Consider the following 104,936-nt stretch of genomic DNA (forward strand, 5'->3'; position numbering starts at 1 on the left):
ACACTGAACTTTTGATTTAAGAACTGGTTCGTGCCTCTATACTGCGCCCGCTTATCCTGTCTATCAGAGCGAATCCCCACGGTCTGGACGTGTGAAATAACTAGCACAGAGCTAGCTCGCTGCCGGCCAGTAATAAATCACTGCATTATATAAACCGATCTGAATATCATCTCACTGAGACATTCGGTGACAGTTAATTTTAAGAACCAAGAACTTTAAAGAAAAAAAAATGAAAACTCCAGAAACTTCTCATTACTTCTTCTTTATCTTTGTAAAATAGGATTATGAGCCGAGTCATTTAACATTTCTACTAGACCTGCAGGTGCCTCAAGTGAGAGCGGAATAATTGAATCCAGCCATTAAACGTCTTGTAAGAAGCGGAGGAATCACGGTATGATAATCACTCTGCTTTATTAGACAAGTAAACTATCCGGATATGGAGAGCAGTTACTGGACTGTACGACGTGAGAACCATTGTAATTCTCTATTAACCGCAGCAATGAAGCATTAAAGGAATGGGAAAAGTTACCAGCGGAGAAGAGTTTGATCTCTGCTGAATTGCTGCCATTGCCGCACAAGAGCGGACGTGGAGAAATTCAGCACCGGACTGCTATGCAGATTTAAAGGAGATTTCCAGGACTTCGATACTGATGTCCTATCATCAGGATAGGTCATTGATATCAGATCGGTAGAGGTCCCACACCCGAAGCCCCCAATGATCAGCTCCGTACACCGTGTAGTGGCCAACGTACTGCAGCTCAGCTGCCACCGAAGTGAATGGGAACTGAGCAGCAGTATGGCAGATTTACACAGTGCACTGAGGCTTCTTCTCCTGCTCTGTACAGCTGGGGTGCCTGAGCGTCACTGATCCAATATTGAGGGTAGGTCAGAAAATATCTGTAGCCCAGACAACCCTAATAAAGGGGTTATCCGGGAATTTGATACTGATGACCTACCCTCAGGATAAGGTCAACAATATCAGATTGCTGGGGGTCCGACTACAGAAGCCCATCGCCAATCAGCTGTTCAAAGAGGCCACAGCGCTCTTCCTAGGCCAGTGACGTCACCGTGCATCGTTCACATGACCTAGGATCAGCCTAGTCTCATTCAAGTGAGCCTAAAGTCCTAAGTCCTCAATATCAATTCTGGATAAGCCCATTAGGTATGCCATATGCTTTTAACGAGCGCACGGTGGGTGATATGTATGGCAGTTGCATAAAGGACAGTTCTCTAATATACGTCCATTACCACAATTGCTCCATTAATAAGCAGGTATCTTCCAATAAAATAAATATTTGATTCCTTGGAAGATCGATGATTGAGAAGAAATTTATGGGCCAGTGAAGATTTTCCCAGATACTAAAGTGGTACCTTATGTGCCCCCAGTACTACACACTGCTCCCACTGATCGGGTCAACGTCCGACCCAAGTAAAAGTGTAAAATAAAAGTAAGCCCTCATGCACATGACTGTATTTTGGGTCTGCGTCCAATTTGTATTTGTATGGGTCATCCATGTGCTTTTCTTCTTCGTTTTGCAGATATTAGGAAAAAACGGTATGCACATGGACGGTATCTGTATTTCATGGACCGCACAATGCATATGGTTGTGTGCATGAGGCCCAAATGGGATTAAGCAAGGGCGTACCAAATCCTCTGTTTGCTGGGACTTCTATTTTTTTTTTTTTTACTAGCAACCCATGCAAGCGTTCTAACATGAGACCCTGTATGAGGCTTGAATGCTTTATTAAATACAGATATTCTAGATCCATTTTCAGGCATTTTTCCCCAGAGCCCTGCTGTGCCGTTCTTCTGTTATTCCTCCTGGAAATTTAAGAATAAATACTTACAAGTGGCTGCTATTATCTTTGTCCGTAGGGTGTGTACTGGTCAGCACTGACTGGACCATTTAAGATGAGGGAATGGTAATAATAGCTACTGTTAATTTATTCATCAATTTCCACAAGGAACAATGATGTTCAGTAATTAATAAGAAAACTGGGAATATGGAACTAACAGAGATAGCTGGGCACAGTGCTCGATGTCTCCAACAGTCCCTCAGATATTGAATGGAGCGTCAGTCAGGGTTCATGCTAGACCACCCCTCATGTAAACTCCTCCAGAACAGGGGATCCAGCAGTCATACATTTATACTCATCCTGTGAACAAAGTGTGTATGTGTGTATATAAAACATCTTTTCCGTGTGCGGTTTCTTCCTACAATGAATGCCAACTAAAACCAAAAAACTCCAAGAACCTCAAAAAGTTAAAAGATCTTCAGGAGTTTACTGGTTGTCAAAGAGAAGTATGTACAGAACATTACAGACAAAGATCAGAGGGTTATTTAATCTTGGCCAAAGCCGCTGCCCTCCTCTCCGTGTTCTGAAACAAAGCTCGGATCAAACTCTTCACTTCGTTGGTGGAGAACTCTGTAGCCAGGGGTCCTTTACCATCTGCCCACCTGCAGAGCAAAACAGGACACAAAGTGAGCCAGAGAAACCCTGCAAAGAATCAGCATACCGTATTTTTCTCCCCATACAACACACTCACACCCCCGTGGGGAAATTTTGGGGTGAATACTAATGAGCGCTTCCATTATGGAATCGCTCATTAATACCGGAGGCCCGGGAAGTGGTGAAGGCTCTGTACTCACCGCTTCTTGGTCCTCAGCTGTCGGCTGTGCAGTGGCAGCGCACAGTGTGAGGGTGCTCTGTGACCTCACCCTGTGAGCGCCGGTTCACAGCACAGCCGAAAGCAAGAGGAAAAAGAGCGCGGGCGGTGAGGAGCGGCAGCGTCCAGGAGCAGGAGAGGTAAGTGGTTTATTTTTTATTTTGTGATCTGAGGCTGGGGGCTGCTGACATGTGACTGGAGGCTGCTGACATATGGCTGGGGGCTGATATGAGGCATGGGGGTCTCATCTGAGGTCTGATTGAAGGTCTTCTTTATATTGGGCTCTGATATGAGCTTTTATTAACATTGGGGATCTGATTGCTGATCTGATCTCTAATGAAAACATATTTTTTTCTTATTGTCCTCCTCTAAAACCTAGGTGCGTCTTATGTGCCAGTGCGTCTTATAGGGCGAAAAATATGGTATATCATCACAAAATGGGGGTTCGACTCCGGGTCCCCATCTAGAAGCCAGAGAGGAGAGTCTCTGCTGGTGACAATGCAATTTCCTAATACAATATCATCTCAACACCAGCGGATTCAGCTGCCTATGACTAAAGCTGGCCATACACTTCACATACCCGAATGTTCCTCACTACCTCCCCGCTTCCCCCTTACGCAAGAATACTCATCCTGGCAGAACGCACATGTGCCCTGTGTGTGAAGAGGGACATAGGCAGCTCTCGGACAGCCCTGTAGTGGCTTATCTCCCGGGAGAACAAAGGACTGGGTACTTTGAAACCCATGAGCCTGCTCCTTCTTTTCTCCAGCATCTCCAGTCAGGGGAGAGTTAGGAGATCCCCATATATTGGATCATCACTCTGGTCCCACTGAAACTGGCAGGTTTTGACTGGGTTCACATCACCATTTTGTCTTACGTTTAAGATATATAAAAAAGTTTAAACAGACACAATATGGTGGCATCTGTCACCATAGAGTTCCTTTGCAAAAAATTGATACGTTATCGTGTACTTTTTTTTACCGCACTCAGGATGGAAAAGTCTAGTGCAAGGCGTTTTTGTATGCTTTTTTTTTTTTTTATCCCAAACCAATAAGTTAAATGTAGGGCAAAAGCCTTAGTGAACATTTATATAATGTGCATGGCCAGGTTAAGTTTATCCAGATGGGGCCCTCTTTAAAGGCATTTTTACAAAAAAAATAAAGACATTTGTTATGTGCTTAGGATATGCCATAAATGTCTGGTAGGTGGGAGGTCCTACTTCTCCCACAGCTATTTGGAGGACCACTAAATGAAGACAAGTCTATATAATAGAAAAATGGCTGCACATGTCTGGTTCTCTTTAGCTTGGTCAACATGAGTTACCGAAACAGCTGGACCTCAAATAGATTGGGGTTGACAGATCCCTGTTCTCCCAACAGATGGGGATCCTCACCTATCAGGCATTTAAAGCATATCGCATAGCTACAGAACGTTATAAATGTCTTTTGCAGGATAAACACCTATAAAAGGTTATGTCCACACACCGCGGTCGCACCACAGTGGTCGTTAATTATAATAATTAGGACCGCACTGTCTGTTAATGGCTGTGTGGCACCTGCAATACTACACAGCCATTAGCAATACAGACCAACTAAACAGTGCCTTAATTAGTAAAATTAGAGCCCACTGCAGCTCACAGGGCCACGCGGTACTCGCAGCTCAACCGCACTGTGTCAGTGCACCCATAAAAGTTGTCTGTGAGGTGTATCAAACTAAAAGGGCCTGCTTTCTTCCAGAAACCGCGCCACCTCTGTCCACGGGTTGTACAAATTATTTCAGTTCAGCTCCATAGAGTTAAGCGGCACTAACACACAACCTGTGAACCGTTGTGGCTCTGTTTCTGGAAGAAAGAAGCCCTCTTTCTACTCCAGGACTACCTCTTCAAACTGGACAGAGCAAAGGTGCCAGAAACCCACCGGTCTACTATCTCCTGTAGGTTTGCTTGCAGAATGATCATGAGCTCTTTGAATTTCATCCACTTCTGCACATAGATGGGCACCTCCTCCTGAAACCTCTTGTTTTTGCCTTCTTCAGGAAGAGGAGTGAAGACCAGGGGTCCTTCTTCTATCATTGTCCTGCACAGTGTATACAGTCGTTCTCCATCTTCGGTGGAAATGTCCTATCATAAATAAAGCGTAGTCAATAGACATCATTAGCTCTCGGCCATACGCATTAGATAGCTTCCCCCTATAAACATGAAAGCCTGGATCAGCTGAGCATGCGTGAGAGAGCGGGATAAGTGGTATCCGGTAATGCTGTTCTTCCAGGAGCAGAGGATCAGAGGGGTGTCCAAATCCACTGGAAGCTGGAGATAATTAAGCAGGAGGATTGGGAGAGGTTTTAGTTCACGGTTTATATACAAGTGTGACCTTCCATAAAAAAACAGCTCTGGGGCTCTGCACCCTGCAATATAGCAATGTAACTGTGTATAGCAATAACCCGTCTAAATGTATGTGACTAACCAGAGTGTAATGAAAAGTTATAGGCCTTGATTACGGAGGCCAGGATTTTGTACCCCAATCTTAGAAATCAGGCTCACTTGTTCGGATTGGAATGTGCCAATTTTAGAGGCGCTCACCTCTTAACAAAATAGCCAATCTTAACTTGGAGCTGGCACAGATTTTAGCTAGAATTGATGCCAGTTTTATGGTGTATATTCAGCCCTGCTGTGGCCTGGACGCCCCCCTAATGCGCCCCCCCCCCCACACACACACACACACACACACAACTGGTGTGTGAGTAGCCTAAAAAAAAGTGTTACCTTTTTGCGCCTTTTTGCTTCCCAAAGTCACAACAACTTGACATGTGCCATTTTAGACAAAAATGGGAGAACAGCGTATGATACATCGGGCCCCTAATACATCATATTTTGTCCTGTAACATCTCAGCATTTTTAAAAGGGGTTTTCCAGATTATAGATATTAATGACCTATCCTTAGGATGGGTAATCAATACCCAATCGGTGCGGGTCAGACTCCCGAGATAGAGAGAGCGGAGTCAGAAGTACAGCCAGCTGCAGTACCCTGGAATGGCTGGTACACAACCTAGTCTGTGTCCGGCTCCATTCTCTGCGTTAGTACCGATACCTGCTGTGAACAGCTGATCTGTGGGGGTACCAGGAGTCAGACCCCTACAGATCTGACCTATATCTACAACCTGGAAAAAACTTTAAAGATCTTTGCTTGCTGTTTTTGAATGAAAAAAAATGTTTTGCTTACAGCAGGAGACTTACACCAGTCCATAGATTATTAAAGGGGTTGTGAAGGATTAGACGTGACCGACCGTCTTCTCCCAGAAACAGCGCCACAACTCTTCATGGGTGAATAAAGCCAAGCTGTAATACTTTAGGATATGCCACATTTGTAACTCTTACAACGCCACTTGCGTGCGCCTGCGCAGCGTGTCCGTTCAGTTTTTTATTTATTTTTTGAGGCCCATATGCGGAGCCATAAAAAAAATAATAACAACAGAAATTACCCCATGTGCATTCCGTATCCGTATGGCCGTTCCACAAAAACATTAGAACATGTCCTATTCTTGTTGTGTGTGGACCCTTTATTTAGTAGGACCCCCCTTCTATGACTTCCATAAGCCCTAACAGGGGGCATGGATATGAGTTATCTTCGCGAGACACCTATTTTAAGCTCTCTTTCATAAGTTACAAAGGCATAATCGGCACACGCTAAAAATAGTGGTGAATAGAAATACGTTTCATAAGCAATTCTATGTCACTCAAGGTTGCAGGTACAGCAGAGACAGAAGGCTGCAGTATCTGGATGTTTAGCATACAGTACCTCCAGCGCAGCGATTTTATTAACCATTTCCGTAATGGCGGTGTTCAGTAACGTCCCCACGGCTTTGCAGTAAATTTCTACGGGAAGCACGTCCTGCCACACTTTACCCAAGCGGCTTAGTTGGTGAATAACCTTAAAAAGAGGAAAAAAAAACTTCTCAGAAACTGCACCGGTCTTACATATTAACGTACTAGACGACAGCACAATGATCGCTACATGTGTGAATCATGAAATGTCTGAAGGTGGAAACTGCAGTAGAGACAATGTTATCAGGAGCTGAGACTAGAATTACACTAAAGAGGCCCTCTAACCTTGCCTCATGTCCGTTTTAGTTTCTACTATAGCAATACTGGAGCATCTATTCATGTCACCATTCCTTTATCATTCCTGCTAGAATATATGAATGGATTGCTAGCAACTTGCAATGGCGGCCCAGATGGGTGTTACCAGTTGGGAGGGGAGGGTTACCTGCATAGTCTGACACTGGCAGCACTGATTGTATAGTGTTGGACTGTGCAAGGACACCTCCAACTGGTAACACAAATCTGGACCTTCATTGCCAACTACTAGCAATTCATTCAAAACTTCTAGCAGGAATAATAAAAGAATGGAACATCATAGGGTCCTACCAATAGATGCTCCACGATTGTTATTAGATGGGGGGGTGCAAGTCGTTACTAAAACAGACATGTCTGGAGAGGCGACAGGTCCTCTTTAAAGGGTGTTCTGAAAATAAGCTGATCATGGGGGTTCAGCTGCTGGGATCCCCAGCAATCACAGGTAATCCACTGGTGAACATAACCGCAAGGACCGGGAAAGGAAGCGTTAAATGGGTTTTCCAGGACTTAGATACCTATGACCTCTCCTTAAGGTAGGTCATCAGTATCAGAATGGTGGGGACAGACACCCCACACCCAGCCGCTGGCACCGGAACATATACGGAAGGCTTCATCTACTGTGTAGTTTCCTGCTCTGTTCTGCATGGGCGATTCATGCACCGCTTAGTGGATGGTCACTCAATGCACTGCCTCTTCCCTGCTTTACAGGTTTCACTCAAATTTCCATTGACCCGTAACTTCTTGTCTAGATATGTGACCACTGCTTTAACACTGAGGTGGACATGTCACCACTGTGGTCACAGGTAAAGATGACACGTCACAGGGTAAACAGAGACTGGTGAGGGACCAGTGAAGAATGGGAGCAGCGGGGCACAGCGTACATCTTCCACTGTCAGACGATTTGAAAAATATTCACTAGGGGAGAAATACTCTGAATTAATATTAGTGATGAGCGATGCTACATCTGAAGTCACTTCGCCGAAATATTTGGATTAATGCTGTACCGAGATCCATCTCTTTACAGCATTAAAATGTACGGCCTCCAATGAGGCGGAGTCAGTTATTCGCAAAGTTGCGTGAGACTTCGTTGAATAACTTTGGTAGTTGATTTTTAAAGTGGAAAACTTTAAAACTTGGAACCAAACTCAGTTTCGGTTCCAACTGGTATATTAATTTATTATAAATATTTTCTTATGGTGCAAGTAAAAAAGAAAAAAAAGTGCAGCTTCTGTACCTGCCGTATCGCTTTGTGCGCAGCTGTGTAGTTGTCTTCATCCTCCATGTTAATGAAGGAGCGCGCATTTGATAACCTGTCAAGAAGCTCTCCTTTCTGCAGCCGCATTTGTGCCAGAAAAGTCTCTGTGCCTTGTGAAACAATGGACACAATAGAAGGAAACATCAGCACCACAGGTTGTGTATGTAGCCCCTTATAGGGTGACTTACATGTGTGGACCGTCATACCCTAAATACCACTTTTGTAAATTTACATGCAACTTTCGTGAAAGAATTTCTGGAGTTGTCTGTAATCGGTGAGAAAATCCTAGCTCACGTATTAGTGAATGGTACTTGCAATAAACGGAATATGAACTGATGGACAATGTGCTAAACACACACCACAGATCCCACAAAACGTCCTACCTAAACGTCTAAATCCAGGTACCATGTCCACAAATGTGGCAGCTCCGTCACTGAGTGGAACAGGAAGGTGATACCGAAACTGGTGTCCGAGAGTTAGCAGGTGGTGCGCGATGTACATGCAGTTGTTATGGTGGATGGCCGAGAGCTGTGGAAGTTTCTGTAGGTTCTCTCTGAAAAGGAAGAACATCACCGTTCTCACCACTGGTATATATAGACAGGGTCACCAAATACGTGCCAACTAGAGATGAGTGAATTTCCGGTTATGAAATTTGTTTGCGATTTGTTGACTGGTAAAAGGTGAATTGCGTTATGGATTCTGTTACCACGGACAATAACGCAATTCTATGACGGAATGCCCTTAGAGGCAGGAGAGGACTCCCCAGCATAACGGAAATGGAACCGATTCGTTTTGCAGCCCATAGACTTCTATTATGACGGAATGAAGACCGAAATGCCTCTAAAGGCATTCCGTCAAAGAATTGCGCTATGGTCCATGGTAACGGAATCCATAACGCCCTTTTAACAGTAAACGAAGCGTGAACGAATTTCAAAATATGAAATTGGCTTGTCTCTAGTGCCAACACTCGGAGAGGGAGAGCGAGAGGCCGAGAGCGGGCAAGTGAGAGTCAAAGTCCCTTGTCACATGTGCCATCAAAGCTTCAGGTCTCCCAGACTGGTAAACATAAAGCCAAGTAGATTTACATGCACTCCACATTCTTCTATCCTATCTATAGAATTCAATAAAAATGAGAAGCCAATAAAAAGTTCTTCACTTGAAATATCAGTCATTTGTTCCCCTGAACATCTTCTGACAAGGTGACACAAAGCCTACAGTCCCGTTACGCTTTCAGGTAGGGCTCATGCACACAAACATGTGCCAGCCATGCCGGTATTGCGGCCCTCAAAAAGCAGGTCCGCAATATACGGGCACCGGCCTTGTGCGCACCATATTATGTATTAGAACTAAGTTTTATGCAAATCGACTTTGGATGTTTCATCTGAAGTCTATTCGCTCATTTCTAATTACAGTATACCACAAACCCAACTGATCTAAGGAGATCTACAGTCTTCCAAAGGCAGAAGAATGAGCAAATAGTGGAACGTCAGCAAAAGCGACAAAGGGCTTAGAGGAGGAGCTGATGCTGATCCTATGAGGGGCACTGCAGCCTAAAGCACAAAGCTGGTGGCATCATCATACACAGTGCTGTGTTCTGCTCAATCGGGGATCCGTGTTTATGATAATATTCTGCAGCGCTATTCTTGCTATCAAAAACTCTAGCACCTCTCCTAATATAATGTAATTGCGCTGTGTCTTTTTCTGGGTCACCATTGTATAATCATACTGGGACAGATTTACTAAGGCTACATGCACACGACCGTAAAAAAAAAAAAAAATGTCCGCTAAAAATAGATAAACTGTCAATTTTTAACAGACTTTTTTCACTGATGCCTTTTTGAGAAATGGACGTTAAAAATGCACCCATTTAGTTGTATGGGGGCAGTTGGTCAGTGAAAAACTGACAAGTTAGAACCATTTCTCACAGACCTTACAAAAAAAAAACTGCTGTGTGAATAACCCCATAAACGGACGTGTTCATTTTTCAGCGTGGGGTGCATGTACCCCAAGGCTTATATTAAACGTGCAGCTCTTCAAGGTGATCGTTGGGAAGGAAGTGTTCCTTCCTGGCAATCGCCTGCTCGCTAGTGGAGGAGGCCGCTGCTATTACATGCAGCAAGCTCCTCATCAGTATGGGAAGGAGTGATCGTTAGTGCCATTGCTTGCGCCCATACGGAATTACTGTTTGCCGGCAGCAGACCGCGATCACACAGCATGATCTGGTGCTGACAAACAACGATTTTTAAACCTGCTGAAAGATTCCAATTGCCCATTGAATAAGAGTTTTCTGGTCCATAGGGTAATCAGCGGGAGCATTACACTGCCAGATCGCTAACGAGCGCTCATACGAATGCTTGCTAGCGATCATCTGAACAATTATCTAACCGTGTAATAATGCAGTCTAATAATGCACTAAATCTATCACAGTGGCTGATGCCGGATGACAGACCTGGTGCATCTTATACCACCTATTAGTTGGCTTACTTGGCAGCAACATTTGCTGCAATTTTAGGACAAATTGTCAATTTTAATGCTCGGCCCCTTTCTCTCCAAACCGCGTGCCCCCTTGTCCGACAACTCCAAAAAGTTTCTAAAGCATTTGATAAATGCGGTGCACAGCATGTAAGTCTTTTTCCAGTATTCAGGCGCATTTTGATCAGTAAATCTCCCCCGCTATCTGCAGACAGCCACATAAGCACCTTCATACAGGTGGTACACACAGACTTGAGATGCTGAGGACACTCACTTGTGATACGTTGGGACAACATCATAGAACAGATGAAAAATGTTTCTGACAGTGTAGAAGAGCTGGATGGCACTGAAAAGAAGGGGAAGCAGTGGTCAACAGCATAATACGACATACAAAAGAATAAAGCACAAAGAAATGGAGTAATTCAAAAACTATACCTACTCTACAAAGCTGAAGAAGTGTGAAGGACCATATCAAGTGGAAGTACAATGTGACTTTGTATAAAGGAGAATATCAGATCCGTGAGGGTCTGACTCCTGGCACCCAGCTGTGGGAAGGGGCGGCCGCACTCAAGCACCCTGTGACTTCACATCAATCGGTGACATGGCCTTTCTGCAGCCAGTTCCCAATCAAGTGAATGGGACAGAGCTGCAATACCCGTGCACAGCCGCTCTACACCACACGGCACAGTGCTTGGTATACAATGAAGAGGCCGCATGCTCGCCTGGGCACTGTGACCCCTTCAGACTGCAGATAAACAGCGGTGCGGGGAGTCCTAATGATGACCCATCTGTAAAGCTGGCCACACACTTCAGCCGTTTCTCCTGTACGACTATAGAACAGTAGCTTTGTACTGTACTTCTATCTTAAAAGGTTTGTCCCAAGATTAAAACTTAGCAACTAGCCAGAGGACCCCTTGTTCTCATGATCGGTGGAGGTCCCAGCACTTGGTCCCCCACGGTCAGACACTTTGCACCCTTTATAAAATCTATAGGCAACCCTTTTAAATGATTTCCTTTGTCTTTAGGGCCATAGCCCCGACTTACCAGGGCTTATTACTCGTTGTAGCTTCTGAGAGAGTCTGGTAGGCAAGTTCCATCAGCTTCTCCACAGACTCGCTGATCCGGCAGGTGGGCAGAGAGAACGTGTGCTGGCTCAACTTGGCTTCATTCTCCAAAGCTGGGGCTTCATGTGATGGACTCTTTGTCTGTTTTACCTTCTCTCCCCCAGGGCTCTGGAGTTTTGGCACCGTCACTTTAGAGTCTGGTGTGATCTATGAGCAAAGCAAAAAGCATGTGGTCCAACAATTAGAAGGCTGGATTTCCAGGAGGACATCCCTACTCCACCAATAAGATGGATGTTGATCTGATGTCTGTATTCACATTGTGCAGGCCACATATTTACAGAGACTGCCGTTACCTGGTTACTCGCCACTATGTTAGGGATCAAACCATTTTTTTTTCGTGGCATTTTCCAAATCTGTTCTTTAAATGCTGCCGCAGGATACATCAGAGTCGGTAAAGCCGGGTTCACATCATTAGTTTCATTTTCTGTTCTTCTGATCCATCAGAAGAATAGAAGAAGAAAAAAAAACACACAGGATCCTGTACCACAGCTATGCACATTTGGCATCCATTTGAGCAATTTCCATCAGAGATCCGTTATTTCAGGTGGACGCATTCAGTACTTTTCTCGGTCTAAAAATAACAGATCACAGACGGAAATGGCTCAAAAGGATGCCAAATGGGCATAACTAAAGCACAGGATCCGTTTTTCTTTTTACAGGATCCGGTTTTACGGTTCTTCGGGTAGATGTGAACTCTCCGTAACCTGAGGCCCCTTCGCACAGCTAACAGGTGGTGGTGTTGCAACGTACCAGTCCCGTGTGGACACATCTTTAACCCTTTGGCCCTGAAGCAATTTTCTTTTTCTTACTTTTGCTTCTCCCTATGAGTCTTCCATGACCCAGCAGAACATTTTTCCATTTCCATTCACAAAGCTGTATGAGGGCTTGTTTTTTGCGAGACACCATTTTGCACTATTTAATTTAATTCACTGTGCAAGGACGTTACCGTCATTCCAATGATACTAAAAAAAAGTAAAGGTTTTCTTACGCTTTATATTATTTAAAAATATATATTTCGATCTATGGAGCTTTTGTGAGCGAGCTTTTTTATAAAAAATTTTATTCTTATTTTCCCGAACGGCATTCACTGGACTGGAGTTATATCCGATCCCAGTCACTGCTGACGGGTGTCAGCTGTATAACCGTGTATGGAGCAGAACTACTGAAGAAAATTAGTCCTAACCTTACTGCTGCTACATTCCTGGATCTAACTCAAAATCAAAACCCTTGATCTGACCCCCAGAGAAACATTCCGCCATGTATGTCTATGTATGTCGAGCCTATGCCTATAAATCTTTTCTGAAATGGTTATCTATGTGTCCATGAGAGAGTTCCCCACTGATCTCTACAATGAAGTGGGCCACGTGGGTATACTATGAGGAGCCCATACACTTTCAAAACCTGTCTGCCAACAGTTATTCTTCCCGACTCTGCCGTGTACATACACTCTCACCTAAGTGTGTGTGTTCTCAGTGGGGAGATAGAAGTGAGCTGCTGCCAGATCATCTCCCATGAAATCCATCAAGTCTGACTCTTCTTTCCTCCGACATCTGCAGCTAGGACATCACCACACACATTACATGGTTGGCCAGCCCCATCGAAATCTGCCAATTTGGCCAAACAATCGTCTAATATGTATGGGCAGCCTACACTCTCAGATTATTGCATTAGGAGACCGAAATGCATTCCAGAGAAAGAGGTCTTGGCTCAGGAATCTATGAGGACATCTCATATAGTGAACCTGGCCAGAGAACACGGTGAACATTGACAAAGTGTTCCAGTACAATTACCAATGAAAATCTATTAATATTGATAAGCGTGAGCTTACTATCCTTAAAGGGAGTCTTTCACCTAATCTGAGCGTTTTAGACCGCTCAGATCAGGTTATAGACTCTTCAACCCTCATTACGATCATACCTGTCTCTTATCTGTCCCTCGCCCAGATAATGAAAATAACACTTTTTAAACGTATGCAAATTACCTTCTGAAGGTGCCCAGGGGCGGCGTTACTGGGCGATGTGCCCAGAAAAACACACCTCCAGCCGGCGGACGTCACGAGCGGCACCAGAGGACGGCGGGCTGGGAACTGGCCCGCACCTGCGCACTGCTCTGCCCATTATGGGCAGATGAACAGCTTTTCATATTGCGCATGCGCCGGCCGGCTGTCTTTAGTTGGCCGGCGCATGCGCAATATGAAAAGCTGTTCATCTGCCCATAATGGGCAGAGCAGTGCGCAGGTGCGGGCCAGTTCCCAGCCCGCTGTCCTCTGGTGCCGCTGGTGACGTCCGCCGGCTGGAGGTGTGTTTTTCTGGGCACATCGCCCAGTAACGCCGCCCCTGGGCACCTTCAGAAGGTAATTTGCATACGTTTAAAAAAAGTGTTATTTTCATTATCTGGGCGAGGGACAGATAAGAGACAGGTATGATCGTAATGAGGGTTAACGAGTCTATAACCTGATCTGAGCGGTCTAAAACGCTCAGATTAGGTGAAAGACTCCCTTTAAAGAGAACCTGTCACTGCTCCTGACAGCCCTGTTTTAATCGCTTCATGCATTCCTCATGTAATAACAATCCTGGAACATCTATTCTTATGGCTCTATGTTGTGCCATTCCTTTATTATTTCTACTAGAAGTTATAGATTACTTGCTAGCAGTTTGTAGTAAGGGTACAGAGGGGAGGTAACCAGTTGGGGGTGTGTACCTGCACAGACTGACAATGGCAGCACTGATTGGATAAAGTAAGTCTGTGCAGGTACACGCCCCCAACTGGTTACCTCCCCTCTGTACCCTTACTGCAGACTGGTAGCAATTCATCCATAACTTCTAGTAGAAATAATAAAGTAATGGCAGAACATAGAGCCATAGGAATAGATGCTCCAGAATCGTTATTACATGGGGGAATGCATGAAGCTATTGAAAACAGGCCTGTCAGGAGCGGTGACAGGTCCTCTCTAAGGATAATTTCCCATGAGCGATATGGATTGTGTCAGTATCAGTTCAGGGAAAAATGTATGGGTTTGCACGCAAGTTCAATCAGTCTTTTCTGCGATTTCATTTAGTATGTGCATTTTTTCCATCCAGATTGCATGCGTTTTTCACGCACATGAAGAATAACAATCTATATCTCTTAGCTACCATCAGTGAAAAATGCATTAGACCCGGATGCCTTCAGTTTTAAAAAACGCACAATATAGAACATGCTGCAATTTTTACTGTACTTCGAGATGATGTGTGAAAAAACACACTCATGTGCATAGACCAACTGAAGTGAATGGGTCAGGATTCAGTCCGGATGCTATGCGTTTGCCACACGCATTGTATCCAGACGGAAAATTCAGTCATGTAAAAGACCCTAATGGGAATCTGTCCCCTACTTCTACTATAGATAAGCAACTCCAGTGCAATGTACATCCATCTAACATCATTTGTTAGTTTTATCAATCTCCAGAAAACATAAATTGCTTACCGGTAATAGTTTTTCTTGAAACCCATGACAGCACCCATGCATGATAGACCTCCCATTCAGGACAGGAAACCAGAGGATATAAAAAGTTCACACCCCCACCACCCTGATTTGCAAGGAAAAGACCCTCCGGAGGCATGAAAACACAACAAAAGAGAAAAAGAGATAGACCCCAGGCAGGGAACCAATACGGTACATTCTTTCCCTAACTAAACTGAGATATAATAGGGACATCCTAAAACATTGAATGTGAAAATGGCCTTATGTACCATAATGTGCCTAAACCTCAATCAATTGCCTTGAAACTTTGCACAACCTAAGATTTCAGCTTCCCAAACCTACAGTGTCCTTGAAGTTTCATGGATTTTGGCTACCCACAAGGCAAATGAGTGACATTAAGCTTGTTTTTTGGCGAGCTTAATGTGGCTCAACGTACAAAAAACAACTCAGATGTTAACCAATTTCCCCCAAACCTCCTATTCTACTAGACTCTCTCTATGCCAACATATTTTGAAGATTTGGGGTCATTTGATAAAACATACCAAAAGTTATTCACATTAAACTATTTTATTCCTTTTTGAAAACATTTAGCTTAATGTAAAAAGAGCTTAATGTACCATAATGTACCTAAACCTCAATCAAATGCCTTGAAACTTTGCACAACCTAAGTTCCCAGCTTCACAAACCTATCCTGTTAGTTTCATGGATTTTGGCTACCTACAAGGCAAATGAGTGACATTAAAGGGAACCTGTCATCAACTTTATGCTGATCTCACTGGGAGCAACATAAAGTAGTGACAGAAATGCAGAGGTCAGCGGTGTGTCACTCATGAGCTAAAAGTAAGTGGTTGGCGAGAACCAGCATCATAATCATTGCAGTCCAGACCTTGAAAAGAGTCAACTCTACCTACGAAGGCTCATGGTTATTCATAATCTCCTGCTCTCTCATCCATCTGCTGATGATTGGCAGTTCCCTCCTAGAGACAAAGGGAGAATACTAGGTAGAAGACTGTCAGTCATCAGCAGGTGGGCCGGGAGAGCAGGACTTTATGAATAACCATGACTCTGGTGACCATGACTCTTTTTTGCCCAGTCTGCAATGATTGTCATGTTGGTTCTCGGCAACCACTTACTTTTAACTTTTAAATGACAGACCGCTGAAATCAACTCACCTGTCTCTACTTTATGTTGCCCATACTAACGGCAGTATAAAGTTGATGACCGGTTCCCTTTAAAGAGGACCTTTCACTAGTATACAAACGAAAAACTAACTCTATCAGTGGGCAGAGCGGCGCCCAGGGGTCCCCCTGCACTTACTAGTATGCCTGGGCGCCGCTCCGTTCGCCCGGTATAGGCTCTGGTGTCTCAGCTCTGTCTGTTGTACTGGACTGATTTTTTTGTAGGAGGCGTGTCCCTTGCTGCAGCACTGGCCAATCGCAGCGCACAGCTCATTGTGGCTTAACGTACAAAAAACAACTCTGATGTATAGGAGCACAGGCTGATACTGGGTATTAGAGCAACAGCTGAATAGTGATAGGCATGAGATCTTCAGTAGGAGAAACACCAGACTTGCTCCTGAAGTCCATGTCAGTACCATGTACAATCGATAGACATCCAGGTTCTTTGGTCCTCCTCCTCAATCAGCATGTGAGGCCTCCTGTAGGCTTCAGTCCTAGTCAAACTTTTCCTACACGTGAGCATTCCCACCCTCAGCCCAAACCTGGAGAGAGACTGAACTAAGACCTGGAAAAAGATGGTAACCGCATAAATTTATAACCAGCCTTGGTAGCAGGGTGCACATTGGAAGGCTTACAACAATAGAAAACACAAAATATTAGGAGGGGGTAGAACCACAGCTTGCAGAACAAAGGGTCAGGAGACCTTCCCAAAAATTGAGAATGTATCTAAATCTTAACATACTTTTTAGCCGTGACCTCATTCCTACTGGCCAGTAAAGTGGAAACTACCTCATTCGACAAGCCCCTCCTGGCCCATATTATCCTTTCAATTTCAAAAGACCTGGTCCGGGTTGAAAAACTGGACCCTGATACAGAGATTGTCCCACACTGGAAGCATCCATGGGGGTTCCGTCGCTAGGTTTTGCAACATTGAGAACCAGGCCCTTTTGGGCCATTTTGGAGGTATTAAAATCAAAGAAGGCCTCTCCTGGATAACTTTCTTCAGGAGTTTTGGAATGAGTAAATACGGAGGGAAGGAATATCCGAACTCCTGATCCCATGGCTGGGTTAAGGCGTCTATCCCTGTCAGGAAGTCCATTCTGTTGAGTGAAAAAACAAATCTGTCTACCTTTTGGTTTTTCCTTGTCGCAAAAAGATCTATATAGTTGGTAGACCCCACTTCTGTACTATGAGCTGGAAAATTGAATTGTGAAGGCACCATTCTCCCTGCTTTAACGCTTTCCTGCTCAAAAAAAAAAAGAAAAAGAAAAAGGGCATTGTCCCAGTTCTTTAGAATGTCCTCCTGCAATTGTCTTGAATGAAACTGAGCATAGGTTACCGCCGGGATGGTGAATGTCATTAAACCTAGTACTGACATAGCCTGTCTGAGGGAACAGCCATAACTGAGAAAAAGATCCTGTATTTTGTCTACCAATAACATCACCTTCTGTTCTGGCAGGAAACATCTCTGATTCTGCGAATCTAGTAGTATCCCCAAAAACACGCATCTCTGAGAAAGAAGTAACTTGGATTTTTTCCAATTTATTTTCCATCCTAAAGATTCCAGAATAATACACAATTGAGCTGTCTCCTGCTTCAAAGACAATTCTGTCTGGGAAATTATAAAAAAAAGTAGTCTAAATAAGGGACTAGAGTGATTCTTGTTAACCCCATGTTGCCCAGCGCTGTAATAGCACGGCGCAGCGGGACATGACTTGCCGCCCAGCACCGTACTATTACGGCGGGCTGATCAGGCGGGTGCAGGAGCTGCGCCCGCCCGATCAGCTGCAGGGGTCCGGCAGTCACTGATAGCCGCACCCCTGCTGTATGGGAAAACACAGATGCCAGTGCATTAACCCTTGATGAGCCGCGTCAGCTCTGACCAGGGCACGTGCGACGTGTGGAGGGAGGAAGAGAGCTTCCATCGGGTCCCTGCGCTGCTGTGACGGGGACCCGATGGCAGCCCGATGCCTTACTTAGGCATCGTGGCTGCCTTCCTGTAAGCCCGCTGGATCTCACAGGCATGCAGGCTGTAAGTGTAATACAGTGTGTGATACACTTAAAGCTAATGCATCACAATACAGAAGTATTGTGATGCATTGTAAAGGGGATCAGACCCCCAAAAGTTGAAGTCCCAGAGTGGGAAAAAAAATAATAATAAAAAGTGTCCAAAAAAATGATAATAAAATGAAAGTAAAAAAAAAAAAAAAAGTGTCCTTTACGCAAAATAAAGTAAATATATATTTTTTTTAAACTAAGGAAAAAAAAAAAAAAAGGAAAGTAGACATATTAGGTATCGTCATGTCCGCATCGACTGCCTCTATAAAAATATCACATGACCTAACCTCTTAGGTGAACACCATAAAAAAATAAAAATAAACAGTGCTAAAAAAATTTTGGGGGTCACCTACAATCACTAAAAGTGCAACACCAAGCGATCAAAAAGGCGTATGCCCCCAAAATAGTACCAATCTAACCGTCGCCTAGTCCCGCAAAAAATGAGCCCCTACCTAAGACAATTGCTCAAAAAATAAATAAAAAATAAGGATCTCAGACGAGGGAGACACTAAAACATGATTATTATTTTTTTGTTTGTTTCAAAACTAGACATATTGGGTATCGCCACGTCCGTAACGATCTGCTCTATAAAAATATTACATGACTTAACACCTCAGGTGAACACAGTAATTTAAAAAAAATAAAAAAAAAACGGTGTCAAAAAGCCATTTTTTTTGTCATCTTACATCACAAAAAGTGTAATAGCAAGCGATCAGTCATCTCATCCCGCAAAAAATGAGACTCTACCAAAGACAATCGCAAAAAAAAAAAAAAAAAAAAAACTATGGTTCTCAGACTATGGAGACACTAAAACATGATTTCTTTTGTTTAAAAAAAGTTATTGCTGTTATTGTGTAAAACTTAAATAAATAATAAAGTATACATATTAGGCCTCGCCGTGTCTGTAAGAACCTGCTGTATAAAAATAATAACATGACCTAACCCTCAGGTGAACACCGTAAAAAATAAATAAGGATGTCAAAAAAGCTATTTTTTGTCACCTTACATCACAAAAAGTGCAATACCAAGCAATCAAAAAGTCATATGCACCCTAAAATAGTACTAATCAAGCAGTCATCTCATACCGAAAAAAATGAGCCCCTACCTAAGACAGTCGTCCAAAATTTAATTATTTTTTTTTACACAAATGCTTTATTATGTAAAACTGAAACAACCAGCCATAAAAAGTTGTCATATTTGCCATTGTCTCGCCTGTAACAACCTGCTCTATAAATACCACATGATCTAACCTGTCAGATGAACACTGTAAAATAACAAAAAATAAAAACTAGCTATTTCTTGTTACCTTGCCTCACAAAAAGTGTAATATAGAGAAACAAAAATTCATATGCACCCTAAAATAGTACCAACAAAACTGCCACCTTATCCCATAGATTTCAAAAGAGGATCATCTTTTTTGGAGTTTCTACTCTAGGGATGCATCAGGGGGTCTTCAAATTTGACATGGCAGCTTAAAATTAGCCCAGTGAAACATGCCTTCCAAACACCATATGGTGTTCTTTTCCTTCTGCGCCCTGCTGTGTGCCCGTGCAGCAGTTTACGACCACATATGGGGTGTTTCTGTAAACTACAGAATCAGGGTAATAAATATTGTGTTTTGTTTGGCTGTTAACACTTGCTTTGTTAGCAGAAAAAAAAAATGGATTAAAAATGTAAAATCTGCCAAAAAAGTGAAATTCTGAAATTTCATCTACATTTTCCTTTAATTCTTGTGGAACACATAAAGGGTTAACAAAGTTTGTAAAATCAGTTTTGAATACTCTGAGGGGTGTAGTTTCTAAAATGGGGTGATTTTGGGTGGTTTCTATTATGTAAGCCTCACAAACTGACTTCAGACCTGAACGGGTCCTTAAAAAGTGGGTTTTGGAAAATTTCTGAAACAGTTCGAGATTTGCTTCTAAACTTCTAAGCCTTACAACGTCCCCAAAAAATAAAATGGCATTCACAAATTGATCCAAACATGAAGTAGACATATGGGGAATGTAAAGTTATAACTATTTTTGGAGTAATTACTATTATAAAAAGTAGAGAAATTCAAATTTGCTAATTTTTTTATAAATAAAAATGTTAGCACTGTCGAAAAGTACAATATGTGATGAAAAAACAAAATCTCAGAATGGCCTGTATAAGTAAAAGTGTTTTAAAAAGTTATTACCACATAAAGTGACATGTCAGATTTGCAAAAAATGGCCTTGTTAGGAAGGTGAAAACTGGCCCGGGGTTGAAAGGGTTAATCTTACATAGGCTGCTACTTTCCCTATAATCCTGGTAAACACCAGAGGAGCCTGTGATATTGCAAAGGAGAGGGCTTTGTATTGCAGATGAACAGAGCCTTGAACCCAAACTGCCGTTCTCAAAAAGATTTGGAGCTGACACTGATCGGGATATGATAGTATGCCTCCTCTAGATCTATACTTGCTATCAGGGTGGATAAAAATCAATGATTTTTTTTTTTTTTTAGGGTACTTTCACACTTGCGTTTTTCTTTTCCGGCATAGAGGTCCGTCACAGGGGCTATATACCGGAAAAGAACTGATCAGGCATATCCCCATGCATTCTGAATGGAGAGTAATCCGTTCAGGATGCATCAGGATGTCTTCAGTTCAGTCGTTTTGACTGATCAGGCAAAAGAGAAAACCGCAGCATGCTACGGTTTTATCTCCGGCGAAAAAAACTGAAGACTTGCCTGAATGCCGGATCCGGCATTTTTTTCCATAGGAATGTATTAGTGCCGGATCCGGCATTCAAAATACCGGAATGCCGGATCCGTCCTTCCGGTCTGCGCATGCGCCGACCTTTAAAAATGATTTAAAAAAAAAAAAACGGATCCGTTTTGCCTGATGACACCGGAAAAACGGATCCGGTATTGCAATGCATTGCAATGCATGTTTCTGACTGATCAGGCATTTTTCAGACTGATCAGGATCCTGATCAGTCTGAAAAATGCCTGATCAGTCAGAAAAAATGACATCCGTTTGCATACAGTTTGCCTGATCAGGCAGTCAGTTCAGGCAACGGAACTGCCTGCCGGAATCAAGCAACGCAAGTGTGAAAGTACCCTTAATCGGATTTTTTTAATTTAAATCAGATTTTTTTTATATAAAATACTTTTTGAGGAAAATATATTACCATCCAAAGGTTATTACATCATGAAATGTAATTATGTAGATAGAATAAGGCTGTATATGTTTAATTTTTTTGGTAAATAAATTCCATAAATCCATTCACAATGGGAGGAAAGAAATGCAAATGAGCTCTTAACAAGCTCTGCCTCTAATGCCACCAGATGTAAGGCAGCTATCCTATAAGTCAGTATTCAGCTCTTAAAATAAGCCTTGAGACATGACGGATATTAAATAAGCCAGCACCTCATCTGCAGACAGGGGTGATTGCCCCTCATCAGTGCAGAGCAGAGAGTACTGGCTTACTGGGTAGGAGGCCTGTGTCCGAAACAGCTGTCTGCAGATGAGGTGCTGGCTTATTTAATATCCAAGTCATGTCTTAAGGCTTAGTTAAAGAGCTGAACATTGACTTATAGGATAGCTGCCTTACATCTGGTGGCATTAGAGGCAGAGCTTGTTTAGAGCTCATTTGCATTTCTTCCCTCCCAGAATTCCAGAGGAGCATGTATGGCCTATAAGTCTCCTCACACTGATTAAGGTGCTTTCTCCCTAAGGAGAGTTAGTTTAGAAAAAGACCTTAATCCTAACTACAAACCTATTAATGCAGAATCAACCTAATCAAACTAATATGAAAAGTTATTCTAAAAATCGTCATCTACTTGTATATTATAAGTTATACCAGCAAGAATTAGTCTTTATGTAGAAAACTATGATTTAAATCAAGCCTTACTGACTAGTGATTTAAATCAAATCCACCCTGCTTGCTATCCAACAGTTCTGGGAGAGGATATTTATGGAAGATGATGATAAAGTCTCCATACGAAATTTTTTGTATCTCAGATTCTTGTTTAAAGGGAACCTGTCATCTGGATTTTGTGTATAGAGCTGAAGACATGGGCTGCTAGATGGCCACTAGCACATCCGCAATACCCAGTCCCCATAGCTCGGTGTGCTTTTATTGTGTAAAAAAACTGATTTGATACATATGCAAATTAACCTGAGATGAGTCCTGTCCCTGACTCATCTCACATACAGGACTCATCTCAGGTTAATTTGCATATGTATCAAATCAGTTTTTTGACACAATAAAAGCACACAGAGCTATGGGGACTGGGTATTGCGGATGTGCTAGCGGCCATCTAGCAACCCATGTCCTCAGCTCTATACCCCAAATCCTGGTGACAGGTTCCCTTTAACCTCTTCAGTACCGAGCCACTTTTCACCTTAAATCCCAGGCCGATTTTTGCAAATCTGACGTGTCACTTTATGTGGTAATAACTTTAGAACGCTTATACTTATCCAAGCCATTCTGAGATTGTTTTCTCTTGACACCTTGTACTTCGTGATAGTGATAAATTTCGGTCAATATTTTTCATTTTTATTTAAAAAAAAGTAATACCAAATAAAAAATAAAAAAAATTGGAAAGATTTGCAACTTTCCAAATTTCTATTTCTCTGCTTTTAAAACAGATAGTGATACCGCATATAAAATAGTTATTACTTTACATTCCCCATATGTCAACTTTATGTTTGGATCATTTTGTAAATGCCATTAAATTTTTGGGGGATGTTAGAAGGCTTAGAAGTTTAGAAGCAAATCTTGAAATTTTTCAGAAATATTTCCAAAACCCACTTTTTAAGGACCAGTTCAGGTCTGAAGTCACTATGTGAGGCTTACTTAATAATTTTTTTCCAGCAAGGGTTAACAGCCAAACAAAACTCAATATTTATTGCCCCGATTCTGTAGTTTACAGAAACACTCCAATATGTGGTCGTAAACTGCTGTATGGCCACACGGCAGAGCGCAGAACAAAAGGAACGCCATATGGTTTTTGGAGGGCAGATTTCACTGGGATAATTTTTAGTTGCCATGTCACATTTGAAGACCCCCTGACGCACCCCTAGAGTAGAAACTCCAAAAAAAGACCCCATTTGGGAAACTACGGGATAAGGTGGCAGTTTTGTTGGTACTATTGTAGGGTACATATGACTTTTTGATTGCTTTTTTAGGCTACATGCACACAACCATTCCGTTTTTTTGCGGTACGCAAACCGCAATGTGCGGAATGGAAGGCCCATTGTAGAAATGCCTATTTTTGTCCACAAAACGGACAAGAATAGGACATGTTATATATATTTTTTTTGCGGGGCTGTGGCCCCATTGAAGTGAATGGTTTCGCATCCGAGCCACAAAAACTGCGGCTCGGATGCGGACCAAAACAACGGTCGTGTGCATGAGGCCTTACGGTGTTCACTTGAGGGGTTAGTTCATGTGATATTTTTATACAGCAGGTTCTTATGGACGTGGCGATATGTCTACTTTTTTATATTTATTTTTTACATTTAACACAATAAAAGCATTTTTGAAACAAAAATAATCAGGTTTTAGTGTCTCCATAGTCTGAGAGCTATATATTTTTTTAAAGGCGATTGTCTTAGGTAGGAGCTTGTTTTTTGCAGGATGAAGTGACGGTTAGATTGGTAACATTTTGGGGAGGGGTTTTACGCCTTGTTGATCGCTCGGTGTTGCACTTTTTTTTAGCGGAGTGTTTTTTTTTTCCACGGTGTTCATCTGAGGGGTTAGGTCATGTGATATTTTTATAGAGCCGGTCGATGCAGATGCGGCGATACATAATATGTCTACTTTTCTTTTTTTCCCCTATATTTTACTATTTTTTCACTTTATTTTGGTAAAATTACTCTTTATTTTTTACTTGAAACTAAAAAAAATTCGTTAAACTTTATTTTAGTAACTTTTTTTTCGCTTTAGTTTTTGTCCCACTTTGGGAGTTCAACCTTTGGGGGTCTGATACACTTCCAGCCAATGCATTGTAAAGGGTATTACCACTGTAATACACTTACAGCCTGCTTCTTGTGAGATCCAGGGTGCTAGATCTCACAGGCTGTCATGGAAGGCAGCCACAATGCCTATGGAAGGCATTAGGCTGCCTTCCCTGCCATCAGGTCCCCGTCACAGCAGCGCAGGGACCCGATGGCCACACCCCAGGATTCCGTACGTGACCACGGCAGTGCGAGATTTAATGCACCAGCATCTGTGTTTTTACAGATGTCGGCGCATACAGCAGGAGTCCCGCTATCAGTGACTGCCGTACCCCTGCCTGCCCGATCAGCGAGCCATACACATACAGCACTGGGATTTCGGACCTACTTTCCAGCACCATACATGTACGGCGCTGGTATCCTACGGGTTAATCTCTTTAGTTTCAAGATTAGTCTGAAGAAACCGACTGTTTTTATACTAAAAAAAAAAGCAGAGAATAGAACCCCTTTCTAAAGTAAAGAAAAAAACTCCCTTTACAAAATTTAAATTTTTCTGCTTGTTTTGGATTCTTGGTTATTATTAAAAAAAATCTCCCTGTGGTGCAAGGAATTCTATTTGAAACCCTCTTAAAATGATGTCTAAGCACTGTGATCCAACTGGGGGAGACTTGGAGGAACAGCAGGCTCGACGAGCGGCTCCCCAAAGAGTCTTAAGCTGCCATAGGAAAGGTCACCCACAGACTAAAAACCAGGACCCTGTACAGCCATCTTGGTGTGAACTTCTTCAGAGTTAGGTTCCCCAGGACCTTCTATCCGGAGGAAAGGTATCCTGAACTGAGGTGTGGTGGGGGTGTGAACTTTTTATATCCTCAGTTTTCCTGTCCTGGATGGTAGGTCCATCACGCATGGGTGCTGTCATGGGTGAGGGGAAAATGCACTTTATTCAGTATGAAAATGAGGTCCAAAGTGCCAAGCAGGGCACTTTGGCTTCAAGAGCCTTGGACTGCCTCCTCCAAGTGCCCAAGTACACCTCTGGCAGGAGCCCAACAACGCCTCTTCATCTCTAGCATTACCACTTTCCACTCAGGGCCTCTTCTTAGACGTCACTATTTGCAGTCAACTCCGCCTGTGTCGTCAGCCTGTGTCTGACTGAAAACTCGCGCAGGCGTAGACTGTGACTCTGCCGGAGCCTGTGCACTGCCTTCCCTGCAGTGGGCATCAGACTCACTGTAGGTATAGCGCATGTGCCGCTCCTCTGAAGCCGCTAGCGGAGCTGAAGGCAAATAGTGAAGTCTAAGAAGAGGGGCGCAGTGGAAAGCGAAAAGGGAGGTAACGCTAGAGATGAAGAGGTGTTCTCGGGCTCTTGAAACCGGTGGAGACACCCTGCTGGGCACTTTGGACCTCACATGCATACCAAATAAAATACATTTTCTTCAGTTTCAAAGTAGAGGGAGAGCTAACAAAGGTATGCCTGAATGATGTTCGATGGGTGTTCATGCAATGACGTTGCTTACATACAGTAGAGGAAGCTGATAGACTCCCTTTATTCTGTACAGATCGCTTTCATACATAGAAATCTTGCCATCTTTCTGAATATCTCGCCCGGCATTTTACCTCTGCCATATGGACAGTGCGCTCAGGCTCACTTACCTTCACAGTGTTATGTATCTCTGAGGTCATCAGGTTCCTAGCAGTAACAATTACCTCCTGGCATTTCTTACTGGCAAAGTGGGAGTTGACATTTCGGGCATATTTAAGAAGCTCGGTGGCATCACCCTTCAGGTATTTCATCCCTTTAAGGTCATTTTCAAACTGCTCCGTTGCTTTTATAACCTGAAAGTAAAAAGCACATAGCCTCCAACTATATAACATTACAATGCTATTGCTGCCAAATAATAACAGTTTTTAGTAGATTGCACCTCTGGGCAGATCAACCGGTTTCTAAAGAAGCAAAAAATAAAAATACATAAATAAAACTAAAGTAAGAAAATAAGAATAAAACATGATGAGATTAATATAAATAAATATATCTATCTATCTCGAGGTCCAGATGTATACCAGCCAAAGATACGCCAAAATGGCAACCTGCCGTCATAATTTTTTTTTTATAAAAAAAATAACGCTCCTATGTCTGACTATACAGTCTCACTATATCACTCTGTCTGACCGCTCGGATCCTCATATATACAGGCGGCAGAGTGATTGCTGTATTGCACAGGTCTAACAACAATCGTCGGAGATTTATCAAACTGGTGTAAAGTAGAACTGGCTCAGTTACCCATAGCAACCAATCAGATTCCACCTTTCATTTTTCACAGCTCCTTTAGAAAATGAAAGGTGGAAGCTGATTGATGGAGAAGTAATCCAGGTCTACTTTACACCAGTTTGATAAATCTTCCCCTAGGTGTCTAGGGAATCAAAAGAACACCAGGGGGCGCCAAGCATGTTGCAGCAATAAAGAACAGTCCCATAAGGATATCACAAGTAGCATTTGGTCACTGTCGGCCACATTGAGGTTTTGACCCTAGTGACATACTGTACCACCTTACAGCAGCGATTTCACCCCTCGGTCACCTTATAGAACATCATTATGGGTGACTTATCGTGTCCATAGAATAACACCAGCAGGGCGGGGGATTAACTGAAGCAGCTGGCAAATGAACAACAGGCAAGTTTATTACAAGGTCTATTTTCAGATTTTGAAGAGTTTTTGGGATTGTTGAAATGGTGGAAAGTTTTTTTACCAATTAACAGAAAATTACAGTCACGAGCTGAGCCTGGTATGTACGCCGGCTGTGTAATATATGTGGCTGCAATGACTGGGATCGAACATGACACAGACCCTTCAGATGCAGTGGTCAATAGCGCCTGCAGCAGGCCTTAGTGGGAAGCCAGTAATAATCCCATGGACTGCAGCAGCATTCTGCGCAGTCCTCCCCATTTACCCTCACACAGTAATTACCTCCTCGTATTGCTCAAGTTTGCTGCTGTTGGTGGGAATGGAGTAGACCAGACAGTCTTTAATGATGGATTCTGAAATCTCCTCCCAGATCAGATCACCCAGAACTTCTGCCAGAACCACCTTATTTTCTTCTTCTCCTCCTCTTTGGTTTTCTAAGGGGACATCTAGTAATAGGATACAAAAGTGGTTGTATGGGATTTTAATTAAACTGTCTACAGTTACCTGTTAAATCCCTGCCACTCCATAGATGCCGCTCCTGCAGCCATGACATCACATACATCATTGAAGTGACTGCTGCAGCCAATCATTGCATGTACGGCACATGACCTCCAAGACTAGCGGCCGATTGCTGCGGGCACAATGGGGTATGTGACGTCATCAATGCAAGATTGGCGGTGGACAACCAGAGCAGTGAAGGATTTACTATACCATTTATTTATACCATTCCTCTTTGGTAGGTACTTTTCTAAATATCCTGGACAACACCTTTAAAAAAAAAATTGCCGTTAAATTGGCTGAATAAACACACACAACCTTGTTTGCTGGTATGTTTGCAGTTACAGCACATTTTTGATATGTCACAGACATGTCAGAGGTTTTCAATGGTTAAACTAAGCACAGAGCAGCTTTGGGTCCTGCGTCTCCCAGTTGTACTTGGGACAGTTGAAGACGGCTCCTCAGAAGGAGCCCCAAAAACAAGTGTCACAGGAAACTCCAGGCTAAGAACCTGCGCCCGTATAAAACGTGCCACAGCTCACATTGAGAAAACAAAGAGTCCCCTTCTAATTACGGTGATCATACTGAAAGGGTCATACTTACCAGCTCCCGCATCTCCGTATTCTGGTCCGGGGTTTGTTTTATACCTCCCCAGCATGGGCATGGTCACCTGATCCTCTTCAGCCAACTGTTGGCATCAGAGGTGACGTGTCTCTTGTGGACACATCACCGCTAAAGCCATAAGATGACAAATTTGGTAGCTTAACAAAAAAAAATTAGGGTCATTAAAGTGGCTTGTCCACACGCCTGTAATCTTCGGCAACTTTCTTCCATATTCTTTCCCTGCTGCTGGTTTAGGGCCAGGTTGCTGCTCCTGTAAGCAGTGCCTGCCCTATGCCATGTTTTTGCAGCTCTGGCCGCTACACATGACATCACACAAAATGAATCCATCCTGTCGCACTGCACGCTCTACTGTGCAAGCGCTCGGTATCTGTGCTGTAGTAGCAATTCGATTCCTCCAATGTGCTATCCGATGTGCCCAGCTGGCAAGTAAAGCGAGTGGGGGCATTAACTATTTTTATATGTACCGTATATGTATTATTTGCTGTTATATTGACCGAAAGAACAGAGTAAGCAAACTGCGTTTATAACACTACAAAAGCTTTGTTAAAAAAAATAGCAATTTTTTACATTAAAAAAATATCTTTTTCCACACACACGGATTTACTAGTGTCTGCGCCTAAAATCGCTCTAAAAAGGAGTGCAAATTTGAGCAATTTTGGCAAAATTTGGCACATCTATGGTGTCTACACTTTTCTTCCAACTTGCTCGAAAAGAAGGAAGGGCTTAGCAGAAAGGGGTGGATCATCACAGGAAGGGGTGTGGCCGAATACACAACATTTTCTGTCTACATTGCGCCACAATTCTGGAGTAAAATTCTGTCTTAATGTAAGCCAACCAATAGTTGGTATAGAGCAGGACAGAAGTGTTCATAGCTGCATCACATTTCTCATCCAGGTCTGAGCCCCTGTGATACACCTTTTGTAGGTCTGGGCAGCCCGTCTTAGTTTACGATGTGGATACTTAACCTGCGGCCCTCCAGCTGTTGCAAAACTATAACTCCTGGTATTCCCTAATAGCTGTATTTTGGAACATCTGGAGGGACACAGGTTGGGCATCCCTAGTTTACGCCATCTACAGGTTTAGTAAATCTGGGCCACTATATGTACCCTAACTTTGAAAAAAAAAAAAAAAAGGTTTTGGCCCCAAAAAAAAATTGCTACGTCATAAAGGCCAAAACTGGGTAAAGGGATAAAGCCTATGAGCAACTGTATTATGAGATTAACAACATAGTTGTAATTGTTTTTGTATTAAAAATGTAGCTTCTGTTTTCTGCAGCCTGCAGGTAATCTCAAACTCTCTTACATTGCACGCTGCTCAGTTCTGTTCAGTCGGAAATCTGTCGGATTGGTCTGCAGCCCTTCTCTCTGCTCTCCTTTAGGGAGGCTTCTCACAGGGTGGAAAAATCTAGGTAGGTGCGGATTTATACAGTGGTACAGATTTCTTTCTGAATTCTGATGTGGATCATATCCTCCACTGAAATAAATGGGGACATTCTGCTTCAGAAAAGCCACAACGCACTCGCTATTGATGCTGCCGAATATTAATCCACAGCGGATTCTGGGGATTTTATGGCAGATTTTTCACCATGAGTGAAGTCATCCTTGCAAAGCTGACATTACCTCTGATTTAGGTTTTATTTGGTTGTAAAGATGTCAGTTTAGAAACTCAGGTGATGAGAGAGAGAGAGAGAGAGAGAGAGAGAGAGAAAGGAGACAGACTGAGCTATCAGAGAGCATGTCTGATGGATTTCACACTGATAGGGATTGAGCAGCCTACAATGTACAAGAACACATGCAGGCTGCAGAAGATACATAGAGTCATTATTTAGCCCATAATACAGCCAATGTGAGAACATAATTTCAGCCTAAAATGCATTCAAAGCTGTTAAGTGGGGAAGAAATCAATATTTCCTGTTCTCATCATTCTGATAAACAGAATCATTAAATACCTATTTTACCATACTCCTCGTTTCCAGGATTGCTGTAATGTGTTGTGCTTATAATGTAGAAAATAAACCTTCTCTTTGCACTTGTATCCTGCACTCATGATTTTCTATGATCATGATGATGCCTAAGAAACATAATACTATTAAATTGGTCATAAATGTGCTCTCCTATTCTGCTCACCCAGTAAATGCTTGTGCAGTAGTTCCAGAACCAGCTTCAGCTTCAAGAAAACCTCAGCAGGTGGCGGGTGCTCCAGGTCAGCCTTTGTGCTTTCAAACCGCAGTATGACTCCCTGAGGCTGGGTCTCCACAAGAACGTGAAGGGACGGATATGATACCAGAGGCTTAAGGATGTAATTCAGGAGTAACTGACCTAATATAGATATATAGATAAGAGATAGTGTGTGTGTATATAATATATATATATATACACATATACATATACATACACACACACTGACAATCCCAGACAGTAAGACTAGTTACAATGGTTGGCTGCAATATAATAAACTGGCTGCAATATAATAAACAATCTTACTGAAAAACTTAAACTTTGTGTTCAGCTCCCCCAGAATCGCCAAGGCCTGAAGGACAGATCCCAGTATTGGAGCAGAGCTGTTTTCATCGGTCGATGGCAGGGTGCATAGGTGCAATTCAGTTTTCAAGACCATTTCCAAACTTGAGTGATCTGCAACAATAGAAACAATGAATGGGACATTCTCAACTTACACAGCCCTTCACATCTGAGACCTGCACCTCTATCCAGAATGGAGGTCCTCCGGACCCCCCCCCCCCCCCCCTTCCCCCATCATCGTGGTGGAGAGGCCTCTTGCCTCTGGTGCATAGCTCTCTCCATTCACTTCTATAGTAATTATTAATAAAAGCTTAGCACCTACTAAAAATGAATAGAACGAGAGGCCATGACCCACCCTCACCAATACGGAAACAGATAGTATGCTTGTGGCCACTCCATACAACTCTATGGGAGACATGAAATTTAGTGTATCGTATGTTCCTCATCCATGGCCATGAATGCAACGTGTGACTAGTGATCGGGTAAAATACTAAGCAATGTACATCTTTCTGTGTATTCAGTGTCTGGTTCAGAGTTTCCATCATTTGCACAGCGGATGGCACCTTTGGTTGGGGGCAGCTTCCACACTGCCAGCTTCTGCCACTCCTCCCCGAGGTGGTACAACATGTTCTGCTTCTGCACGGTGAGCTCTATCCCCAGAGATTTCAGCACCTTCAGTTCAAAGCCCTTCCGTGACTTCAGGATTTTCAGACAGTTTTGTGCCTGAGATTCAAAAGAAAAAGACATTCCCAGCATTAGCACGGATCACTGATAGCAACTGCGGGGCATTCAGGACACAGAGGAGGGTGCAGCGGAGATTCTGCGGCAAGTGTGTCAGGCTCAGGGATTTACCGCCGAGGTCATATATATGTAAATCCGGTCTCTCGCCCCCTCGCCGTGTTGATTGAAAGGGCCAGCCGTGATCTCCTCCTCCGGCCGGCCCTGTCAGTATTTCAAAAATCGCGCGCCTCTGTTCATTCGGCGCAGGCGCTCTGAGATGAGGAGGCTCGTCTCCTCAGAACTCCCTCAGTGCGCCTGCGCCGATGACGTCTTCTCTTTCGGTGATGGGCCGGCCGGAGGAGGAGATCACGGCTGGCCCTGTCAATCAACACGGCGAGGGGGCGGTTTTTTGCGGCGGCTACCAGCAAGTAGACGCCCTACTTACTGGTAGAGACCTAATTTACATATTATAAAACTTCGTTTTCTAAAGAAACGGCCGCATGAAAGTAAGTGACAAGATTATATTCTCCTATATCGCGCTATAAGTAATGTAACTATCCAAAAAAATAAAAATGACTTTTGTCGGGTGACAGAAGCCCTTTAAACTCCTTCACTGTATTTGCAGCTACCACTTCTGCAGGAAGGCTATTCCATGCATCCACTACTCTCTCAGTAAAGTAATACTTCCTGATATTACTTTTAAACCTTTGCCCCTCTAATTTAAAACTATGTCCTCTTGTAGCAGTTTTTCTTCTTTTAAATATTCTCTCCTCTCTTACCTTGTTGATTCCCTTTATGTATTTAAAAGTTTCTATCATATCCCCTCTGTCTCGTCTTTCTTCCAAGCTATACATGTTAAGGTCCTTTAATCTTTCCTGGTAAGTTTTATCCTGCAATCCATGTGCCAGTTTAGTAGCTCTTCTCTGAACTCTCTCCAAAGTATCAATATCCTTCTGGAAATATGGTCTCCAGTACTGAGCACAATACTCCAAATGAGGTCTCACTAGTGCTCTGTAGAGCGGCATGAGCACCTTCCTCTTTCTACTGGTAATGCCTCTCCCTATACACCCAAGCATTCCGCTAGCATTTCCTGCTGCTCTGTGACATTGTCTGCCTACCTTTAAGTCTTCTGAAATAATGACCCCTAAATCCCTTTCCTCAGATACTGAGGTTAGGACTGTGTCACTGATTTTATATTCTGCTCTTGGGTTTTTACTTCCCAGGTGCATTATCTTGCACTTATCAACATTAAATTTTAGTTGCCAGATTTTTGACCATTCCTCTAGTTTTCCTAAATCCTTTTCCATTTGGTGTATCCCTCCAGGAACATCAACCCTGTTACAAATCTTTGTATCATCAGCAGAAAGACACACCTTACCATCGAGGCCTTCTGCAATTTCGCTGATAAAGATATTAAACAATATGGGTCCCAGAACAGATCCCTGAAGTACCCCACTGGTAACAAGACCATGGTCTGAATATACTCCATTGACTACAACCCTCTGTTGCCTGTCCCTCAGCCACTGCCTAATCCATTCAACAATACGGGAGTCCAAGCCCAATGACTGCCCTTTATTGATAAGCCTTCTATGTGGGACAGTATCAAAAGCCTTACTAAAGTCTAGATAAGCAATGTCTACTGCACCTCCGCCATCTATTATTTTAGTCACCCAATCAAAAAAATCAATAAGATTAGTTTGACATGATCTCCCTAAAGTAAACCCATGCTGTTTTTCATCTTTCAATCCATGGGATTTTAGATGGTCCACAATCCTCTCCTTAAGTATGGTTTCCTTAACTGCTGTGGATGGCATGGTTTCCTTAACTGCTGTGGATGGCATCAGTCATCGATAGCCTTTCCTGTATAAGCATGTAGTAGTAGACCACCCCCGGACCCCTAAGCTTAGAGAGTAGACAGTCATACTGAATATTTTACCAGAAAACTGCATATCTGCTCGGATGCTACTGCTCTACCACCTGTAGGTTGGGCTGTTTGTACAACCCGTCAGAGGTAATTCTGTTGGATCATAACTATAGAGGGAAGATGTCTATACGATACATCAAGAATTTCACGTCAAAGGAGAACATACAATGTCTGAAACATGTCCACACTTGTCGTATATAGAAACACTACACCAAATCAAAGTGCCCAGACCCAATACTCTATTATGTCTATATATCGGGTCCCAACCAGTGTACTTTGGAGCCGTGGCTATGTGTGGGGTAAAGGATAAAGGACGTGCAGGGAACAGAAAATGTGGGGAAGTTTTATAAAGCAAGTTAGCGGTCTATAAGCCCCATGTGACCAAGCGCGCCCAGTCTACGAGCAAGCTGCCAAGTAACAAGTATATTCTCATTCCCACCATGCTGACTCAGAGTTCTTCTCTGTGTGTTTCGCCACTACGTAGCATGGGCTTCACCAGGAGGCACAATGAGAATCAATGCCTATTTAAAAGGCAAGATACCGGAGCCAACCAGAGGCACCCACCAGTCACTGGAGACGGGGCGGGGAGCATGTTGTTGTAATAAACTCCTCAGAGAGAGTATGAAATTTAGGCAGGCTTCCTTTTAAATAGGCATTCTTCTGGCAGTAACACCGCAGCCACACTAGTCCCGGACCTGCCATAATCCAACATCAGTGGTGACCGGCCTCTGCCATAACAATCTATATACACTGATGCTCCTGATGGGGCACGAGTTACACAGTGCCAAAATGCGTGGAGATTGGCAAACAGTGATGGCGTTGCAGTGACATTGATGGGATGACATGGGAGGTCCCCTAGGCCTTTTTAACCACTTAAAGGGCTTCTGTCACCCCACTAAAGTGATTTTTTTTTTTGGGCTAGTGAAATTAGTTATATTGCGATATATGACAATATAATTGTGTTACTTACTTTGATCCAGCAGTTTCTGCAAAAAACGAAGTTTTTATATATGTAAATTGGGTCTCTACCAGCAAGTAGGGCGGCTACTTGCTGATAGCTGCTGCAGAAATCCGCCCCCTCGTCGTGTTGATTGACAGGGCCAGCCGGGATCTCCTCCTCCGGCCAGCCCTGTCGGCATTTCAAAAATCGCGCGCCTGTGTTGATTCGGCGCAGGCGCTCCGAGATGAGGAGGCTCATCTCCTCAGCACTCCCTCAGTGCGCCTGCGCCGATGACGTCTTCTATTTCGGAGATGTCATCGGCGCAGGCGCACTGAGGGAGTTCTGAGGAGACGAGCCTCCTCATCTCAGAGCGCCTGCGCCGAATCAACACGACGAGGGGGCGGATTTCTGCAGCAGCTACCAGCAAGTAGCCGCCCTACTTGCTGGTAGAGACCGAATTTACATATATTAAAACTTTGTTTTTTGCAGAAACTGCTGGATCAAAGTAAGTAACACAATTATATTGTCATATATCGCAATATAACTAATTTCACTAGCCCAAAAAAAAAAAAAAAAAAAAACACTTTAGTGGGGTGACAGAAGCCCTTTAAATGCTGAAGTTGGCTCGCTGGTCAATTAGGATTACCATTATTGTTATTTGAGAGAGAGAGAGAGAGAGAGAGAGAGAGAGAGAGAGAGAGAGAGAGAGAGAGAACTAGTGTTGGTCGAGCACCAAAGGGAAATCTGCTGAAAGTGAATATGTTTATTGTTAATGTGTAGTTTTGTTTTTTTGTAAAAGGTTTTTTTTTTTACTAACTTTTAGCCCCCTTAGGGACTAGAACCCTTGTCCTATTCACCCTGATAGAGATCTATCAGGGTGAATAGTAGCTCACACTGTCCCTGCTGCTCTGTGCTCTGTGCACACAGCAGCATGGAGCTTACCCTGGCAGCCAGGGATTCAGTAGCGTCCTGGCTGCCATGGTAACCGATCGGAGCCCCAGGCTTACACTGCTGGGGCTCCGATCAGAGGAGGAGGGGACCCTGTGGCCACTGCCACCAATGAGTAATACTGGAGGGGCTTGGGTGGGGGGGGGGCGCACTGCGCCACCAATGTTTTTAATACTGGGGTGGGGGGCGCACTGCGCCACCAATGTTTTTAATGTGGGGGGGGGGGGCGCACTGTGCCACCAATGAAGATAATTCTCTCATTAATTCATATACAGGAGCTGGCTGCAGAATCATATAGCCGCCTCCCGACCTCTATGACAAGTAGCTGCGATCCGCAGCACCTGACAGGTTAACTACAGCGGATCGCGGCTAACGCTCATAGAGGTCGGGAGCCGGCTATGTGATTCTGCAGCCAGCTCCCACCTCCTGTATATGAATGAGAGATTTATTTTCATTAGTGGTGCAGGGGCCATAGCCCCGCCCCTCCTCTTCCTATCTGTCTCTTCATTGGCGGCAGCGGCACAGGGGGGAGGGAGACACTGCTTCCTTCTCCCCTGTGCTGCTGAGGGAACACGGAGAGCGCTGTCAGCAGCGTGATCTGTGTTCCCCATACATTATCGGAATATCGGCAAAATAGATGCAGATACCGATAACTGTCAAAATCCTGAATATCGGCCGATAATATCGGTAAAACCGATAATCTGTCGATCCCTAGTTATAATGCCACCAGCAGCACTAAATACACGCTTTGACAAAACGCTGGTGGCAGGGCAGGCCAGCAACTCAGTTCGTGCCACGTGTACAGCTTGGACACCCAATAGTTGTAAGGCACACAGGGATCACTGAGGACGCTGACACGATCTGCTATGTACTCCTTCACCATCTTGTAAAAAAAAAAATTCCTCCTTGTGACACTAGGCCGCACATCAGGGTGAGGGTGCTGGAGGGGTGTCATAACACTGTCCCAGGCTTTGGAGAGTGTTGCCCTGCCTCTGTTGAAACTGCTGTGTGTTCCCCTCGTCTCCCCTCCTCGGTTGGCCAAGGAACTACGGACTCTGCCAACAGCGTTGTCAGCTGGAAATATTTGGAGCAATTTTTCCACAAGGACCTTCTGGTATTTTGCTCGTTCTCTCCACCACAGGAATGAGAGATGAGAAGTTCTCTTTGTAGCAGGGGTCGAGAAGGGTGAACCACCAGTAATCGGTGTTGGCCAAAATGCGTACAACGCGAGGGTCATGGGAAAGGCAGCCTAACATAAAGTCAGCCATTTGTGCCCGAGTCCCAACAGGCAAGACTTCGCTGTCCTCATCAGGAGGATGACTCTCAATCCCCTCATCCTCTTCTACCCATCCACGCTGAACAGATTGAATAAAACCTCCTCTGTAGCGGAGGCAATAGTCTCCTGCTTCTCCTCTTAATTATCAAATTTGCGCTGAGAAGACGAACTGAGGGAGCTCTGGCTATCACCCTGTGTACTGTCTTCCCCCATTTCCACATGCAAATTGTCCGCCTTCATTGTGAGCAGCGAGCGTTTGAGTAGACATAGAAGTGGGATGGTTACGCTGATAATAGCAGCATCGCCGCTCATCATCTGTGTTGATTCCTCAAAGTTGTGTAAAACCTCACAGGAGGTCAGACATCAATGCCACCAGTCTGCGGAAAGCCTCAGTGTCCACAATCCTAAATGGCAATGTTTCCAGGGCCAGCAATTTGGAAAGGTGCGCATTTAGCGCTATGGTCTGTGGGTGGGTATTTGCGCTTTCTTTCAAAGGCCTGGGGTATAGACATCTGTATGCCGAGCTGGGACACAGAAGTGGATGTGCTACCTGATGGTGCTTGCGAAGGTCCAGGTGCATGGCAGGAGGCATCTGGGTCTGCGTCTTGGACAGGGGATTGGCCAGCACGTAACACAGGGGAAAAGGAGGCAGTGGTGTGACCCACAGACACAGATTGTGGACCCAGGCGTTTGGCCCACCTATTAGGGTGCTTTGATGTCATGTGGCGGATCATGCTGGTGGTGTGGTTGCTAGTGTTTACACCCCTGCTCATTTTGGTACGGACAGGTTGCAAATGACAGTTCTTTTATCGTCCGCACTTTCCTCAAAAAAGCGCCAGACTGCGGAACACCTACCCCTTGGCAGTTGGGGGCCTTTTGGTGTGGCCCACCTTCTCCCTTTTGTCACCCCACTGCCTCTTCCAGCCTGTTGCGGTGCTGCGGATCCCTCCCCCTCTGTACTGCTGTCCTTGCTCGGCTTCCCACCTTCCCAGGTTGGGTCAGCGACTTCATCATCCAGCACCTCCTCTTCCACTTCCTCACTCTGGTCATCCTCCTTACTTGTTGACCTAACAACAACCTCAGTTATTGACAACTGTGTCTCATCCTCATCATGAACCTCTTGAGACACTTACTGCGGTAGACTTATTGGCAACTGTGTCTCATCATTATCAACCACCTCGTTTAACACTAATTGCCGTTCCCCAGTGTCATCTTCTTCTGAATGTGGATGCTCCAGAGTTTGGGAATCAGGGCACAAGATCTCCTCATGTCCCTCTTTAAGCGGGCTTGGCCAGAGGCCCAAATAAAGGAATGGCGATGAAAACAGCCTCTCAGAATATCCGAGTATGGTATCACTTGTTTGGCCAGACTCTCCATGGTGGGTGAAAGGAGTATCAGTGTGAGTATTCTGTTGACTAGACTTTTGGCTACTTAGACTGGACTTTGTGGAAGACAGGGTGATGCTTAAACGACTGGAAGCATTATCTGCTGCAATCCAACCGACCACCTGTTCGTATTGTTCTGACTTAGAGAGCGGTGTCCTGCGTCGCCCTGCAAACTGGGACATGAAGCTAGGTATCGTGGATGAGTGTGTGTCTTTCACCGCGCCCAGACCATCAGCACTACGGCCACTTCCCCGTCCCTTACTGCTCGCCTTGCGCATATTAAATGGTATATATGCTTGCAATCATGTCACACGTACAGTAGCGCAGGTTTTGTAAGTGTATGTGCAAATAAAGTACACAGAACGTCACAGATTTTTTTAGGATGCGCACACGTTAAACAGGAGATGTGGCACAGATAATGTCACTGTCCGCAGCATCTATGAAAAAAGTACACTCAATGTCACAGATATTTTTAGGATGCGCAAACGTTATACAGGAGGTATAGTGCAAGTAATGTCGCTGTCACCATCGGCTAATAAAAATTACACTGAATTAATGTCACTGATATTTCGGATGTGCTAACATTATACTGGAGATGAAGCGCAGGTAATGTAACTGTCCGCAGCGGACACAGTCTACAGAAAAAGCACACTGGATGTCACAGATATTTTAAGGATGCACCTGTGACCATGAACATGAATGTGCTAGTCTAAATTTTCTTTTAGTGGATATGAATTATACCATAACCGTACAGACACAGAAGTAACTGTACAGCAGTCTGCGTACAACCCTCCGCCAGTAGAGAGTACACGTTAGACAGGAGATGTAGCGCAGATAATGTCACTGTCTGCAGCGGCCAAACAATTAAAAGCTATTTAGTGCAGGTTGCGCTAAAAATATATATTGCTGCCACACACAATAGTCCTTAAAAGGACTTTTGGGTCTCCAACAAGTTTTTTCAATAAAAATATTAGTATTTCACTCCCTACACTATCTGTCCCTTCTGCTCTCTAGCTCTCCCTGACTAAGACTGAGCCAAACACATGTCATCGAGGCCTATATAGCACGCATTCCGGCCAGCCAATCACTGTAATGCCAGCAGCCAACATGGCTACAGCATTACAGTGAAAGGCAGTACTTACCTGCACGTTTATTGGCTGCGTAGCAGCCAACAAACGTGCCGGGAGGAGACTCGAGCATCGAGCTTGAGCACGCGCGGTGTTCGGCCGAACACTGCAGTGTGCCGAGCATCGCGATGCTCAAGTAAAATTAGTGTTCGGCCGAGCATGCATTTGGTACCATTGCCCTTAAACTGTATGACTTGGGTCAAAAGTTTTGGATATCCTTCCACAAGCTTCTCACAATAGTTGGTCGGAATTTGGGCCCATTCCTCCTGACAAAACTGGTGTAACTGAGCCATGTTTGTTGGTCAGTTTTGCCCATAAATTTTCAATAGGATTGAGATCAGGGCTTTGTGATGGCCACTCCAAAACATTGACTTTGTTATCCTTAAGCCACTTTGTAATCAGTTTGGCAGTATGCTTCCGGTCATTGTCCATTTGGAAGACCCATTTGCGCCCAACCTTTAACTTCCTGGCTGATGTCTTGAGATGTTGCTTCAGTATGTCCACATAATCTTCTTTCCTCATGATGCCATTTATTTTGTGACATTCACCAGTCCTTTCTGCAGCAAAACAACCTCACAACATGATGCTGCCACACCTGTGTTTCACAGTTGGGATGGTGTTCTTAGGCTTCCAAGTTTCTCCCTTTTTCCTCCAAACGTAACGATGGTCATTATGGTCAAAAAGTACAATTTTAGATCTTTGTTCCTGTATGCATTTGCAAACATTAATCTGGCTTCTTCCTGGCAGAGAGGCCTTTCAGCCCATGTTGATACAGTACTGGTTTCACTGTGGATATTGACACAATCTTACCAGCTTTTGCTATCATCTTCACAAGGTCTTTTGCTTTTGTTCTTGGGTTGATATGCACATGTTGGACCAAACCCTGTTCATCTCTGGGACACAGAACCAGTCTCCTTCCTGAGCGGTATGATTGTTTGTACAGATGAACGAGGCACCTACAGGTATCTTGAAATTGCACCCAAGGTTGAGCCAGACTTGTGCGAGTCCACAATTCTCTTCCTGATGTCTTGGCTGATTTCTTTAGACTTTCCCATGATGCTACACAAAGAAGCAGTGTGTTTCAGGTGTGCATTTAAATACATCCAAAGGTGTGTCTCTAATTACCTCAGATGTTGCCAACAAACCTAACGGGAGCTTCCAAACACATGACAACATCATATGGGCAGTCCAGAATTATTTAAAGGCATAGTTATCTTAGTGTATGCAAACTTTTGACATTGCAGAAAGTAATAAAAATGCCTTAAAACATTCTCTCTCTCTCATTATTCTGGCATTTGGCAAAAAATAATAATGATGATAATCCTAATTGACCAAAAACAGGAAAGGTTTATTCTGATTTCATGTCAGATATTGAGAAAAACATGCCTGTGTGTCTTTTTATATAGTGTATGTAAACTATCTACCGCTCCGCTGAAACAGGGAATGTAGGGGGTCTTAAGCGTTGAGCCCCGCTGATCAGATATTTATCCCTTATCCTATGGGTAGAAGATAAGCTATGGGGACAACCCTTTTATTATGGCATAATTATACATCATCCAGGTGGGAAGAAGTTAACTTACTCTTCTCATACCTGCATGCCTGAGTCTCTTTAGTTTCATCATTGAACTCAATTATAAAGACTAACTCTATCAAAAGGATCAAAAACAGCAGTAATTTACTAACGTTACCTTTCCAAGTTGTTCGGCCGCGCTGGTGTAGTTCCTTTCAGACAACGCAGTGTTATATTTCTCTATCGCACTATTAAACTGAGACAGAACACAAAGGGTGAATTGTGGAGTACAGGACGGGTCTTTCCATATGTGGAGCTTGTGGTCAAAGCAAATAACTGGATATAAAATTATGATTGATAAAAGAAATGGCTGCACAACATTTTGCATACAAACAATAGTGCTGAGAAATGGGGGTCATTCTAACTGAAAGTGGTATTATACCTACTATAAATGGAAAAATAGAAGCTCTTTGCGCACATTTTTGATCAAACGTGTGTCGGGCCCATTTACCAGGCGTCAAGGTGGCTCCCGCAGATGAGTACCTAACACTGATATACCGTTTCTCTTGGACTGTTAGGCACCCATCTGCGGAAGCCTCCTTGACGCCTGGTAGATGGGCCCGACACACGTTTAATCAAAAATGTGCGCAAAGAGCTTCTATTTTTCCATTTATAGTAGGTATAATACCACTTTAATTTAGAATAATCCCCATTTCTCAGTTCCATTGTTTGCATGTGAAAGGTTGTGCAGCCATTTTTTTATCAACCATGTTTGCTCGATGGATATGCACCTGTGACTATGAACATGAATGTGCTAGTCTAAATCTTCTTGTAGCGGATATGAATTATAGCCTAACCCTACAGACACAGAGGTAACTGTGCAGCAGTCTGCGTATAACCCTCCCCCAGTACAGAGGACACGGTCTAAACCCATCGGCGGAGACTTCCGAAAAGCAACTGGGTAAAAATACTATATTAATACAGAGATGATAAAGGATCTATTATAGAGAAGAGACTGTGACTTCTATGCTTAAAGGGCTATTCCAGGATTCTGTTCCACATGGTCTATTCTCAGGGTAGGCCACCAATGTCCGATTGCCATTTCTCAGACTCCCTGCCAATCAGCTGTTTCAGAATAGCTCCGAAGCCAAAATCAGCGCCAGAGCTACCCAGCTACGTCCATCATGTAGTGGACTGAAGTGGCTTCTTCAGTGCTGCTCCCTCTGACTTCAATGGGGGCAGAGCTGCATCACATTCCAGACAGCAGGGACCGGCAGAACATTTAAAGGGGCTGTCCCATGACTAAGTGGCCCCAGCTGAGCACAAGAATGGTGGCCCTTCTTCACTGTTTGACACATGTTGGATCACCGCTTCATTCAACTCTCTGGGACTTCCGGAGGTAGCCAAGTACAAGCGCTCTGCTATTTCCAGCAGTCCTATACAGTATCCCAGCGGAAAGAGCCCTGCCGATCAGACACGTCCCCTAGTCCTATACAGTATCCCAGCAGAAAGAGCCCTGCCGATCAGACACGTCCCCTAGTCCTATACAGTATCCCAGCGGAAAGAGCCCTGCCAATCCGACACGTCCCCTAGTCCTATACAGTATCCCAGCGGAAAGAGCCCCGCCGATCAGACACGTCCCCTAGTCCTATACAGTATCCCAGCTGTAAGAGCCCCGCCGATCAGACACGTCCCCTAGTCCTATACAGTATCCCAGCTGTAAGAGCCCCGCCGATCAGACACGTCCCCTAGTCCTATACAGTATTCCAGCAGTAAGAGCCCTGCCGATCAGACACGTCCCCTAGTCCTATACAGTATCCCAGCAGAAAGAGCCCTGCCGATCAGACACGTCCCCTAGTCCTATACAGTATCCCAGCAGAAAGAGCCCTGCCGATCAGACACGTCCCCTAGTCCTATACAGTATCCCAGCAGTAAGAGCCCCACCGATCAGACACGTCCCCTATCCTGTGATCAGGGGATAAGTTGCTGTCACGGGACAACCCCTTTAAAACCTGAGTGTAGCTTATTTCATTATTTTATTGGCTTTCCTTCTTGAAACACCCCCCATAGGACAATAATCCTCCTCCAGTGGACGTGCACAGACCTCCTGCAGCTGGCTCAGCACCTCCAGGATCATGGTGTTTCTTTCCAGCTGATGCTTCAGTTCGGTGAATTCGCTGATGGCCACCTTCAGTTCATTCTGCACCTGAATAAAGATAAATCGGCTTTTCATTACCATAGGTATCTCATCACAGAGGAGCACAATGTCTGCACACCAAAAATCCACAAGGTCTAAACATTCCAAGGAAATCTAACGCTCAGTTCTGGGTGACATTTACAAGGCTCACCCCTTTAAGAAACAAATGTGTGGGAAATGGGTTGTCAGCTTCCAGCGTGGACGGACCAGCAATCTCTGCAGGAGTCCCCCTGATCCAGTACGTTTTCAGGTAGGGTGACAATACACAGGAGGCTGGTGGATCTGCCACTTATAAGGGTACCTCCTGTAGACAACCCCTATTCATACGCCCCATTAGAACATCCACACATCATAGAGGGGTCCCAGGACCCCTTCTAAGCACCAGGATGGAGAGCAGCCGCTCCCCCGCTCTGAAAGACTCGAGCCGACTCTCCAGCACTCACCTCATTTTCAATTGTCGATTTTAACAAATCCACGTCCCTGTTCAGACTGTTGACTTGTGCCACAAGGTCTTCGGCGCTCTGCATGCTGGGGAGGAACTCGTCGTACTTTTTATTGATCATGTCGCACACTTCACCCTATGGACATAATGGAGACAAACACCAGAGTCAGTCCCTGATATATTACAGGGCCTTACAGTCAGCCGGCCACACAACCGTCTCATCACTTGCTTAAAGGGGTATTCCGGATGTTACAGGATAGGGGATAGCTATCAGATTGGTGGGGGTCCTAACGGTAGGAGAACAGGAACACTGTACCCCTTTGAGCACCAGGTCAACTATGTGCACTGTCGCTCCATCCATCTTTACAGGAGCTCTGGAGACTGCCGAATACAGCGCGCAGATATTTCCGGAACTCCGACAGAGATGAAAGAAGCGGCAGGGCGCATGCTCAACCGGGTTCTCAGTACATTTCAGGGGGCTCTGAGGGGTACAATGTCCCCTACTGCCAGCACCCCCACCGATCTAACAGTTAACAACCAGAATACCCCTTTAAGGCCGTATGAACACAGACAGATGGCTTTTCTTTTTGCTGACCCATAGAAATGAATAGATCCACATGCAATCTGTGAACTGGAAACGGATGTGAAATACAGCCATGTGCAGACCTTACCATGAAGGTATTAACCCCTTCAAAACGCAACCTATATTGGACGGCAAGGACGTAGCACTTATTTCTATATTTTAGCCTTACTGCAACCCAAGACAAATCCGTTTTTATTCCGGTTAACCCTGCTGTACACACTGACCATACCCAACAGCTATGGCAACTCACTGGTACCTCCTAAACGAGTCGTAGGGGTTCTGATGGGGGGCACACCCTCCATTTGTCAACCCTCGAGGGCAGGGATAAGCGAGCTTCTGCAAGCAGCTGCTGTGAAACTACAACTCCCAGCATGCACACATACTTGGCTGTTCTTGTAACTCCCATAGAAGTGAAAGGTGGATTCTGGGAGTTGAAGTTTTCGAACAGCTGGAGTATCTGAGTTTGCTGATCCAGTCGTCACAGTAACTTATGACTGATCCGCAGGACAGATGCTTAGGGATGAGCGAACTTGTGTTTCAAGTTCGGCATGCAAGGTTCGGGTTCTCTAAAAATTCCGTTATGGATTCCACTACCACGGACCATAGGTAGTGGAATCCATAAAGGAAATCTTAGATAACCTGAACCTTGCACGGCAAACTTGAAACATAAGTTCGCTCGTCCCTATAGGCAATAAGTATCCGATTGGTGGGGTTTGAATACTAGGACCCTCAACCTCGAAAGAACGGGGTCCCTGAGTGAATGGAGAAATTATCCTGCATGTACACTGCCACTTCATTCAATCCGGCAGTCAATGCTTAGAGGGCTACATTCACTCCGGGACCCCCAATGATCAGATACTTATCCCTCTGTGGATAGTTTAGATCCAGGCCATTGAACCCTGTAAAGGAGTTGTCCCACCATAAGAACTTATCTCCGACCCTGACCATTGCAGTAGGATGATGGCACAGTGGGCAGCGGATAAGTATCCATATGTCAGGGTAAAGTGAAGGATGGCAATATGGCTGCACTCTCTGTCGTCAAGCTCGGAAAAGTGGTCGCAGCTCAATAGTGAAAAACCAAGAACTGGAGTCGCAACCGATCATTCTCAGCGGTGGTGTAAAAAGAGGAAAGTTGAATTCTTATAGGCCGCTAGGCGGCTCAAGTCTTCAGTCCATTATCTCTGTAACTAAAGATACATAGACAAGCCTCGAGCGCTGCGCCAACTTCTGACTAATATTTGGTCCCTGGCGTGTTTTGGCTGGAAAACTCTCTATTCACTTCTATAGTACTCTATGGCTGCCCCACCAGGAAGGATAGGGGATGGGATCCAGAGATCATGGATCCAGAGATCTGCCCATTTATTACTTCAATTACTCTGCTAGGTTCTCTTCAGGATGAAATCTCGGGGGGGGGGGGGGGGGGGAGGGGGTGTCCATTCTGCTGCAGCTCTCTGCGACAACCACCTGCCAATCCCGTCGTACTATGCCACAGTTGCCATACAGGTCTCGTCCACTAAAGACTTCTGGAGGCGAATCCACTGTGATCACAGTAGACCTTTAAGATTGGATGGTGGGCCCATACATGATACAATCTGTAAAATAAAATGATTAAATTAGATTTCCAGCGCAAAATCAATTTGCTGCCACCACCCTTCATATTAAAATGGGTGAAGAGACCCCGACTAATCCTAAAGGGAAGAAACGGTTATTTGCAACCTAGCTAACCAATTAACATGTTATAAGAATAAGACAATGCGGTAGTATGTCTCTTCTGAGGACAGAGTTCTTAGCATAGATCAGATCATTAAGTAACAAGGGCAAAACTGGAACGATGAAATCGTTAGCTTTTATTCTAAAAACTATACACAAAAATATATGCATTAAAACTGACAGATAAATATACCTGCCAGTCAAACAGATGGGTTGGATGGAAATAGGTAAGAGGTGGAAGGGAATAGAATGTCTGTAAGTTCAGAATTACCGTGGTAAAGTCCAGTAAAAGATAAAGTCTTTGAAGGAATAATCCAAGATGGCGAGGTGCCCGTGACCAGCAGGCGGTTGTGATGTTAGTCGACGTCAGATGGTAGATGAAGGACTAGGATCTGCGTGGGTCACTCTGGAGCTGGGAGTGGCTGTGACACGCACAAGTCCAGCCTCTTTGCTCTGAGAGGGAGAAAATCTGGCAGCATCATTGCTTTGCCAGTTTCTCCGTACACGTAGGTCAAATTAGGAAATAAAGTTCATATTTATAATCAGGACAATTTTGAGCATCATCTGATATCAAATATGACTGGAAGACAATACAGTGTGCCTGAGAACCGTCATATCTCAGAGAGGGAATTTCCGATTTGTTTGCGGATTTTCAGGAAGGTGCATTAGAAGAACCCGAACGACCTCTGAAGAGATGGTTCCTTTCATATTTTCCTAACCCATGAAATATGAGGAAAATATGGGAAAAATATGAGGTCATCTTACTTGTGTAAGCTGTGTGATAAGGATCGGTCCTTTTCTTCTGAAGTTCGCTGCCCAGGGTAAAGGCGTAAGACCTCCTGCGATGCAGGAGCCACACAGACTGGGAAGTAACAGTAATTTTTTATGAGGTTTTGTCATGATGATATCAGAGTGATGGATGTATAACCTGGCAGGGGGTGCTCCTCTGTCCAGGAAGATTCTTTTGGCACGGAGGTGCTAATTGACTCTGATCTGTGGGCTGTGCTAGCAAGGTGAATTACTTTTTTTCTTCAACCCAGATTTTAACTCTCTGTGTGCAGGAGAGGGCTCGTATGTGATTTTTTTGTGATTTTAAAACCGGACGCATTCTCGATTTCTTTGTATTGCATCACATTCTCTCCCTATCACAGCTCAGGGGGTGCGTCCTCTCTGTTAAAGCTCTCTACCCATCACATCATATCCTTTTTGTTGCAGTTCTCTCCTTGTAACCTCTCCTTGTATATTCTTGCAAAAAGATGTATTTTATATAAAATCAATATGCCTCTTCAATATCTATATCCATAGACGCTAGATATACCTGTTATATCTAGGATAGGGTCTCCCCTGTTTTCTTCTCATTAACAACCCATTGAAACAAATACTCCGGGCTAGAGGCTGACTTCCGGTCCGGATGCACTCCAGGCTGGAACGCACCGGAAGTCCGATATGCGTTCCACCGCGAGCGCTCCAACAGGGAACCACAGGGAAATTAAGAAGCGGTGAGGACGTATGGCGAAACCCTCCACCGGCCCCACAGGTGTCCCAAAACCAACTGTTTTTATGACTGTTTAATGTAATCTTAGTATCTGCAAAATTAACAACCCTGAGACTATCGGGTCGTCACTTCCGGTGCGTTCCACAGTGGAACGCATGGAGACACCGGAAGTGACGGATTTACAAGCCGTTTTGGCGGTCTTTTGTGCTCCTTCATTGTTATTTAAACCCCACTGTACCATGTTCTGAGTATATATGCTCCTGATGAAGGGGACCCACTAAGAGGCCCCGAAACGCGTCAAGCTCCTCACTCCCCCACCCTGTCTTTGAAATAAAAGACTAAAAGAAAGAACAAGGACTCCAGAGTGATCACTGTTCGTTTCTGAGACTCTACTGGCGATCCAGGCGCAGGAGGTGTGATGTGGGTGTCTTGAGCTTTATCCCACATTACCCTCCTGGGTGAAGTGAGTCACTAAAATTTTTATTTTGATTTTATAACAAAAAAAAATTGGGATTTTATACCCCGATTGTATATTTTGTCTATTATCGCTATTGTGATTTCATTTTTAACTACTATTTACCTATCGTATATCAACCGACTACAATATCCGGTGAGTGTACGCACATCACCTAAAAAACATAAGCCTCTACCTTTGGGTTTTACACTATCATAACCCTAGACATTAGGGATACTGGCGCCCCTCTGTGGTCCTTCTTTTGCGCCTCCGCACAACCCCACTGTTTTCTTTAAAAATAACCTCCCAGGCTGTGAGCTCTGCGCTGCGATTGGCCAGCGCTACAGCAGAACAAGGGCAGACTCCGCCTACCATAACTTAGTGACCGAAATCTCTGCCTACTATAACTTAGTGACCGAAGATACCGGAGGACATAGCGGGAACCGGGCGCCGCTCTCCATGTCTGTATACTTAGTTCACAATGTCAGGATCGGTGAAAGGTCCACTTTAAGGAATTTCTCGAGGAGAAGGAAAATGCATAAAAAAAATAAATAAATACTTAATCCCCCGCCGCAATTATAATCTATAGCATTTACATGACTCTGCCATCTGACGCCATCTCTGCAGGACTGGCGGGCACCACCCAGGGAATTAACGGGCGAGTGTCACGAACCGTGCCCACAGCCAAGCTAAGCCCGGCGCAACCACCTCCAGTTGCTACTGGTAACACAGGCGCCTGCTGGAAACAGCCTGTCCACGTAACACTCCCCACTCCCTATACTTGCTGCCACTGGGTTCGTAAAGAGAACCACACTAAACCTGAGGATCAGGAATCTTATTACTGTAATTGCCAATCTCCCGTCAATTAAGCATCAACTTGCTCCCTGCCGATCAATATCTTATCGATTGCCTATGACCTATTGCACTGTAACACTTGGGTTCTATGCCAAAGACCTATTGGTCACTTTCCTGGACACAATAATCTCTTCTCAGATGACCCACATCTGATTGGACAGTCCCCATACATATACAATCGTCATACAATTACCTTAACCATAAGACTAGAATCTACCAATTCTCTACTGAAGGAAGTTGGATTCTCAAGCTGTTAATATTTCAGAGCGAAAGGAAACAGACAATGAAAAAGAAATAGTTATTTTTAATGGAACAAGTCAGTTATAACCAGATGCATTTCAAAAACGGTAGACAAGACATAGGGCAAGACATGTAAACAAAAGGGGTTTAACCCCTTCAGGACCCTGGGATTTTCCATTCTTGCGTTTTCACTTTTCACTCCCCGCCTTCCCATAGTCCTAACTTTTTTATTTTTCCATTGACATAGCCTTATGAGGGCTTATTTTTTGCGGGACAGGTTGTACTTTCTAATGGCACCATTTATGGTTGCATACCATATAGTAGGGAGTGGGAAAGAAATTCCAAATGGGGTAGAATTGGGAATTTTTACACTGTACACTATGCGGTAAAATTGACCCGTTATCTTTATTCTCCAGGTCAGTACGGTTCCAACGATACCACACTTGAATAATTTGTCTTGCATTTTAATACAGAAAAAAAAAGAAAATAAAATTTAAACCTTTGAGAATTTTTTATATTTTTTTCTCATAACCATATTCTGACCCCTATAACTTTTTTGTAATATATACGGGGCTGTGTGAGGGCTAATAAAAAAAATAAAAAAATTTGCCATTAATATTGTTATATTTTAATAGTATGGGCATTTTCGCACACAGCGATGCCCATGATGTTTTTTTTATTGGTTAAGTATTTTTTTTTTTTAAGAGAAGGGGGGTGATTTGAACTTTTAGGTTTTTTAATATTTGGAAAAATATTTTTTAACTTTTTTTTCAAGTCACCTTAGGTGACAATAACTGGCAATCATTCGATTGCCCATAGTACTCAGTAATGGCTCAATAGCCATCATTGAAGACTTCAATTGCACTATATCAATACAAGGCTGCCACCTAATGGCCTGTATTGATATATACATCTAATTGACTCGGAAGCCGTCTTGGGGCTTCGGACAATTAGATTGAGGTAACAGGTCCCCCGATTTTAGCCGGGGAACGATGTTACCGGACCGGAAGCGCACGACTTCCGGTTCCGGTCTGCGCAGATGCCGTGGTCACATTTGACCACGGCATCTGAAAGGTAAGATGTATGCGATCAGCCTTATGGCTGATTGCATACATGTGCCGCAGGTCTCTGCTATTTAAAATAGCAGAGACCCTGCGGCTAAGGCGCCCGCTGCACGTGCGAGCGGGCGCCATGTTTAAGGATTGGACCCATGATGTACATCATGGGTCCTTAAGGGGTTAACATTGAAAAAGTACCTTTCCTAAATGAGTATTATCTAGGCCAGTGTTGGCGAACCTATGGCACTGGTGCCAGAGGCGGCACTCGGAGCCCTCTCTGTGGGCACCCGCACCCTTGAAAAAGTCTTTGGTGTACTAATATGCCTTTGATTTTTCCTGTCCTTCATTAGTGAAGTGTGTACTATGAATGGCACAGGCAGTGCATTGAATGTAGGCAGGCTATTATAGCTAAATGATACATGGAAAATATACTATATTGCTATTCAGGTTAAATTACTGGCTTGGCACTTGGCGATAAATTAGTGGGCTTTGGGTTTCAGTTTGGGCACTCGGTTTCTAAAAGGTTCACCATCACTGATCTAGGCTCTTAGGTTGTGTCTAGAGTCCTGCACACATTTGGTGTCCTGTCAGAGCTGTTACCACACGGCTCTCTCCTCTACTGAACTCCAAAATGGCTCCCTGCATCCAGCTCACACAGACTCTGACAGGTTGCCTAGGTAACCAAACTCTTACTGAAATGGCTGCCAGTCTGGTGTCATTTCAGTTATTTCTAACAGAAAACTCCCAAGGAGCAAGTGTACATCCCTGTCCCTGAAATGCAGCTGCATTTAGATGGCTGTGGGAAACCGCAGGTTTCCTATATTAATACCCCCCATCATCACAGTGAGTAACGGCAGGTTTACTATATTAATACCCCCATCATCACAGTGTGAAACAGCAGGTTTCCTATATTAATACCCCCCATCATCACAGTGAGTAACGGCAGGTTTACTATATTAATACCCCCCATCATCACAGTGAGTAACGGCAGGTTGTTAGGCCATTTCCAGCTCTTAGAAGCCAGCGAGCACATGGGTGGCAGAGGACACATTTTACTGAAAACTTATAACTTTACCAACTAAAATAATTAGACACGCGACAAATCAGTTTGGGATAAATAGGCCGTGCTGCTTTATTTGGGGTTTACCAATTTATCATACCAAATTAACCAAATATTGAATCAATAAATAAACCAACCATAAAATATAAATAATTGAATAAATACTTAAAACTCATTAACTCTTTATGGACCATTAAGTCCACAAAGCACGAGCCAATGCCTAACAGGCATGCCCCCCCCCCCCCAAAGAAGCAACACAGACCAACCTCAATAATATTTTGCAGCCCCAGATTAAAAATGTCCAGACCGATATCTGATAGATGGGACCTGGGACAAAACCTTCCAAATCAATGTGACGGTAACTTTGCCCCCCAATTGATGGCATGAACTTAGATATAGCTCTATTAACCCTCTTCCTTATCTTTTCTAGTTTTCGGTGCTCTGCACCTGACCAAACCATCCTTTGAATAATTTCTGAGAAAACCAAGAATGCCTCAGGAAATATACCTTTAAGGCTACTTTCACACTAGCGTTCGATCGGATCCGTTCTGAACGGATCCGATCATATTAATGCAGACGGAGGCTCCGTTCAGAACGTGTACGCCTGTCCGTGCGGAGGCGAGCGGAGTGGAGGCTGAACGCCGCCAGACTGATGCAGTCTGAGCGGATCCGCATCCATTCAGACTGCATCAGGGCTGGACGGAGGCGTTCGGGTCCGCTCGTGAGCCCCTTCAAACGGAGCTCACGAGCGGACCAACGAACGCTAGTGTGAAAGCAGCCTTATCAAGGCTAAATCCTGCTTCATTCTTGATAATAGATCTAACGTCTTGATTCTCCCAACGTCATTGCCACCTAAATGAAAAACAATGACGTCGGGTAAGGGCCACATTGAGCATAACTTCTGCATTACAGTAAGCAAGTCATTCCATTGCAGACCCCGTACACCAAACCATAAAACTAAACACTGTTTAACATCAAACGATAGATTTTCAGTGTATTGCCTCTTCAAAGCTCTCTTCCGAGCCCAATAAATAAAAGAATGTCCCACTAACCAAATAACCATACGGGAACCTGCAAAACAAAACATTATTTAAAATGATAAAAGCTGTGGTCTAACATATAATCTAAACCTATTCGAAGCCCATCTACCAATTCTTTTTATAATTGCATCTTCAAGACCAAAATTTGCAGCCTCTGTGGCAGCCCCAATACGGAATGAATGTGAGGACAACTGCAAATGATCCATCTTGAGAGCCTTCAAGCATTTCTTAAAGATGGAATTAAATTGAAATTTAGTTAATGGACTGTGATCTTCATGGATTAAGAAAGCCCCATTAATTTTCGGCCGGACTTCTAGCCATGAAGACACTGCACTAACTGGACAAAGCGGGGAATTGAACCATTTGTTTAAAGTGATTAATTGCCCCCCGACCCAACTGATCGGTTTTTGACTTATTAATTTTAACATTCTCCTGATTCAAAGATATATCAGAATGGATCAGACTCGGATCCGCTTTTTTCGAGGCAGCCACTAACTCGCCTAACCTAAAGGCTCCAAAGAAGGCTAAAATAAACGCCGTTTTAAATAAAGATGCTTCGAACAAATTTTTGGTAACACTAACCAGCACATCAACTAATTTCAATAGAAGGCTTAGCGATACTGGACACCGCTTATCCTTCTTTAGATTGCTCCTCTTTACACCCCTCAAGACCTGTTTAATAATAAAAGAATTCGTTAAGCATGGCTGGCCGTACAACTTCTGGAAAAATGAAACCCCCGCAACTGTCTTTGAAATGTGAGAAAAGGAGCAATCATTCTCTAACATAGATGAAATGAAGGCTAAACCTCCATTCTCAGTGTTGATTATTGCAGTCCCACCTTCACTTTTATAAAAAGAAAGCCACCTATTCCATGCGGATGAATAAGCATCCCATGTTCTAGGTGCCAGAGACTTTTGGAGACTTTTAATTATTACCGTATATACTCGAGTATAAGACGAGTTTTTGGGCACATATTTTTGTGCTCAAAAAGCCCCCTCGTCTTATACTCGAGTCTATCTTACTTTGTCTTTGCTCCGGTAATAGCAGGCAGTGCGGGGGGCGGCGCTCACTCACTGACGTCACGCGCCTGCGCCGCCTAGTGGGAGCAGGCGCGTGACGTCAGTGAGTGAGCGCCGCTCCCCGCACTGCCTGCTATTACCGGAGCAACGATAAAGTAAGATATCCAAAGAATACTGATAAATAAAGAATACTGATAAATAAAGAATACTGATAAATATACTTTATAAATATACTGCTTATACTTTATACTTTATAAATATACTGCTGTGAGCGTCGGGGAGGGGGATCTGTGGATGGCACTGTAGGGGGATCTGTGGATGGCAGTGCCATCCACAGATCCCCCTACAGTGCCATCCACAGATCCCCCCTCCCCTAAACAGTGCCATCCTGGCACTGTTTAGGGGAGGGGGGATCTGTGGATGGCACTGTTTAGGGGGGGATCTGTGGATGGCACTGTTTAGGGGGGAGATCTGTGGATGGCACTGTTTAGGGGGGAGATCTGTGGATGGCTCCCTGTATTTAATGCAGAGCGTGTGTGTATATAATGCACACACTCTGCATTAAATACAGGGAGTCAGAGTCAGACTCCCATCAATCTGAGTCACCCTCTTGCAGATGTGTGTATATAATGTAGAGTGTGTGCATTATATACACATAGTGTATTGAATAGCTGCATTTCCCACCCTAGTCTTATACTCAAGTCACTAATTTTTCCCATTTTTTTGGGTAAAATTAGGGGCCTCGGCTTATACTCGGGTCGGCTTATACTCGAGTATATACGGTAGATCATAACTAGATCCCACAGATGCTCCGGGTACGGGACTCCCTCCAAGTCTGCTTCTGGCGCGAGCTCCCGGAATCTTTTCCACTGAAATCGAGATAATGCATCTGCAATGTCATTCTTTTTACCTGGAATGTATCTAGCCTTCAACCAAATATTACATTTCATACAACACAATACTAAATATCTCAATAAACGAACAGTTCTCTCACACTTTGAAGACAACGTATTTACTGCAAAAACTGCAAATCTGTGAACAAAAGAATCTGCCTGTTGCTAAAGAATGAACCCCAAATAACAATAGCGACAACTACCGGAAATAACTCCAATAAAACTAAATTAGCTACAAACTTATTTACAATCCAAGACTCAGGCCATGCCCCGGCGCTCCATTTATTATTCCAAAAGGCCCCAAAACCTACACTACCCGCTGCATCTGTAAACAATTGTAACGCATCCGAATCCATAAATTCTTCCTGAAAACAAACTTTACCATTAAATTTCTTCAAAAATTCCAACCACAACAATAAGTCGTCTTTTAAAGGTCTAGATAATCTAATGTGTGCCAGCCCAAACCAGATTCCTGTCAGGAGAGTCCTAGAATTTGAAATAAAAGAAAAAAAGGGGAGGGGGGGGGAGAGAAAAACCTACCAAACACAATCATTTAACCCAAAACCTTAAAATTTTATAAAATGACTCCAGTGCCCCTGCCACCATGTGCCCCCCAAGCTATACGCTCTGGGGGGGCCCTTCATTTGCAGACTATGTAAGAGGCGGAGGTTCACTTTAAGAAGGCTTCACAATAACCTACATCCGTTCTACCACTGGGCAGCTCAGGGGCCTGAAACAGGTCTAGTAACTGGTTTACATAATTACTACTCTACAAACACAGCAGGAGTAGTAGTAAGTATCCTTAGTCAGGAGAACGTGTGCGAGATCCCAGGATAGGAGCCGCCATGTGTCACATGTAGCCGCATATAGTAACATGACATAACCGGCCGCCGCGCTTCGTGTTACCAGCAGATGGAGGTGCATTCCTGACTCGGGCTCTGTTCACACCAGCGGCCACCAGCAAGGAGCAGCCAATAGCAGGCCGTGACGGGGACGAGCCTTCCTGGCATCACCACCATCACTAGGAAGGCTCGTCCCCGTTGCGGTCTGCTATTGACTGCGTTCTCTCTGTATACAGGACAAGTATATGACGGCGTTCTCTCTGTATACAGGACAGGCATATGACGGCGTTCTCTCTGTATACAGGACAGGTATATGAGAGCGTTCTCCGTGTATACAGGACAGGTATATGAGAGCGTTCTCCATGTATACAAGACAGGTATATGACAGTGTTCTCTCTGTATACAGGACAGGTATATGACAGTATTCTCTCTGTATACAGGACAGGTATATGACAGTGTTCTCTCTGTATACAGGACAGGTATATGACAGTGTTCTCTCTGTATACAAGACAGGTATATGACAGTGTTCTCTCTGTATACAGGACAGGTATATGACAGTATTCTCTCTGTATACAGGACAGGTATATGACAGTATTCTCTCTGTATACAAGACAGGTATATGACAGTGTTCTCTCTGTATACAGGACAGGTATATGACAGTATTCTCTCTGTATACAGGACAGGTATATGACAGTGTTCTCTCTGTATACAGGACAGGTATATGACAGTGTTCTCTCTGTATACAGGACAGGTATATGAGAGCGTTCTCCGTGTATACAGGACAGGTATATGAGAGCGTTCTCCATGTATACAGGACAGGTATATGACAGCGTTCTCTATGTATACAGACAGGACAGGTATATGACAGCGTTCTCTCTGTATACAGGACAGGTATATGACGGCGTTCTCTATGTATACAGGACAGGCATATGACAGTATTCTCCATGTATACAAGACAGGTATATGACAGCGTTCTCTCTGTATACAGGACAGGTATATGACAGTGTTCTCTCTGTATACAGGACAGGTATATGACAGCGTTCTCTCTGTATACAGGACAGGTATATGACAGCGTTCTCTCTGTATACAGGACAGGTATATGACAGTGTTCTCTCTGTATACAGGACAGGTATATGACAGTGTTCTCTCTGTATACAGGTCAGGTATATGACAGCGTTCTCTCTGTATACAGGTCAGGTATATGACAGCGTTCTCTCTGTATACAGGACAGGTATATGACAGTGTTCTCTCTGTATACAGGACAGGTATATGACAGCGTTCTCTCTGTATACAGGACAGGTATATGACAGCGTTCTCTCTGTATACAGGACAGGTATATGACAGTGTTCTCTCTGTATACAGGACAGGTATATGACAGTGTTCTCTCTGTATACAGGACAGGTATATGACAGTGTTCTCTCTGTATACAGGACAGGTATATGACAGTATTCTCTCTGTATACAAGACAGGTATATGACAGTGTTCTCTCTGTATACAGGACAGGTATATGACAGTATTCTCTCTGTATACAGGACAGGTATATGACAGTGTTCTCTCTGTATACAGGACAGGTATATGACAGTATTCCCTCTGTATACAGGACAGGTATATGACAGCGTTCTCTCTGTATACAGGACAGGTATATGACAGTATTCTCTCTGTATACAGGACAGGTATATGACAGTATTCTCTCTGTATACAAGACAGGTATATGACAGTGTTCTCTCTGTATACAGGACAGGTATATGACAGTATTCTCTCTGTATACAGGACAGGTATATGACAGTGTTCTCTCTGTATACAGGACAGGTATATGACAGTATTCCCTCTGTATACAGGACAGGCATATGACAGCGTTCTCTCTGTATACAGGACAGGTATATGACAGTGTTCTCTCTGTATACAGGACAGGTATATGACAGTATTCTCTCTGTATACAGGACAGGTATATGACAGTGTTCTCTATAGATACCTTCACTTCTTCCACTCTCCGAGACAGGCGGCTGATTTTTGTGCCCAGATCCTCCTTCTCCAGACGCCCAGAATGCGCCAACACTTCAGTTACAAAGGACGCCATCCCGCCTGCCAACTCCACCGTCCCGGGCGCTGACGGGGCCGCTTTCAAACCATGGAGCTCAACCTACTGAGCGAAGAATGCTGGGCGATGTAGTCCAGCACCGCTGTGAGCCTGTGTAATGACCGCCGCTTTTTAGTACAAGAACTACAACACCCGACATGCACAGGCGACAAGGCAGATGACGACTTACTAAGGCTTGTGTTTGTGTTCGCTAAGGACGATGGGATAGGAAGTCCATAGAGGCTCCCCAGCGCTTATCGTTATATCAAAAAGGACTACAATTCCCGAAGTTCTAAGCGACATAGTGATTCCAGGTAATCGTGAAAACCGGATAATGCGTCACGAGGGGGCTTCTGGGAAACGTAGTCTAAGCGACGGCACTACCGATACCAGAGTGTACGGGCTGCTGGGATGGTCAGGCTTCTCTGACCTCACGTGACCGCTTTTACGCCTCGCGTAGAAAGCAGGGGGACCGCCACAGTGTGAACTGCTGCATAAAGCATGAGCAGGACGTTCTGTTGAATAGTAAGTGCGTTTACTGCGAGTAGCTGTGCTTTCTGTGTGTATAGGGGGTCTGCTCTGGGGCCCGTGTTGAGGGATGGGTATGCTTTGGGGGGTGGTTATAAGCTGTGTTTTTAGGGTGTCAGGTTGAGGGGCTCTGTATGGAGATAGGTTTGCCTCATCTGTCACCAGGTTCTCCCACAAGCACCACCCCAGGGTTCTGTACACCTAAATCGCATTCACACGACCCCGGGACGGCCATGCGTGTTTTGCGGACCGCGGAGGTAGTCCATCTGCTCCCCACATTGCCGTGCTGATCCATTGACTTCAATGGTTCTGCAATCCGCAAATATGGCTGTCTTATCTTTTGCTGTGCAGAGTCATGGACCCGGACGCCCACGGAATGGCTTCTGTGTGCTTCCACGCGCCGCAAAAAATAGGACGTGTCCTTCCTTGCCCACATCTTGCAGCTCGTGGATCATCGAAGTCAGTGGGTCTGCACTGCGATGTGGGGCCATCCCACGGTCATAGGCCTAAGGCCTCATCCATATTTCCGTTTTTCACTGACGTGTCCTGTGCACATTTTCTGGTAATCGCGGAGACATGCACTACTTTGATCCGGGATGCAGACCAAACACGCCCATTAAAGTTTATGGATCCGTGAAAATCACTGACACAACACAGATGGCATCAGTGTTGTGTCCGTGTTGCGTCTGTTTTTCACTGACGTGAATTCCACATGACGCACAGTAAAAACGGACACACGGACCAACCAGGCATCTTTACAGATAAAACTAGGGATCAACCGATTATCGGTTTTACCAATATTATCGGCCGATATTCAGGATTTTGAACGTTATCGACATCTATTTTGCGGATATTCCGATAACGTATGGGGAACAGGGATCTCGTTGCTGTCAGCGCTCTCCGTGTTCCCTCAGCAGCACAGGGGAGAAGGAAGCAGTGTCTCCCTCCTCCTGTGCTTCCGCTGCCACCAATGAGAAGAGGAGGAGCTGTGGCCACTGCGCCACAAATGAGAGGAGGGGCTGTGGCCACTGCCCCACCAATGAGAGGAGGGAGGAGAAGAGGAGGGGCTGTGGCCACTGCCCCACCAATGAGAGGAGGGAGGAGAAGAGGAGGGGCTGTGGCCACTGCCCCACCAATGGGAGGCGAAGAGGAGGGGCTGTGGCCACTGCGCCACCAATGGGAGGAGGGGCTGTGGCCACTGCGCCACCAATGAAGACGCCTCTCTCATAAACAGGAGGCAGGAGCTGGCTGCAGAATCACATAGCGGCTCCCGACCACTATGATAAGTAGCTGCGATCTGTGGTAGTTAACCCCTCAACTGTCACGAATCGCAGCTAACTCTCATAGAGGTCGGGAGCCGCTATGTGATTCTGCAGCCAGCTCCCGCCTCCTGTTTATGAATTAATGAGAGAGGTGTCATTAATTTCCAATTCTCTGCTCTTCCGTTTGGTATTTCCTCAGCGCCAAGAATCTTCACAAAGTTGGTAGTCGAGATGATATCACCTCTCAGACAGGAAGGACTATTAATCTTCCCATACTTGGACGATTTCCTTATAGTAGGAAGTTCAGAAACAGAAGCAGTCAGACAGACAATTTTTTGCAAAGTGGTAATAGAAAAATGGGTTGGACTGGCACTCATATAAGGAATAACACGGTTTATTACAGTGATGCCACCGGTTACTGGAAACCCATATGGTATTAAAGCAACAGTTTAGTTTCCATGTGTTATTCCACCTTTAAAATTCCACAATTAAGGAGATCTCAGAAGCGCAAGGTTCAGAGCTTTCAATATGTTGGTACTAGTATTTTCAAAGGTGTAGCAACTTTTCAATATAATAATGTGTCTTTATCCTCAATGTTGCAAGACAACATTTAATAGTCAGTGTTTAGGATGATAGTTCCTGCACAGCCAATTTTTCAAGGAAACAGTGTAGCAATTTCCACAGCTGACACCTGCACTGACTATTAAATGTTGTCTTGCAACATTGAGGATAAAGACACATTATTATTATATTGAAAAGTTGCTACACCTTTGAAAATACTAGTACCAACATATTGAAAGCTCTGAACCTTGCGCTTCTGAGATCTCCTTAATTGTGGAATTTTAAAGGTGGAATAACACATGGAAACTAAACTGTTGTTTTAATACCATATGGGTTTGCAGTAACCGGTGGCATCACTGACCTTTGGACATACAACCAGAACCATTGAATTCTGTGAACGGTTGGTGCCTGCGGTTCCTGCAATTTTTATAATTTTTATTTTCTTGTGATTCACTAAGTTTTTAGGTTTGAATAGTGTATTCATTGTATTTTATTCGTATTTTATTTGTGACAGGTGAAGAAAACTATATTTCACATTGTATTCATATGTAATAAACCGTGTTATTCCTTATATGAGTGCCAGTCCAACCCATTTTTCTATTACCAATTTGCTTTGAGGGGTGTCTCAATTTTTGGACTAGAGCACCTGCCCTGAGGGGACAAAGGTGAGCGGACCCTATTTTTGATTTACTCCTGAATTTTTTGCAAAGGATATCGGATTTAGGTTGGTTAATAAACATAAAGTACTACTTAATCCCGTCATCCAACAGAAGGTTTCTGGGAGTAATGTTGGACTCTGTATTGCAAACATCATCCCACAGGAAAAGATACAAGCTATCATAGCAAAGATAGAAAACTTCCAATCTATAAACCGGAGCTCTACCAGAATGCCTATGAGCATTCTAGGTCTTATGACATCCTGCATAACAGCTGTAGCTTGGTGGCAGGCTCACACCAGAATTATGCAAACCTGGATCCTAGGGGGTTGGAACAAAAAACAGTCATCCCTAGACAGAAAGATGGTATTCCATACCCATTAAAGTCTGATGTAAATTGGCGGAAAAAAAAAAATCTATCAAAGGTCTTTCAGCCAGATGACGCCCCAGAGATACAGACTGAGACAGACGCAAAAGTAGCCTCCTCAACCTGGCAAGATAAAAAAAAATGCTCAAATTGAGAGTAGCGAGTGGTCTGGGAGACTCTAAGGGTCCATTCACACGTCCGCAATTTTGTTCCACATAGTTCCGATCCCTAAAAAAATAGAACATGTCCTATTCCTGTCCGCAATTGCGGACAATAGGCATTTTCTATTAAAGGGACTCTGTCATCAGATTTGTGCCCTATAAGCTAAACATATGGCCATGTCGGTGCTAATAACATGAATCCTAAACTGCCCTTATTAAACCTGCTTGTGGCTCTATTAGCCCAAAAAACAGGTTTTAATAAGCTGTCACTCACCTACCTAAGGTGCCCAAGGGGTTTTACGTTAGTCCAGGGTGCCCGCCTGCACTCCTCGCCGTCTGGTGCCCAGCGCCGCCTTCCTCACCTCAGCGCCGCCTCCTCAATCCACCCGTCCCTCTGCCAGATCCTGATGCGCCGCGGACTCCTGGCAGCGGCTTCGTTGAGCGGCCTGATGCGCATGCGCACTTCGCTCAACGAAGCGAAGGCACCCTGGATTAACGTAAAACCCCTTGGGCACCTTAGGTAGGTGAGTGACAGCTTATTAAAACCAGTTTTTTTGGGCTAATAGAGCCACAAGCAGGTTTAATAAGGGCAGTTTAGGATTCATGTTATTAGCACCGACATGGCCATATGTTTAGCTTATAGGGCACAAATCTGATGACAGAATCCCTTTAAGTGCCGGCAATGTCCGTGTTTTGCGGATCCGCAAAACACACACGGACGTGTGAATGGACCCTAAAGGTGACTCAAGGTCTTCTAAGCAAAAAAAACATTTAAAAATATTTTCAGACAATACAACAGCGGTCGCCTGTTCTGCCTCTCCAATCTAAGCATTGAAAGTGTGATCTCTGTAACTTACAGTTGTGCTGAGATAGCGGTAACCATCAATCTTAGTTGAATTGGCTGACAGTGACTCGATCCAAAGGACACCTTGTAGATCATGAAGTTTATTCCAAACTGTGGAGATCACACACCGAAGAACAAATGGATAGGTGAAAAAATCATGGAGTGAGCAGCTAACAGGATACATGTGGCTGAGATGAAGAGTGAAGCCAGAATGCAAGGGAGAGATGGAAGGAGACTTTACAGGGAGCACAGCAGGAGGGGAAGAGAGAAGGGACACAGAATAAAAAGTCAAACCATGCGTAACTTGACACTCCCCGTCAAAATCTATGATTTCTAATAACAATAATAAACTTTAGATAAGTCCATGAATAATAGATGTTTCTTCTTCTGGAAAATCTGCAAACCGAAAAGGAACAACAAAAATTCAACAAGGGAAAACATTACTGCAATACTTGTAGTCATGCTCTTTAAAGTGTTGATAGCGTTAGTAGGAAGATAGATCCGTGAGTCCATCTTCAGAGGGGAAGGCAGCAACATTTTGCCTCTCTCTGCATCAGGCCAGTGTGAGGAGTTCATCTTCCGATTTAGGCAGAAGCAGTACCAGCTTGTTTATGGGTCTGAAGTAGTGTCTTGCAGAACCTTCTTTTATTACCTTAATTTCTGCTTTCCGCACCTTGCCATCATTACTTGGAATAGTCTTTGTACTAAGACCCATTGACCAATTGTTATGATAATGTCCCCGCCTTGCAGGTCAGGTTTGCTGACTTACCATTTTCTACGACTTTGAAGGTTGCAAAGGTACTCAATCTTCCAACGGCTCCAAAATTATTTAGCAAAAAGTTGGATCCGTTTACATTGATGTTTGTAAACATTTGAACAATCAAAGTCCTGAGGATGAATAGTGGCTATTCTGATCTTTTGAGTTAGAAGGGTGGTTGGAGTTAGCAATACTGGAGACTGGGTCTGAGGAAACAGGAACAAGTGGTCTCACATTGATTATGGCGGACACCTCAGCAAGGAAGGTGACCAAGACTTCATGTGTGAGCTGGGAATATTTGTGGTCCAGCAGCATAGAGTCCAGGATTTTTCTCGAAATCCCAATCATGCGTTCCCAAGAGCCTCCCATATGTGAGGAATGTGGTGGGTTGAATTCCCATTTACACTTGTTAGCATTGAAGAAGTTCTCTATCTTCTCTGCTCCTGTAAAATTTGTCCCGCAGTAGGATCAAAGTAACTATACAGGTTCATGTATGGAAACGTATGGAAATCTTCTGAAGGCGTTTAATGAAGCAAGAAGAGTCCATTGATTCTATAACTTCGATATGCACTGTGCAAATACTCAAACAAGTGAATAGCGCGGCCCAACGCTTATTGTTAACGACTCCGCCACGAGTCTTGCGTGTAAAAATGGTCCATGGGCCGATAATGTCTATGCCAACATTGGTAAAGGGTGGTTAAGTGCTTAATCTGTCTGTTGGAAGCTGTGCATCTGTTGATTTTAGATGTTTTCCTCTTAGTTTTTGGCACTTGACGCATTTATGGAGTATGTAAGATATACATCTTTTCATCCCGACTATCCAGAAACCTGCAGACCTTACTGCTCTCTCGGTAAAGTGGCGTCCTTGGTGTTGCACTTGCTCATGGTAATGTCTGACTAGCAGAGCAGTAATGTGGTGACGTCCTGGAATGATGAGGAGATTTTGCTCTTCACTCATAACAATAGACCTTGCTATGCGACCACCAACTGGAAGTAGTTTGTTGTGATCAATTATTGGATTTAATTGGTATAGAGGGCTATCTTTAGATAGGTTGAGTCCCTTTGACATATTGTGAAACTCTTGCGAATATACTTCATGTTGGACACATTGTATGATGAGCCTCTTCCAGGGTGGATAAAAATCAATGATTTAAAAAAAAAAAAAAAAAAAAAAAATCGAAAAAATCTGATTTTTTTTATTTAAATCAGATTTTTTTTATATAAAATGCTTTTTGAGGAAAATATATTACCATCCATAGGTTATTTCCATCCATCCATAGGTTATTTCATTATGAAATAAAGATTACTTTTTTAATTCTGTAGAATAAGGCTGTATAGGTTTAATTTTTTGTTAAATTCCATTAATCCATTCACAATGTCATGCTCTTCCAGAGGTTTTTGTAAGATTATTGGGTAGTTTCTCTGCCTACAAGATATTATCACAGATGCTTGGTTTAATTTTGGAGTTCTCAAAACTGAATTTATAACATGAAAAGAGTTGAGAAAAAGATCTTAATCCTAACTTCTACAAAACCTATAAATACAGAATTTACCCCTTCAGTGCTAAGTTTAAAGTTCAGTGAATAGAATACAAACAATATTTCTTCATCACTTTCACTTCAAAATATCACTTTCTTGTGTAGGCTGGGCTGACAGTCTAAGTTTCTTTAAAAAAAAAAAATATATATATATATATATATATTAATAATAATAATAATAATAATAATAATAATATTATTATTATATTTATATATATATATAATTTTTTATTTATTTTTTTCTTTAGCCAAATTAGTTAACAAACAAGCAAATAACATGCTGTAATGTTATTGTTTCAGTACAACAGAAAGATTGTCCAAATATGAATCTTTATGTAAAAAATTTAAATCAAGCCTTACTGACTAGTGATTTAAATTGTGATTTTAAATCGGTTTGATTTAAATCAAATCCACCCTGGCCTCTTCTACCCAAGACTTCTGTAATGCCTGCAACAAGTACCTAGGTTATAAGGTAGAGCATCTCCTGCTTTGCCTAACAGATCAAAGAACCTTGTACTTGCAAGAGATCGGTTACGCTGATCGTCAAGAATGGTATACAGTCTTATGGCCCTTTCTGGCTGGCACTTTCTGTATACATGAACCAAGCATATCTTTGCAAAGGATTTCTCAGAAAGTCCTTCGCCACAGACTTTATTCCATGTAGAGAATACTGGGTTGGAGGCAGCTGTTCGTTCAGTGTGCTCCCCGCCATGCTTTGCCACAGGAGGGATGTCTGTGGATGGAGTAGAGCTGTTAGAGCTGTGTTGGTACAGATGAAGGGTTTGTACGTGGTACTGCATTCCATGCATTTAATGACAGACTTAGTCTTTTGCAAGGTATTCTGTGGAGGCACAGCATCTGAAACAAACTCCAAATTCCTTTTAAAAGTTCCTTACTTTCTTGTAGAGGTTTCTTTCTGAAGCCGATGCATTTCTTAAGTGAACGTGGCTTGTTTATGTATGGGATATTGGCGATTTGGATCCTCAAGTTTCTGGTTTTACCCAGTCCTTTGAAGAACCATAGCGGGTGCAGGTTGAACATCAGTTCTCTTCACTGATACTGGGCCCCTGTGGTCTCCGTGCATTATACGTGTGTTTGCAAGTCCTGGAGGAGGTGGACTGAGAGGGTTACAGTCACCATAGAAAAAACTTGGGTCATTTTTTGAGTCCGTGATTTCCCTTATGAAGTCACAGAAGTAGGAAAAGGGATGAAAGGCAACTCGTATTTTTTTTTCTTGGAAGTCGATTCCTGACTAACCCATTTTTCTTGAATGCCATATGGTAGTTTAAGGACAATAGGGTTGATGCAACGAGGGGTGTCGAGGTAACAAAGTCCAAGTAGGAGGGTGTCAGCCTTAGCTAGTTGAAGCTCTAGTAGAAGATCACTGAGTTCTTGAAGCTTTAGATTGTCTTTAGCTGTAATCCTTGGGAAGCCTTGCAACCTTTTTAATAAGGCATCTTCGATGGCCTCAGAGCTGCCAAAGCTACATTCTAGTCTGTCCCAAGCATCGTCGACACCTGCAGCAGGATTGGAAGTGTAAACTGTTTTGAGTCTCTTGATACGTTAGGCAGACTGGGGACCTAGCCACCTGATGAGTAGATCCAGTTCTTCTGCAGCAGTGATATGTAGCTCGCTGATTGTGGCATTAAAGGTGAATTTCCAGCCTCTGTAATTTTCAGGTTTGTCATCAAATGTGGTGAGGCCCGTCCTAGGGAATTCTTTGCGAAGCATGTCTTTAGCAAACTGTGACATGTCTGTGTTTTCAGACTTTGGGTATACAGTTACAGGTGGGACAGAGTTAGTTGCAGTGGCTGGTACACTGATGTTGAGTGATTTGGGCACAAAGGATGATGCTAAGGCGTTCAGCACTGGATCTGGTGTACAGACCAAGGGTGTGTTGGTTTTTAGCTGTATAGTAGTGGGTTTGTTAGGAGGTAGCTGGTTAGTGCCATAGTAAGGTAGAAAGTCTTTTCTATCCGTACCAGTTTCCGCCGCTTGAGAAAGTGCAGTAGGTGCAGAGAAAACATCTTGGTTGAGTGCTTTGGCTGCTATGACAGAGTGATGGAGTTCTGAAGAGGTCCGCGATTAATCTGATGTATAACATGTAACAGAGTGGCTGCTACTGATTAGGGCTGCACGATATAGGAATTTTGTGCGATTGCGATTAGGGCCCTAAAAATTGCGATAACGATATGCGATGCAATATTTTAAGGGAATTGTGCTAGAGGTCTATTTGCTTGGATTTTCCCATATGAGCCGCTGACGCAGCTGGGTATGACATAGTTATGGGGTGGATCTGTGGAGGACGCGCAGTTATGGGGTGGATCTGTGGAGGACGCGCAGTTATGGGGTGGATCTGTGGAGGACGCGCAGTTATGGGGTGGATCTGTGGAGGACGCGCAGTTATGGGGTGGATCTGTGGAGGACGCGCAGTTATGGGGTGGATCTGTGGAGGACGCGCAGTTATGGGGTGGATCTGTGGAGGACGCGCTGTTATGGGGTGGATCTGTGGAGGACGCGCTGTTATGGGGTGGATCTGTGGAGGACGCGCTGTTATGGGGTGGATCTGTGGAGGACGCGCTGTTATGGGGTGGATCTGTGGAGGACGCGCTGTTATGGGGTGGATCTGTGGAGGACGCGCTGTTATGGGGTGGATCTGTGGAGGACGCGCTGTTATGGGGTGGATCTGTGGAGGACGCGCTGTTATGGGGTGGATCTGTGGAGGACGCGCTGTTATGGGGTGGATCTGTGGAGGACGCGCTGTTATGGGGTGGATCTGTGGAGGACGCGCTGTTATGGGGTGGATCTGTGGAGGACGCGCTGTTATGGGGTGGATCTGTGGAGGACGCGCTGTTATGGGGTGGATCTCTGCTATGACACATAGGGCCATGAGGGGGGCCAGCATAAGACATATAGCATCTTATGCTGGTCCCCCTCATGGCCCTATGTGTCCTAAACTGCGCACATAACTGGATTTGTGTGTAAAGTATTTTACTAGTGTGTAAAACAATCTCTCTCCTATTGATAACATGGCCAGCCTCTGTACTCACTGTCACGATGAATGCACTGCAGCCAGCTGGCCGGCCGGCGCGTGACTGACGTCACTTAGTAACGCTCCTCCCACTTCAGGAAGCAGGAGCGTTACTAAGTGACGTCAGTCACGCGCCGGCCGGCCAGCTCGCTGCAATGCATTCATCGTGACAGTGAGTACAGCGGCTGGCCATGTTATCAATAGTAGAGAGATTGTTTTACACACTAGTAAAATACTTTACACACAAAGCCAGTTATGTGCGCGGGGCCCCTTCATATATAATCGCGGCATTTTCGGGTCAGCCAAACCGCCATATCGCATTTGCCGATTATCGCGATTCGATTAATTTAGCGGTATATCGTGCAGCCCTACTACTGATGCCTCTTTTGCAAACGCCCCCACAGCGGCACGATTGACAGGAGGATTATCCCGCCTCCCCCAGGGACAGGAAACAATGTGGAGATCTTTAAATAGTCCCCTCCCCTTACCTGCTCCAGTTGTTTCCTGTCCCTCTGGAGATCCTCCTGCTAGGAGAAGCAGCAGGATTTTGTTTTGTTTTTTCTGCGCCTGACTAGTTCGGGCAGAGAGCGGGGTCGCAGAATGTGCTGTGCGGTCCTTCCTTTTCTTAGGCATAAGTCCTCCGGTGGAGGCAGCCCCAGGCAGCGTCCAGCGTATAATCACGATAGGACGTGGATCACGTGGCGAGATCTCAGGACGCCGAGTCGCATCGGATGACGTGTTTTCCCCTGGACAACGAGCATTTGAATAAATAGCGGGAGGTGCTTCCAACAGCAGAGCAACCATGTCTGCACCAGGGGATTCAGACACCCGGATATCGCTAGACCCGGCAAAGGCCAGTAGCCCGGTAAGCTTCCCTCCTATGAGGAGGTTTTTGTTTGAGCATGTTGATTCCTACTCACTGTTGGGAGATTGCAAACTTTAGCACCAGGGGCAAGGGGCTATCCCTATTAGTATTGAGAAAACTGCCCCCTTCTGAATGCAACTTTTATCCCATAGGTCAGGGAGACCCAAAAGTGCGTTGAATCTGCTCAGCGGGTCAAAAAAATCCTCCATATGTAAAAAGGGACTACCATCCGGATATAAGAAACCCCTTTGTGCTAAATGTCTAGAAAGGATTGTGTCTGAAAAATCCCCGTCCTTACTGGATAATATTAGACATATTGTTAAGAATATTGTTAAGAAGGAAGTGAACAGCGCTGTGGACCTTAAGTTAGCTGCCGCAGCTCAAAAACCTTCAACTTCTATGTCCGTTATGTCGGCACCCTCTGAAGTTGATCTCCAAGAGGATGATTTGGGATTGGGGGAGTTACCTTCTGGATCCGATTCCGAATCCTCGGATGACTAGTCTGGGCGCCCACTTTGTTCTATTGAGGACATTGATTCCTTATTAAAAACAATAAGAGCACCCCTGAATTTAGAAGAGGCTAAACAACCAAAATCCGTACAGTATCTTATATTCAAAGGATTGGGAGAAAAGAGTTTTTCCTCTACATTCAAGTATAACAAAGCTCATAAATAAGGAATGGGACGACCTGGATAAAATAACAGGTGTATCTAGGATTATGAAAAGGAAATATCCCTTTTCTGAAGAGGATACTACCCTTTGGGATAAATGCCCAAAGGTAGACTCCCCCGTAGCTATGATGACAAAAAAAATCAGCGCTCCCGTTTGAGGACCTAGGTCTCCTAAAAGACCCTATGGACAAAAAAAGTGAAGTGTTCCTAAAGAGATCCTGGGAAGCATCAATGTCCACTTTAAGATCGAGTGTGGCATTCACTTACACGGCCAGATCTATGGCTATCTGGATTAATCAGCTAGAGGAACATCTAATGGCAGGTACTCCAAGGGAGGACATTACCGCTTCCTTGCCTATGATTAAACAGACGGCAAATCTTTTGGCAGATGCCTCAGTTGACACTATAAGGCTTGCAGCAAAATCAGCGGCCCATTCTAATGCCACAAGAAGAGCCATTTGGTTAAGATCCTGGTCAGGAGACGCGGCATCTAAAAATAAGCTGTGCAGTATCCACTGTGAAGGTGATAGGATCTTTGGATCTGTACTTGATGACATTCTTGAGAAAGCCACTAACAAAAAAAATAAATAAATGGGTTTTCCATCAGATACCTGTAATTCTCATCCGAAACGAAATTCCACCTCAGCCACAAGGGGCAGGCAGGACCAGAAGAAAAGAGGTTTTTCTTCCAGATAGCAGACGGGTAGAGGCAGAGGGAAAGGTTTTCTCTTCAACCCACAAATTCTTCCCGAAAGTCTTTCAGATCAATGACGTCAGAAGCAGTGTGGGAGGAAGACTAAACAGATTATTTCCAGCTTGGAAAAGCATTTCCAGGTCCCCCTGGGTTTTAGACGTGATCTCAACAGGTCTAAAACTGGAGTTTTTCTTCTTACCTCTGGATGTATTCCTGGTCACCAAAGAACCAAAAACAGTTCAGACTTTGCTCAGAGACCAAATAAGGATTCAGCTATAAAAAGAGGCCATTGCTCCAGTTCACCCAGCAGAAGAGACAACAGGATTCTATTCTACAGTATTTCTAGTACAGAAACCAAACGGCTCATTCAGAGCAATTATACACCTAAAGGGCCTAAATCGTTTTCTGCATTACAAACATTTCAAAATGGAAACAATAAAATCCACCATAAATCTATTAAGCAGAGACTCTTTCATGGCAACCCTGGATTTAACCGACACGTACTAAGATTCGCAATTCAGGGGGAAGAAGGAATACTACATTTTCAGTTTCAGGTCCTTCCATTTGGCCTATTTTCCGCACCAAGGGTCTTTTCAAAAGTAATGTCAGAAGCAGTAGCAGATTTACATCAAAAAGGGATTTTGGGCGTCCTCTACTTGGCCGATTTTCTTATTGCTGCCGAGTCAGAGCAGATCCTAGAGAAACAACTGATTGTCGTGCGGCAGGATCTAGAAAAATTAGGATGGATGATAAATCCAGAAAAATTGGATCTTCCTCCCGGAAAAAATAGATTTTTGGGAATGTTATTGGATTCAGAGCTTATGAAGACCTTCCTGCCAGTAGAGAAGCGGTTAAAAATCATCCAGGAGATTTCTCTATTCCGCAGCAGGAAAAAAGTATCCATTTGAATAATAATGAAGATATTAGGTCTTATGTCTTCCTCGATTCCAGCTGTAAGAAGGGCACAGGCACATTCTCGGACTCTTCAAGTGCTCATGTTAAGAAATTGTGACAAATGCATATCCTCCTTTAAGAAGAAGGTAAAATTGCCCCAGTATGTAAGAAATTCCCTAAATTTTGGGCAGAACAGGAAAAATCTTTGCAGAGGGATACCTTGGCGACAGACAAATATGATAGCAATAATGACAGACGCCAGCAGAAGCGGCTGGGGGACTCATTCAGACCGATTGGTAATACAGGGAACATGGCAGAAAAACCTAAGTCTAGCCTCTTCCAACCTGAGAGAATTGTCAGCGGTTTGGGAAGCCCTAAAAGCACTTCAACCAGAAATAGAAGGAAAAGAGAGAAATTTTATCAGACAACGTCACGACAGTCACCTACTTGAACAAGCAGGGAGGTACAAGAAGCCCATCCCTGTCAAGAGTATCAGAAAAGATATTCCGATGGGCAGAGAGAAATATACACGTTATCACAGCAGTACACATATGTGGAAAAGAGAACAAAATCGTAGACTTCTTAAGTAGAGATACCCTGAAAGAAGGAGAGTGGAGTCTAAAACAACAACTTTTTTCAGATAACACAAAGATGTTTTTTTTTTCCAGACCTAGACCTGTTTGCAACTCGTCAAAACAGAAAAGCAGAAAGATTTTGCTCTCTATCTTACAGGGATCGTCCAATTTTCGTAGATGCGCTCTCCCAGCCTTGGCCAAAGGAAAATCTGTATGCCTTTCCCCCGTTTGCATTGATTCCAAAGATCCTACAAAGAGTACTACAGGAGAGCCACAAGTTAATACTAATCGCACCTTATTGGCCAAGGAGGTCTTGGTTTCCGCTACTTCTGAGGATGTTGGCAGGGGACTTTTGGATTCTACTGAATATTCCAGACCTTCTACATCAGGGTCCAGTGGTACATCCAAGATCATGAGGTCTGCGTCTGACAGCCTGGAATCTGAACGGGAATTACTGAAGAAGGGACTCTCTGAAGCAGTAATCTCTACTATACTTCACAGCCGTAAAACTATCATGTCAAAAATTTATAATAGAATCTGGAGGGCCTTTCAAAAATTTACAGAAGGTAACACTGGGGTTCCATTTATGATCCCTAATATCTTAGATTTCCTTTAAGAGTTAGCACCATTAAGGTCCAGGTCTTGGCCCTCAGTGCTTATTTAGATACTAGACTTGCAGAAATGGATCTCATTAAAAGGTTTATTAAAGGGGCCCGTAGAAAGGAACCTATGGGTAGAACCACTGTCCCTCCCTGGGATTTTACTTTAGTGTTATCCACTTTAATTGAGTCCCCATTTGAGCCTCTGCCAGAGATTTCTTTAAAATTGCTAACAATAAAAACAGTCTTTTTAGTTGCAATTACTACAGCTAGAAGGATAGGGGACATACAGGCTTTTTCATGCATACCACCATATTTTAACGATTAGAGACGATAGAATAGTGCTAAAACACTCTCCCACCTTTTTACCGAAGGTTGTGTAAAAATTCCACTGTTTGCAGGAAGTATCTCAGCCTTCCTTTGGATCACCAACAGGCGGTCAGGAGCAAAGGCGGTTTCACAATTTGGACGTTCGGAGATCGGTGTTGACCTATCTATCTTAAGACAACAGAAGAGTCAATAACAGACAACAGATGAGTCAATATCAAATATATATATATAAAGTTTATTGGACACACTAACAGACACACATAAAAAATTGTATGCAATTAGAACAAAGTTTGGTATGCAATAAAATATATATAACCGACACATACAGGTCCACTGAATTGCCAAAAAATTGGCATATATATACTATAAACCAGCATTTAAAAATCCAATATAAAGCATGAGGCAAATATAAAATGAGGTGAGACCACTAGAAATGCAAACGGACCAAGATAAGGTCTAAATTAGAGAGCCAAACCTACATAAGCCGCTGGTGCAGTGGACCTGGGAGAATGAGAAAGCGCCCAACACGTATCGCCGGAGCAATCTGGCTTCCTCAGGAGTAAAGAGCCATATGTTGGGGTATCGCATTATATAGGGTAATGAATAAAATAAAATTACATTCACCTATTGTGAGCAATGTGGAGGCATGTCAGGCAAAGCATGACCAGAAACCAGAAGTATGGGGGTCACATGATCGGCAGGTGGAACGCATATGCGTTCCGCCTGTCAGATCACAGCCGCCCATCATTATTGCAGATGGAGAGGACCATGTGGCACGATGTAGTCAAATAACATGCAATGAGCAAATATAAATAAAGAAATGATATGCTCCAGTGAGGAAACGGATGTGCCAGCTGAGTTGATGTATATAGGCAGCAATCGTGATTATACAATAATCAACTCAGCTGGCACATCCGTTTCCTCACTGGGGCATATAATTTCTTCATTTATATATGCTCATTGCATGTTATTTGACTACATCGTGCAACATGGTCCTCTCCATCTGCAATAATGATGTGTGGCTGTGATCTGACAGGTGGAACGCATATGCTTCCGGTTTCCGGTCATGCTTTGCCTGACATGCCTCCACATTGCTCACAATAGGTGAATGTAATTTTATTTTATTCATTACCCTATATAATGTGATACCCCAACATATGGCTCTTTACCCCTGAGGAAACCGGATTGCTCCGGCGATACGCGTTGGGCGCTTTCTCATTCTCCGAGGTCCACTGCACCAGCGGCTTAGGTTTGGCTCTCTAATTTAGACCTTATCTTGGTCTGTTTGCATTTCTAGTGGTCTCGCCTCATTTTATATTTGCCTCATGCTTTATATTGGATTTTTATATGCTGATTTATAGTATATATGCCCATTTTTTGGCAATTCAGTGGACCTGTATCTGTCGGTTATATATATTATATTGCATACCGCACTTTGTTCTAATTGTATACAATTTTTGTAATGTGTGTCTGTTGGTGTGTCCAATAAACTTTATATATATATATATATATATATAGATACGAAAAATGGCGGCACTGACCCTGTGTAGAGAAAATTGGGTGCACGTTCCAAGGGAATAGGCTTCTTACCCCAAGTTAATATATCCAGAAAAAGCTTGAGAAAGGCTCAGTGGAGCCGAAACGTTGCACCGCATGGTTGAATAAAGAACTTTTCTACTTTTACAAGACCGGAGTGCCGTCCTTTTTCTGGATATATATATATATATATATATATATATATATATATATATATATATATATATATATATATATATATATATATATTTTTTTTTTTTTGATATTGACTCCTTGTCTGATGTGCATTCATGGGGTGGTTCTTGTGACTCTCTCTTGGGTCAGGTGATATTGTTTCATGCTCCTTTCACCACCCCTTGCACTCCGTGTTTATTTGGTGTGCCCCCTGATTCCTTAATCCCAATCATAAATCAAACTTTCACTTTTTAATACTTGGTTGCAAATCCTTTGCAGTCAATTACAGCCTGAAGTCTGGAACGCATAGACATCACCATACGCTGGGTTTTATCCCTGGTGATGCTCTGCCAGGCCTCTACTGCAACTGTCTTCAGTTCCTGCTTGTTCTTGGGGCAATTTCCTTTCAGTTTTTGCCTTCAGCAAGTGAAATGCATGCTCAATCGGATTCACGTCAGGTGATTGACTTGGCCATTGCATAACATTCCACTTCTTTCCCTCAAAAAAACTTTTTGGTTGCTTTTGCAGTATGCTTTGGGTCATTGTCCATCTGCACTGTGAAGCGCTGTCCAATGAGTTCTGAAGTATTTGGCTGAATATGAGCAGATAATATTGCCCGAAACACTTCAGAATTCATCCTGCTGCTTTTGTCAGCAGTCACATCATCGATAAATACAAGAGAACCAGTTCCATTGGCAGCCATACATGCCCACGCCATGACACTACCAACACCATGCTTCACTGATGAGGTGGTATGCTTAGGATCATGAGCAGTTCCTTTCCTTCTCCATACTCTTCTCTTCCCATCACTCTGTTACAAGTTGGTCTTGGTCTCATCTGTCCATAGGATGTTGTTCCAGAACTGTGAATGCTTTTTTAGATGTTTGGCAAACTCTAATCTGGCCTTCCTGTTTTTGAGGCTCACCATTGGTTTACATCTTGTGGTGAATCCTCTGTATTCACTCTGGTAAAGTCTTCTCTTGATTGTTGACTTTGACACACATACACCTACCTCCTGGAGAGTGTTCTTGATCTGGCCAACTGTTGTAAAGGGTGTTTTCTTCACCAGGGAAAGAATTCTTCGGTCATCCACCACAGTTGTTTTCCGTGGTCTTCCGGATCTTTTGGTGTTGCTGAGCTCACCACTGTGTTCCTTCTTTTTAAGGCCTCTTTCACACTACAGTATGTTGAATTCAGTGTTTTGCGTTCCGTTTTTCACGGATCCGTTGTTCCGTTTTTTGCTTCCGTTGTGGTTCCGTTTCCGTTCCGTTGTTCCGTTCCGTTTTTCCGTATGGCAAATACAGTATACAGTAATTTCATATTAAAAATTGGGCTGGGCATAACATTTTCAATAGATGGTTCCGCAAAAAACGGAACGGAAACGGAAGACATACGGATGCATTTCCGTATGTGTTCCGTTTTTTTTGCGGACCCATTGACTTGAATGGAGCCACGGACTGTGATTTGCGGCCAAATATAGGACATGTTCTATCTTTTCAACGGAACGGAAAAACGGAAATACGGAAACGGAATGCATACGGAACACATTCCGTTTTTTTGCGGAACCATTGAAATGAATGGTTCCGTATACGGACCGTATACGGAACGCAAAAAACGGACCGTATACGGAACGCAAAAAACTGTAGTGTGAAAGAGGCCTAAGAATGTTCCAAACGGTTGTTTTGGCCACGCCTAATGTTTTTGCTATCTCTCTGATGGGTATGTTTTGTTTTTTCAGCCTAACGATGGCTTGCTTCACTGATAGTGACAGCTCTTTGGATCTCATCTTGAGAGTTGACAGCAACAGATTCCAAATGCAAATGGTACACTTGAAATGAACTCTGGACCTTTTATCTGCTCATTGTAATTAGGATAATGAGGGAATAACACACAACTGGCCATGGAACAGCCGAGAGGCCAATTGCCCCATTACTTTTGGTCCCTCAACAAGTTGGAAGCACATATGCAAACTGTTGTAATGCCTGCACCGTTCACCTGATTTGGATGTAAATACCCTAAAATTAAAGCTGACAGTCTGCAGTTGAAGCACATCTTGTCAGTTATTTTTTTTTTTTTATCCATTGTGGTGGTGTATAGAGCCAAAAATGTTAGAATTGTGTCTATGTCCCAATATTTATGGACCTGACTGTATATTCCCTCCATTAATGTACTTCTAATGAGTGCGAATTTAATACTTGAATTTTTTTTTATTTTTATGTTGTATATATCGATATTGTTAATACTTGATAGCTCCCACTTAGGTAATTTGTGAACACTGAAGGTAGAGAGTGGGTGGGTGCTTTTCACTCGCTCTTTGTGTATTCCTGCCCCTGCAGAGGTCAAGGAAACAGAATTACCAGTAAGTCTAATTACGTTTTTTTTTTTTTTTTATTACAATTCGTACCAGAAAAAAAAACCTCTTACGTCTACACACTGACAGAAAAATAAAAAAGTTATGTCCAGATAAAAATAAATATGAAAAAAATCCAGATAAAAATAAATATGAAAAAAATCCAGATTAAAATCAATAATTGTCCTTTAATAGAAAACAATCCCAATTATTTTTTTTTTTTTCCTGCTCATTTGCAGCAGAAGACTCGGGAACAATTCCAGTCAGGACCTGGGCAGAAGAGTCCGCATCCAGTCCTGGCAGTCACATGAGAGCAGTGGAGACGGCGGAATCGGCGGCACAACAGAGTGAGTACTGAGCAGCCTCTCTGCACATGGTGCTCCAGACTAAAAAAAATACCTAGTAGCCATTGGCTCCTGAACTGAAAAATTTAGGAGCCAAATCAAATTTTTAGTCGCCAAATCTAAACCCAATCAAAATTTTGGTGTCATGACAACGCTACGCCGATCAGATAGGCATAGGGTTGTTTTGATACCAAAATTTTGATTCGCTTTTGTCACCATAAAAAAGTATTGCGATACTCAATACCACAAAAAAAAAAACACCAAAAAAAGCCGCGTGCATTTCGCATTTTATGAAACATTCGGCCCATAATAGAACAGTCCTGTCCTATTTTTTGGGGTGACAAGGTGACTAAAAAATGGCGAATGCTCACCGCATGGGAGATATTTTTTTATAATTTAATAGTTTGGACAGCGCTATGTAATATGTTTATTTATTGTTTATATATTTTATATGTAAAATTGGGAAAGGGGGGATTTAAACTTAATATTTTAGGGTACTTTCACACTAGCGTTTTTCTTTTCCGGCATAGAGTTCTGTCACACAGGGGCTCTATACCAGAAAATAACTGATCAGGCATATCATCATGCATTCTGAATGGAGAGCAATCCGTTCAGGATGTCTTCAGTTCAGTCATTTTGACTGATCAGGCAAAAGATAATACTGCAGCATGCTACGGTTTTATCTCCGGCGAAAAAAACTGAAGATTTGCCTGAATGCCGGTTCCAGCATTTTTTTCCATAGGAATGTATTAGTGCCGGATCTGGCATTCAAAATACCGGAATGCACCCGCACTAAATCCGGACCCATTCACTTCTATGGGGCTGTGCACACGAGCGGTGATTTTCACACATCACTTGTGCGTTGCGTGAAAATCGCAGCATGCTCTATGTTGTGCGTTTTTCACGCAACGCAGGCCCCATAGAAGCTAATGGGGCTGCGTGAAAATCGCAAGCATCCGCAAGCAAGTGCGGATGCGGTGCGATTTTCACTCATGGTTGCTAGGATGAAAGTCTATTCACTGTATTATTTTCAATTATAACATGGTTATACGTGAAAATAATAGCATTCTTTAATACAGAATGCATAGTAGAAGGTCAATATAATAAACATTGGTGGCGCAGTGCGCACCCCCCCAACACCCCAGTATAATAAACATTGGTGGCGCAGTGTGCCCCCCCCCCCCCCTCAATATAATGAACATTGGCGCAGTGGGCAGTGCCAATGAGGGTTAAAAAAATAAATAAAAAAATTAACTCACCTCCTCCAATTGAGGAGGGGGGCACACTGTACAGGGAGTCTAAGAAAGAATCGAATGAGTCACTAAGGGCTCTTTCACACCTGCGTTCTTTTCTTCCGGCATAGAGTTCCGTCGTCGGGGCTCTATGCCGGAAGAATCCTGATCAGTTTTATCCTAATGCATTCTGAATGGAGTGAAATCCGTTCAGGATGCATCAGGATGTCTTCCGTTCCGGAACGGAACGTTTTTTGGCCGGAGAAAATACCGCAGCATGCTGCGCTTTTTGCCCTGGCCAAAAATCCTGAAGACTTGCCGCAAGGCCGGATCCGGAATGAATGCCCATTGAAAGGCATTGATCCGGATCCGGCCTTAAGCTAAACGTCGTTTCGGCGCATTGCCGGATCCGACGTTTAGCTTTTTCTCAATGGTTATCATGGCTGCCGGGACGCTAAAGTCCTGGCAGCCATGGTAAAGTGTAGCGGGGAGCGGGGGAGCAGCATACTTACCGTCCGTGCGGCTCCCGGGGCGCTCCAGAGTGACGTCAGGGCGCCCCAAGCGCATGGATCACGTGATCACATGGCACGTCATCCATGCGCATGGGGCGCTCTGACGTCACTCTGGAGCGCCCCGGGAGCCGCGCGGACTGTAAGTATACCGCTCCCCCGCTCCCCGCTCCCCGCTCCTACTATGGCAACCAGGACTTTAATAGCGTCCTGACTGCCATAGTAACACCGAAAGCATTTTGAAGACGGATCAGTCTTCAAATGCTTTCAGTTCACTTGCGTTTTTCTGGATCCGGCGTGTAATTCCGGCAAGTGGATCCGGACAACGCAAGTGTGAAAGAGGCCTTAGACTCCCTGTACTTGTGTCAGTGACTCAGACTCAGAGCTGCTAGTGCTTGCCTTGCCTCAGCTCTGATTGGTTGGTGGGCGGGGAGGGGAGGGGCTGGCAGAAGCAGCTTCCACTCTAGGATCAGATTACACTCCTCCCGAGCCCCTCCCCTCCCTGCTGCCAGCGTCTCTGCTATTGTGTGCTGTGACTGAGCTGACTCAGACTGAGAGGCGGCGGGGCAGAGAACTATCATCTCCTGTGCCCGCCGCTGTTCAACGACAGAGCTGCCGCTGAGGGTCTAGTCGCATTGGCGACCATTTTGGTCGCCATCTGGAGCCCTGGGTTGGCATAGAGGAGGATTTTCCCCACAACCTCGGGAAGCACGCGGGTGCTGGTGAACGCAGATAAGGTCCGCACAAGTGCGGATTTATGTGCGTTTCTGATTTGATGCACTTTTGCCTTGGATCTTATCCTTTGTTGGAAAAGGGTGACATCCGCAGCCAAAACTGCAAACATCATTGACATGCTGCAGATTTAGAAATCCGCGCGGCAGCCCAATTTCTGCACGCAAAAAAAAAATTAGCAAAGTGTACATGAGATTTGTGTAATATCAGACACTTTGCTGGTGCTGTACTGTGCTGTGGTTATACCGCACGGGACTCTGCGCAGAAAAACAGCACATGTGCAGGTGGCCTAACTGCTGGGGAGGAGGGTGAAGCAGTCTCTTGGTCAGTGACATGGTGAATAGAGGTGGACCTTGGGCTGGGGGCTTGGCACTAATAAGACCCTGGGTGGGGTGAATGCACAGCAGTCAGGTAAAGCGATAGATGCTCTCTGCTGTATCACTGCTACTCCTGACTGCATGGTCTTATTAACCTCAGGCCACCAGGGCCTTAGTAACCCTGGGATCTTTAGGCATTTGGGGTATGGGACGTATTTTAAAATCGCCAATAAATGTTAAAGGGGTTATCCTCAGGATTGGTCATCATAATCACGTTGGTAGGGGTCTTTCCCAGAGCCCTGGGCCGTAGCAGGCGAGCAATATATGTTATGTCACTACAGGTATTTGTAGGTCTAAGAGGCCGATTGGTGGGGGAGTGGAGTGACCTCTAGGACTTCCACCGGTCATGACAGTAGGGGTCCTGTGTCCTCCTAAATGAATGGAGTGTCAGTCAAGCTGGGTCACCGTTGTTCCGTTCATCTCTATGGGACTGCCGAAGGGAAGCAGAGTGCAGCACTCGGCTATCTGGGGCAATCCCATAGAGATGAATGGAGAGGCACCAAGCATGCTCGACCTCTGCTCCATCCATTCAGGGCACCCTGGATCCACGTCTGGTGATGAGTGGAAGGTCCCAGGAGTTGGACCCCATGATCAGATCCCTGTTCAAATGAATAGATATCGGGTGCATTTTTGCTCTCGTATTACAGCTCTCCCAGCCCGAGCACTGACCTGCTGACCCGGACTCACAAGTCCCTTTGGTTCAGGTCTGTAGCCTCTACAACAAATCTCATGTATGGGAATATCCAGTGATGGTTGTCAGAACTTCTCTTGAGGCTGCTGTGTCATTTGTTTTACAGGACATTATGGCAGAAACCATCTTAATAGATTCGGACTTGCTGTCTGAAGATGTCATATGCACTGTGGTGGAGGAAACTTCAGATTTGGTACAGTATGGCTTCTGTTTTTAATATTTCAGTGATTTTGTCGTGTTAATGCAGTTTTGCTTTGCAGCACAGGTGGGATACTTCCCTGACTGTCCTAAACATATGGCACAGCACAGGAACTCCACTCGCACCATCAGCAGTGGGTGATGGCTGTAATTTGCACCATTCTGTAATGGTCAGGATTGGAGATACCTCCGATCATGGCTGTTTACCCCTTGAGCGCTGTCATTAACAACCACAGCCCTTACAGCGGTCCTTCAGCCTTTTGGTATTATCTCAGTGGGAGTATTTATTTCGTCATCTCTGCAGATCAGCTGTTTCAGAGAGCCGCTGAGCTCACCGTAGCTCTGGCCAGTGCTGCCGGCTCCCAGCAGCTTGCCAAGCACAGCGCCGTACATTGTATAGTGGCAGTGCTTGGTATTGCAGCTCAGCATTATTGACTTGAATGGGACTGAGCTGCAAATAGACCACGTGACCGATGTAGGGTGACATCCACTGGCCTAGGAAGAGGCTGCAGCGTACATGGCGCACCAGCCTCTTCTAACAGCTGATCTGATATTGATGTCCTATCCAGAAGATAGGTCTTCAATAGTAATTCCTGGATAAATCCTTTTAAAAGGGGTGGTCTGGGCTTTTACTTTTGATGACCTATCCTCAGAATAGGTCATAAATATCCGATCGGCAGGGGTCCGACACTCCCGCCGATCAGCTGTATGAGGAGACGACGGGCGTGTGCAGTGCACACGAGCAGTCTCCCTTCTCTCTTCCTGTTCACCACTGCTGTCTATACCAAAGACCATAGACACACAGCAGCGAGTAGAAGGAGAGAAAGGAGATGGCACGTGTGCATTGCATTTGATCGGCGGGGGTGCCAGGTGTCAGACCCCCGCCAATCTGATATTGATGTCCTATCCCGAGGACTGAGAATCCAGTTTATCTATCTTGTTAGTGCTAGTGTGTTGTTGTTTTATTTTAATTTAATTTTTTACCCTCTCTGGTAGCGCCCCTGCTGTTTCTGGTCCACCCTCTCCTGCATTCTGTGGTCAATTAACATGCTCAGTAGCTTCCCTGCTCCCTTCCCCCTCTCAGTCCTGGCGTAATGATCTCATAGTCAAGCACCTCTCATTCATCCCTACTTCTAAATTCATAGAACTGCGTAGCTTCCTAGACAGTGCGTAAAGAAATCATGGGGGCATTACATACTATATGTATATGTGAGGGGCTATTTTCTAGGCAGGGGAGAAAGGGGTTAGTCAGAGCTAATTGCAGGGGCCAAATGAGTTGCTGCCCACACGCAGAAAGGGAAGTCCTCATGATATGTGAGTAAAAACAGTTTTACTTTTTTTGGGATACCCCATGAATAATTTTATTTGCTGTAGTTCTTGTCTTATAGGGGTTCCCTGGGCTTTTAATATTGATGACCTGTCCCCAGGATAGGTCATCGGAATGGCAGTGGTCTGACACTCAGCACCCCCGCCAATCAGCTGTATGAGGAGACGCAGCGCGCACGAGCCGTCTCCCTTCTCTCTACCTGTTCACCTCTGCGGTCTGTGGCAAAGACCATAGACAGCAGCACATGCGCGCACTGCTCACGCCATCTCATTATACTGCTGATCGACTGAGGTGCTGGGTGTCGGACCCCCGCCAATCTGATATTGATGACCTTATCTTCAGGATAGGTCATAAACCCCTTTAATTTCACTTTTTTAGATATTTATGACGTTGAAATATTCGTTTTACCTGTTCCATACATGTGATAAGCCATGTTTTCTCATCCTAAGGGCTCATTCACACGGCCGTATGAATGGATCCGCAACCGTTCCGCAATTTTGCAGAAGTTATGCGGATCCATTTATTTCTATGGGCCCTCAAAAGATGCGGACAGCACACCATGTGCTGTCCGCATCCGTTATTCCGTACCGTGGCTCCACAGAAAAGATAAAACATGTCCTATTCTTGTCCACGGACAAGAATAGGCATTTTCTGTTATGGTTGCGGCCATGTGCAGTTCGCAAATTGCGGAACGCACATGGCTGGTATCAGTGTTTTGTGGATCTGCAAAGCACCATAGCCGTCTATATGAGCCCTTAGGGTGATGTTTAAGGCTACTTTCACACTAGCGTTCGGGTGTCCGCTTGTGAGCTCCGTTTGAAGGGGCTCACAAGCGGACCCGAACGCTTCCGTCCAGCCCTAATGCATTCTGAGTGGATGCGGATCCGCTCAGAATGCATCAGTCTGGCTCCGCTTGGCCTCCGCTCCGCTCAGCAGGCGGACACCTGAACGCTGCTTGCAACGTTCGGGTGTCCGCCTGGCCGCGCGGAGGCGTGCGGATCCGTCCAGACTTACAATGTAAGTCAATGGGGACGGATCCGTTTGAAGATGACACACTATGGCTCAATCTTCAAACGGATCCGTCCCCCATTGACTACTTTGAAAGTCTGGACGGATCCGTCTGAGGCTACTTTCACACTTAGAAATTTTTTTACCTTATAATGCAGACGGATCCATACTGAACGGAGCCTCCGTCTGCATTATATGAGCGGATCCGTCTCAGACGGATCCGCTCTGAAAGCAAGTGTGAAAGTAGCCTTACTCGAGTCTATCTACAATATACTGTAGGTATACTAAATGTTCTTATATGTAAATTATTTTTTCTATTAGGAGCTGACGCCCACCCTCGAAATTCTCCAACTGCAAACTCTGGATTCGTTGGAGAATGCGATGCAGGCCGTCGATGAGTTTGAGGAATACACAGCTTCTAATTTTGTTGTTGTAGAAAAGCAGAAACATTTTGGGAATGAAGGTGATCTTACTGCACAGATTTCTGTAAACGTTCAAGTCCTATACGGACCTATTTATACTGCCGTATTTTTTTCCGTGTATAACAAGCTGCACATGGGCTCATAGAAATGAACAGTGGCATTCACGTGGGCCATGGACTTGAGGGTCTGTGTGGTCACACTCAGGGCATGCACTACTTTGGATTGTGTCTCAAGGAACACAGACCAAGATGACATTGGAGACAATTGTCTCCAGCAGTTGCCAAGTCCTTGTCTTACAGAGATGTAGGGATGTCACTCTGTATTAAAAATCATCTGTGTGGGTTATTGTTTGTGGACAAGCTTGAGGTCACGTAGCAAAAGCTGCAGTGGTACTACAACATGGATAATCCCCTACGGCTGGAAACACACGTACAGGTTTTCAAAGCCAGAAGTGGATCCAGCAGCAAGCAGCCAACAAAAATGTTTCTACTTTTTTTCTAGTATGTGGCCATGCATGTGTGGCTCTCTCTATGGTCATCTGAATGAGCCCTAACGGGTATTTGGGGAGGTAAATGATGCGGTACACAGCTTTAATCTCCTTCTCTTGTTTGATGTGAAGTGAATGGAGCTTCTGTCTAATTCAGGCTTGAATATTATGCTTGAGCTTAGAATTTTATTTTACTCTGTCTTCCTTCTCTTACTTATGGTTATCCTATACCTATAAGAGTCGGTCTAGACCTTTAATATGGGACCACACCCAGGCCGCATGTCTTTTAGGGTATTCTCTTCTCTTTTGTTTATCAAGGAGATTGAGACTTTAAGAACATTTTCTGGTTTGTGCTGTCAGTTGAAGCTTGTACCTCTATGCAGCCTCTCAGCCTTGGCCCATCACTGAGCTTTCGTTTCATAGCTTGCTTTTTCCCTTTCATCCTCCATGACTGCATTACCATGAGAGATGACCCTCCTCCAACCAGGTAGGGACAGGAAGAATAAATTTGACCCTCCTCCGGCTCCTCCTCAGTGTCTTCCTGTCCCTTCCAGGTGGTAGACAAGTTTTTTTTTCTCATGGCAACTGCTGTGAGACCGCGTCTATAGAGGCAGACAGAGGCGGCTGTTTTAACTTTTTATGCCTATGGCCACATGGGGGAAGCAGGCAGCAACCCGTTCCCTTGTTGCGTACCTGAGGTTGCTGGATAGTCCGCTACATGCTGGGATTAACTGCTCCTTCTCTCCCGCTCTGCGCGTTGGACAGGGGATTCCATGTGGAGAACGGACATTCAAGGAGTCCCTCCGGTCATGTGCACGCCCTCTGCTGCAATCCGATAGGTTCGGCTCCAGTGGTGACGTCACAGGAAGCCGTCCTGCATTTCACTTGCGTTCCAGCGGCGACTTCTGGCCTACGGACAAGCAATGGTGCATGGAGTGGGTGGAGCTTAATTGGCTTGCTGATCAAGGCGGAAATCGCCCCCTGATCTCAGGTCTGCGTTTGTTCTTTAAAAGTACCTGAATCTTGCACAAAGAAACTTAGCAAAAACTGTACTTCTAACATGGAAAAGGATTTAGTTCCCTCTATTAGAGAAGAACTAAAAAAGAGTAATCGGACAAGAAATGCGTTTGGCCTTAACTGAAAGTCCTGTATCCGTACCTGGTACCTCTACATTTAGATGGCGGGATCCTAAACTGGTCAGCTCAGATTTTTCTTCCTCAGACTCTGAACTGGACTCAGATCTAGAGTCTCGGGACTTGGATGATTCTTCTGCGTCTGATACTGAATTTTAAGATTTTTATTTTCTTCTGAAGATACTAAAGAATTAATTAAAGCAGTCAGAGCGACCATGAATCCCTCAGATAAGAAGGTACAAAGGTCGGTTCAGGATGAAATGTTTAGTGGCCTTGAACAACGGAAAAAGTTCCAGATGGGAAGCTATGTATTCCCAAGACAATAGAGCATAGACTCCCTTTCAATGAGGAAGATGATACGCTGTTAACATCTTTTCCTAAACTAGACGTTTCCCTATCCAAATTGATGAAAGGATCTAATGCCCTTCCCTTTGAGGACATGGGGTCCATAAAAGACCCCATGGATTAAAAAAAATCTAGATTCTTGTCCCTCTTTTACAGTACTTAAAGGGGTTGTCCGGGTTTGGAGATTGTTAATAGGATACATTTCCCTAATAGCATACTTCCATGTTGGTTTTACCTTCATTGCTTTGCCTTTTGATGCCCAAATTCCTCATGCGGCAATCAAGGACCGGAAGTGAGTTTTTTTTCGCCCAGCAAGAGACGTATCGGGCTCCTTTACTGGTGTGCTAAGTCTCTTCTTCCACTTGGCAAGGAGCCCAGTGATATCGCCAGCACACAGGGGCGTTCTGGAGCTACCAAGGAGGTTGTCAGGAGTGAAATTTTGGAGCTAAACCACCAATGCTAGCAGAGAGCAGATACATGGAAGCAATGAGGGATTCAGCTTGTAGGCTTAGAAAAAGGCGGTTTTAGAGGAGGAATACTGATAAGTATGAGTGGCAGGAGGCGCAATACTGATTAGGGGGAGTGGCAAGGCTTGTGAGGTCCAGCTGCAGAGTCACGCAGCCTTGTGGGACCCATAAGGCAATGCAGCTGGAAATTACATAGCGCAGGAGCGTATATGTAAATAATACCGACAGCAGTGTCAGGGACTCGTAGGAGCAACGGAGATGAAAAAAATAAATAAATAAATACACAAAGCATCAAGATGACTTTACTGTGGCATGTCAAGGTGATTATTAACATTTTTAAAAATTACTTTGATCCCGGACAACCCCTTTTTAGGCAGCAGAATTTTTGCCGGATGCTACCGCTGAATCCGTTAGGATGATGGCTAGAGCCACAGCTTTATCTGTCGTTTCTAGAAAGGCTCTGTAGTTAAAATTTTGGACGGGAGATATCAGCTCAAAAATGAAACTATGTAGTCTCCCTTTTTAATGGAAATGTAATGTTTGGTCAGGACCTGGAAAGTATCTTGGAGACGGCTTCTGACTCTAATAAAAATCTTTTCCGGTGGTAACAAATAAAATAATATTTCCCTTTCGGAAAATTTAAGAAAGGAGGTTACTTCCAGTCTAAAAGGTCTGACAGGGGTAAGTCCAAAAGTTGCCAGAGGGAGAGGTTTCTTGTTTAACCCCAAGAGCTCTGACACCTCTTGACACCTCTAAGCAAGGACTCTAGGCATTAGGTGGGAGGAAGATTAAAATTCTTTGCAAAGGAATGGGAAGAAATTACCATGAATCCGTGAGTTCTAAATATTATATCAGTAGGCTAGGACATTGCCTTCTGTCTTCCTCCACCTATAGATGTGTTTGTTCAAGGTTACCCTGATCCAGAAATCAACTTTTCTACAAGAAAACTGGAGGAGGGCATTTTGGAGCTGTTGGCTCTAAATGCAATTGTTCCGGTTCCACTACATCAACGACGAACAGGTTGTTGTTGCTTTGTTTTTGTAAAAAATAAAATAAAAATCTGTGGAGCCTAAACAAATTCGTCAAATACGAAAAACCCAAAATGGAGTTTATAAAATCTACCATAAATCTGCTAAAAGGAGACTTTCTGGCTTCTCAAGATTTAAGACACATATTATCATATTCCAGTAAGCGAAAGGCTCAAAATTTCCTTCGGATGCAGTTTTCTTGGGAGGGGCTCTTCAACCTTTCCAGTTCCAGGTTCTCCCCTTCGGAATCGCTTCCACTCAAAGGGTATTTAAAGGTAAAGGTAATTGTTCCTCTGAGAAGGCTAAACATCATCATTATTCCCTAACTAGACTATCTTCTAGTAGTAGGAAATTCAAAAGAATCTCTAGAAAACAGCTTGTTTCGAACTTGTCAGATCCTGTATCAAATAGGCAAACCCCAATCCGTCACAAAATCTTTCTTCCCTCTCAAAAAATGTAAAGCGTAGTAGACAAGGTTTCAAAATTCCTTGTTCTTCCGTTTTGTACAAATCGGAGGGGCCATGAAACTCCTAGGCACTCTAACTGCCTGTATCCCAGCAGTAAAATGGGCCCAGTTCCATTCTCGAGTATTTCAGCTGTGGCTACTAGAAAATTGGAACAGGAGTCAAAATTCGCTAGAAAGAAAAATTTCCGTTTCTCCGTCTGTAGTACAGACTGCAGTGGTGGATAGACCCAGATCATCTGCAGAAGGGGGTTACCTGGAGATAATTACAATGGATGCAAGCCTTTGGGGTTGGGGGGCTCATTGCTCTCAATGCTCTTTCCAAGGTCAGTGGTCCAAAGAACAAGTAGGTCTATCTTCAAATCTGAGGGAATTAACCGCATTCTAGGAGGCAGTAAAAGCTCTATTTCAACACATAGAAGCAAGGACATACAAGTGAGATCAGACAACACGACCGTAGTGGCCAGTCTAAACCAGCAGGGGGGACAAGGAGTGTAGCCCTAAATCAGGTGGGTGGAGATGCATCTGAGGTCCCTATCTGCAGTACATTTAAAAGGCTCCCTAAATGTAAAAGCAGATTTTCTAAGCGGGGTTCTCCTGAACCTCTTTTTCTCCAGATAGCAGACAGATGGGTGAACTCCCCAAGTAGACCTGTTTGTGTCAGCGAAGAATACAAAGCTCAAAAAAAAAATTCTCCCTCAACCCCATCAATGGAAACATAGGGGTAGATGCACTGGCCCAAAGATGGAATTTTCACCTTGCCTATGCATTTCTTCCCTTTCCGCTTATTCCCAGGGTTCTAAAAAAGATTTGTCAGGAAAAAGCATGTGTCATCTTCATAGCCCCTTTATGGCCGAAAAATTCCTGTTTCCCTGTTTTGAAACTCATCTTAGTCTAAAGCCCTTGGGCACAGGATCTATTATCCAGAGTTCCATCCCAGAATATAGAGTTTACAGCTTGCTGCATGGAATCTGAAAGGGTGACACTAAAATCCAAAGGCCTGACTGATGCTATAGTCAACACCATGGCAACCAGCAGAAAGGAAGTAACCTCTAAAATGTATTAAAAGGTTTGGAAGAGAATTTGTTGCTGGTGTAATCAATCAAAAAAAAAAAAATGCACAGATGTATTCCATTCAGACTGTACTAGCGTTTCTTCAGTCAGGGTTCGAAAATGGGTTACGTCCTAATACCCTGAGAGTTCATGTCTCTGCATTAAGTTCAGTTTTCGATAATAAATAAATAAATTGTTGATCACACATGGATTATCCGATTTCTCAAAGGGGCAGATAGGTTGAGGCCTTCCCTAAGACCAATTGTATCTCCTTGGGATCTCAACTTAGTCTTGTCAGGATTGACAGTTTCTCTCTTTGAACCACTGACTGAGACCTCTCTAAGATATCTCTGTCAAGATGTTATTTTTAGTGGCTATTACTTCTGCACTCAGAGTAAGTGAGCTTCAGGCCCTAAAGATACTCGAACCTTTCTTTGCAGGTTTAACTATCTATCTTTGCAAAACTCTGAGAGCCTACTCAACGAGGTCTGTCTCAACATCTTAGGGTACTTTCACACTTGCGTTTTTCTTTTCCGGCATAGAGTTCCGTCACAGGGGCTCTATACCGGAAAAAAACTGATCAGTTTTATCCCCATGCATTCTGAATGGAGAGTAATCCGTTCAGTTTGCATCAGGATGTCTTCAGTTCAGTCGTTTTGACTGACCAGGCAAAAGAGAAAACCGCAGCATGCTACGGTTTTCTCTCCGGCCAAAAAAACTGAATACATGCCTGAATGCCGGATCCGGCATTTTTTCCCATAGGAATGTATTAGCGCCGGATCCGGCATTCAGAATACCGGATCCGTCGTTCCGGCATGCGCATGCGCAGATCGGCAAAAATGTGAAAAAATGTACAAGACGGATCCGTCTGTCCTCATGACAAGCGGAGAGACGGATCCGTCCTTGCAATGCATTTGTGAGACGGATCCGCATCCGGATCAGTCTCACAAATGCTTTCAGTCAGCGGCAGATCGGCGGATCCGGCGGCCAGTTCCGACGACGGAACTGCCCGCCGGATCACACTGCCGCAAGTGTGAAAGTAGCCTTAGGCTGAAAGAGCAAATGCATCCATAGAGCAGATCTGCAAAGCAGCAACATGGACGAGTCCACATACATTTATCAAACATTACATAGTTGATACTAATGCTAGTCAAGACCTGTTTTTTGGTACGAAAGTCTTGCAGGCTATAGTCCCACCCTAAACATTATAATCTGGTATATCTCGTGGTAATGCCATCACGGAGGATGAAAGGGAAAAACCATATTACTTACGAGTAATTTCTTTTTCATGAATCCCCCAGAAGTATCAGATTACACTTGTCAATAAAAGTCTATGAAGGGGGTGGGGGAGATGTGAGCAGGAGGGCCAGACAGACTGCAGCAACTAAATAGTTTATATCTCAAAGTGCTTTATTCACATCCTTGCAGGTTAGTATTTGTAATGTCGTCTGTAATGCTTTAGAGCGAGGAAAAGAAAGTAAGAAAGCAGATTCTCTACCTGCAGTCCCTCTATCTACTGTGTGCAGTGGATAAGAGAGCTGAAAGCTGGAGCTCTAGTATTCAGATCAGAAAGCTTCTACAGAATGGCAGATACAAGACAAGTCATATAATAGTGTTATTCTTCATATACACACACTGTGTGACTTATTAACGTAACGCTTAAGTGCTCTTTAAAGGGGTTTTCCTGAGATTTTTATACTGATGACTTAAGTGTATGGGGCTGAGCTGCGATACCAAGCACAACCACTATACAACGTGTGGCACTGTGCTTGGTGAGCAGGGAGAAGGCCACGTCGGTGCCTTCTTACTCAGCTGGTTGGGGGGGAAATCCGGGTATCGGACCCACTGATAGGATAGGTCATCTGTATTAAAATCTCTGAAAACCCTTTTAAAGGGATTGTCTCCCTTCAGCAAATGGCATTTACCATGTAGAGAAAGTTAATACAAGGCACTTACTAATGTATTATGATTGTCCATATTGTCTCCTATGCTGGCTGGATTAATTTTTCCATCACATTATACAGTGCTTATAATGCTTATACATTATCCAGGGGTTTACGACCACCCTGCAATCCGGAAGCGTTGGTCGTTCTTGCGCACTGTAGGAAAAGGTTCTCGCCTATGTACACTTCCCATGTCCCTGGTCACCAGAGAGGCCAACTTTTCTTCCTATATTGTGCAAGCACGGCCACTATTGCTGGATTGCAGGTGGTCGTAACCCCTTGATATGAGCAGTGTGTAATGTGATGGAAAAATGAATTCAGCCAGCAAAGGAGGCAATGTGGACAATCGCATACATTAGTAATTGCCCTGTATTATCTTTCTCTACATGATGAAGACCATTTGCTGAAGTGATACAACCCATACCACGTACTAGTCAATCCGGAGCCCATGTTACATGATGGGATATGCCTGACTGCTATGATAGGCTAACAACCTATGTCTATATGCTCTTCTGCAGAGATCACTAGATATTGACTTTCTTCGAAGAAGAACCTGTTTTGTTAGCACCTTTTTATATAATGAACACAACTTAAGCATTTTGGTTTCTAGATGTCTATTGTATAGGCCTTTTTTTTGTTTTGTTTTTTCACTTAACCACCTCAGCTCCCCTAGCTTAAAGGGATTCTGTCACCTCCCCTAAGCCAAAAAACGATTTTAAAGCAGCCATGAAGCACAGCTTACCTGGATTAGGCTGTGCTCTTTGATCTTGAAATCCGTCCAGCAGTTACTGCAAAAAACGACTTTAATTGATATGTAAATGTGTCCTGAAGGTGCCCAGAGGGGTGTTTTTTTCTTCTTAGAGAGCCCAGTACCGCCCCTCTTTCAGTGCCCAGCCCGCCTTCCTTGTACTGTCTAACCGCCGCCCCCAGCCTGCCACAGCCTGTCCTCCCTCTCCTCCCCCTCCCTCACGCCGAACGAACTCTCGCACAGGCGCAGTACCCACTGAGGGCTGCGCCTGTGCGATCAGCAGGAGACTGAGGGCAGCAGCTTCATCCTCGTCACTGGGCATGCGCCGAGCCCAGTGACGTCCGATGCTCGCTCTTCCCTGCTGACTGAGGGAAAAGCGAGCATCGGACGTCACTGGGCTCGGCGCATGCCCAGTGACGAGGATGAAGCTGCTGCCCTCAGTCTCCTGCTGATCGCACAGGCGCAGCCCTCAGTGGGTACTGCGCCTGTGCGAGAGTTCGTTCGGCGTGAGGGAGGGGGAGGAGAGGGAGGAGAGGCTGTGGCAGGCTGGGGGCGGCGGTTAGACAGTACAAGGAAGGCGGGCTGGGCACTGTAAGAGGGGCGGTACTGGGCTCTCTAAGAAGAAAAAAACACCCCTCTGGGCACCTTCAGGACACATTTACATATCAATTAAAGTCGTTTTTTGCAGTAACTGCTGGACGGATTTCAAGATCAAAGAGCACAGCCTAATCCAGGTAAGCTGTGCTTCATGGCTGCTTTAAAATCGTTTTTTGGCTTAGGGGAGGTGACAGAATCCCTTTAAACACCCTTAATGACCACACCACTTTTTACACTTCTGCACTACACTACTTTCACGGTTTATTGCTCGGTCATGCAACTTACCACCCAAATGAATTTTACCTCCTTTTTCTTCTCACTAATAGAGCTTTCATTTGGCGGTATTTCTTTGCTGCTGACATTTTTACTTTTTTTTATTAATCGAAATTTACCAACATTTTTGCAAAAAAAGACATTTTTCACTTCAGTTGTAATTTTTTTTTTTTTTTTAAACTACATTTCTATATAAATTGTTCTCTAAATTTATTGTTCTACATGTCTTTGATAAAAAAAAAAAAAAATGTTTGGGTAAAATAAAAAAAATGGTTTGGGTAAAAGTTATAGCGTTTACAAACTATGGTACAAAAATGTGAATTTCCGCTTTTTGAAGCAGCTCTGACTTTCTGAGCACCTGTCATGTTTCCTGAGGTTCTACAATGCCCAGACAGTAGAAAAACCCAACAAATGACCCCATTTCGGAAAGTAGACACCCTAAGGCTACTTTCACACTAGCGTTCGGGTTTCCGTTCGTGAGCTCCGTTTGAAGGAGCTCACGAGCGGACCCGAACGCAGCCGTCCAGCCCTGATGCAGTCTGAATGGAGGCGGATCCGCTCAGACTGCATCAGTCTGGCGGCGTTCAGCCTCCGCTCCGCTCGCCTCCGCACGGACAGGCGGACAGCTGAACGCTGCTTGCAGCGTTCGGGTGTCCGCCTGGCCGTTCGGAGGCGTGCGGATCCGTCCAGACTTTCAATGTAAGTCAATGGGGACGGATCCGTTTGAAGATGCCACAATGTGGCTCAATCTTCAAGCGGATCCGTCCCCCATTGACTTTACATTGAAAGTCTGAACGGATCCGCGCAGGCTACTTTCACACTTGCGAATTTTTTTAAAGTTATTAATGCAGACGGATCCGTACTGAACGGAGCCTCCGTCTGCATTAATATGAGCGGATCCGTTCAGAACGGATCCGCCCGAACGCTAGTGTGAAAGTAGCCTTAGGTATTCGCTGATGGGCATAGTGAGTTCATAGAACTTTTTTATTTTTTGTCACAAGTTAGCGGAAAATGATGATTTTTTTTATTTATTTTTTTCCTTACAAAGTCTCATATTCCACTAACTTGTGACAAAAAATAAAAACTTCCATGAACTCACTATGCCCATCATGAAATACCTTGGGGTGTCTTCTTTCCAAAATGGGGTCACTTGTGGGGTAGTTATACTGCCCTGGCATTTTAGGGGCTCTAATGCGTGAGAAGTAGTTTGAAATCAAAATGTGTAAAAAATGCCCTGTGAAATCCTAAAGGTGCTCTTTAGAATGTGGGCCCCTTTGCCCACCTAGGCTGCAAAAAAGTGTTACACATGTGGTATCGCCGTACTCAGGAGAAGTTGGGCAATGTGTTTTGGGGTGTCTTTTTACACATGCCCATGCTGGGTGAGATAAATATCTGTCAAATGACAACTTTGTATAAAAAAAGGGGAAAAGTTGTCTTTTAGAGAGATATTTCTCTCACCCAGCATGGGTATATGTAAAAAGACACCCCAAAACACATTACGCAACTTCTCCTGAGTACGGCGATACCACATGTGTGACACTTTTTTGCAGCCTAGGTGGGCAAAGGTGCCCTAATTCCAAAGAGCACCTTTAGGATTTCACAGGGCATTTTTTACACATTTTGATTTCAAACTACTTCTCACGCATTAGGGCCTCTAAAATGCCAGGGCAGTATAACTACCACACAAGTGACCCCATTTTGGAAAGAAGACACCCCAAGGTATTTCGTGATGGGCATAGTGAGTTCATGGAAGTTTTTATTTTCCATACAATTTCCGCTAACTTATGCCAAAAAAATGTCTGAATGGAGCCTTACAGTGGGGGTGATCAATGACAGGGGGGTGATCAGGGAGTTTATATGGGGTGATCACCCCCCTGTCATTGATCACCTCCCTGTAAGGCTCCATTCAGACGTCCGTATGTGTTTTGTGGATCCGCGGTGTCCATGTTTTGCGGATCCGCAAAACACAAACGGACGTCTGAATGGAGCCTTACAGGGGGGTGATCAGGGAGTCTATAAGGCTCCGTTCAGACGTCCGTATGTGTTTTGCGGATCCGATCCGTGAATCCGTAAAACACATACGGTCGTCTGAATGGAGCCTTACAGGGGGGTGATCAATGATAGGGGGGTGATCAGGGAGTCTATATGGGGTGATCAGGGGTTATGACAGGGGGGGTGTAGTGTAGTGGTGCTTGGTGCTACTTATTACAGAGCTGCCTGTGTCCTCTGGTGGTCGATCCAAGCAAAAGGGACCACCAGAGGACCAAAACAGCGTCTAATATACCGGTTAGGGGTTAAAAAAAAAAATCGCATCTACAGCCTGCCAGCGAACAATCGCCGCTGGAAGGCTGTAGATCCACTGTGTGCGCGCGTTCACAGGAAATCTCGCGTCTCGCGAGATGACGCGCTGATGCGTGACTGTGCCTGAGTGAGCTGCCTCCGGAACGCGATCCTGCGTTAGGCGGTCCGGAGGCGGTTAAAGAGGATCTGGGTCCGTTTTGCCCTAATGCATTCTGAATGGAAAAGGATTCGCTCAGAATGCATCAGTTTGCCTTCGTTCCGTCTCCATTCTGCTTGTGAGGTGGACACTTGCAGCGTTTTGGTGTCCATCTGACGAAACTGAGCCAAACGGATCCGTTCTGACACACAATGTAAGTCAATGGGGACGGATCAGTTTTCTATGACACAATCCGGCACAATAAAAAAATTGATCCGTCCTCAATTGACTTTCATTGGTGTCCAAGACGGACCCGTCTTGGCTATGTTAAAGATAATACAAACAGATCCGTTCTGAACGGATGCAGACGGTTGTATTATCTGAATGGATCAGTCTGTGCAGATCCATGACGGATCCGCACCAAACGCGAGTGTAAAAGTAGCCTGACATGTGAGAAGTTGTGAATGAATTGCCATTAGCCTTCAGTAAGGGTACAGAGGGGAGGTAACCAGTTGGGGGGTGTACCTGCACAGCACTGATTGGATAGAGTGAGTCTGTGCAGGTACACCCGCCCCAACTGGTTACCTCCCCTCTGTACCCTTACTGCAGACTGCTAGCAATTCATCCATAACTTCTAGTAAAAATAATAAAGTAATGGCAGAACACAGAGCCATAAGAATAGATGCTCCAGGATTGTTATTACATGGAGAATGCAGAAAGCTATTAAAACAGGAATGTCAGGAGCGGTGAAAGGTCCTCTTTAAAACTGATAATGCAAAATATGTATGTGGTCCACACTATAGAATTTTTTTGAAGTACGTATCCAACTGTACACAGTTTTATGTTTTTAGAATTAAGTAATAGAAAACCTGTTAACGTTTTCTGTGTTAATATTTTTAAGCATTCAGGCCTACTACAAAGGTTACCGTGCATTGGGAAGGACCAGTAATTAATAATGTTTGCCTAAACGAGTATTCCGGCGTTCCCTTTATAATTGTTGGAAGAAAAGTACTTGGTTGCCATCTTGGGAGGGACAGGGCGGTAGCCCAGAAAAAGAGATATGCAGAGTATATAATCCAGAAAGAGGTAAAAAAATAATAATACTTTAAGTGAAAATAATTGTAATTTAATTCATTTTAATATTTATAACATAGAATTGTATGTGCACACGTTGTTTTGTTTTTTAGTTTCAGAATATTTCCACTACATGTTGGTTGAACTTGATGGACGTATGTCTTTTTTTCAACCGTATTAACTATGTATATAAGACATTTTTAAAAAGTGCATTTGCAAATGTTTTTAGTTAGAAATAACTTAAAGGGGTTGTCTCACTTCAGCAAATGGCATTTTACCATGTAGACAAAGTGAATAGTGTTGAGCAAAAATTTGATTCCCTGCAAAGCCAAATTTCCTTGTGCTTCGTGGGAACGAATCAATTTTCCCTGAAATGGCGGTAAAAAAAATCATATTTGCCTCATTCACTTGAGCGCGAAGAGGCTGCCGTGGCCATCTTGCTTGGAGATGGCCGTGCAAAATCTCATGTGCGGTGACATATGACGTCACCACGGCGGCCAATGTGATGTTAACGAGCAACCCCTAAAATGCTTTAATATTGATCTCGTACACCGCAATCAGCGAGGCATCTAGGGGTTCAATGACTGGGGTGGCGAAATAGCCTTTCCCTGACATTGTACCCGTTACATACAAAAAAAAAAAAATATGCGCTTTGAGACTTAGTAATTCATCACTAAATAAATTTTTTTTTTCTTTTTTTTTTTTTTCACTTGTCAAAGCAGCTGCATAGAATTTTTAGGAACTTAGCTCATCTCTAAAAGTTAATACAAGGCACTTACTAATGCATTGTGATTCTCCATATTGTCTCCTTTGATGGCCTCTCTGGTGGTCTGGACTGCAAGAGTGCGCAAAGGACTGTGCTTTTCCCTATAGTGTTCAGACATGGCAACTGCTGCTGGATTGCAGGCTAGTCATAGCCAGGGTTATGAGCAGTGTATAATGCTGTGACAAAATGAATGAAGCTAACAAAAGCTACTTTCACACTAGCGTTAATATTTTCCGGTATTGAGATCCATCATAAGGTCTTAATACTGGGGGGAAAAAACTTCAGTTTTGTCCCTATTCATTGTCAATAGGGACAAAACGTAACTGAACGGAATGCTCCAAAATGCATTCCATTCCGTTCTCATACCGGAGAGCAAACCGCAGCATGCTGCAGGTTTCTTTCCGTCATGACCCACAATGCAAGTCAATGGGAACGGATCATTTTATTCTGACACAATAGAAGACGGATACTTTCCCCATTGACTTTCAATGGAGTTCATGACGGATCCGTCTTGGCAATGTTAAAGATAATACAACCGGATCCGTTCATAATGGATGCAGATGGTTGTATTATCAGTAACGGAAGTGTTTTTGCTGAACTCTGCCGGATCCAGCAAAACGTTAGTGTGAACGTAGCCAAGGGAAGGAATATGGACAATCACAATACATTAGTAAGTGCCTTGTATTAAAGAGGATCCTTCACCAGTCCTGACATTATCATGTAAATAGCTGGCAGGGTAGGGCATAGTGATAACATGTGAGATCGCTTGCTATTTTCTCTATGCGCTGCTCCATTCCCCCGCTGTGCCCCCTGTTCTAGTTTCCCGCCTGGTATGTAAATCCATACCATCGATACAGGAAGGATGAGACAAATGTGTTTCTCAAGGCGCGTCTCATCTCCTCCTCCCTGTACCGATGGTATGGATTTATATACCAGGCGGGAAACCAGAACAGGGGGCACAGCGGGGTAAAGGAGCAACGCATAGGAAAAATAGTAAGCGATCTCACATGCCATCAGTATGCCCTACCCTGCCAGATATTTACATGATAATGTCAGGACTGGTGAAAGGTCCTCTTTAACTTTGTCTACTTGATAAATGCCATTTGTTGAAGTGAGACAACCCCTTTAACCCCTTAGTGACCACCAATACGCCTTTTTACCGACTTAAAGGGGATTTAAGACAGGTAGCTGGTGTTAATCAATGATTATATGTACCCAAAATGGTGCATTAAAAACTATAACTTGTCCTGCAAAAAATAAGGCCTCGTAAAGGTATATTAATGAAAAAACAAAAAAGTTATAGCTCTTGGAATGCAAATATTTATTTTTTAATGTGTCTAGTCACTGAGGGGTTAAAAGTTTCCATCTGTGTACTGATCCGGCCGTCACACTGGTGCCTCTGCCCCTACTTTTTACTAGTCAACCAGATTAATGCTATGTCTATGTAGCAGACTAATAGATAGTATGGCCTGCATGTATGTGTAACTTTTTTAAGTTTTTAGTTGGAAATAATGGTGCATATGTGAAGGGACACATCCCTTTCTTAAAGGAGTTGTCCGTTTATTCTTAAATTTCCTTGCAATGCAGAGAACGAAGCAAAGATGCTCCAGAATGATTGATTATTTTATGGGTAACTCAAGTATTTACAAAAAAAGAGATGTCAGAACCGCTGACCGGTCCTCTACAACTATGTATACATATTTAATTGTTTAATAAGTTGACATCATTAATTAATTCTTTTCCTCTTCTTACTTTGAAGATTACAAATCAAACTTTTATACCACGCAGGAAAACATTCCAAAATACAAAGAAAAAAGACTGCCCAGCGAAAATATATTTATATCATATATTGAGATTTCCGGACTTTCAGGTATAGCAATAGATCATCACTGATGTATACTACAGTATATAGGTTCTGTTAACTTGCTGTCTACACAGATACCCTTTACATAATCTTATTTCACCATTGTCTTATATTCTATTGTCTTCTTCCTGAAACAGTCTCAATTTTCCATTTACTTACACATGCACACACACATTGCTAAGTGTGTAGGTTCTGGGAAGAACACTTTGTAATACACTTAGAGCAGGCATGTCGAAACTGCGGCCTGGATAGCTTACAGCTATTATGGCATGCTGGGAGTTGTAGTTTTGCAACAGCTGGAGGGCCGCAGTTTGGACATGCCTGACTTAGAGGATGTAACCAGTGCAGTATGTCTACTGTAGGCAGGAATGTCTAAAAAGTGGAGGTATAGGAGTACCTAACCTGTTGTGTTATACCATTATGTTAAAGTAAATCTGTCATGTCTTCATAAAAAAAAATCTTTTTAGCATATGTTACTGCTGCAGCAGCATTATGCATAAAACAGTAGCAGCATTATGCATAAAACAATCTTTAGTTTCTTCACATAACACTGTTTTCCTTGAGTTTTTGCCTTAGTTACGGCTGTTTAAACCTTTACAATATGAGGACCTTCTCAAGATGGCTCCTCTGCCAGTTCTCTGAGGCCAAAACTTCTTTCCCTCACTTCCCATACACACTTGCTGTATCCAGCAGCTCCCTGCCAGCCAATCGGATTGGATTACTGAGAGACACGCCTCCGCTCTCTGAAGCCTAATGTAGGCATGTAGTGTGAAGGACCGCCCCTCCCTGTCTTCATAGCCAGAGGCAGACAAGCCATAGCAACTGTCTTTTAAGGGAGCAGTGGAAAGGGACAGGGGACCAGGGGTGTAGCTACGGGGGAAGCGGCTGCTTTGGGGCCTAAACTCAGAAGGGGCCAACCCAGGAGGAGGACTAAAAGATTTTATAGTGAGTCCTCCCCCAACAGTATTATAAAATTACATACTATACAGAGACACTGGAGAAAACGGACAGACAGCGGCTGTTGGGCCTCGTTTGAGTGAGCAATTTTGACTAGCCACTGGTGTGGGGGTTGCACGGAAGGAGGGGGTTGCAAGAAGTTCCTGGGGGTGGCCCCGTTCAAAAATTTGCTGTGGGGCCCAGTCATTTTATAGTTACGCCACTGCAGAGGACATTAATAAAAGCTGTTATTATAGGTAATTGCAGATCTTTTGACAATCATTGACAGACTAACTCAGGTAAACATGCCCAGCTCTAATAAACTAGCAAAAAAATATATATATGACTGTTATCCTTTAAACACTTGATAGCTCTATCAAATCTTGTGCTGTCGCAGTTCTCATAAAATAATTTTTTTGTTTCACAGATTATATACAGTATATATATTTATGCTTCCAGGTTAAAAAGAAGACAGAATGGCAAATGAGAGCATCAGCAAGAAAACTCAAACGTGCATTACAGAACGAGATTGCGCTGAACCACAGCTATATGATCCTTTTTCCAGAACTATCCGACCACCAGAACCATCCTGCAGATGGAAAGGTAAATGAAAGGAATTCTGTCAGCAGCGTTGACCCCTGAAAACAACTGTCAGCGATTATATAGGTTATGGGGAGAGCGGTTTAACACCTTCAGGACCTTGGATGAGAATGCTTGTCCTAACTTGCAGGTACTTCAGGCACTAGGACGAGCATTCTCGTCCTGCAGTTAAACTGTCACTGTGAGTAAACGCACAGTGTCAGGACAATGACCATAGCTGTCACAGACAACTGATTGGTCACAACACCTATGACAGAGACAGTCACAGCTGTCCCCATCTGACGATCGGCGTGATTGGTCAGTCAATCTAGATTGACCAATCACAGCTAAAGGCACCTATTTCAACTCTGATCTCCTCAGTTTTGTCATTGCAGTGACAGTGCTGAGGAGATCGAGAGTGTATGCTTTAAATCCTCAGCAGTACCCTCCTAATTGCTGAGGAGATCGCAGCTGCAGCCTGAGATACCCCCCACCTTGCAGTGCCGAGGAGATCGGCGCCGTCTCCAGTGCCGAGGAGATCGGCGCCGTCTCCAGTGCCGAGGAGATCGGCGCCGTCTCCAGTGCCGAGGAGATCGGCGCCGTCTCCAGTGCCGAGGAGATCGGCGCCGTCTCCAGTGCCGAGGAGATCGGCGCCGTCTCCAGTGCCGAGGAGATCGGCGCCGTCTCCAGTGCCGAGGAGATCGGCGCCGTCTCCAGTGCCGAGGAGAAAATATATTTTTAACCAAAAGGTGTGCTTTTTGTGGGTTTGGAACTAATGGTGGTCTGTGGATGGCACTGTTACAGGGGGGGATCTGTGGCTGGCACTGTTACAGGGGGGATCTGTGGCTGGCACTGTTACGGGGGGGATCTGTGGCTGGCACTGTTACGGGGGGGATCTGTGGCTGGCACTGTTACGGGGGGGATCTGTGGCTGGCACTGTTACGGGGGGGATCTGTGGCTGGCACTGTTACGGGGGGGATCTGTGGCTGGCACTGTTACGGGGGGGATCTGTGGCTGGCACTGTTACGGGGGGGATCTGGTGGTTGGCACTGTTACGGGGGGGATCTGTGGCTGGCACTGTTACGGGGGGGATCTGTGGCTGGCACTGTTACGGGGGGGATCTGTGGCTGGCACTGTTACGGGGGGGGGATCTGTGGCTGGCACTGTTACGGGGGGGGATCTGTGGCTGGCACTGTTACGGGGGGGGATCTGTGGCTGGCACTGTTACGGGGGGGGATCTGTGGCTGGCACTGTTACATATGTGCCATCCACAGATGTTCCCCATAAAACTGTCATCCACAGATTCCCACACCTGCTCCAGTGCTGCACTATACAAATATAAAATGTCTAATTTAATTAAAAGTGATTACACATGCTCCCTCACTCCTAATATTACTGTACAACGCAGGCCGGGCGTCACTCACTGACGTCACTTGCCTGCGCCGCCTGCTTCATTCATAAAGTAGGCGGCGCAGGCACATGACATCAGGGAGTTACGCTGCCCCCCGCCCGGCCTGCCTGCATTCTACAGAAGCTGTTAGGATGTACGGTAATATTAGGAGTCGGGGGGCATGTTTAATCCCTTTTAATTGAATAAGACATTTTATATTTGTATAGTGCAGCACTGGAGCGGCGGGGCTATAGTACAGTGACTGCACCGCCGCAATTGCTGGCCCCCAGCTCCTCCTCCCAGTCCCTCCCCGCTTCTCATACATCGCAGCCTGTGATGTAAAACTGTCAGCATTCGCCCCATAAGACGCAGGGGGCATTTCCCCCCCATTTTTTTGGGGAGGGGGGGGGCGTCTTATGGGGCGAAAAATACGGTATACTTTTTTTTTTATTATTATTTATTTATCGCCGCGTCCGTAAGAACCTGCTGTATAAAAATATCACATGACCTAACCCCTCAGGTGAACACTGAAAAAAAATAAGTAAAAAGTGTGTCAAAAAAACTATTTTTTGTCACCTTAGATCATAAAAAGTGTAATGCCAAGCGATCAAAAAGTTATATGCACCCTAAAATAGTACCAATCAAACCGGCATCTCATACAGAAAAAAATTATACCCTACATAATGCAGTCGCCCCAAAAATTTTAAAAAAAACTATGGTTTTCAGAATATTTACACACCAAAGAATTTTTAATTTTTTTTTTAAATGCTTTATTATATAAAACTGAAACAAGTCCTATTTGGTTTTGTCGCCTCTGTAGCAACCTGCTCTATAAAAATACTACATGATCTAACCTGTCAGATGAACATTGTAAATAACAAAAAATACAAACCGTGCCAAGACAGCTATTTTTGGTTACCTTGCCTCACAAAAAGACCGGAATTAGACTTACCGGTAATTCTGTTTCCATGAGATCATCACGACGGCATACAAGGAGATTGACCCCTGACCTCTGTAGGGGCAGGAACAGAGAAAGGTTAAATACCCTCCTCCCACCACCAACACCAGTGTTTCCAAAATCACACAGAGCAACCCGGTGGTGGAGAACAGTAAAAAACAAGAAAAAAGGTATTACTCCATACCTTCTAGAGACCTGGGTAGGTCAAATAATTTGAATCAAGGGAGGGAATAACGTGCCGTCGTGATGATCTCATGGAAACAGAATTACCGGTAAGTCTAATTCCGGTCTTTCCATAGCATCATCACGACGGCATACAAGGAGATATAAAAAATATATCAGTTAAGGGGGGGCTACAGCCTGGAGGACTTTCCGCCCAAAGGACAGATCAGATGATCTGGAAAGATCCAGGCGATAGTGCTTTATAAAGGTATGAATGCTGGACCAAGTGGCAGCACGACAGATTTCCTCCAGAGAAGCCCCAGCTCTCTCAGCCTGAGAGGAGGACATGGCCCGGGTGGAATGGGCCCTAACGTGGACTGGACATGTAAGGTTTTGTAATTGATAACAAAGACTAATAGTTTCTTTGAGCCATCTGGCTATAGATGACCGGGAGGCTTTCTGGCCCTTAAGTCTTCCTCCGAAGAGAACTAGTAGGCTGTCCGACTTCCTAAACTTTTCCGTCACAGTGATATAGTTTAAGACTGCCCGTCTAACATCCAGAGAGTGAAATGTGGCTTCTTTGTCATTAGCAGGGTGTTGACAAAAGGAAGGTAGGGTAACTTCCTGGCTCCGATGAAAATTTGATACCACTTTGGGGAGAAAACCAGGGTCCAGACGGAGAATTAATCTATCATCTAGAATACGGAGGTAGGGTTCCCTGATCGATAGGGCTTGCAATTCTCCTACTCTGCGGGCCGAAGTTATCGCAATTAAGAAGGCCGTTTTCAAGGACCATAATTTTATAGGACAGTCAGACATGGGTTCAAAGGGCGGTAAGGTAAGGCCTGTAAGAACGATGTTCAGATCCCAGGAAGGGACACGAGCGGTGATCGTTGGGCGGAGCCTTGTCGCTGCCTTGATGAATCTTTTGATCCAACGATGACCGGCTATATCTTGGTCAAAAAAACAAGCCAGGGCTGAGATCTGGACCTTCAAGGTAGAGGGCCTAAGTCCCAGATCTAGACCCCGCTGTAGGAAGTCCAGTATTCTTTGGATGTTAGGTTTATGTAAATGTGGCGATTCATCCCCACTCCACGAACAAAAACGTCTCCAGATCTTAAGGTAGATTGCTGACGTTACCTTCTTCCTGGAAGCTTTCAGAGTAGCAATAACCTTCGTTTGATAGTCCCTGAAGTTTCAGGGTTTGGAACTCAGGATCCAAGCTGCTAATTTCAGAAACTGCGGGTTTGGGTGTAGAACTGGGCCCTGCTGGAGTAGGTCCTCCCGTACCGGAAGGGGCCATGGATCCTGTAGAGAAAGTCTCTGGAGAGATGAGAACCAACTTCTCTTTGGCCACAGGGGAGCGATCACAATCACCGTGGCCTTGTCCTGGAGAATTTCTGCACCACCTTCGGGATTAGAGGAAGTGGAGGGAAGGCATAGCATAGATTCCAATGCCAACGGATGGCGAAGGCGTCTAATGTATGAGGCCTGTCCCTGGGGTTTAGGGAACAGAATGTTTCCACTTTTGAGTTGGCCCTGGTGGCGAACAGATCTACGTCGGGCAACCCCCATTTCCTTACCACTAACCTGAAGACTTCTGGACTTAGAGACCACTCTGTGTGATCGATCCTGTGGCGGCTGAGAAAATCTGCTTCTTGATTTAGTATCCCCCTCAGGTGAACTGCCGATACAGAGGCCACCTTCTGTTCTGCCCAGGCAAAGATCTTTGTTGCCAGCGCCTGAAGGGTTACGGACCGGGTTCCCCCCTGATGGGAGAGGTAGGCAATGGCTGTAGTGTTGTCCGATAGCACCTTTATATGATGATGACACAACATTTCCTCTGCCGCCCTCAATGCTTCCCAGACTGCTCTCAGCTCCCTGAAATTCGATGATTGGGATCTGATCGAATCTGGCCAAGTGCCCTGAAATATACGGTCCCCGACCTTTGCGCCCCAGCCGGACAGACTTGCGTCTGTTATTACCTGCAACTGGGGAGTCTTCTGCCAGGGATTTCCCCGGGATAGGTTCTCGTGGTTTTTCCACCAATTTAGGGACTGCAGAATCCGAGATGGAGGACTTACTTGGCGATCTAGAGAGGATTGGCACCTGTTCCAGACACTCAGTATCCAGGACTGAAGGGGTCTGAAGTGTATTTGACACCAGGGGACTGCCGGAATACAAGATGTCAGCAGACCCAGCATGCTCATCGCCTCTCTGATAGAGCAAGATCTTCTCTTTTGAAAGGACCTGACCTTTTGTTGGAGAACTGATATTTTGTCCCGAGGTAGGAACACTGCTTGCTTTCGGGATTCCAGGATCATACCTAAGAAACGAACTTCTCTTGAGGGGGTGAGGACGGACTTTTCCTCGTTTACGATCCACCCCAGGTCGTCTAGGATGGATAGAAAGACCTTCAGATTGGAATTGATTTGGCTGCGACTTTCGCTGACCAAAAGGAAATCGTCCAAATAGGGGATTATCATGAGTCCCTGCCTTCGGGCGAAGGCAACCATCTCTACCACCACTTTGGTAAATATTCTCGGGGCAGACGAAATCCCGAAGGGAAGGGCTCTGAACTGGTAGTGATGGACGTTTCCTCATATATCCTGGATTGCAAACCGGAGAAAACACTGGGAGCTGGCGTGAATGGGAATATGGTAATAAGCGTCTCGCAGGTCTATAGTGCACATGAAGACGTCTTTGCTTAACATAGGGATTGTAGATGTTAGGGTCTCCATCCTGAATTTCTGATAACGGATGAATTTGTTTAGAGGCTTCAGGTTTATGATCGTCCGAAAGGTACCTTCTTTTTTCCTGATTAAAAATAAAGTTGAATAAAAACCCTAGCCTCTTTCTAGAGGTGGGACCGGAGAGATTACATTCATCTGAAGAAGTTTCTGGACTCCTTGCCAAAGGTTCGTTTGGAACCGTGTCAGAGAAAATTTGTTTGGGGGTCTTGAAGACCACTATCTGATAGCCTGTACCGACTACCTTGGAAATCCAGGGGTTCTGGGAGATGGATTCCCATGATCCCAGGAATCTTGAGAGTCTTCCCCCCCACTCCGGCGTCATTGCTTATCTGAAGGTTTTTGCTGGGAGAAGGACTGACCTCTTCCTCTTCCTCCTTTTGGGTAACTCCAACGCCCTGATTTCCCTTTTCCCCTGTAACTCTTTTCTTGACCCGAGGGGGGGCGAAAAGGATACCGGCGTTTGGAAGGGCGATCTTCCGGAAACCCCTTCTTCTTATCCGCGGCCTTCTCTAGGATCTTATCTATTCTCCGGAAAAGGGGATGGAGCAAAGCTTTAACTTAGATGTCTTATCCCCCGACCAACACTTCATCCAGAGGGCTCTCCTAGCTGCATGGAGAGCGCTGCATCTCTGGCGGAGAACCGAACTGATTCGGCAGAGGCATCCGCCAGGAAGGCCGTGGCCGACTTAGAAACGGGGGAGAGACTCAGAATCTGCTCCCCTAGACGCTCTGTCTTTAATATGAGTTTCCAACTCTCCCAACCAAAGATACATGGACCGGGCGAATGAAGTAGCCGCAATATTGGTTTTAACGTTAAACATGGACGCCTCCCAGGATTCCTGAGGAGGACTGTCCGCCTTACGATCCATCGAATCTTTGAGTTGGGAGGCATCCTCGAATGGAAGGGACGTCTTTTTGTTCACTTTGGCCACCTGTACATCAATCTTGGGAATTTCATTGAAAATTTTAGATTCCTCCGGATCAAATAGCAACCTATTTGAACGTTGCCGGGACTCCCAGTCGTTTTTCTGGGTCTGTCCACTCATCAAGGATCATGTCCCTAATGCTTTCATTGATGGGAAACACACGGGTCTTCTTAACCCTCAGGCCCCCCAAACATCTCTTCTTGTACCGATGGGTACGTTGTACCTCCTCCACACCCATAGTCGACCTTACAGCTTTCAGAAGGTCGGACATTTCTTCCATAGAAAAAATAATATCTACGTCCATCGTCGTCTGAGTCAGAGACTCTCTCCCCCTCCTCCCAAGACTTAACAGAGTGGGCACTTTCCTCCGCAACGACTTCTATATCAGAGGGGGATGGGATCTAGCCCGCTTCTTCTTTGGTTGCGGCAAATCGGGGGGATTAGTGGGACAGGTGGGCCAGGGATGAACGGATCTCCTCCTGAATCATAGTTTTTAATTCCTCTTTTAGGGAGGGGTGCCTCATCCCGTACGATATTTGAAATACGAAGGCTTGCACAGTTTTTTGGGGTAGCCGTCAGGGAGTCTACTAGAGCAGGAGAACAATTTGAGTGACTTTCCCCCTCTTTTCGGGGTTTCTTTTGCCTCAAAAGAGATGAAACGGCAAAGTATAAGGGATATGGCCCCCAAGAGGAGGGGGGGGGGGCGCGGCGGGGGAGTGGATTAGGAGCCTGCGCCCTGCCGTAGCTGCACTGAGCATGGAGCAAGAGCTCGCTCCTCCTCTCCCCCCCCCCTATATCATCGTGGGAGAGGGGGATCAACAGACTCCCTGACCCATTCATAACCACCCCGAAGGGGACTCACAGTTAGAAGCGCTGGCGGCGGCTCAGCTCTGGGGGACCGCTCCGGTACCGACATGGTTGCTTGGTCGCT

At 44.4% G+C, this 104,936-nt stretch overlaps 2 protein-coding genes across 2 annotated transcripts; one reads left to right on the forward strand and one right to left on the reverse strand.

Annotated features, from left to right (window-relative positions):
• Positions 1 to 2,264: 2,264 nt before the first annotated feature.
• ZW10 (zw10 kinetochore protein) lies at positions 2,265 to 56,531 on the reverse strand. The gene is made up of 16 exons (XM_044282279.1): positions 56,286 to 56,531; positions 43,065 to 43,199; positions 42,529 to 42,630; positions 40,603 to 40,680; positions 31,158 to 31,317; positions 30,559 to 30,708; positions 30,202 to 30,393; positions 27,236 to 27,399; positions 25,924 to 26,106; positions 11,572 to 11,798; positions 10,802 to 10,873; positions 8,439 to 8,608; positions 8,035 to 8,165; positions 6,463 to 6,594; positions 4,585 to 4,787; positions 2,265 to 2,459 (listed from the first exon to the last, which is right to left on the reverse strand). The coding sequence occupies exons 1-16, from the start codon at positions 56,388 to 56,390 to the stop codon at positions 2,339 to 2,341; spliced, it is 2,325 nt and encodes a 774-aa protein (XP_044138214.1). The 5' UTR covers positions 56,391 to 56,531; the 3' UTR covers positions 2,265 to 2,338.
• A 222-nt stretch (positions 56,532 to 56,753) lies between these two features.
• On the forward strand, positions 56,754 to 97,879 carry LOC122926276. The gene is made up of 6 exons (XM_044277650.1): positions 56,754 to 56,915; positions 78,775 to 78,861; positions 81,523 to 81,664; positions 93,499 to 93,683; positions 96,197 to 96,307; positions 97,697 to 97,879. The coding sequence occupies exons 2-6, from the start codon at positions 78,781 to 78,783 to the stop codon at positions 97,877 to 97,879; spliced, it is 702 nt and encodes a 233-aa protein (XP_044133585.1). The 5' UTR covers positions 56,754 to 56,915; positions 78,775 to 78,780.
• Positions 97,880 to 104,936: the final 7,057 nt, after the last annotated feature.

The sequence above is a fragment of the Bufo gargarizans genome, chromosome 2, assembly GCF_014858855.1.
Source record: "Bufo gargarizans isolate SCDJY-AF-19 chromosome 2, ASM1485885v1, whole genome shotgun sequence".
NCBI lineage: Eukaryota > Metazoa > Chordata > Amphibia > Anura > Bufonidae > Bufo > Bufo gargarizans.

Excerpts from the sequence above, each read along its gene's own strand:
- LOC122926276 (XM_044277650.1), top strand. The coding sequence starts at position 78,781 with ATGGCAGAAACCATCTTAATAGATTCGGACTTGCTGTCTGAAGATGTC. Across the intron at positions 78,862-81,522 it reads TGGAGGAAACTTCAGATTTG|GAGCTGACGCCCACCCTCGA; the intron begins GTACAGTATGGC and ends TTTTTCTATTAG. Across the intron at positions 96,308-97,696 it reads TGAGATTTCCGGACTTTCAG|GTTAAAAAGAAGACAGAATG; the intron begins GTATAGCAATAG and ends TTATGCTTCCAG.
- ZW10 (XM_044282279.1), bottom strand. The coding sequence starts at position 56,390 with ATGGCGTCCTTTGTAACTGAAGTGTTGGCGCATTCTGGGCGTCTGGAG. Across the intron at positions 11,799-25,923 it reads AGATACATAACACTGTGAAG|ATCACACCAGACTCTAAAGT; the intron begins GTAAGTGAGCCT and ends CTTTGCTCATAG. Across the intron at positions 8,166-8,438 it reads ACCTGGATTTAGACGTTTAG|GCACAGAGACTTTTCTGGCA; the intron begins GTAGGACGTTTT and ends TTGTTTCACAAG.